Source organism: Mytilus californianus, unplaced genomic scaffold, assembly GCF_021869535.1.
Source record: "Mytilus californianus isolate M0D057914Y unplaced genomic scaffold, xbMytCali1.0.p SCAF_9, whole genome shotgun sequence".
Classification (NCBI taxonomy): domain Eukaryota; kingdom Metazoa; phylum Mollusca; class Bivalvia; order Mytilida; family Mytilidae; genus Mytilus; species Mytilus californianus.
This window is the reverse complement of record NW_026262745.1, coordinates 20,834,479-20,978,657: the sequence shown is the minus strand read 5'-3', so window position 1 is coordinate 20,978,657 and position 144,179 is coordinate 20,834,479. Positions and strand designations below refer to the sequence as shown.

General features: G+C 32.2%; 2 protein-coding genes and 1 long non-coding RNA gene across 6 annotated transcripts; 2 read left to right on the top strand and 1 right to left on the bottom strand.

Annotated features, from left to right (window-relative positions):
* Nucleotides 1-46,465: 46,465 nt before the first annotated feature.
* Nucleotides 46,466-77,508, top strand: LOC127716550 (deoxycytidylate deaminase-like). 2 transcript variants are annotated; one of them, XM_052222776.1, is made up of 5 exons: nucleotides 46,466-46,610; nucleotides 71,084-71,239; nucleotides 73,554-73,686; nucleotides 75,256-75,475; nucleotides 77,198-77,508. In XM_052222776.1, exons 2-5 carry the CDS (start codon nucleotides 71,099-71,101, stop codon nucleotides 77,259-77,261), a joined length of 558 nt encoding a protein of 185 aa, XP_052078736.1. In that variant the 5' UTR covers nucleotides 46,466-46,610; nucleotides 71,084-71,098; the 3' UTR covers nucleotides 77,262-77,508. The 2 variants fall into 2 exon arrangements, with proteins under 2 accessions (XP_052078736.1, XP_052078735.1); XM_052222775.1 differs by lacking the exon at nucleotides 46,466-46,610 and adding an exon at nucleotides 58,446-58,689.
* On the top strand, nucleotides 50,779-134,035 carry LOC127716547 (deoxycytidylate deaminase-like). 3 transcript variants are annotated; one of them, XM_052222772.1, is made up of 6 exons: nucleotides 50,779-50,798; nucleotides 106,261-106,309; nucleotides 129,522-129,628; nucleotides 130,482-130,614; nucleotides 132,094-132,334; nucleotides 133,680-134,035. In XM_052222772.1, the coding sequence occupies exons 2-6, from the start codon at nucleotides 106,282-106,284 to the stop codon at nucleotides 133,747-133,749; spliced, it is 579 nt and encodes a 192-aa protein (XP_052078732.1). In that variant the 5' UTR covers nucleotides 50,779-50,798; nucleotides 106,261-106,281; the 3' UTR covers nucleotides 133,750-134,035. The 3 variants fall into 3 exon arrangements, with proteins under 3 accessions (XP_052078732.1, XP_052078730.1, XP_052078731.1); XM_052222770.1 differs by lacking the exon at nucleotides 50,779-50,798 and adding an exon at nucleotides 101,509-101,606; XM_052222771.1 differs by lacking the exon at nucleotides 50,779-50,798 and adding an exon at nucleotides 101,657-101,797.
* LOC127716551 (uncharacterized) lies at nucleotides 55,805-57,536 on the bottom strand. Its single transcript, XR_007988991.1, has 2 exons — nucleotides 56,891-57,536; nucleotides 55,805-56,562 (listed from the first exon to the last, which is right to left on the bottom strand). It is a non-coding gene; the product is annotated as an uncharacterized LOC127716551 (long non-coding RNA).
* Nucleotides 134,036-144,179: the final 10,144 nt, after the last annotated feature.

Genomic DNA, 144,179 nt, shown 5'->3' with positions numbered 1-144,179 from the left:
ATTATCACACATGTTATGTAATTACTTTACGCAACGCAAGGATGCAGGCTTAGGAACCCCTGCTAGAACACCAAACCCCATTTTCAATAGAAAATATACATGGGAGAACATTTTTGTCTTTTGGGACACTTTGAAATTTATTTAAGTAGAATTGTATCTCTTCTAGTTTATCGCTGCAATCAAAAATTGAAATAAATGAAAATAGATATGCATATACACAACTATTTGTTTGCTTTCGTAAACAAATTTGTTCGAGGGTATCACCAGCCCAGTAGTCAGCACTTTTGTGTTGTCATGAAATATCATCGTTATGTTAATGTTTCTGTAAATTTACTGCTTTAAAAAGTTGAATTAACACTAAGGTTTTTTTATCCCTAGATATAGATTGCCTTAGTCTTATTTGGTACAACTATTCGGACTTTTCGGTTTTGATTGATCCTCAGCTTCGTATTTGAGTTGGTGCATCACTGATGAGTCTGTTGTAGACGAATAAGCGAGTCTGGCGTACAAAACGTTTGATGAGTTCTTATCAAGGTCACGAGAAATTTTATTTTGTGAAGAACCACACTTATTCGAACAAGAAATACACTTAAGATAATATTATCAAAGTGCTATACTTATCGATTGAAAACATATTGAGTTATGGGGGATTAACATTGCAACAAACAGTCGATATTTCAATATTACAAATTGTGCTACCCTACTGGTCGACTTGTTTTTGTACTTGTCAACTTCCTTTTTTCTCAGCAGCAACATACCCTCTGCCCCCACGTTTGCTATTTACATATACGTTACACGTGCTTGTTTACTATATATATATATACGGTAAATGTTTTTGTAGAGATGTATGGCCCAACATAAGAACTGCACCAACTATGTTTTATAAAGAACTACTGAAATAGTCAAAGTTTTACGGTCACCATCACGAGTTTATTGATTGACACGATGTGTCTGCATATCAACTCACAGGCCACATGTTTTCGCGGTGTTGATCTTTGGATCTGTTTATTTACCGATTGTGTCATACCTAGTTGTGATATTATTTTCTGAACGTGGATTTAAATAGTAAGTGATTCGTTGATAGCTGGAGAAGTTAAACCTGTCGACAAACACGGTCTCACTCATTTTGGAGTTGATGGAATTTCCTTATTGTCTTTAACTAGATTTGTAAATTCTTGATGGATTTATGAAATTTTTACAAATTGGTTTACTACTGTTGTATCTTATCTTAAGTTGTTATAGCTCATTATATTCCAATGCATCATTGTATTATAATGAATACAAACTTGTACAACCAGTCGTCATCGTTCTTACAGTTTTAAATAAATGTGTATTACATATTATAACATTGAATGATTACAACAATATCATAAACATTACGCGTACAAAGAGCGCTTTGAGATTAATTATAATTCAAAATCAACTTTATTATGCTTTCAAAAATGAGCAAAATACTACCTAGTAGTTACTTCATTTTTTGATTCAGCAATGTGTTTACATATCTCGGTTTGTAAAACATCTAAAAATTGTAACAGATACAAAGTCTCTGGCATATAGTCTTGGTTATTCCGTTTTCTATTATATAAAAAGTTAGGTTTTCTACATCCAAATGTTTAAGTCCTTATTGTTTTTATAATATATTGCTAATCATAAATTATATCGTTTTGAAGATAAAGTTTACCTTTAAGTGACGAGTTTTCAGACATGAACTATATGTTTTCATTTTACAACAGACGTATGTCTTCAATGTTATACTACATGCAGTTTATGACTTTATACAGACTCTTAGAAACAACTCGTAACAATACCTTCAGTTATATTTGGACAGCAAATCATTTAACAAAAATATCTATGGAATATATCCACCTGAATTTACAGTTACCAACGTTCTCTCCTTCTTGTTTGGAAGTTCAAACAAAAATGTGATGGCAATGTGCGTTCCATATTTATGAAGTTTCGGTAATTGTTTTGGTGGAAACTAAATTTTAAAACATCTTCGTTATGAAGTAATCAAGACATTCCTTCTAGGAAAAGCACGCTCGAATAGATCCATCAACTGAAAGGTATATACTTCATATGGTTGTAATGCTTCAATGTTGTATATCAATTTACGAAAAAAAAGTTCATTATGGGAAATTGATTTACAAGTAATAAGTTGAACCGAACACTAGTTAGCCAAGGTATGAAGCAGACTAAGAAGTATTTATTATTTCCAATAACTCAAGTTAAACTTGATAGATGCATTCAGCATACATTGAATTGACCAAATTTGTAATTCTTTCCTTAAATAGCACCATATATACAGCAAAATGAGAAGTGAAATAATAGTGCTAGCTTTTTTAAATTCATTATCACAACTCATATATGAAGTCTGCATTATACAAATAAATGAGTAAGTTGATGACAGAAAAAAAAACCCCATATATAGCAATGTTTCTATAGGATTACCGATTTTTTGTTAAAAATGAAGTATGATGTACCAAGGGGACACTCAATATCCGAATTGGATGAAAGAGGAAAACAAAACGAGCAATCAATAGTTCATTAAACCCTACACGGTAATCCATAGAATATGAAATACAAACCAAACCAAACATTTGGAGTGATCTCAGGAAATCTGGACAGGCAGGTCGTTCTTGCTTCACTAGTAGCACCCCTGATGATGGTCATGGCGAGGGCAAATCTGGTGATTAGGCCATAGAAAATATTTATAAATTGATATTTGGTAGTATACAGTAATATGCATCTTAGATAAATGTTATTTTATAAAGCATTTTAGTTCTAAACCAAGCTGATAAATGATAAGCTATACAGCAAAAGCTATTTACATAAAAGAAAGCAAAGTAGTTAATGTATTCTGTAACTTCTCATTTAGTACTATAATTTCCAGGGTTATGTCGCTACAAAAGTAGGTTGGTGTGTCAAGCTAGTCTTTACCTGGTCATTTTCAAACTTGAATATAAGGTTTTTATACCAAGGCATACATAGAATAAGCCGTACATCACAATACTTTTGGTTGTCAATGCTCGTTTGTTTTGATTTGGCCTTGCAACTGGCTTGATTTGATCGTCACTGATAGGTGTTACGTAGACGACACGCACTTGATAAGACTTTTTGGTTTTGTTACTGAACATGGTGCCATTCCGCTGTACGTACACTCAAAGAATGTATCAACGTGATCATAGAAAATAAATCTAAATTTAATATAGGGTTTCTAGATGACGATCGTGAGAAGGCAATAATTTTGCACGATGAACTCTTTCTAAAATTGAGAGAAACACATGTACCAAGTAAATTATAGAACATTATTTTAATGTTTTACAAATCCAGTATTGCACATGTGCAGTATAAAAGATATACTTGTGACATTTACTTCATTTCCAAGGGAAAGTACTCTCATTCTTGTTTATTCACTATGTACATAAATAACCTAATATTGTAACTGATTTTGACAAGTTTTTGTATACGAATTGATGATTAGGACATTCTTGTCATTCGTCTTGTTGACGATACAATTTATGCTCAGTGCTTCCCTAAAAGGTCTAAAAGGTTTTCGTGACTGTGTACTTACTTATGCATACAGATAACGACTTTAATATAACGAAAAAAGATGTGTCTTGACTTTTAATAATATTTGGTAAAATGATGTAAATGGTACATATATTGACGTTCATTCTGAAAATGGAACAATAGCGCATTAAAAAGATAAATTTATGCTATTATATGGATAACACATAGTAATAAAAGGTTTGAAAGAACAGCAAATGCTGCCAAGAAGTTTAAGAAAAAGTTACACTCATTGTACAGTGTTTGGGGTAACACCGATTACGAATACGTAAATATGAAAACTTGTTGGTTTTCCGGCAGCAAGAACTCAAATAACAATTCGATTCATAATGTGTACTATTTATTTGAAATGTATCTGTTATAAGCGTTTTGGGATTTAAAATGATATTTTATAAACAAGTCATTACAAGAAGATTGAAATCTTTCTTTGGAATAGTTGAGTATGATTGAGTCAGGAATTTCATTTATTTGTTTTTACAAGCAACAATATGATAGAATAAATGAGTTGCGGTTATGATCAAACATGCAAAACTGAGACAAAGCAGTAGATATCAACTGTTACAGTAATGATTTTATTATCAATAAATTGTAGACTGTGATATAATACCTCAATTAAGTAGAGAAATATCTTTAAGAATTTTTTTTTTTTGATTGATTATAGACAACAGTAGATTACCGAAGTTCAGATATCATAAATCAATTAAGGTCGCTGGGGTGTCTAAATGTTCGACGATAGATTTTTCTTAAACTTCTGTGAACGACTTCTGGGTCAATGTACTTTCAAATTTCAATATAAAAACTGGGTGTCACGGACCTTGTTTTTTCATTAAAATACACTTAAATTAACGAAATCAGAATTATTTCATATGGATTATAAGGGGAAACATATTTTCTTTATTGAGAAGTCATAAAACGATAGAATTTGTTAAAATTCAATGAGAAAATTACTTTTTATAAATACATCCGATATTGCAAAAACAAAATAGGAGTCAATGACCTTATTTTCTTGAAAAATTCGCAAAACACAAATTGTTTTATCAAGTATAATTTTCTGCCCTTGATTTTAAAAGGATTTTGTTCTACAAAAAAATAAATACACTTAATGGCACCTAGTGTACTCTTAATATTTTAAGTTTTAGATGTTACTGCTGTATATTGAATGAAACTTGGTATAATATTTTTATATTGTTTATCCTTTGTTATCAAAGACAATGTATTTATTGAATTATGTATGTTTGATTTACACCAAGGCAACCTTTTTTTCGTATTCAGTTTTTCGAATTCACAATAAATCAAGTTCATGTATGTAGGTTCTGAAAAGTGGATGGATTGAAATTAAGTATGCTTGTCCAGAAAGGCGGTATTTCTGTACGGCGCAAAAACCATAACAAGACTTAAAATTATATGTTTTTAAATAACTTTGGGTAATGAATTTTTAGGTATAGTAGTTATTTTTTTCAGTTTTAATAAGTTCAATATTTAGTATGTCTGAAGATTTTTAATTTTAATTCATTGTCAAAAAGAAATGCAAAACAAAAATAACTGTGTTCCCGGGCCAATTAACTACAGTTCTTATCAGAATTTTTCGACTGCACTACCTACTTCTCATCCAATAATTATGATCCCAATTCAAAGCTATGATTTTCGGCCTCTTTGACTTATCTTCTTTTAAATAATACAATATCATGAGTTTAAGAAACAGTAAAATAATTATAAACCTTTCCACACTTAGAACACCCAAGTGCTTAAAACATCGCGTTCATAATATAAATTCCACTGCCGCTAATCGAAATTCACCTTCAAAAATTAGTTTATTTCACAATTGTGTTCAAAGAGGCAATACCTCTACAGCTAGATTGTTCAACAAAAACGCACGTGGATATCCACAAATATTTTCGTGCAATGCGAGAAAATGACAAACCTGCTCCAGATTATCTTCAGATAATACTGTTCGGTCATCAGTGAACGGAAGAACTTTTTCTCTCCTTTTCATTTGGAGTTACTTGAAAAACCCAAAGCTTATAATATCTTGTAACATGAACAAAACCGAAATGTAGTATCAAATATGTAGGGCAAACTGGACGTGTATTGTTCAAACGAACATAAGAACATCTATACCGCTTCCGTAGACCCAAGAAATTTAAAAGTTTAATTTACCAACATCTAAAAAAACACACATATAATATCAAATTTATAAAATTCCTACCCCTTCAAAGCGTCCAGAAACAAATAGGACAATCACATGAACAGTTTGAAGATTCCAGGAAATTTTGAGAACTTTCTTGGATTAAACGAATACAGACAATGTATCCCCATTGTCTATATGACAATATCATGGGCCAAGGGAACATATCTAAAACTTCCTCTATTGATATCATGACTATTCTTGATAAAAGAAAACGCAATCATATGTCTCATGGCAATAGCATTAACCGCAATCAACGCAATAAACATCGTTCTAATTTTACACTTGACGATTTTTTATCTATATTTAGAAACAATGGTAGATATCAATTATTATGCACACTAGGTCAAATACCAATTAGTAAATTACATAATATTTATAACGAGTGTGATGCAGTATCGTTTTTTTAGTCCAAAATATGAGTGAACACGTATTATTACAGCCTTTTGTCACCATATACTGTTCCCTTTAATTGACAAACCTGAAGGTCAAAAAAAGTATTTCATAAAAATAAAATACATTAAAAGAGGTATTAATTTTCTTAATTTATCTAGTATTTTTTATGACTCTACCGTTCAAAACTTTATACCTCCATATTTTGAAAACATAGAGCCACCTATAATTTCTTATTCTTATAAAAAACTCAGTAGAAGTTTATTTTTTTATTATACGTCAGTTACATCAGACGTCAGTATAGAAAATAATGTTCCTTCCACATGTGACTGTGCAACATCAAAGTTTAGATATGATCCCTATGGCCATGTAATTACAGGGGACCTCAACATCGTTCAAGACCGAAAGGTTATAAACTTTCTGAAAAAAAAAGAAGCAAAATATCGTCCATCGTCGGAAATAAATTGGGAAGAGTCTTGTAAGGTTATTTAAGATGCTCTTTCATCCTATTGTACAAAATGATGTAAACGGGAGAAATCTGACAAAAAGTCACTTGATTCCTATTTGAATAAATATATATAAGAAGATGTGGTATGAGTTCCATTGAGACAACTCTCCATCCAAGTCACAATTTGTAAAAGGTAATTATAAATCTTTATAGGTCAAAGTACGGCCTTCAACACGGAGCCTTGCCTCACACCGAACAGCAAGCTATAAAGGGCCCCAAAATTACTAGTGTAAAACAATTCAAACAGGAAAACCAACGGTCTAATTTATATAAAAAAAACGAGAAACGAGAAATACTTATGAACCACATCAACAAACGACAACCACTGATTAACAGGTTGCCTAACTACGAGAGCAGAAGTGAACATTTATCGTAATACTAAACACTTATCAAAGGTGGTACATATAAAAAATGATGAGACGAGATATAACACAAAACAAGCAAACATTTAATAATTAAAATGCATTACAAATTGTGTCAACAGGTCAAATCAACAAAAAAGAAAAGTACGATTTGAGAGTACTCGCAGTAACTGAAAGCTAGTTAAAAGCCAAAAACAATTAACAATAACAAATCATGCTTCCAAGACTATAATCAATCAAAACACATCCCAGGGATTTAGTGTTTTAACGCTATGGACAGTCAAATAAGACAATGTCTGAACATTGTTGATATTCACATATCACATTTCGAAAATAATTTAGAAATAAATAAATGAATAAGGAATACGCCCATTGCTAGGATTAAAAGCAAAATTCAAGTACTCGCAAAGCGTTTTGAGTTCGTACCGGCCGACAAAGCAGCCAACAATGTGGTGGTGGTATGACGTAAATACCCCACGGAAGTCCTTAAGAATGAAATTATACATTCAAATACATTTAAGGCCGTACGCTCCACAGAGAGTCATATAGTAAATAATCATGCCACAACTACAGCTTAGTCTAAGGCTTCTTCTGAACATTTGAAGGTCCCCACTATATTGGTTACCTAAACTGCAGAAAAAACCCGTAAAATATCGTTTCATCTCGGCCTTTAGTAAGTGTTCTACCACTATACTTTCAGTGCTTTTAACGAGTTCCTTAACTACCATCAAAGAACTGATAATTAATTTCTGTAATAAAACATATGAAAATAGTGAATTTAACCATTTTTGGAGTGTAAAAAATTCTTTGGATGTTTTCGATAAATTACGTGCTTTTGATGGTCCTTTCGATTTGGTTGATAGTTTTGACTTTTAAACTCTTTACACTACACTTCCACACAAAAGTTTTCCTATTTAATTAAAGGGCCGTTCGATACATCTGATTGCAAATTTATTTGCTGAAACTCATATAAAGCCTTTTTTTCAAACGAGAAAGGTAAATATGATAGATATACTTACTGGAGGTTTGATGTGATGATAAAGTCCTAAATTTTCTCCTTGACCAAATTCATGTACATTTCGGCAAAAAGGTTTATCGACAGGTTGTAGGTATTCGTATGGGCACCAATTATGCCCCCTTAATAGCAGACTTGTTCCTGTACAAAGAGATAATTTTTCTTTCCCTATTGTTAATTTTCCTTTTTTGGACGTCGATGTTCCTCTAGCACCATCTTACGGTGTTAATATATCCCAACTCGTTCGTTATTTCTGTGTCTATAGTGACGTTTTGGATTTCAATGAGCGTAATCTATGTCTTGTATTGGATGGAGAGTTGTCTCATTGGCACTCATACCGCATCTTCTTATTTATATTACTGGTAATTTATTAAGTCAGGGATTTCGTTTCCACAAATTACTTAAAAACTTTACTAAATTCTTCCATAGATACAAAGATCTGATTTGCATGTTTAGCTATACCTGTAAAAAACTTATTTCAGACGGAATAGCACATCCTAAATGTTATGGTGATGTTGTTTACCGATCCCGGATATTCTTATACGATCCGGGTTAACTTATCAATCCTTTAAATAAACTTATTCAAAGGTTACCAATTCAACACTTTAATTAGATCTTTGAATATTGTTTTTATTGGTATAAATATTGATTTTGTTATCAGTAAATTAAAATGATACTAAATAGTTTTGTTATACACATATGCATTTTAACGGTACTACAATCTGCTGATACCTTTATTTTGGCATTACACAAGGTCATGTTTTTTGCTGGCGGTTAATGACGTCTTCACACTAAATCCATTGAATGTTGGATGTGTACTGATTGATATCTTATTCTGAGATACATGATAGTTTTTATCAGTTGTTATTAGCTTTGAAGTAGCTGTCAGTTACTGCGAGTACTCTCAGATCTGTACTTGTGTCTTTTTTGTTGTTAGGAATGAGGGATGGATAAAGAATCTGCCACGTCCGGTCTGTGTTTTGGTTTGATGTTTTTCTGCTTTGTATCGATCTGATGAGTTAAGCCTTTTTGAACTAATTTTTATAGTTTGTTCTTATATTGTGCTGTTACACCACAGTCCCAGGTAAGGGGAGGGATGAGCTCTCACAAATATGTTTAACCCCGTCACATTCTCTATGTGTCCGTCCCAAGTCCTGTAGTTTTGTGGTTGACGTTGGTTCATGTCTGTCATATTCGTTTTTCGTAAATTGATTTGTTATAAATTAGGCTATTAGTTTTCTCAATTGAACTGTTTCATATTTTCATGTCGGGGCCCTTTTATAGCCGACTATACGGTATGGGATTTTCTCATTGTTGAAGGCCGTACGGTTGCCTATAATTGCTAACATCCACTTTATTTGAACTTTGGTGGATAGTTGTCTCATTGGCAATCATACAACATCTCCTTAGTTTTATATTAAGGACCCTTAAAGAGGATTTACTGTAGAGTGCATGAATAATGACATTCCCAATGCATCATCAAAGATAACGTCATAAATCTAACTGAAAGATATATGTACAAATTCTTTACAGCTAAATGGACTTTCTGAGATTGCCGTATTTTACATTTCTCTAACAATATGCAAGTTTGTATTAATAATGTTTTTGTAAAAGAAATACGTTACGGTACACAAATAAATTAATTGTGCTATAGGTAATAAAATGTTTTTGATAGGGTTTTTTTTCAATAAACAAACGATATACATCTTTTTATATCAGGAATGTCATCAAATGCATAATTTACGAAATATTCAGAAAGCACGTACATATGATACAAGGTGTTGGTAAATTGGAAAATTGGTGTTATATATGTTTGAATACAAGGGAATACCACAACATATAGATTCCTCGGATTTACGTCAAAAATATCCCAAGGACACGATGGCATACATGCATGTTATTTTGGTAAAGTACTTACATACAAACACAACTGAAGTATTGCATATCACCTGCTTTGGATGGTAACTGTATTCATATAATACTCCGTTCTTCTCTTTGAATATATATAGTTAGTTTAAAGAATTTTGAAAAAAGAACACTAGGATATCACATACTCATTTTTCTGTGATGTTGTCAATAAAGACGGTAAATTTATACACGATCCATGAAACTTTATCGATCCTTGTTTTAAAAGGATATCAATTCAAATTAAGGCGATAGTAGTTTACTGATGTTCAAATCTCATAAATAGATTATCAATAGATATATCAAGGTAATAAACAAAAACTCAGGAAATTGCATGAACTACAAAAAAAGCAAGACCGGGCGCATCGACAGGTTAAGCAACCTCTGCTATTCATTCATCAACCGCTATGCAAATTCACACTTGATCAAAATGTCACAATCAGGAATTGGACAAACTTGGTAAAATTACAGATCAGACGGATTTTCTGCTATATTAAGATCGAATATTGCGAAAACATATTGTTAATGAGTTGATACACCGACATTTCCAAATTCAAAGAGGAGCTATACTGGGGGCTTTGACAGGGTAAGTCCTTATCGGTATTTATGGACTAACCACCTTGCGAATCCGCGTTTAGTCAAAATGTCACAATCGAGAAATTACAAAAAAAAAATGTTCTCTATATTATTGATATATCAATTAAGTATTTCATGTACGCCTTAAATAGTGGCGTATATCTCTATTATGTATTGCATTAACATTTGTAAACACTACATATATAAACTTCAAATGCAAAAGAAATACTACAAAGATGTAATAAAGATAGCATATCAATATTCTTTCCTTAATGTTTATCTTTTGTTATCAAAGAAAAAGTACTTATTGAATGACTTTTGATTGCTTTACGTTAAGACTAATCTATATTTGAATTCAGTTTGTAATCAATATCACAATAAATCAAGTACATGTTCTGCAAAATCAAAATGGATTGATTGAAATTATGTATGGTTTTCCAGAAAGACAGTATTTTGGTACGGTGCAGAAACCGTTACAAGCCTCAATGACTCTTAAAAAGGATTTACTGTCGAGTGCATGGATGATGACACTTCCCAATGTATCATCAAAGTTAACGTCATAAATCCAACCAGATGTTGTGCATTTTTTATACCATCCTTTACATTTAAACGGCATTCCGAATCAATTTCCCCATTTTGGAGCTCCATGCAAAAACAATGTCTAAATTGAAAATAACGTTCAAACCTATGATTGCGTTGGATAAAAACCTCAATTTTTATACGTGTGCATGCGCAACAAATTTCTTGGTAGAGTGGTCTAAATACAGCACAAACAACATTTCCCAAAAGACAAAAAAAGTGAAAAAGAATATTTTAACAAAATGCATTTGACTAGCAGGTCGAACAACGGATGTTCTTAAACCCTGCTGACTGCCATGGCGATTGCCAAATACACGAATCACCAGATGTAAAAATGGATCTTAATTATTAATTTAATACCAAACAGAAAACAATAAACTTGCAGAAATGATGGTATACCGGAAACATGAGGTGCAAATATTTGTACACCATATCCGGATTTCGACAATTAATGTCTCTTCAGTGATGTTAGGAATCGAAACGGTATTTGGAAGGCTATATAATTTACCTCAATTTGGGATTGACTCTTGAATTTTGAAGAGTCAAAATAGGATGAGCGGATCACATAAACCCGAAGGCAAATATAATACAAGCCCAAACGAAAAAATATAAACAAGTCTAAATTGAAAACAACGTTCAAACCTATGATTGCGTTGGATAAAAACCTCAATTTTTATACGTGTGCATGCAAAACAAATTTCGTGGTAGAGTGGTCTAAATACAGCACAAATAACATTTTCCAAAAGACCAAAAAAGTGAAAAAGTATATTTTAACATACACATATGACTAGCAGGTCGAACAACTGATGTTCTTAAACCCTGCTGACTGCCATGACGATTGTCAAATAAACGGATCACCAGATGTAAAAATGGATCTTAATTATTAATTTAATACCAAACAGAAAACAATACACTTGCGGAAACGATGGTATACCGCAAACATGAGGTGCAAACATTTGTACACCATACCTGGATTTCGACAATTAATGTCATATCAGTGATGTTAGGAATCGAAACGGTATTTGGAAGGCCATATAATTTACCTCAATTTGGGATTGGCTCTTGAATTTTGAAGAGTCAAAATAGGATGAACGGATCATATAAACCCGAAGGCAAATATAATACAAGCCCAAACGAAAATATATAAAGAAGTCTAAATTGAAAACAACGTTCAAACCTATGATTGCGTTGGATAAAAACCGCAATTTTTATACATGTGCATGCAAAACAAATTTATTGGTAGAGTGGTCTAAGTACAGTACAAACAACATTTTCCAAAGACCAAAAAAGTGAAAAAGTATATTTTAATAAAACGCATTTGACTAGCAGGTCGAACAACGGATGTTCTTAAACTCTGCTGATTGCCATGGCGATTGCCAAATAAACGGATCACCAGATGTAAAAATGGATCTTAATTATTAATTTAATACCAAACAGAAAAGAATAAACTTGCGGAAAAGATGGTATACCGCAAACATGAGGTGCAAAAATTTGTACACCATATCCGGATTTCGACAATTAATGTGACTTCAGTAATGTTAGGAATCAAAACGGTATTTGGAAGGCCATATAATTTACCTCAATTTGGGATTGACTCTTAAACTAAGAAGATTCAAAATAGGATGAACGGATCATATAAACCCGAAAGCAAATATAATACAAGCCCAAACGAAAAAATATAAACAAGGCTAAATTGAAAACAACGTTCAAACCTATGATTACGTTTGATAAAAACCTCAATTTTTATACGCGTGCATGCAAAACAAATTTCTTGGTAGAGTGGTCTAAATACAGCACAAACAACATTTTCCAAAAGACCAAAAAAAGTGAAAAAGTATATTTTAACAAAACGCATTTGACTAGCAGGTCGAAAAACGGATGTTCTTAAACCCTGCTGACTGCCATGGCGATTGCCAAATACACGGATCACCAGATGTAAAAATGGATCTTAATTGTTAATTTAATACCAAACAGAAAACAATAAACTTGCGGAAAAGATGGCAAACCGCAAACATGAGGTGCAAACATTTGTACAACATATCCGGATTTCGACAATTGATGTCTCTTCAGTGATGTTAGGAATCGAAACGGTATTTGGAAGGCCATATAATTTACCTCAATTTGGGATTGACTCTTGAATTTTGAAGAGTCAAAATAGGATGAACGGATCATATAAACCCGAAGGCAAATATATATATATTTATTTCTGAAGAATCAATAGCAAATAAGTAACAATACACAAATAAATCTTTTGCAATAGTGAATACAATTGTTAGTATTCTTAATAGGCCTTATTTCAAGAAAATAACGATAAACTTATCACCTTTTTATATGAGGAATGTCATCGAATGCATAATTTGTCAAAGAGTCGGGTACATATAATTAGCAGGTGTTTGTAAATTGCCATAAGTGTTATTATTTGGCATCGAAGAGTTTGTGCATTGACATAATTCAGAGTATCTTCTAAAATAGATTCTTGGGATATACGTCAAAATTACTGAGGAACACGATTGCACGCATACCTGTAACGATGGTGAACTACTAGCATACAAACAAAACTGAATTAATTACTGCACCGTATTACCTGCTTTGGATTGTCACTGTATACATATAAAACTGTGTTCCGTCCATTGAATTTATGTCGTCAGTTTCAAGTATTTTGAGAGAGATCATTAGGGTATCACATCATCATTTTACTTTAATGTTGTGCAAAAAGTCCATACAATTATATACTATTTATGTAAAGTTTTCGATCCTTATTCTAAAAGCTTATCAATTAAAATTCAGTGACGGTATTTTTAACGATGTTCAAATATCTTACATCGATTAAAAAGAGACAAATAAAAAATTGAGGGTGCATCGACATGCTATGCAACATCGACATATCGTATTAGTCAATCATTTTGTGATGGTGACTTTTAAACTTATTTAGCGTTGATTTCAGTCCTTCTTTCTGAGAGCAGGTGTTGTGTAAGGAGCCAAACCCTGTTATTGAAGTCAGGGTAGTGCGCAACGAACTTACTGAGATATGTTAACGCAATAAAATGAAACAGAAGGTATATCACTTCTGATAAATTGGAAGAAGACAATTTGAAAATTTAAACCATCGATCACGTTTGTCATATATTCCAGTGTTACGTCGTCCATCTGTGTCAATACGGAGGAAAAGATCGTATGTAGCAGTCCGTTTACTTTCAGTAGTCTCCTTAATATTACTGAGTTATATAAGATGTTAGCACTGATTGAAATGTGGGTTATTGCGTGACTGAACATCATCAATATATCTTAAAGTAATATTTGGAGAAGTCTGCAAGTTGCTTTTTTATCTTGTCTTTGAGAAGGCTCTGTATGAATTCTGTTTCATATGAATACAAAAACAAGTCGCCCAGTAGTCGTGATAATCAGTACTTATTGGTCTACCAACTGTCTTCTGAGACATCATCCACCAAATTTAACAATATGATGTCTTTCAAAAAGTCCAGTTTTTGATGATATCGTCTTCGATGTATTTATTGTAGGAACCAGTATGGTTCTTCACAAAGTAAGATTTTTCATGTCCTTAAACAAGGAATTTGTATATACGTATCCCATGCTTTGTAGAAAAAGCTATGTTTATTAAGACAGTGTAGTCAATCTTTCACTTGGATATGGGGAATAGAAGGGTCAAAAGCATTCCTGTATCATTCTCATAACCAAAAATTAAAATCCAATATCTAGCTGCATCCATAACTTGTAAGAAGGAGCTTTACTTAAAGAGTATGTAAATATATATTCAATTGACGTGGTTAAAATGCTATAAAGTTCAACATGAGACCACGAAACAAATATCAGTGCATAACAATGGTTGGTGATTTGAATTCGAGTCAACATCTTGTATTGATAATTCTGTGTTGCGTAGCATTTATACCAGGTTACTTTAATGCAACATGACATAGGAATAATTTGCAAATTGCATAAAAATGTTACCAGTATATTACGATAATCAGGAAATGATAGATAAAATTATTTGAGGAATTGCTGAATGCTTATATATTTTCCAATAGTCGTAACTACAATCTCGTCCCTCTTCCCCCGAATGTGACCTACAGAATTAGACATATCACCGGGTTTGTACTTACATGAACAACACGACGGGTGCCACATGTGGAGCAGGATCTGCTTACCCTTCCGGAACACCTAATATCACCCCGAGTTTTTAGTGGGGTTCGTGGTGCTCAGTCTTTAGTTTTCTATATTGTTTTGTGTATTGTTGTTTATATAAGTAAGAAGATAAGGTATGAGGGCCAATGAGACAACTCTCCATCCGAGTCACAATGTTTAAAAAATAACAATTATAGGTCAAAGTACGGCCTATAATTTAGGTTTGTTTGTCTTTGACTTTTTTTTAGCAATAACGTTGTCAATTTATTTTCAACTTGTCTCTTTGGTATCCTTTGCCTTTGCCTTTTTTTTTTATCCTATCGTGATATAAAAAAAAGGTCACTCGCTGTTAAATACATAAGGGTTTAATTATCTTGTTTAATTAAATGATTTATATTCATTTACCACATGTTTCGCACAGAAGTTAAACTTATTAACACGCGGTTGATGGCCATCAGATTCATGATTTGTTTATTGTATATGAAAACATTTATTATCGAAATAGATATTGTTTATTTAATATTTCCAATATGTTTAATTAAACTCACGACGCGTTCAATAATATAATAAATTGACTGGTTCTCTAACAAATTAACAAGTATTATTACATTTGAATTAATTGTCATAAAATTTGAGTTTTCCTATCACTCTTTCAATTTCATGTCGAGTTTAGTTACAAAAAACTATTGATACATTCCAATCTTAGTTGCAATTCTTGAAATTAAAAAAAATTAAAAAAAATGACTATGTTAAATAAAATTATTATAATAGTGTTAAACATATGACTCCTTTAAAAGATTGAAAAGTCAAACTGCCAAAAAAAAAAACTTCTATTAACATATTAAGTTTTCCATGCTGTAGATTTACTGTTATAATACATTTACATGGAGAGATATTGTATAATATTACAAAGTAAAACATGAAATATACTATCAGCTGTCGCTTTTCAAAAGTATATCTATGAACTGTTGCTCCTTAAAAGTCTATCTATGAACTATTCCTCCTTAAAAGTCTATCTATAAACTATTTTTATTATCCATGGATCTTTGAAATTTTAAGTACTTCGATAGAGCAATATCAATTTTTTGTAAAATGCTTAGCATTAAAAAAAAAAAAAAAACTACCGACAAAAGAAGTTAGACGCAATACATGTATAACAAAAACAAAAACATTTTGGCATCAGTAAGTTGACAGTTTGAATGAGAGTCTGTACTTTAAACATCCCGCCATTGTGTTATTGTTCTATTATAATTTTTGCATACTTTTAACGACAAAATTATTTTATATCTCTACCTGTGTGACGTTTACATTCTGACGTCAAACACGCGATTCTACGCCAGAGTTAATGTTAAAATTACGATTCGGTCCCAGTGCTTAAAATCCCTCGATCCTGAATGGGTTGATTTGGCATACATAAATAAAATACAAAAATAAGTAAGCAATGAACGAGGTTGTTAAATGTGATATATGCTTTTTTGTGCTTCTTTGTTAAATATTTGTTTGTTTTTGTTGTGATTAAGAATATGACACGGTGTTGATTGCTGTACCCCTTTTTTGACATTTTTACCTATTATGTCTGTTTGTTTTATTCACGCATCGTTGTCACTATATGGAATTTGATGCGACTGTCATAAAAGTGAGAGGTTTAGCGCTATAAAGCCAGGTTCAATCCACCATTTTCTACATAAGAAAATGCCTGTACCAAGTCAGGATTATGACAGTTGTTGTCCATTCGTATGATGTGTTTGTGCTTTTGATTTTGCCATTTGATTAGGGACTTTCCGTTTTGAATTTTCGTCGGAGTTCAGTATTTTTGTGATTTAACTGTTTATGCTTGAATTAGTTTTCAGAAAATCAAGGCAAATTTCATAATGAAGCCATATGAAGCATATAAAGGATTTCGGATGTTTTGTAATTGCAGAAAGATATCGCGTGTACGGATTAAACCACGCTTGCACATTTTGATTTAAATGTCTTTAGTTTCTGACGATTAGAATTTCAATATCATTATGTTAAGGTATAATCGTAGGCAAAAAGACGTAATCTAAAAATACTTTTAGTAAATGATATTATCAGCACAACTTGGCGCCAGTGTTAAAAATTTTTGAATGAACATTTGTTATTTTCAAAATTGTGTATTTGTATTAAAAAAACGCATGGACTTGACCTATTTGTTTTTTATAATCCGTCCCGTTTTTTTTTTATATGCTTAAAAAAAATCAACGCATTTAGTATTTCATACTTTTGTCTTAAACGTTCAATTTTCTGGTGTAAAGATGTTGTAGATACACGTAAATGGGCATTACAACCGGCATTTGTAGAATTAACGATGATGTAAAAGAGGAGGGCAACAACAAAACATCGAAATAAAATTAAATGATACCTCGTTTTCATGCAATCCGTACGTATGTAGAATATTTGTATATAACTGTTTTTATTTGAGCGTCCTGATGAAAGTAAATCCAGAAAAGCGCTTCTGACACACAAGTTTTATGAAATGTTATTTTCTTTTATACATAACTTTCTTTTATGTGTTTTTTAGAAGATGTCTTATTCCAGTGTGTTGCAGCTACATATAATGTTAACAATAGCTATACGTTGCCATATATCCAGATGTAAAATGTACTTAAATATTGATTTATCTGTTTAATTCAAATATTTATGGTGTTAGTATTCAGAGTGGAATAGCGAAGGTCTATTGTTTTTATATTTTTTTGCTTTTTCATTAGACTCGCCTTCTGGGAATGATGGAAGACAAGTCAGCATTAATTTGAAAAGTTGTACTCAGTTTCGTTCGAAAATGGGATAAAAAATAATAATCCATCATTACATTTTTGCAGTCATCTTTGCATCGTCTGTAGTAGTTAATATTTAGCACTATTGAAATGTCAAGTATGTTTGAAAAGTTCAAAATTAGAAGTAACTGTTACAGTAAAAAAAGGACCTGTTACAGTGAAAATCATATATATAATACTGTGTATAACACATCAGGTTTATATTTAGTAAACCACACTATCTTTTCATTTTCATAAGAATCATACATAAAATACATTGAGCTGTCATATGTAGTTCAATAAATACACAAACCATTCAATACAATGGTTAAGGCGAACCCCAGAAAAAACCGAGAGAAACATATGAGCTCCAGAAAGTCGTGTCTACTTTACTTCTGATGCTGTTATAACCAAGGAACCGATGACGAATTTGTGGCGTCTGAAAACATAAAAAAATTGTCAGAAAACGTACAGAAGAAACGTAATCGTAGTTATACAAAAAGTAAAATAACAAAAAATACCGAACTCCGAGGAAAATTTAAAACGGAAAGTGCCTAATCAAATGGCAAAATCAAAAGCTCAAACACATCAAACGAATGGATAACAACTGTCATATTCCTGACTTGGTAAGACACAAATATACAAAAACGTCAACTAAATCATGAATTAAATTCTCTTTTCAAATCAATTCATAGGTTCAGTGGAATATAAGAATATATGACTATCTAGAATTGTCATATCAGGCAAAACTCATGAAATTAAGTTGACTATGTATAATGTATGGAGACGGAACAACTTCCTTTTCGAATTGTTGAGTTGTAATGGGGTTCTTGTATAGAAACAGTGTCACACTGTCATTGCATTAAAAAATCTACATTAACTCTTCTCACATTTGAATTGTTTAACATTTTGCAATATCGGGTCTTCTAAAGATGACTATACAGAATGGGTTTTGCTCATTGTTGCAGGTAGTAGAATAGTAACATTCCTTCTTTTTGGACATTTTCAGTACATTGTTAAACACCTTTCACATATGTCAGTTAAAACAATTAGTTCCCCTTAATCCTTTGCTTATTTCCCTGATTATTTAACACTATTGTCATCTAACATTCATTTCTGGAAACAGAAGGTTTATAAATCCTGGAAGCTATGATTCTTTCCAAATCATAACCCTATCGACAGACAAACACATATTGTTATCTGTAATTGCTTTGACATTCCTCGTTTCGATACATGTTGAGGGATATCTTTTAAATCTATTAAGATAATTGTTCAAACATTATGTACGAGAACTATTCAAAGGATATCCCTTACCACAGTTCCCAAATAACGTTTACTATATTCATGGCAAAAGCCGAGGGTACGTAACGAAAACAATAAAACTCACAAACGATACAGATATAATGCCTTTTTGAAAAGCAAAAGCATAACTCAGCATTATTGCGGAGATTATGTTGTGCTTTATTGTGTTTTATATCACTTAGCATCCGACTACATATGGCATTTAGATACAAAAAAAATGAATGTTTTCTGTCTTTAAGACCAAATATGTTATGCAACATCATATTTGGAGTTTGGGATCCTAAATGCTCTTCAGCTTCGTACTTTATTTGACCATTTCAACGATTTGTTCGTCACTAATGGATCTTATGTAGACGAAACGCGTGTCTGGAGTACACATATTTACTCCTGGTATATATGATGAGTTTAAATGATAAGGATTGATTTTTAATAATAAAATAAAAACAAATGAAACTATCTGTCCTTTAGATTATTCCATGAAACTGTATTTAAGTAATTTTTATGCAAAAACGATATAGTTGCATCAGGACGGCTTTGCGACTAGATAAATAATACATATTAGGAAAGAGTATTGTTTACACAGTTTGCATCAACAGATGATTGTTTTGTGTTTGAAAGCAAGATCAATACTAGATAGTTGATTGATGGGATAACAACAAATACTGTTTCCGATGGGAGTATTAGTGATTTCAACATGTATCTAAGCAGTGATTAAAATTAATATAAATAAACGCTAGTTCAACACATGTCAAGTATTTGAAAACCATCTGTTGATTTCCGATAGAATATGTCTGAAAACTTAAGATCATTAGCATCAGTTTTGAGATTAATACTGGGTTTAGTAGAAGAACGTTTATTTCATTAAATTTCATGATAAATTTGATATTAAATACGTACAATATGTTCTTAAACATGAAATCTTATAACATATATTATCTATTTTCATTATGTTATTGATTACTACTCTATCCGTTAAGGAACGTTTATTCGGTTTTAAAAAGTAAAATCACAAAAATACTGAACTACGAGGAAAATTCAATCGGAAAGTCCCTAATCACATGGCAAAATCAAATGACAAAACACATCAAACGAATGGACAACAACTGTCATGTTCCTGACTTGGTACAGGCATTTTCAAATGTAGAAAAATGGTGGATTGAACCTGGTTTTATAGCGCTAAACCTCTCACTTGTACGACAGTCTCATCAAATTCCGTTATATTTACAACGATGCGTGAACAAAACAGACATAATAAATAAAATAGTCAAAATATGGGTACATGTACATCAGTCATCACTGTGTTACAATATCAAAACAAACAATCATTTACAAAAAAGCACAAAAGCATCTATCAAATTAAGGCATGTATAATGTGTTACAGTTTCGACAACCATGCTGTTACTTAGATCACTCGTCTCTTTCGAATTAGAATGACATTAGATTTTCTTCATTGGTATAAACGTTAGGAACTGTATAGAACTGATTTGGACATAATGAAAGCATGGGCAGAGTTCTGATAACTACACAAACAAATACTGCTATAAAAACAAAAATAAATAAAGGTTTCCTAAAACGATTTAATTAAATTGTCACAATAGGAATTTAACCTAATGTATTGATGAATTGTTTTTCAATAATAAAGCAATTTATGACGTTTACGAAACTACACTTGGGTCTTATGAATCTTATTTAACTGTAGATCGTTGGATGTGACATTACTAAAGGTGACCAAAAAATACAAATCAACGAGGGAGCTATTTATTCCCTTTACTTTTTTTTATCACATTTACTGGTTAGCGATTAGCACTTTAAATCACAGGATTAGAGCACTGGTATCGACACAAAAGTATTTTTTTAAACCGGAGATAACGATTTTGTTTAATATTGTTAAGTCTCGTGACATGCTCTGGTAAAAATATCTGGTTGTCTGAAAGTTTAGTGTGAAAAATTGACTATCTCTAATTCAATTACATTGAAACAATTACTTTATGGTTTTGACTTATGCTATGTCAGAAAGTAAAAACAACTATCAATTACTGTGAGAAATTAGAAATTAATGAATTCCAAGACGGGTAATTGGAACGAAAAAGATGTTAATTGAAGACAGAAATCATTATTAAATTTGTAAATGACTACCAAACATGCCAGCGATAGGGGAAATTGAATTCCATCTATTATTTAACGTTCTCAAGAAAACACTGTCGTATCATATGAATCAATAGATAAACATTGACAAGATAACCCTTGCAGGGATAATATAGTAAACTTTTCATTATATTACATATAAGCGGAAGCATTGTCGTATTAAACTACCAAATAAATTAGGAAACTGCACCATCCTGTATTTTAGCTATCAATCAGAATACAATAACCTGATACAATTATGTGCCACACAATAAGGATACAAAACTAAAATATATTTCATATTTAAATATATGATCAGTTCTAAATGCAAAAGAAAGTATAGAATTGTAGCCATAGTAATTAATTATGTTACATTTCAACCTAAATTTTATTTCCCGGACATCTTTACTTGGAAAATAAATATTTCTATGTCTCTCAAATTACTGGATTTTTCTACAAAATGTATAATGTGTCGAAGGGTAGCAGATGCCTTGTTGTATGGCTCCAATAATAAGAAAATGTTACATATTCTTATTTCAATGAGAAAATTATGCACAAGACAATATTTACTTCTGCAAATGCCTACAAAAATGTGCCTGCTCTAAATTCTCACGACATGTCTATATTAAGTAAAGCTGCAGTGTAATCTCAAATATACTTTATCAAAAGTTGCTTTTAACCCAAATTATATCAGATGGACTGGATAATTTACTAAGATTATTCTGAAAATATGCGATCTAACTAAATAAGTTTCTTACTTTAGGCACACATTCGGAATTTATTATGATGCTTTTCGTAAAATAAGTGTATAAATTAAGTAATTCAAGATCGAAACCCTTCTTTGACTTATGACGTAAAACACTTTACCCTGTAGGACATGTTTTTTATAACAACAAGATGAAGGTGTTCTTTGGTGTACATTTTATTATAAAAAGATTTGTAATACAATCTGATAATAAGAATACTTCAGCAGACTGATTATTGGAATTTCCAACCACAAAATCTGAACGAGGAGACATTGGGTTAATGCCTATGATTAAGTATGTATGCTTATCGGGTTCAATAAACTATATATTGCATACCTGAATCTAATGATGAATAATTATGCCAGCTATTATCCATATGTTCGGTACTTGTTTTATTTGATTTCGAGTATTCTTATTTTATCTGTATTAATTAACGTATATTCCTAATTGTTTTAAATATTTTTTCAATGAAGTTTCTTATTATTTAATTAAATTTGTATATAAGGCTTTTTTCATTTCACATATACATGTTACAAATACTTAATTTTTCCTATACTGCTATTAACCAGGGAAAACAGCGATGGTGATTATTGTTTAAAATGTGATAAACGACTAAATGAAAACAATTAAAACTATATAAGCGACGGTTAGAAACAAACAGAGAACCAATATTTGGGCAAATAATTGACAGCAGACAAATAATCACTGTGCTGCTTATATTCAACGCTTTTCCCGCCTCTGAACTTAATCTCGAAGATGTGAATTTTGTCTGTATATTGGTAGGCCGTACCATGCAAATGAATCACAAGCTTTCCCGTAATCAATAATTAACAATAGATTCATATTATCCTATTCTTCTGTGAGATTAATATAAGAACAAGAGTAGAATGTCGAATGTTTTAACCTGTTTACTTCTCAAAGATAAGTCTTATATGCTCCGTATTAATTGATGAGGAGGTATTTCTTAAATTTATCTAACTACTGTCCAATTTGTGTAAACTGAATAATATACATATAATAGTCTCAAAGATATATACCTTAAAGCTTGTGATCCTTAGGGAAAAAACCTCGCCACATCCTGTAAGTGTCTTTCCCGATCCAGAAAATTGTCAATGGTTGGTGTCTATTAAACTCTTTCCGTTTTATTGTTTCATCTGCAATCAGGCAGCTGGTTTGTTTCTTTTGATTGCTTGACTGTGTTGTCCTGCAGATGTGTTCTATAGCTTACCATATATTCATTGCTACAGTTCGTTCGTTGACTTGTAGTTGTTTTGTTTACATTATCTATATATTTCTTTGTCTCTTTATGATAGTTATCTCATTGGCAATTATACCACATCACCTTATTACAGAAGTATGTATGCATTGTTTCTGTGTTATAAAAACATTTTCTGATCCACATCCATAGTTAAAAAAAAAAAAAAAACAAAGCTAACTATTTTATACTTTAGGAAGTATTAAAACGCTACTATAAATAAAGGGAACAGAAATTTACAGATGTTTATATCTAATAAAAAGATTAAGAAGACAAATCAAGATAACAAACGAAAAACTAAAGAAATCGCATGAATTTCATAAAGAGTTGATCACGGTCCATCAACAGGATTTGAGTCTTATGCTGTGCATGCATCATTCACCATCCCAATCCATACTCAGTCAACATTTCAGAAAAAAAGAATAAGACACAATCAGTAAAATTACAGGTTAGATGATTGTTCTGACTAGTAACTAAAGATCTAGCACTATGGAAACATTAGTGATTATATACTGCAAAACCACCTTGCCAAGTGTTTTTGTTAGTTAATATTAAATTTATTTGACAGGTATGTCATAGTTTTGTATATCCTATATAGATATAAGAAGATGTGAAATGAGTGCCAATGAGACAACTTTCCATCCAAGTCAAAATTTATAAAAGTAAACCATTATAGGTCACAGTACGGTCTTCAACACGGAGCCTTGGCTCACACCGAACAGTAAGCTATAAAGGGCCCCAAAAAATTACTAGTGTAAAACCATTCAAACGGGAAAACCAACGGTCTAATCTATATAAAAAACGAGAAACGAGAAACACTTATGAACCACATCAACAAACGACAACTACTGAACATCAGATTCCTGACTTAGGACAGGTGCAAACAAATGCAGCGGGTTTAAACGTTTTAATGGTACCAAACCTTCACCCTTTTTCTGAAACAATAGTGTAACATCACAACATAGAAAGACACACTATAAAATATCAACTGAAATAGCTTAACTCAATCAAAGGACATATTAACACCATTGAACATACACTGAACAAATAAATTTGGCCTATGACACAATGTAAATACAAAATAAATAAATTAAGGGAAGAATAATAAAAGTAACATATTATATCGGTAAGAAATGTTAAACAATTAAAGAAAAACAATATGCTCGAACAAAAATACCATCCATTTGCAATAACTTTAAACACAGGTAAATGAAAATAATTTTGTTGTTAGGTATACGTGTACAGTACCAATAGAGAAAGGAAATATTTTTACAAAATAAATAATTTAGAATACAAAATAAATAAACTAAGGGAAGAATAATAAAAGTAACATGTTATATAGGTAAGAAATGTTAAACAATAAAAGAAAAACAATATGCTCGAACAAAAATACCATCCATTTCTATGTCTTCTTTGTTATACTAGTACGTTTTCTTATACAAAAATATAAATATTTCCTTAAACATCTATGAGATCTTTGCATATTAGCTTGAACCTTCATATCTGTTTAATGCAAATTTTTGTAATACATTGCCATCACTTTTAACGGTTCCGTTCGCTAACTGATAAATCCCGTATGTTTCTTTTAATTTTTTCAACCGCCTTGGTGGTCTGGTGGTAGCGTGTTTGCCTCGAGTGCGGGAGGTCGTGGGTTCGAACCCTGGCCGGGTCAAATTAAAGACTTTAAAATTGGTATCTGCTGCTTCTCCGCTAAGCAGGCGGCAAGAGTAAGAGCAAAAACTTGTCGGCTCGGAGTCAGAATAATTAGTCCGGGTACGGTGACATGTCTTTCTGCGGACTGTTACCTTATGAACTAGAACGTTAAAAAATCCGGCTCAGTGTGTCGGTCTAGTTCAAAACAGGGTAAATAGTCATATTGCATTAACATGTTCTCCTCCTGAATATGCATATTAATTCGCCACTGGACGTCAATCAGCCATTCATCATCATCATCTTTTAATTTTCAGTATAATACCGATTTCCTTCAGTATATCCCTTCAAACCAGATTTTCTTTTCCTACCTTTTATATACGGAACCTTACCAGTCTGAATTCGTAGTGTTTTCGCTTCATTTTGAACTTAATTATTCCAAATCATGATATAGAACAAAATCAAAAATATAGAAAAACTGTTTATTCTATAAAATAGACCATTGGCGAAAAGGCAATAGTAATTTTTAGTTTTATTAATTTTTGAAAGACTTATTACAATATTACTTAGTGTTAATGAATAGAGAAGAGATCGTGTGTACACTAGTTTGAATTGCAAATTAATTTTACAAACTTTATCCCCAATTGTTTAGATCTTTGATAAAATTATTGAATACACATATGGAATTACATAGATATAGGAAGATGTGGTATGAGTGCCAATGAGACAACTCTCCATTGTCTAGGATAACGATTTCCTTAATTTTTATTTCTGTTATTCACACAGGTTAAGAAAAGTTCAAATTGTAGTTTGCATTGAAACTAGTTGTTACATTTTGTTATTGGTTTTGTGGACTAATTTCAAAAGCAGTGTAAATAAAATAAACACGTTATAAATTTCGTGCGTCCGAAGCGCTTCTCTTGAAATTGCCTAAAGTAGGAATGTATTCATTAAGTGTTTTGATTAGAAGGATTTTGTTTTTCAAAAGAGAAACATCAAAAGTGTGCGAACATATATTGTAAATGTTAACGTAGATTGAAAATTATCGTTTTTGTGAACAGACAAATCGATTATGGACCAAAACGTCGAATTTCATGCCGAATCATATCTCCGTAACAATAAAAACATATGATTAAAAAACATTAACCAATCTTTTCAAATAAGCCAAGTAAGATGATAAAATTAACGATACCAATGTTCTGCACCAGATGCTCATTTCCACAACGAATATCTTTTCCGTGATGCTCGAGGACAAAATATTTGAAAATCCAAAGCTTACATATGTTTGCAAATTATTGTGTAAGTACTCATTAAAGACCCAGGATTATGTGGTATGCCTGACACACTTTTCATCTTCATAAGACCAATCAGTGTCATACGAATCGAAATAGTTGAAAGGGCTAAATTAATGACGAAGTTGAAGAGCATTGAGAGCCAACAAATCCAAAATTTGTCCCAAATACCGTTATTGTTTAATAACTGAATAATTAGGTAATAATATACATCTAAAGAATTTGTAATCGCCCGGTTGATAGAGGTTTGTCGGATGACACTGTGTATGACATTAACCCAGTATTTAAATATACGAATGCATTGCTCTTAATCGACGAGTGTCAATTATATCAGCAATATCAAGGAATGTACAATTACCAAAAATAAATGATTTACCAGCAATGAATGTCCAAAAAAGAAAGTTCAAATCAAATTTAGGGTACCTTATTCTGTCTGAGATATTACCCCTGAATCAAATGATCATGTAAATCGCTATAAATTGTTAAGAAAGATCCATGTAAAGCAATAACATCCAAAAGTTTGAAGTATTGGTATCATTTTCATGGGGATTGAAATGATGCAGCTTGTAATTCGTATAATTCATAATAAAATATTGTTTACACTAATTGATGGACAAATATAATGTTGCGTTTGGTTCCGAATGTCATTCAAATGCTCAAAATGTGTCAAAACCTTTTGATTACATAACAGGTTTAAACCACTTTTCACCATCGTTTTACATTCAAAATGTGGTTACATTTTCACAAATACAGTATACCATTGATACAGCCTTGAAGTTTTTTTGCACATTACTGCAAATTAAGTTCAAGATTGAAAGACCTTCTCAAATGGCTGAAAGTGAAAATATTCTGTTTGTGTTGTTTTGGGATGTTGTTGTTGGTGTTGTTGTTTTTTTTTTTTGGGGGGAGGGAGGAGGAGGGGGTTGTTTGTTTACATTATTTCACTAATCACATATTTAAAAGGATGACGCAAACTTTACGTAATTATAATAGATATTTTTTGTTCTTTCAGTACAGGTGTATCAGCACCTATCAATTTTACTTTCCTTGTTTTACCACTATTTTCAGTACTAATACTAACCAACGTTTTTCACCGCATTCATTAGCATATCAATAATTGCTTTTTTTAAAACTGAATAATCTAATGAAACATATTGCAAACTATGTTTGACATATTAATTAGATCAGTTATCGGCAAGTGGATACTCAATTTAATTATCTTAGCATTCAACCTGTTAAGCATGGAAATAATACTTATTGTTTCGGTAAATTACAATTATAATCATATTTCGTGTATATTATATAAAAAATGCGTGTTATTGAAAAGAACATGATTTGAAATGGATTTACCCATGGGATAAAACAAGAAGTCTTTTAATGAAAAATGCTTTGTCCTCTATAGAATGAATGAAATAGGTAATCAATATGTTTTAATGCATCTCTAATATCGGCTTTAATGCTTTTTGTTAATGTATTGTTGTTTATTTTTTTGTTATTTGGGATTTTATTGCAGATGTAAACAATGAAGAATTTCTTAAAAATGTAAAACCATCAAATGTGGAGATTAACGCCCTTCCATGCCGTTCCAATGTCTTTATGTCTACAAAAACAAGAAAGATGTTCAGTACTTTGCATAGGTAATTATTCAAGAGTCAATTTTTCTAACCATACAAAGGGTTTCTCTTACAGGCCTAAGTTAAATCCTTTTCGAATTTGTTGAAAGGTTATATTCTCTAGAGTTTTTTAAATATTCTTACGCGCTCTACAAAAAAAAAAACGACTCCGAAATTTTGATGAGACGTATGTATTCATTATTGAGGAATTGAAACCATATTACGTTAAAGTTTTTCGTCCATCATTACTTTGTTTGTTGTAGACTCATAGCAAAAGGTCGAGGCTTGTAACAATAATAGCTGTGGCATTTCCCCTCTATGAACCATTGAGAGGGACGTGAATGGACATCGTTGATCATGACTTGATGTATGTTTATTTCAAAGAAATGTCCCATTTTAGAAAAATCTGGCAACCGATTGAATGTGTACTGTTACAACTTGCAAACCAGTTTCATAGACTTTCGCTTTGTAGTTTTATAGGTCCTGTAGCCATCATAATAAGCTTTTTGTATGCACCATAATTCATGTGTATCGTATTTTATAATGTGACTTGACTGAGGCAATTGATATTTGTTTGTCATATTTTGTAGGGAATATACTTTGACCAAACTTTAATGTCCTCTAATAGTAAAAGAATTACAAAAAAACAACGCCATTAAAAAAGCATGCAATGACAATACAATTTACTAAAAGGAGGTATGAAGAATTTTTTACACAGTCCAAATCGCAGGAGTAGCTTCCGCTCCGTTTAAGTATACAAAATATGTCTGATGATGAAAAGTGGGAATAAATCCTTCAGTAAAAGAAGACAGACAAAATCATGTCCAAAAACAAACAAAAAACCAACAAATAACAAAAGGAGAGACAACTGAAAATTGTGCTAAACCACGGCTGAAATCAAGCGATCAGGAAGAATATGAATAATATAAAGGTACGGCAAAATATCTTGCAGTGTCAAATCTCAATAGACAAAACGAAATGAAAACACTTCTCAGATATGATGTAAAGACAGACAAATAAATATATGTGACGTCTTGAGATTAAATGATGATTACAAAATTTCTCTTAAACATTCGAGCAGGGAACAGGCGAAATGAGAGACAATAAAACCTAAATTAACATGACATATAAAAACCAATATTACGTTAAATATCAGACAACAATGTAATAACAGATTCAGCATAAACTACAATAAGTTTAATTTTAGGGCGACCGACACTTAATTATCAAAATCGTTCTCTCAAAAAATATACTAAAAAAAAACTTGTAACTTTCTTTTAATATTGACAGGTCCCATGTTGTTGGAAACGTTTTTTGTCCGTTTTTTTAAACGAATAATTTACTCCAATAACGAGCTCCTAAATGATAGTATCAAATATTATTTTATCAGGGAATATTCAAATTTATTATACCATTGTCATAAATATTGCACAGAACATTTGTAATAAAAACGTTTCATTCACAAAACAAAAACTACCTGTACCTGCTTTAAAGCTTCAATCAAACTGTTTTCTATGTCAGAAGAAAATTATACAAGATCAATAGTAATAACTGACTAGTTGATGTTTATTGCCTTGCTTGAATTTACTATCGTTGGGGTAATGAATTGTAAATAATCTCTCCCAAAGTAGGAAACATTTGACTTCAAAGCTGTCATAGTTCGGAAGTCAAATTATGTAAATTCAAAATCAAATTAACTACTTGTGAATACATAATAAACTCATTTGACGATCAATATTCAATGATGACCTATTTGTTTTGAAATATAGTAAAATACCATCGGAAAAGTTTTTTATGACAAAAAAAAGGAGACGGTATTAGTCCTTCAAAGAGTATAAAATTATCTGAATAAATAAAGTGTATCTGGATGATTTGATAAAATAAGAGGATCCAAAAAGCTTAAATCTGGTCAAAATATGTCAGTTTGCTTTTTATTATATTTTAGTAATTCCAATCACTTATGGTTTCTAGTTTATAGATCTTCTTTAGTTGCATTTTTTATAGGTCATGTAATGATGATCATTTTTACAAATTATACATAATTATTACAGTTTGAGAGATGAAAAACGACATTTAATGGCAATAAATCCAATAAGATGTTTAACATCATTGGTTATCTGGTGGTGCTTCTTTGAGTTTCGAGGGACGTCCTTTGAAGATGATCAATCATGGAAGTGACGCTGCATAGCGATCATATAGGTAACTGCACCAAAGACCAACATCTACAGTTCTATATTTTCCAGACATATATATTTCTTATGCGTCAACTAAAACAGAAAGAATAACCAACGAAGTGAAATTCACAACAATTTCCAAGGCCATTCTAAACTTGGTAAAAAATCAAATTAACGTTACATAGGAACAATCAAGCGTCATCCATACAGACATGGACATCAATAGTTATCCTGGATGGTCGATGATATTACCATATGGAGGGAATTGTCAAGACTTAAGAATACCTTTTAAATGTGCACCAAAAACTCTAATAAACCCATTTTGATGTGAAACTGCAATTTGGATCTTAAAAGCTTTTAAAAGACTGAACAATAAGTTATTAAGTCATTTCAGTATATCTATTAATTTCCAGATCCAACCACTGCGGTAAATTCAGTTTTGTTAACACTATACGTGTATGTTCAGACTGTTCAGTATTTTTTTTAAACCTGTAGGCATCAATATCATACTAAACTGTTTGGAAAGGTATTGAACAGTACTGAATTGACTTCAAGCAAATTGCGAACAGTACTGAATTTACCACGGTGAAAAATTTACTGAAATACTAAACATGACTTAATAATTGATTGTTCAGGCTTTTCAGACGATTCTAAAACCAAAATAAACATTTAAGACTAAAATTATTTTATCAGTGAAACAGTTGAGAAAGATATACAAAAGAAACATTCTAACTCACAAGTCGAAAATAAAACTAACAACGCTATGAAATAAAACAAAAAACGACTAAAGGACTAAAGGACAAACGACAGTATACAAAACACAACTGAGAAAATGAAAAACTGAACAACACGAACAACACTAAAACCAGGTGTTATCTTAGGTTCTGTAGCAAATCCTGCTCCTCATATGACACCCTTCTCGTTGAACATGCAAGTACAAACAAGGTGATAATTCTAATTCGTAAGTTTATATTCGAAGATAAAAGGACGGGAAGGTGGGTTACGATAATTTGAACATATCTGTAGTCATCTGTAAAAGCAGATAATCCATTATGGTCAACCAACTCGTGGTAGCGTCCTTAAAAATTGTCGAAGGGATTTCAACCTCACCACTTGGAACTCTTGGTTTGGTACTTTCTTTGTACGCAGCAACTCTCTTTCAAGTAAATCGTAATAGAAAATGCACGCCCTACAATATCGTATCAAATGGGAGATATACATTCCATATGCTGACGCTGCTGAAATGTTGCTACATAGAAATAATAGGTTCACAATCGGGAAGCTAAAATCATCTCTTTTCTAGTAAAGTTTGTCTACTCTCATTTCTATTTTTCTAGATGTAAGACAGAATATGAAGAAGACTTAAATGTATATGTTGTATCACTCATTTCAAGTTTGTATACGGACTTTGTAGAAATGAGAAAAGATGTGTTTCTTGTACAAAAACTGCTCGAACGGATTTATGAGGAAGAACGACATTTCACAAGTTTTACGGTCACCGTCGCAAATTAGTTGAACGATACGATGTGTCGATGTCTCAACTCACTTACGACATGTTTTCGCAGTCTTAAATCTTTAGATTCCAGTGTAGTTGTCTGATCTATAATGTTTACCGATTGCGTCCTATTTCCAATTGTGATATTCTGGCTGAGTGTGGATTCGCATGGCGGCTGTTGGATGTATAACAGGAGAAGCTTACTCTGTCGACGCATCCGGTCTTTATCCTTTTTGAGTCCATGCACTATTACCCTTTGTTTATATTTTTTACCTTGATTATCCTTTTCTCAATCGATTAGATGATGTGAGCATCGGTAAACTGTTGTCGTTTTAATTAACTTAATTGCTATTTGTTTTGTTTCGAAAATATAATAAATGGAGTGTTTAATGATGCTATGATTTAAGGATTATGGTAGCTAATTTGAATTATGCCCCTCTGTATTTCACGACGGAAGGAATAATCATAAGCTTACAAAGCCAAATGTTTTTTTCGTTGTTTTCAGTTAATTTTAAATGCAAAATCTAAATATATGCTATATATAACGCATTTTCAAATTGTTAAAATCAATTTTCGAAAAAAAAAAATCGTTTATGTTGACCTCTAAACAAAAAATTTATAATGCATGTACAATACTTATTCCGTTTTTGGCTATATTATTTTAGATTTATTATTAAACTTTCGTTTTTAATTCCATATCATTTTTTCAATCATGAAAAGAACACTTGATCAATTTTGTGCGTCTAAAGAGCTTTCGTCGACTTACCTTAATCGGGTAATAGAAAAATTAAAAATATGTGATCTAATAAAGCTTGGCGAGCTATATGACCAAAATAGAAGTAAAACAAATCACTCAAAATAAGGACCGTCCTGAATATGCATGAAATATTTGCCATTGGACGTTAAGCAACCAACAATCAATTAACCAGACTTCGAGGTTGCAACCTTGATTTCTAATAATTTATCATTAATTTTAATAATTTTACGAAAATTTTAGAAATGTACATACATGTTTACAAATGTTTGTCTGTTATCAACGATTTTATTGGCAAAACACTGACTACGGTGCTCATGATACCCTCGGATACAAACAGTGTACCAATAGCGGTATGGACTCAGTGCTTAAAAACAAAAGAAAATAACACTTTATAAATGTTGTGTCTCTAAAACCTTTTTCTTGGTTTGCTTTCATAATATTGATATAAAACTAAATGGATTAAAGTTAACACAGTCATAGGTATTTGATAAATAATACTATAGAAAACAATATTTCTTTTATTAAGCAAATACAATTAACAACTGATTTATGAAAATGTTAAAACAACCTTTGCTCTTTCGCTTCCTGAACACTACAGCGAAAATTATGAAATGCGGGATATATGCTGCCGTACAAAATTATTAGATGGATTTGTTTCATATTTTTGTAGGTGAAGATATTTCGAAACAGCAATATAGAATAATTTATTTTATCAGTTAATAATACATTATTTGTCGGAGAGATCGTTTTTTGTGCTTACGGTTGAAGGGATCTATAGTATTGGTATTTACTAATATCCTTATACCCAAAAAAGAGAAAGAGAAGACAGAAACACATAGGTCGTTTTCAATTAAACAACAAATGTCATTATCATTTAAACAAAATAATAGTTGTGATAAATGTGACTTTTAACGGCAATCAAATGTTAATATATTCATGTTGTGTCCCATATTCTTCATGTCTCTGTTGGTATCACTTTAATTGTTTTCGCATCTTCATACGCTGTATATGTGCTTTCGTATGATCTGTATAAAACATGACTTGTTTCCTTTATACACTGTATACCACATCCAGCTAAACCTAAGGTTATTGCACGAGCTAGACGTCTGCCAAAAAACATACCTGACCTTAAAATAATATATTTAATTTGCACTGTTTACCATGAAGAATTCTTGTATGCAGTGATTAGCCTCAGATGTTATTCAACGGTCAAATAATCTACCATGGGTTCATTAATGCAAAAGAAAACAAGGATTGTTTTGTCTTATCATTAATTACGAATGTGCTCATTATAGACCCGGCAGTACCTGGTCAGATGTAATTGTTGTGTCTTGTTGCTGGGTCGATTTAAATCATCAATGTCACACATATGATGTGTTTGATCTTTTGATTTTGCCATTTAATAAAGGATTTTTCATTTTGATTTTTCTTTAGAATTCGGTATTTTTTGGTATTCAACTTTATACGGACAATCTAAAACATATTAAGTAGACATGTCAACAAGTGCATGTATTTTTTACTTAAAAATATAATATTGACACTGATTTATTTTGAATTGGGATGCAAAGTGCTAAATACATCTACATGGCATATTTAACAGGTTTTATTCAATATTTAACGAAATGATTTATTTGAATTTAACAAAACAATTCTATTTTAGTTGGATAACTGAACACGCTAATTGCTTGAGGCATGCTTTTATGAAGAAAAAAAAAACCCCATTCATTTTGGACTAAACTTATGACATATAGTGCAAGTCAATAGAAGCACACACCTTCAAAATAATTTTCATGAAAAGAAACAAAGTAGACTGGTAACAGCATGAGGTTTGAAAGTATTAGAGACATTTTTTAGTCAAAAAATGATAATAAGTTTACGACTGTGATAATGTTGAAGGTGAAGTACAAAATTTAACTACACGTATATACTTGGTACAGACACGCGTATGAAAAATGACATTTCAGGAATCGTCGGACCACATTATAATTATAGAATTCGTTCGAACTACCGAATAGTTATACTTCGGAAAACATGTGAACTTACCGAAATAAAGGTTGATTCATTCTGCATTATTTTTTTCCGCAGATACCCCAGATAACAAACCATTGCTGAGTTATTAACACAAAATGTTTGCATTTTAAGGTATATGTATTTGAAAACTTCTCACTAGTAGAAACCAATCGATTCAAATAACCACTTCTTCGCAAATTTGCTGAAATATGTAATATAGAAAAAGGAAGATGTAGTATGACTGCTCATGTGACAACTATCCACCAGAATTAAAATGACGTGGATCTAAGCAACTATATGTCAATGATCGGCCTTCAACAATGTACAAAACACATACTATAGTCAGCTATAATAAATCCCCGACAAAATGAGAAAAAAAACCTTACGGCTTGATTAATGAAATACTATTCACGATAAAAAAAAAAGACATACAATAACCAACGACAACCACTGATTGACAAGCCCCTAACTTGGGACAGGCACATACAAAATTGAGAGAGCTTAAACATATTTTTGATTCCTCTACCCTGTCCACACATGGGACACCAGTGTAACAGCGCATTAGAACAAACTGAACAAATCAGTTGGAAATGACTTGAGATCACCCCCGGCTTTAGTGGGGTTTGTGTTGCTCAGTCTTACGTTTTCTATGTCATGTTTTGCGTACTGTTGTTTGTCTTTTCGTCATTTTTTTATTTTTGCCATAGCATTGTCAGTTTGTTTTCGACATATGAAATTGAATATCCCTTTGGTGTATTCCGCCTCTCTCTTGAACAAAGCAGATTGGTACAAAGCAGACGAAAAAAGAAACATAACTAATATAAAAACATAAGAAACAAATTACCGATCTAGGAGAACTTGCAGTTTATCAACACTATTTCAAAGCCAAAAACAACTAAGAAATAATACATGCTCTCCCGGACTAAAGTATAAATCAATACACATTCAACAGATTTAGCGTAAACACAGACAGTCAGAACAAATATGACCTTTCGACCTTAAAACCATATTTAAAAATGAAAATCCTTAGTTACAATTATTGAATGAAATAAATTTTGTCGATAGTTAAACTATTGCAGTGTAAAAATCTGATAAAGATTGATGGATAAAAGTTCTAATTGGTTCGATTGACTAAAAGGGATTTTTTTCATTTTAAAAAGTTTTATTTTGTGGTAGACACAATTAGTATGAAATACTTTGCTACTACATTTTACTGTTAACTGTTGAAATACATGGGTTAATACCAATTTTAACCACTGACTTTGTTTACAACATTGGAAAATTAAATAATTACTGGTTTGCAGTGTTTATTTCCTGTCATGCCGTAAACAACAAATTAAAAAAAACACAAAAAAAATGTTACAGGAAGTATTTCGATGGTTTTTCATCCTCTTTTAGGTGAAGTCTCAGAAGTCCAAATAATTTGAACCAAATACGTCCTACAAAAATTGAAACAAACAGTATGCTGACCTCTAGATGATTTTGTCGTTTGATGGTTGTCTCATTTAGTTGCCACACTTCTATTATTCATAAATTAGACACTTTACTTACTAAATCATTCTATGATAAATGAACAAAATTCAAATTCAAAAATATTGTTGCTTTGATAACATACAAACAAGCTTTCCTCTTGTTCATCCAATCATGCAATAAGTAAATGTAATTCGATAATGTGTAATAAATCAATACAAAATGATCGAATTGGTCCATGAAAAATATTCTGCCACAAATATGTGTAGAATCCAAATAAATACAAACAGTTAATGTGAAAACAAAATAATCTCATTATGTGTTACATATTTGTTTTTCGTTCATTTTTTGTACATAAATTAGGCCGTTAGTTTTCTCGTTTGAATTGTTTTACATTGTCATTTGGGGGCCTTTTATAGCTGACTGTGCGGTATTGGCTTTGCTCATTGTTGAAGGCCGTACGGTGACCTATAGTTGTTAATTTCTGTGTCATTTTAGTCTCTTGTGGAGAGTTGTCTCATTGGCAATCATACCATATCTTCTTTTTTATATCAACCAATGATATCGATATCAGTGAAAATGGACTTTTAATTCCAATATACTTCTTTACGATATACAGCATAAGATGACATGTATTACATTGATATCATTCACGTACTTTATCATCGGAGCCTTAGAGTTGATAATAGTCTATTCTGGGGGACATTACAGTATCGTGTTCACAGATTCGACTAATTGCTATCTAGATGTTTAATGGTTTTTGTGTCCAATATCTCTTTATTTTTAGATTCAAATTCAAGAATACAAACAATCTAGGTTAAAGATACTAAAGGGATAGTCAAACTCTTTTACATACCATACTGTTATCTCAATTATAATGCAAGTGAAAGAAAACATCGTTATATGATATTATTTACAATCATTTACATGACGTGTTCGCTTGTCTGCGTAAAGTCAAATCACCATCCATTGTTGTATTAATGCTATGATATTTGAAGTGTTATCCATTAAATTACAATTTCAGTTAACGTAAAGAAAAGTTTAATCCTGTTACTTGTTTCAAAAACGATTTACAGATATCAATACGTATGCAGACTTATATCCATGATGCAGAACAAATATTCAACAATTTTATTATGGTACATGTTTTAAAATCCCAATTAGAATTTTGAAGGATATTGTCATATAAGATAGACATTTAAACTTTTCGTTTTCTCATTTTTTTTCAAATTGCATCATTTATAGATATTTTTCGTTATTGCCTAAAACGAATACATATTGTTATCTTTTTTTTTCGTAATTGTTATTAATTGAAATTTCTCGGGGAGATGTGTCCGGTGTGTTTGTCGGTGTCACGTTTGAAAGCAATTTGATATATTTAATTGTATCATACCCATTCAGACATACATTGAAAGTTCAGGTCAGATTGTTGATAAACCTTATTACACTTGACATGTTTGCTGTTTGTTCATTCGGCTAACTTTGTATCCTTGACATTTCAATTAACGACTTATCGTAGGCATACAAGTACATGCACAATTAGGACAATATGTATGAAATAAGTTTAGAGGAAGAATTTCATTATAACAACGTTTGTATAAATCATTCCTTGAATATATTTTATTAAACATTATAACAGTTCAATGAAGCACTATGCTGTACATTCATATACTTATATATTCATTTGTATAATAATATAGTGATATTACCTTAGCTGAAAGTTCATAAAATGTATGCTTTAAGTGCAAGCTTATATCAAGCTTGAAATCAAAGTCAATACAAATGTCATCATTTTACTCTCTGTCAATTCAAAATCATTTTAGAAATTTGCAATGAGAGAATGTTAAAGCTTTAATGTTCACAGTTGTCATATAGTTCGTCGGTACTTATATATTTCAATAATTGACAACCTTTTAAGGAATCCAATGATATAAAGTTATCAAAATTACCTTTTGCCTTTATTTTCACCACTTTGGTAAAAACTGTAGAAAGTATGAAAATGTCGGAAAATGAAGCATTGCGTTTTCTCCAATAAATGAAACGAAACAGATTCATAATATCGCATGCAATAAGGAATAAAATTTCTATGATGAGTTTTTTTTTTCTCAAAAAGTAGTAAACAGTTTTTCTATATGAGACGATCCTCTCTTCGAATAGAGGATAGCATTGTGAACTAATGAATCCACAAACCGATGAACTACAGAAATAGGTCTATTATATACTAAAAACAGCTCAGAAGGACAGAGGTACCTACTTCTATTTTTTTATTTTTGGCGGGAACATTTTTTTCATCATGAATGGCCAATTATACATCGGATAACAATTGCTCCTCTTGCGTCATTAAATGTCAACCATTGATAACTATCTTGTTGATTTAGTGAAAATATGACTTTATGATAAAATGGTTTCTGATGATGAGGCAAGAAGTCCCTTTGTCTCTCGTGGATAATTGTCTCATTAGTAATTATACAACATCTCCTTGTATATGTTTATGTATGTTATATATATAACAAAATTATAGCAATGACATTAAAATGAATTGTGAATAGGTTTCGGCGAGTTTAAAAAAAAAAGGATGAAATGGTGTTGTAGTGTTCAGAGATATATCATCACATTCTAATCGAAATAAATTATATTGGCATGGAGGCTTCCTGATAATATACATGTCAAAAATATAAAGTTCTGCCATTGTGTCTACTGAGATGCGTATTATTCAACTCACCGAAGTTTTGTCCGATTGTAAAATGTAAATGTTGCCAAGCCTTTCGAACATTTTATCATTATTTTCATGGAAATAGATAATTTCTGTTGGAAATGGCAACAGACTGCTATATTTTCAAGATGTAAATGAACAAGTATGTTTTTTGTGTAATGATAAGATTGAGAATAAAAACGGTATCAAACTATCATGTCCGTTCGACACAGATTTGTGTAATATTTTAAACAGTCAAGCATTGAAATGTAATTCATATTCTTATATTGTACTTTATTTGGCGTTTTAAACTTTTTTTATTCGAGCGTCACTGATAAGTTTTTTGTAGACGAAACGCGCGTCTGGCGTCCAAAATTTTAATCATGGTAATTATGATGGCTTTAATGTAATTGATGACTTAGAGGAATATTTTTTGGTTTCCTAGACCTGTTTTAATGTTTTCAGTCGACGGATATACATATCATATTATAACCTTGGTCATTTTATACAGTGTTATGTTATATATGCGTTTTTTTGCGGACAATATATATTATAGACTTTAAGAATTATTAAAAGAATGACACGTTTCACTAGTATGCGGAATTTAATCTAGAATACCAATTTTAGAGCCACGTGTGAACGGAAACTGGAGTCCATTCCGATATAATAAATATAAATCAAGATATACATCGGATTTCATAGTATCCTATTTAAACCTAGCATGCGTATGAATTGATTATAATAGTCATGGAATTTCTTATTTTCCCTTCTTTTATATCGTTTCACGACATTCATTCGGACTGAACTAAACAAGTATAGGTTTACTACAGGAACTAAATTATCTTGACGGTGATATTGTAATGTATACATTGAAAGCCTATGTTATTTATGATTGTAAGATATACCCTTAGGAGTTCTTTTGTTTCAATTTTTTTGATTTGATTTGTAACAAATAAAACGTTTCTAATATTACAGCAAGTTTGTAATTTTCCTGAAAACAAGTCATCCAGTATAATGTATTCAAAAAAATTATTAATCTTTTTGTAAAATGTTTTTTTATTATTCAATGTCAGTTCCATTCTTATTGGTCCAATATACATATTCGGATAAATGTTTGAAATTTGTGTTCTTTCGGTGCTCTATTGAGTTCAAAATTATCATATATATTTAAAACGCATAATAATTTTATCTTTCCTTTCAATTGAATACACAGTATGATATCGGTTGAAAAAGTAAGATAGCAAAAATACACCAAAGAAAAATTCAAAAAGGAATGTCCCTTGTCAAGTGATAAAGTCAAAAGCTTAAACACATCAAACGAATGGAAAACAACTGTCATATTCCAGTCAAGTTAACATTTTGGGTTGAACCCAATAAGTTGAAGGAACCATGAATATTTATAGATGGCATAATTCACTATAGGAAGCAACTGGTCGTTGTGTAGTTTTACCTTGTGTGACTGACAAATAAAAAGACAAATCTCATTTCGTTAAAAACTTATAATATATAATAGTATCTGAATATATTCGCTACAGTTTCACCATAAAGGACTATCCCAACATATACAGATATATTCAAAATAGTACACATAGGACAAACTGGTTTCAGGAAATCACAACCCACATCATGTCTTATTCGTATTCGATTTGTCGTAATAACATTTGAAATTGAATTCAGTAAAATACCCAATGGAAAGATAACTGTAGTAACGATACTCCATTTTGTAAGAGATAAACAATAAAGTAGTAACATAATATCCAACAGTATGTCCTGTTGTTTATAATTTGCCAAATTACGGCCTTCAACACGGAGCCTTGGCTCACACCGAACAGCAAGCTATAACATGTATAAAGGGCCCCAAATAGACTAGTGTAAAACAATCCAAACAGGAAAACCAACGGCTTATTCTATACAAAACGAGAAACGAGAAAAACTTATGAACCACACCTACAAACAACAATCACTGAACAACAAAAGTATATTATAGTGACATAACATAATGTCGTAGAATCTGGTTGGTCAGTAATGACGTCTTTGTTTATAATACAAATGACTATGAATAAATCTACATTGATGATCATTCCTAGCATGAGACGGATGAAAAACAGTACATCCCTGAAATAAGACGTCATATCGCTGAATAAATTCTTTTCCATAAACAGACAAAACATCAGTACCAACGAAGATGAAATGTCCAAAAAGAATTCGAATGGCACATTTACTGATATCGGGACAAATCGTGCAAACACAAAATGATGTAAAAATCGTTTTGATTACATGTAAATAAAGGCAGTCACACAAGATTGTCAAAGGAAGTAAAAATTGTAATTTGTAAATGAATGACCAGGCAAATAATGTATTTCATGTATGTACATCTATATAAACATTGACGTAGTAATATTGGAAAACAAAATTCCCGATAAAAGCTTAATAAAACAAATTAGTGATCTGTAACTGTAACAGCGTCAGAATCATAATATCTATACTACTAAAATAACGAGGTCCAATTTGTTACCCGGCATGACGTAAAAACGACGAAACAAAGAATCCAAATTTAAATATAACTAATATAGGACAATGGTGTTGTTTAAAATTTATACCATTCCAGGCCCTTTTGTTTTCCACATGATTAATATTACCAATAATTAACAAGTTCCAGGTCGAATCCGGTAATAGTACCAATAGTATATGTCACATGTAGTTTCCGGTTGAGTTACCTGTTACGTTCTGTAAATCCCTGCTCTATTAGGAGAACCTGGAATTCTTCCAGTAGTTGTTTTACATCTATGTTACACTGTAGTACACATTTTAACAAATCTGTTTTCTTCCACCTCAATACCACAATTAGTATAAGTTTTGGTTATTTGGTTAGAAACTTAAATTAAGCTTATAGTATTTGTATTGTGGTAAGAAAACCAGGACGGGATCAAACAAAAAGAAACAGAGAAAACTGTTCCCCTTCAGCATGACTTTATTAAATCCCAATACGAATACTTAAAAACCAGGCTAAAAATAAGGCAGAGGTATCTTAGTTCAGTCAAAGACCCGCGGACTATTAAACTAACTTTACTGACAAAATCATATCATAACTTCATATTATGTCATTAAATTTAGCGTTTTAATACTTATCATATGAATGTTTATATTAATGATTTTAGTTAATTGAATTAGTGTATGAAATATATATTGAAGAATTAATCACTTCAGTATTAAATACGATAACATTCCTGAATATGTATACGAAATCATATTTTAACTTGTTCAAATATTTAAACAAAATACATTATAACATAGTTTTTTTAGTTTTACCCAATCAAATTGTTCAACTGATGACAAAACTGAAAAAAAGATTTAGCAAACCCTGTTGAACCTAAGTGCGGTTTCCGATGAACTAATTCGTCGCAGCTAAGCAAATTGCTCAATAATAACAAAACCATAAAGATTTAGTAAAACCTCTTCAAGTCAAATCCTGTTTCGGAAAACACTGCTGTTTTAGATGTACCAGAAATAATTTGTAGTTGTAAACACGCCATCACCGTATTTCAATATTCGATTACAATATCATTTCGTTTTAATGAAAACCAGGAACTACTGAAATCAAATAATAAGTACAACAATCTTTGCAGTCCTTTGAATTTTGGACCCTTTCCCGGGAAACTGTTCGTTTTTTCTGTGATTTAGTAGTAATAATATCTGCGATGTAGACAAAAAAAATTAGAATACGATTTATATTTATATGTATGTTTATATCGGGTCGAATGGCTATCGGCAGTGTTGGATGTAATTTCGATGGTAAATTAAATGGCGTCTAGTCTAAAATACGCACGAAATGCAGACATTTTATAACGAGTCCATGCAATGATAATTGTTACTTTTGGACTTTTTGTTATTTGGATTTACGTTTTAGTATGTTTTCAATAGAATATAAGAATTTACGTCAAATTGGTGATCATGAATTTGATAGTTAATGCCCCTAAAAAGGACTACACAAGAGCAGGTTGTGTATTTAGAACATGCAATTAAAAGAAAAAAAGAAAACATTTCGAGTCACTGGTAAGTTGTACCTTTACCAAATATGTCAATTTTTTTATGTTGTAGATATTTGTGCTGGGTTATCCAAAAGACGAGTGGATATTTAATAAATGAAACGTATTAAAGTAATGTAATCCCAGTCAATCCTTAAACAAATGTTTACCCTCTGGATATGGATGACAAATTTGTCATTGAACGTTTAACATCCTGCAATCAATCAATCAAATGCAAATCAGATGCGCGAACAAAACGTTTTCAACAATGACATTACACAACCAGATTCTTTTAAATGGGATAAGGGAGATAAATCGAACGCATATACTACATGTAATCAAAAGAAACTTTAACGTAAAATAACGCACCATTCAACAACACAAAATAAGTTGTTAACTAAAATTTAACCACAACAATAAGATTCAAGTCTGCCCAGAATTTTCGCCTTTGCGCATTCCTGATGGAGGTAAATCCAGAAAATCGCTTCGGACGAATGGAATTTATAACATGTTGTTTTCATTTTTTTCCAGAAATTTGTGTTTTGTTAGAATGTGATATCACCTAGCTATACAGTCCTTGGATGTTGTAATTTTTCCACTAACACCATACACCATTACACAATTCACCATACACCATTACACCATACATCATGTGCCATTACATCATATACGTTACACCTTTTTGCACCATCCACCTTACACCTAACACCATAATGCAATTTAATTTCAAAGAAAGCGTGCGAATACAAAATTATTTATTTATTTTAAAAAACGAATTTTGATTACAATATTCTAAATTAATGTATAAAATTATAAATCAGTTCTTATCAATATTTTGCATAGTTTTAAATGTCGTACACCATTACACCATTTCTCTTACACCATACACCTTCTACCATTGCACCATATGCCAAACACCATTACACCATACTCGTTTTTTTTGGGAAGTTCACACCATCCAAGGGCTGTATATAGAGCTTATTAAACGTTTTACTTAGTTTACACCAATTGTCAATAATCCAGCAAACGATGTATTTTTGTGACACTCTGATATAAGTCCATGGCTTCTATAAATGAATTTTAGACTGGAACGTTCATACTTTTGAAATGGAAACAAATAAGTGGTCCTGGAATTTGTTTTTGTTGAGTAAATAATTTCAATGAATGTTTCTGGTTTACTACTAGTACAGTTGATTCCGTCTTCATTACCCCTTCGTTCATTCTTGAAATGACATCTTAAAACAATGATAAGGTAGCACCAATAAATATATGTATATTGAACATTTCTATCGGTACAGAATGCTACAGACTTATTAAGCAGTGCACATTTTGAATTTAAAAAAAAACAAAAAACAAAAAACAAAATATATATATAAGGTGAAAAACTGACAATCATTGGAAGATATTTTAATCTAAAAAAACCAACTATAAATTGTCAAGACTATTAGTACATTTACAATTTGTGTTAACGATTGCCGTCTTCTAACAAATCTGCTGTCAGTATTAGCCGGGTCTGTTATAATACGATGGCTAAACCATGTTGATTGACACATAGATTTATCTTCTAGTCATACACATCAACATTCTTCTGGTCTATTTTACCGATTGCATCTGCAGTACTGATCGCCGGTAATAGGGTGAGTGATTCTATGTAGCTTTAAGGTGTAATACCACCAAATCATAGTACGTCACATCCGGTTGCATACGAAAAAGGTTTGAAAAAAAATATTCCCCTGAATTTGACAGTTGTAAGAAATTAATCCTACATTTCATTGCAGTAAAAAAAATTCTAAGTCATAAACATATATCTTTGGTGTTTCAAAGCACCATTCTTTTTTTTATTTGGTGTTTCTATAGAATATTTTGGAAACTTGAGGTTACATGGTTACTAAAGCTTGTACACAGGAAAAAAAGGGGTGAAAATTTGATTGGTTAACTTCCAGTGATGGTTATTATCTTATATGCACTGAAATGTTATGTGAAATTTTGTCTGTAGTACTGGACAGGAAAAACGTTATTCATGCCGAGTATTTCTTTATTTGAAACAAAGATAAATTCTGCATATTTTTTTTTAAAAGTGCAAATTTAAAAAAGACTAATAGGGGAAAACAATGTTGGTATTACACCTATTATGGGAAGCTGCACATGTACCTTTGACCTTGTATGTACTCTCATTTGTTAAAATTTCATGCTATTTAAGTGAGATATTACAAAAATGAAATATTCTGAGTGGATTTAGTCTCAAAAACACATTTTAAGAGAAAATTGCCTTGATATAGGACCCTACCATGAATGCTAGTAGACAGAGCAAGCCATACTCAGTGTTTGGGGAGCTTTTTCTGATTTTCCTCCTTATTTCTTACTTTTTCCTAAGAAATACTTTAATATATATACAGTTAAAAGTAAATACAATTATTTTTTAAGCAGTATTCACAAATTATTCACTAAAAGGTAAGCTTGTTATGTCCCTCTCTGGAGCACGGCGTCAATTTAAATTTTACGTAAGGACTTATTGAAACCTCAATGGAGTCTGTAAACTTTTATATGGATAGTTCATTCAGCTTGAATACTTCAATTACTCATTTATTATCACATTTCTGTCATGAATGTGTGAAAGTTACCACAAAATTTTGATTTATTTGTATAAAAAGTTGAAATTTTGAGGAAATTAGAGGTATAAATGGACCAAACGGGACCTCATCATGAAGACAAAGAGGTCCATTAGTGGTATTTATCATCCTAGAGTCATCTTTTGTATCATATTCAACTATTTGTAGGCAGATGAGAAAAGTATTTGATCATTTATTGGTCCACACTATTACAATGCCGCTTGATTTGGATTTTTCAAAGACATTTTGCTTGAATCGCTGTAGAAGTCGTCTTACATTATACGTGATTATTCTCAAAGTGTTGAACTGATTATGACAACACTTGACAGTAATGCTTGAAATTACCAGTATTACAAAGGAAAAAAAAACACATTCAGTTTATTGAACAAAAAAGGCTTCTTTAATAACCTTACGGAGGGATGCAATCGACAAGTTTCCTGTTTACTGCCTAGCTCACTTTTCTCTACAACATTAATAAATATCAACTGTACAACGCTAAAATGCAATTTTCTTGACGCTGAGCTGTACCATTATGATTCGTTTCTGTTATTAATGTGTTTAATGAGACCCTAAACTCATTGGTGGTTTCTGAACCATAAATGCTGACGTAATTTTTTTCAATTTAGGCTCAAAAAGGAAGGCGGAAGACAATTGAACTAAAATATAAAAGCAAGAACCGACCCTTCCTCTCAGGAAAGGGATATTGGTTGTTAATATAATTAGAATAGATACTGCTGTAGTTTATTTTATAATTGCAGATGATGTTACAGTTTCTAAACGTCCTCAATTTATTTGCCTAAATGGACAGGTGAATAAATCTGAATGATGTTATAGAACTTTCCGACAAAGAGTGAATTTACTTTGCCTGTGATTTGAAGAATTCGCTGCTTCAAACAAACATTTCATTTTATTAATAGTACCATTCACTACAGATCAACAATGTAAGGGTGTTTATCGCTAACCTGTCTTCCCATGGTGATCTAAATTGTTTTATACTCAGTTACCACAGACTGTGGTAGTCATTTATATTTTTTTGTATTAAAACTATTGATAAGGTATGGAATAACGGCGGAAAATTATCCTATAATCAATATTAAACATGTTTTGCATATATTTTATCAAAAACATCAAATACATCAAATACATTTAAAGTACACGATTCTTTTGTATTATTGATATCTACCTAGATTAGATATTACATTATATTGAAGTTTTGTTATTATGTAAGCGTTGTTAACTAATTATTTATTAGATACAAAATGTAGATAAAAATGTATAAGAACTAACTATTTTGTGTAGTTACTTTATCGAATCACAAAGGTTGATTACTTTCAGTTTGCCTTGATTGACCATAGCGTGAAGGTGATTTACTTATTGAAGAAATCTAAGGAGGTAAGAAAATAAATAAGGAAAACATGTCTTTAAAATGTCTTTTTTTATCATTTGATGATTTTCAGCTTAACAAAATACTATTAGTTACATAGTTTGAAAGAAACCTAAAACGATATATATAGGGTCAGTAAATTCCATATGGAACTTACTGACCGCCATATATATCGTATTAGGTCACTTGCACACTGTGTAACGATTCTATCGTACCGACTATCTTAACTTGTGGCATTAAGACCAGTGTCCTATCAAAGTGGTCAAGTCTTCAATATAAAGAACCTACTTCCATTGGTCTATACAAAAACAAATGCAAACAATAACAACTTGTTAGCTTTCAGTGTGTTTTATGAATTTATTTCAATCGTTCATCATCAATTTTTTTATTTGTGAGGGTCTGGATGGGGGTCCTTTATTTCTGTATTCTATAATTTTTAAGACCGTTTTTGTTTGTTCTTTATACTTTTTGACCATTATTCTCTATTCTTTATATTTTAGAATCTCATTATTCTCTATCCTTTTTTTTTGGTCCATTTTCTCCATTCTTTATATTTTTTGCCCATTATTCTCTATTTTGTAAACCATCATCCACAACCTCATCTGTTGTCCGGATGAAAGGTATCAGATTTTTCCTCAACGCCGTTTTGTTTCTATAAAGGGACGAAACCCCACTACTAACCGTGTATTAAAATAAACCACACCTACTAACCCAATATGAAATATACAGGGTCTCCATGCGGTCGCTTTTAACCAATCATATTCCTAGAAATGCATAGTAGGTAAGATAATAGTTAATATTGTGGTTATGTCGGCTTACTTTCACTATGTTGAGGGGAGGGGAAATATATTCATTAAAGTCATATGAACATAAAAGAAGAAGGTATGATAAGCCCAGGACATTCGGTCATAAAACTTTACTCAGTACTCGAAGTACAATATTTGTACTTGAAACACCGAATCCAGGATTTTGATTGAATGGTTGAATTCTGAGTCTGAGTACGAAAACCGTACTCGAAAGTTTTATGACCGTAAGCCCAAATTTTTGACCCCTGGAATCCGAAAATCAATAAGTTGTATATATCTACAAAATAATATCCATCAGATTTTCATTTGAAATAAGTTTGTTTGATAGCACCATTCCTAGTTTTGAATATATTTGCACTAGGCTTTAAAACTGCAAAGTTCAAAACTAAAAACTGTCATAAAAGACAAGTTTTGAAATATTATCATTAATATAAGCGAGGGTTTTACAAACAAAAGACTTTGTGTGAGAAAATGTATTTCAGAAAGATGTTAATGTCTGTAAAACATTTTTTTGGGTAAGGTGTTGACTTATATCTATTTTGTACAAATATAGCTAAAATGTCAGTGTGTGGTCAAATATACCAATTTCGACATATTTATGAAATCACACTGACCTCACTTTTGACCTTTTGGCACTAAAGTCTTCAAAGTATATACGCCTGGTTTTTTCCCCAAATAAAAAGCATAGATTTAAAAGGCTTGAATAATTTTAGTTGTTTTGCATTGTCAAGGGCCTTACGATACAATCTCCCTTACTTACCAATAGGAAAAGATACCAGCGAGATCTTTAACTTAACGGAGACATTAACAGGTACGTCTGTTAACATTTAACGTGGTATTCACAAACGTTTCCGTAAATGTTGTGATAATGGGTGCTCTGTTAATGAATCTGTTAGTAGGCAAATTACTGTAGGCATAATTGATGTGTCGGGTGTTTTCATTGGTTTAGAGATGGACTGCTCAGTAGAGTGATAGATTAGTTATTCTCATTTTTATCACAAAATGTAAAAAGGGGAAAATTTGCCATTTCCTTAATTAATTTGTTCATTTGTGAATTTATTAAATTCTCAACCAATCCGTTAATTGATTGAGCTATTGCACGGCTGTCATTCTGTTAATCGAGAAAAATGATCGTGAAAGAATAGATAACGGTGGTCAAGCGATCGGACTTTGTAAGATCTGGTATCCGACCCTGAGTGTAATTAAATACTATTCAATTACAAAATGTGTGAAAAAAAATCGTTGAATTAGCAATAGGCGGCGAAAATCAGAAAAAAGAAATATGTCTGTCAAAATGAGTATTATTCCTCAATAATACTGTGCACTAAGGAGAACAATGCAGTGCTTTTGGTCCAAGGACACAGTTATCGTCCTTTGGTTTTCATTGTCTACGAATATAGTCCCTAGTGTGAACAGTGTATAACTTGCATTTTTTTTTGATACACTTTCCCAATTTATTTCTTGATATTTTATGCATGAAATATTAAGTAAGGGGATGAAATTACATGTTAAAAAAATTTGGGTGCTGAATCTTTATGTTAAGTAGTGGTTTGGTCCAGTTTAAAAAGGTCAAAAATTAGAATGTCTGAAGCTGTCAAACTGAATTTTAGCCCCCCTTAACACAGAATTGTCAATATTTTGAGTTAGAGCTGGTAGAAGTTTCTATAATTTTGATATTATTTGTATCAATAGTAGTACACTACACTGTAAAAATCTTTTTGAGATAGAGCAGGTGCGATTTTTTTAATTTGAATTTATTGTCTAAAAGAAATGCACTACAAAATAACTGTGTTCTCGGGCCTAAGAGATGAATTCCGTAAATGTAGATTTTGTACTTTGGCAACTTTCCTGAATGGTTTGCTGGTTTCAATTTGTCAAACTCAATAAAAGTAAAGGATTTACATCTTTGTTTGACAGAAGTTCTGTTAAAATGTCCCATTTTGGCATTATACGGCTAAAATAAGCATTTTAAAGCAGTTTCCATTTTATGCCTAAGAGCCATGTTGACTTTCTATCTGACAGCTTTTTATGTTCCTGATATTTGTGTTTCTATGTTAAATCAAATTTAAATAAACATTTGTGAACTCTGAATCTAGAGAAAAGTAGATTATCACAGAAAAAATGTGCAGAATATTTGTATTTATGTCCCTGGTTAAACGGCCTGTTTGATGTATGTGAAATGTGAAGAGCTTTGTACATAAAATCTGTAGTTCATCACAAATATAAAGTATGGAGTAACGGCGGAAAATGATATTATAACCAATATTAAACATGTTTTGTATATATTTTATCAAAAACATCAATACATTTAAAGTATGCGGAAACTTTGTATTATTGATATCTACCTAGATTAGATATGACATTATACTGAAGTTTTGTTATTATGTAAGCGTTGCAAAATAAATATTCATTAGATACAAAATGCAGATAAAAAATGTATAAAAACTAACTATATTGTGTATTTACTTTATCGAATCACAATCATTTAGATATAGGGACACATGATAGGGACACATGTGTCCCTCCGTTACCAATAGGGTTTTCAATGTCCGACATTGTAGTCTTCTAAAATTTCAAGCGGATAACAACTGAGGAGTTCCGAAAACAGTCTGCGATAGAGGATATGCGATACGGGGTATGCGATACAGGTCTGGAGTTTCCATCTATATCAAATATTCAAAATCGCAGTAATAAGTACTAAATACATGATAAAATATTGTTTGATTCGAGCGTCACTGATGAGTCTTTTGTAGACAAAACGCGCTTTTGGCGTTAATATAAAATTTCAATCCTGGTATCTATGATGAGTTTATTTACAACCACTGGGTTAATGCCACTGCTGGTGGAGATTTATTTCCCCGAAGGTATCACCAGCCCAGTAGTCAGCACTTCTGTGTTGACTTGAGTTATCATTGATATGTTCATAATTATAAATTAACTGTTAACAAAACTTTGCATTTTTGAAATCCTAAGGCTTTTTTACCTCAGGAATAGATTACCTCAGCTGTATTTGGCAAAACTTTTAGGACTTTTTAGTCTTCAATGCTCTTCAACTTCGTACTTTATTTGGCTTTTTTAATATTTTTTTATTCGAGCGTCACTGATGAGTCTTTAAATATAAATTTTCAATCCTGGTATCTATGATGAGTTTATTATAAATATCTTTTATCAAATCAAGCATGCAGTTCGGAACCTTTGTATTGTTGGCATTTACCTATATTGATAAATACATATTCATTAGATACTAAATGAAGATAAAAACAAATGTACAAACAAATTGATCGTGTATTTACTTTACTGAATCACAAGGGTTGATTACATTCAGTTTGCTTTGATTGACTATAACGTGAATGGGATTTACCTATTGACGAGTTTAAGAAATCTCGGGAGGTAATAAAATAAAATTAGAAAAACGTCTTTAAAATGTCGTTTTTTTCATTTGCTGATTTTCAGCTGAAAAATACCAATACTAAATAATGTGGTGTTGTCGTCTTACTTTCATTTTTGTGAGGGAAGGGTAAAATCAATTCTCTTTATTTGAATATTTAACTCAGATGATCATAAAAGGAAAAAGTATGATGACCCCACGTTTTTGTTCCTTAAAACAAAAAAAATCTGAAAGTTTTATGTATCTAGAAAATAACATTCTTCCAATAACAAATCAGCATGTTTGAAAGCAGCATTTATAGTCTTGAATTTATAGTCTTATATATTTACATGAAGGCTGCAAAATGCCAAGTGCAAAACTGGAAAAACTGTCACAGAAGCCTTTTCTTTTATTATTGTCAATGGTTTCACAAACAAAAGACATGTTGTGACAAAATGTATTTTACAAAAATGTAATTGTCTGTAAATTATCTGTTTGTGTAAGGTCTTGACTCATATCTATTATGTCCAAATATAGGTAAAATGTCAATTTGTGACTTCGAAATACGATTCTTCGTTCCCTAATGGTAATACTTCTTTGTTTTGCACAATGTTGTTCCTCTAAACCGTTCTGACGGTATGTTTATTTCCAAGCTAGTTCTCCATGTCCAAATCTGTTCTGACTTCTTTTACTTTGATGATCACACTAATTAAATATGTAGATGTCTGGGATTTTGTTAACATAAACATAAACGTTAACATAAATTGTTCGGTACTGACATGATTTATAACAAATCTTTCTAAATTTGTCCGTTTAAAAATCTTGGAATTATAAATAGACTAAGGTTTCAACTCCCTCAGGCAAAGTTGACCCTAGATTTAGACATTTCAGTCTTACACCAGAAACTATACACAAATAATTACGACAAAAGGGATGTTTTTGTTTCCCTATTGTTAATTTTCTTGGACGGTGATGTTCCTCTGGCACCGTTTTACGGTGTTTCTATATCCCAGCATGTTCGCCATGCCCGTGTCTGTAATGACGTTTTGGATTTCAATGAGTGTAATCTATGTATTACTGCTAAATTATTAAGTCAGGGATTTTGTTACCACAAATTACTTAAAACCTTTATAAAATTCTTCCAAAGATACAAAGTATGGTTTGCATGTTTGGCTGTACCTGTAAAATACTAAATCCATTTGATGTTAGATGTGTACTGATTGATATTTTAGACTTAGATATATGATTTGTTTATAAGTTGCTATTAACTGAGAATATTCTCAGATCTGACCTTAGTGTTGTTTTTGTTGTTAAGGATGAAGGATGGATAAATACCCTGCCACGTCCGGACTGTAATTATGTTTTTCTGCTTTGTATCGATCTGATGAGTTAAGCCTTTTTCAACTGATTTTTATAGTGTGTTCTAATGTTGTGCTGTTACACCACTGTCCCAGGTTAGGAGGAGATTGAGCGCTGACAAACATGTTTAACCCCCGCCACATTCTTTATGTGCCTGTCCCAAGTCAGCAGCCTGTAGTTCAGTGGTTGTCGTTGGTTCATGTCTGTCATATTTGTTTTTCGTAAATTGTTTTGTTATAAATTAGGCCGTTAAATTTCTCGATTGAATTGTTTTATATTTTTAATGGCAGGGCCTTTTATAGCCGACTATACGGTATGGTTTTCACCGTGGGATACACTGGTGCTTTAAATTTAGTAAACAGCGTGGGATACACAAGTGTAGTCTGTATTATCCAAAAACCTAAAATTTCATAGTTAACATTAAGATTCTATGCAGCGAATTCTGCCACATTGACGGAGGAAAACAGAGACTCTGTCAACCGCCATAAAAGGGGCGGTTCGCTGCAAAGCTGTGAACCAGATATGAGATAACTACAGATAGATACATGTAGATAGATATTTTTATTCAAAGTACAACTTGTTACATATATATGTTAAATAATCTATATGATGTTTTGTGAACAACTGTTCAAAAACATATTTACCTACATAGATAAAAATACTAACCAAAACTACACCAAACAATAAGATATATGATTGTATTTGTATACCATAAAATATAATATATTATAGTATATCATCAAATATATATTCAAGATGTTTAACAATTCATTTCATAAGCATGTTAAGGGTGACAAGTGAAAAACATCCAGTTGAAAAATTTCTGGTCTGATCGAAAATCATAATATTTTATGTAGCAACCCTGACAGCTAATAATAAAGGCAATAATATAGTTGTATATTCTATAGCAACACAAGTCCATGCTTTGCAATAACCTGGTCAAATTTGAGACCATACTTACTTAAGAATTGATGAACCGCATAATCCATCTGATCATGTTCTTCATCTCATTGTGCAAAAATCCCACTCTAGAACTACCTGTGTCATTACCTGCTACATGTTTTATTAAGAAAATGGTGGATCCTCATAGTTTCATGTTCTGAGTTAACTTTTAACATGCTTGACAATCATGCCACCACAAAGATTCATTTCCGTGCCTAGACCTAAGTCAACCCCATCTGGAGGATGTCGGTCTGCTACAAAAACATACTTACTATTGAGGAATCTACTATCCTAACATTAAAGCTAATAGGATCTCCTACAATTCTTGTACAGCAAATAGCTACATGGAAGTATATGTAACATATGTAATACCAATACAATTTAAAGCATAATTAATCGAGAAAAATAATAATTCTTCTGTAACCCCTGTCTTAGTTGTCAGCATTGGATCTCCGACCCTTTAATAATCCTCAAAAACAATAGAAAAGACAGCTTCAAACACACTGAATTCATACCAAGTTTAGCCAACAACAAGATAAGTAAATATTTGCTAGACCTCAGCATGACTCTGGTTAAGGTAAATGTAAAGGCCTGGAGTGTATAATACCTTGAAGTTCTTAAAAACTGACAAACCTCAAATTGTTTTTTTGACACAACCGTTAAATTTTCCTAAAAAAATATCCAAACCTAGTAAAAGTAATGTCACAATTTTTGTTGAGAGAGATACAAAATGTAAAAGTAAGCAATACCGTAACAATTCATAGAGAGAGATAGGAAATGTATTCATTTAAACAATTAAAGATCTGAACTCATGAAAAAAGAAAGACTGTCCTCTCTGATACATCTGTATGTACTGGGTGCTGTGGAACTTACAATTAAATGGTTACTAAAGGTCTGAAATAACAGTAATAAAACCCGTGGGGATAAACATCTGCAGTTGGGAGCAAGCATCTAAAGTGATCCACCTAAAAACCAGAAATGGCTTCAGCCATAATGAAAAATTTGTACCAGAACAGTGATAATGAATGTCATACTAAACTCCCATATATATGAACTAAAATAAAAATTCATACAAGGCTAACATAGGCCAGAGGCTCCAGACTTGGAACAGGTACTAAATTGCAGAGGGGTTAAACAAGTTATTTAAAATCTCAACCAAATGCAGAACAAACAAACACACAGCAATACACACAGTAAAAATCACACAGTTTAAAGAAGTCCGAGTCCAATATCAGAAAAGGTAACAAAACAAACAAAACAAAAATTGAAAAATGACGATATTACATAAATCAACAATGGACTACTAACAGTTACTGACATGCCAGCTCCAGACCTCAATTTAACTGTTCGAAAGATTATGTCTTCATTATATGAAATATCTAGCACCATCCCTCCAATGGGGGTTAAGTATCATATCATCATAACATATATTAGAGGAACATAACCCGTATCAACCAGCAACTGGTTTAAGAATAAATGAGTTTTTGTCCGATGCAAAGACTGCAAGTAAATCAATATTGAAGCCAAAATATGTCATTTTTTATGCAGGCAACAGTATTCCTTCTTTATAAGTTTGCTTTAATGTTTAGTTAGCTTTTGAGGTAAACTGACATTTTGTACTTTGTAAAGTATATTACCATAAAAGATTGGATGGGAAATACCTGAATGTGTAAGATGTCTATGTAGAAGTGAATTTCTTATAATGTAATAAAACTGCCCATAAATACAAGGCAGGAAGAACTGGATCAACTCAGGCAAATGCAAATTTCAAAGAATGACTATGAGGACCTGTATACTAGAGTCTAAATACATGTAAGAAGAAACAAACATTTAGTATAACAGCAGCAACCACTCTCTGTCTCGTCTTGGGTTTGAACCAGGTTGCCCAAATGAAAACTTATTTCCATTTGAGGTCTAGGTGACCTGAAACTTGGCTTATCATAAGAAGGCCTAGATTATGCAAAGTAAACATGGTAAATGTCTCCTGTTAGGACAACCAACAAGTTATAAAGGATGACCTGTGTTACACAAAAAAAAACAAGCTGCTTAACAACATCTAGGTACCCTCATAATTAAAAGCCTAACATATTAAATAGTCCCAGTGTTCATGCTAACTGAAATTCAACCTGTACTATAATTTCCATTAATAAATATCAACCATAATTTGGATTCAACAGTAGCCCAGCAAGCAGTAGGGCCAATGGTTTTATGCAAATGAAATTGTTGTCATAATGCTTCCAGCCAAAATTAACAAAGCTTGGCACCTAAATGTACAGCGTAAGATACTCATCTATTTGAGCAACTCCTAGAATCTTCCAGGATGAAGATTACAATACATTCTAGTATATATATATAAATTAAAGCTGTTGTCAACACCTAAATACTTAAGATTTTTAACTGGTTTGGAGCAGACTGCAAGACAAGCTGTAAATAATTACTTAAATTGTACTAGTTTGTGCTAATATTACATGTACATACATGTATATATCCTCGCTTATCTGCGTCTGACAATTTACACAAAAATCTGTAATAGTCTCATTTTAAAAATGTTTACAAGATAAAACCATTTTGGCCCCTATTTTCCCTTAAATATATAAAAAAATAAAATTAAAAATAATGAAAATTTCCCACACATCTGAGACTGGTTGGTAGGGTTTGGGCAAACAGAAATATTTGCAGTCTGTCCTAAAATAGTGATCAATAAATATACACTTCTATAAATTTTGTCCTTTATAATTGTGGTACTTTATTGCAACATCTGTATTCATGCAGTACATGCATATCGATTTGTAATATTCAGATTATGTATCAAGATAAATAATATTATATTAGTCAATAGTGTTCTCCATTACAAATCATATGTCACAAATCATATGATAATATACAAAACAACATTTAAAAGTTTCACATGTAATATATTTATAATAATATATAATTGTAACCTTATATTTAAGAATTGTTTTTTATTTCTAACGCATGATGTGGCATCCTCTATAAATTGTAAAAATAACACATTCAGCAATATTTTGTGGATTTAAGTTTAAAAACTGAGATATAATCATTACACAAATCTTTTAAATCTAAACCATAAGATTGGAAAAAAAAATAAAAGTTGCCTTAATCTTTATACATATGTTTGTTATATGTTAGAATCACATGCACATGTAGGGGTTTAACTTAAAAGTAATATACTGCTTTTGTAAATATGATGATTACCTGGTTAACTGGAACATACTAATGAAGAGCTCTGTGGGTTTGCATAAATGACGTCTGATGATGATCCAATGTACAAATGTATGTGACCTAAAGGAGTTGCAGTTAGTGGAGTGATGAGTCGTGAATCCAGTTCAGTCTGGTGACCCATTTGTAAAAACTGGTGTGTCATTGTTGTCTATGTCTCTGGTCCAACTGTTACAACCCTGGTGGTGTTCTGTGGCAGAGCAAGGTCGCACTTTTCGCTTTCTAACTGATCTTCCCAACATTGTGCTACAACTCAACAAAAAGTAAATATTAGTTCCACCATGCTACAGCATTGACATAACAAAATCAAATGACTGTACAAAGAAACAATAACAATAAAAATATTACGTATACACCTAGTTGTGTCGAAGATAGTAACAATAATTTAAAAAAAAAAATAATTTAAAATTAGTATATATACATGATATATATATTTATTAATTCTTAAATCCAGTCAGTTGATAGTGACATAGTGTAATATTTGTATATAATTAAGTTATTACAACAATAATTTAAGCTGTGGCCTGTTGATGACATTATGACTAAATTTATGATTTATCTGAACTATTCATACCATATCGACCTAGTCTAGGCTAGAGAGTAGTAGCAACTATACATGTCACTGTGATGACTGATGTGACAGACTCGACACTCTGACAGTTTTTAGTAACAAGTGTGTAGGTACACGCAAAATTTATAGCAGGATATATACAGATAATGATATATGTTTGCTTAACTCCACCAGCATGCTAACATTTAGACATGACGATTTTTGGCTACTGCTTCTTAACTCCGGGCATGGTCTATGTGCAAGATTTCCAAGATTTTTGTTTATTTGTATCGAAAGTTGAACTTCCAGTTACGAACCTGGGTCCTTTCGCCCCAAAGGGTACGTCCCTTTTACACCTTTGAACGTTCATATCCTTTCATGGAATATTTGCTGTATATGTGCTATGAAAGATCTAGATACACAATTACCGATGTATACCCTTTTAAGGAAAATTTAATTATAAATCGGGAGTTCATCAGATAACGCCTGCCCCACAACACATAAACATTAAAGACACGTTACTAACCTGCATGATCTGTTACAGCGCAAATATAATTGTTAGACCACAGGAGTTTGAAATCCTAGCAATAACGGTGTAAAAATATGCCAAACTCGACTATCACAGTAGTCGTCATATATATATATATTAGTACCTTACTATCAGTATCAGGCAGACTATATACATGCATCTAATTTGATGTAGAAATACAATGACGAAATCATCATTATAATCTGCAAATCTTAGGACAATAATGCATCTAATTACTCATATTTGTAAAAATTAAATAATTTATAAAAATGAAAACGAATAATGGGACCAATCTCTTTCAGTCTTTGCATGTGCTCTCCACGTGGCGATGAAATTCCTGATGGAAATGGATAAAAAAAATGACGATCGATAAAATGAATTCTTTCTAAGATTACATCTAATAAACATTGGAAGCATGAGGCAGGTTATAACCATACAATACAAACACTACTTTACCATTTACAAGATACTACTTTTCATTTTGTTTCAATTTTACCGCTTACGAAATTTAAACAGCTTGCTTGCTGCGATGAAATTCTGTAAAGGACTAAATTACGTCACAGAATATAACGTCACTTATGTTAGGTAAATCTAAAACATGAAACACAATCCGTCAGTGGCCCCAGCGATAACTGAATTTAAGTCTATTTACTTAAATTTCATTAAGCTCGAACCAAAACAGTCGGACTGTGAAATAAAAAAAAACTATTGTTCCTCATGATTTTAAATTTGATGAATTGTTAGTTTACAGAAAAAAAGTGATTCTTTTAATCATAAACCCCATATTTGCGTAAGAATCGTCATTTTTGGAGTCAAAGGCAAGATCTGAAACGAAGTTAACAGAACAATATAAAAAAACAAAATCTAATCGTTGTGCGAAATGTGACTTTGGCCATTTATGCCTGGGTAGAAAAGCTGTTTGTTGTTCAATGACATCGTTTGTTGTATTAAAACTATCGATAAGCTATGGAATAATGGTGGAAAATTATCCTATAATCAATATTAAACATGTGTGCCATATCTTTTGTCAAAGACATCAAATTCAGTTCGGAACCTTTGTGTTATTGACACATACCTAGATCAGATATAACATTATATTGAAGTTTTGTTATTATGTAATCGTAGATGAATACATAGTAATTAGATACTAAATGTAGAAAAAAAAAATGTGCAAAAACTAATTTCATCGTGTATTACTTTATTGAATCGCAAGGATTGATTACATTCAGTTTGCTTTGATTGACTATAACGTGGAGGTGATCTACCTATTGACGAGTTTAAGAAATCTCGGGAGGTAAGAAAATAAATTAGAAAAACATGTCTTTAAAATGTCTTTTTTATCATTTGATGATTTTCAGCTTAACAAAATACTATTAGTTACATAGTTTGAAAGTGATCGAATACGATATTTATGGGGTCAGTAAATTCAAATGGAGTTCGCTCGAACCCCATATGGAATTTACTGACCCCATATATATCGAATTAGTTCACTAACACACTGTGTTACGAATTTATCCTTCCGACTATCTTAACTTGTGGCTTTTAAACCAGTAGCCTATCAACTTTTATCAAGTCTTCAATATAAAGAACCTACTTTCATTGGTCTATACAAAAACAAATGCCAACAATAACAACTTATTAGCTTTTAGTGTGTTTTATGAATTTCTTTCACTCGTTCATCATCCATTTCGGTATGAGTTCGGTATTTTTGTTATTTTACTTTTTTCTTCATTCGTGAGGGTCTGGATGAGGGTCCTTTATTTCTGTATTCTATCATTTTTTAGGCCATTTTTCTTTATTCTTTATACTTTCTGACCATAATTCTCTATTCTTTATATTTTAGCACCTCATTGTTTTCTATTCTTTATTTTTTTTGTCCATTTTTCTCCATTCTTTATATTTTTTCGCATTATTTTCTATTCTGTTAACCTCCATCCACACCCTCATCTGTTGTCCTGTTGAAACGTTTCAGATTTTTCCTCGACGCCGTGTTGTTTTTATAAAGGGAAGTAACACCACTACTAACAGTATTTTAAAACAAACTACGCTTACTAACCCCATATGAAATATACATTACTTTCACTATTGTGAGGGGAGTGGGAAATTTATTCTTTAAGTCGTATGAACATAAAAGAAGACAGGACTTTCGGTCATTAAACTTTACTCAGTACTTGGTGTACAATATTTGTACTTGAAACACCGAATCCAGGATTTTGATTACATGTTTGAATTCTGAGTCTGAGTACGAAAACCGTACTCGAAAGTTTTATGATAGTAAGCCAAAGTGTTTGAACCCTTGCATTCGAAAATCAATAAGTTGTATATATCTACAAAATAACATCCATCAGATTTTCATTTGAAATAAGTCTGTTTGATAGCAGCATTCATAGTTTTGAATATATTTGGGTTTAAAACTGCAAAGTTCAAAACTGAAAAACTGTTATAAAAGACAAGTTTTGAAATGTTATCATTAATATAAGCGAGGGTTTTACAAACAAAAGATTTTGTGACAAAATATATTTCAGAAAGATGTTAATGTCTGTAAAACATCTTTTTGGGTAAGGTCTTGACTTATATCTATTTTGTACAAATATAGCTAAAATGTCAGTGTGTGGTCAAATATGCCAATTTCAACATATTTATGAAATCATACTGACTTCACTTTTGAACTTTTGGCACTAAAGTCTTCAAAGTATATAAGCCTGTTTTTTGTCCCAAAAAAAATAGCATAGTTTTAAAAGGCTTGAATAATTTTAATTGTTTTGCATTGTCAATAATAATGTCCTTTATCATGCAATCTCCCTTGCTTACCAATAGCAACAGATACCAGAGAGACCCTTAACTTACATTAACAGGTATTTCCGTTAACATTTAACGTGGTATTCCGTAAACGTTGTGGTAATGGGTGCTCTGTTTATGGATCTGTTAGTACGCAAATTAGGCGTAATTGATGTGTCGGGTGTTTTCATTGGTTTTGAGAATGACTGCTCAGTAGAATGCTTGACTGTTTATTCACATTTTTATCACACAAATGTAAACAGGGGAGAATTTGCCTTTTCCGTAATTAATTTATTCATTTGTCAGTATATTACATTCTCAACCTATCAGTTAATTTATTAAGCTATTGCACGGCTGTCATTTTGGTTAATCGAGAAAAATGATCGTGAAAGAATAAATAACGGTGATCACGCGATCGGATCTTGTAAGATCTGGTATCCGACCCTGAGCGTAATTAAATACTATTCAATTTCAAAATCTGTGAAAAAACTCCGTTGAATTAGCAAAAGACGGAGAAAATCCGAAAAAGAAATATGTCTGTCAAAATGAGTATTATTCCTCAATAATACGGTGCACTAAGGAAAACAATGCAGTGCATGTTAAGAAAATACAAAAGGAGACCCATAACCCTTTGCAATTTATTGATAAAAACACATTTTCACATTCAAATAAATCATGATATATATGAACTTAATCTGTGTTATGTCAGAAAGTACAGTAAAATGGAATTTCTGTTCATCTTGAAAAACTTCAAATTATTTTTTAAAGTGTGATTTTGTTGATTTTTAAACAAGGTTGAGCGTGAAAGATAATTCGACGCATTATTTTAACGCGAAAGCAATGCGTGGCCAGACCACACTTTATAGGTTTTGTTTTTTGCTAATTTTTGAAAACGGTATAGTTACTTGTATCTTTGTCATATGGTCTTTGGTAGATTGATAACATGTCTCATTGGCAATCATACCCCATCGTCTTATTTTTTATATTAAGAACAGAAAATTTCTTAAGGGCAAATTCATGGGAGAAGACGACGAGCAACGAACAGCAAAGCATTATTGATCATCTCCGCCGCTATATTGAGCGCGGGGATAATGAAAACTGAATTATATTTTCCTATAAAAAAACAAACAATAAAATATGTTAAAAGAAACACACCAAGTATCTGCATATGAATGAAATTTAGAAACCATTAATGGCAAGTCAATAAAATTTTGTAAGGCTTTTTAATTAGCATTGGCACATCTTATTTCCATAGAGATCGCACCTTCAGTCATCATTCACTGACTTTGAAACTTTCGCATAGTTGACATATTAAAGTATTCCCATTTTATTTTCAACATTTGCATTAAACTATCAAAATCAAATAAAGGCGAGACATATCTTTGTGGCACCAGTTTATTATGAAGATATTTTGCTTTCATATTTATCCCTGGAATAACATTTCAAATCGGCTGTTGGCTTTTAATTCAGTCAATTTATGAAGAAAAGGCTTAAACATTAGAAAAATTGCAACAAAAAAATTAAAAATAAAACACTTTATAAATGTCATGCGTCCGAAACGCTTTTAATGATTAACTTTCATCAGGAACGCTCAAAGTCGAATAACTGAAAGTCAATGATGTATAAGAACAGCAACATTTGATGAGCTAATGGACCAAAAACGGACCTAAAAAATAAAGGAGTCTAGGTTAAAATCATCGTTTTATGGTATGGTCTGCCTGTCTCAAGCAAGGAGCCTGTAAACAGTGGTTGTTGTTTCTCTTTAAATTTGAATTGTATCTGGTTTTGTCATTCCTCGGCCTTTTATGTCTTATTATACTTATGTCTATTGTCTTAACCTTCAACGAGAAAATAACTTCAGCCGTGTATTTCATTGATGTTGTAGAAAATGTAAATCTTTGGTGCATATTAATAATTAAAACAAAAATTGGAAAGACTATGTTCATAGAAAATTCCTTTCCATACACCAACTTTCAAAATGTTCCACTCAATCCTTAGCATGATACTTCTTCTCGAAAGTTGCCTATTTTCCACGACATTTTTTCAATTACACCCGCCTGCGGAAAATCACGGGAACTTCAATACAAGAATATTATCTGCTTGAGATATATTACGATTGCAACATTTTACATAAAAATGAGCCATATGGCGTATTTATACATAAACCCTTAAGAAAAGAATAGACCTCTTCAATGTGATCGGTAAAATAGGATACAATTGCTGAAAATCTTTGCCAAAAATTAAATTTTTTGACGTTCGGTCTTTTATTTGATCAATCCTGACACTCCTCGGTGTGTTATACGACAAGAAAAACCTTAAAATATGCATTATCTATCGGGTGCCTCATGTGGAGCAGGATCTGCTTACCCTTCCGGAGCACCTGAGATCACCCCGAGTTTTTGGTGGGGTTCGTGTTGCTTAGTCTTTATTTTTCTATGTTGTGTCATCTGTACTATTATTTGTCTGTTTGTCTTTTTATTTTTGGCCATAGCGTTGTCATTTTGTTTTCGATCCATGAGTTTGATTGTCCCTCTGGTATCTTTCGTCCCTCTTCTATAACATGTCTGTTTAGGCTAAACAAAAAATGGAAAATAATGTTTACATAAATGATTATCCATTTAAATATTTTACTATTTTCAAGCGTTTTAAAACAATAGGTCGTCTCCCTATTGTACATATATGTACTAGAAAGTAATCCGTGATTGTGGGTATACATAACACGTCAAATTTATAAATGTATGTAATTCCAAATTGTTCAATAGACGTGTTAGATAAATGATTACTTTTGACAAACAACAAACGAGAGTCGAGAGACGATAAACATTTTAAAGGGTTCGTCTCAAAAAAACGTATTGATTTTTTCTATCGTTAACATAATGCATTATGTAAAGTCAAATGAAGCATGATAGAGCAAAGATTTTATAATTTTCAGTCAATTAAATTGTGCCCTCTTTCTATCAAACTAGCGCAAAGTTTAACAATCTGATTAATTTTCCAGCGCGGATGACGCCACATTGTACCAATTACTTTATAACATTTAAGTCTGCTATTCGACATTAACTCGTCATTATTGGATAACGGTTAGCATATATTCTATCCGCTAATATTAAAAGGTTCTCTATGAAATCAAGTTGAAGTCCGTGTCCTATTTCTGGCATTGAGTTGAATTTGTTGTGCATCATTTTGGTGGATCTAGGTAACCGCTACGTACAAGTCGTATATAGTTTTGGTTGTCAATCAAAACCTGGATGTGAATACAGTGCATTTGTCTGTGTACGGAATAAAACTGTTTCTGTGGCCCATTTTGATGGCGACAAATTGCATGAGATGTACCGTCTACTGCCGCAACTGCGTTTGGCAGTCCTGGTCATCAGCCTCGCAAGTACAACCACTCGTTATGCGGCGGCAAATCCAATGGAGAAAATATCTCCCACAACAACAGTACTATACTATCAATTGTATGTGACATAGTGAATGAAGAAACATCAAACAACAAAGACAAAATCGAATAACACGAATAAAATTATGTTCTTAGCCACAAGATTACCATCAAAAGGCGATTTCCGGGAGACCAGTTGCATATGACCGATTCAGAAGGAAGCAAGTGCCAAAAATTTTAAAGGTTTTTTGTATTGACTCAGAATCTGATTCTGATTCTAAGTAAAATAATCAGAATATCCTAATATATGACTCATTTATTTTTTTTAATATATCGCTATGCCATAAAAAAAAAACTATAAATATAGTACAGACGCTCTAATTCATGATATTAGTTTGAGTTTTTTCTCTAAACTGCAAAACATTATCATCGAGTGAGGAAGCATTGGTGGATCCAGGGGGTGGTCCGGGGGTTGGAACTCCCCCTTGTTTTCCGATTTTGTTTTAATTATGCGAACGTTTCCGGGTGTTCGAAATCCCCATTTTTTTTCAAAATGGGAGGATCCAGGCCTGTGTAGAAATGTTAAAAAGTTGTTATTGTACAGAGTAAATCAATAATTAATTCTACTCGTATTACACCATGAATATATCTGAAATATAAAAGAGATCTGGGGTATACGCACCTCAAGGAGGCAGCAACTCAATCACAATAAAAATATTTATTTTTGCTTTTTCTGAATATATGTAACAGTGCATGTTAGTTGTTTTTATTGCACATTTTTAGAATATCTCCTTAAAAAAGCATTTAAAAACATGAGGGATAGTAACGGCTTTTTTACACAAATATAGGAATGTAATTGTCACCTCGAAATATGGTATAATATCTTAAATGAATGTATGCTTAATTTTCTCATCTTAAATGTTTGTGGCGTTTACGTTAAGGAAAGTCACAGATGTAGGACTGGTACTTCTCAATGTATTTCCGTGAAATTTTTATATATGAATAAGGTACATTTGAACTGATCTAGTGGCTACAATTGAGTGTTTATCTTTGCTGTACATCATTCTATTATGTAAAATATCCTTTCCTGAATGTCTTTGGTCTAGTTGCATACATATACGGAGAATCGGCCACGTACACAGCCAGTAATTTGTGTTTTGAAAAAAACTCGCTTTATTTGACATTATGTTTATGATAGCCATTCCTCTAATTCGACTATGATAATCAAAAACGTTGTACATTGCATCTTTACAATAGGAAGTGCAGTTCAACAGTTTTCTAATTGTATGCCAGACGTTGCGTACGGTATTGGTACCACTGAGCGTTACACGACGTCCCAATAAAACAAGGATGCTGACGTTGTTTCAAAGAACGTTTCAAGCATACAAGCGTTTTACTTATGTGAAAATGCCACTTAAAGTAACCATAGAATTTACATTCTTTTAAGAAGTCTTTATTTTGCAGAGATTTTCGTAGTCGCTTCGATTCATTATGTATTTTCATTTTTCTATGTTGGGGTTGGCATTAATAAATTAAACAAATATTTTAAACACTCATGAAAAATTGCTCCTAACAGCAATGTTTAGCACTGAATAACAATTTGACGTTTTGAATCATTTGTATTTGAGAAGATTTAACATCTTTTTTGTATATTATTAAGCGTCTTTCATTTTCAAAATCTAGAATGTTTTGAAACTTCAAAACTGATTTTGATACAATAAGCGAAACAAATGCAGGGAAAAACTGACACTACCGATTTTCTCTTATGAAGAGTGTGCTTCCAAAATATTATGTGCATATATATCTGTATTATCAGTTTCTTCTTTTTCGAAAAATTAAGTAATGTTCTTTGTGCCACAAAACTTCTTCAAACTTGGCTAGTAAAATTGTTAATACTTTGTTTCTTGTTTCTGTTTCTTCCCTTCTCTTATTAGTTTCTTTTTGTCACGTTGTTGATGTTGGTATTTTCTCTCCCACAATTTGTCTTTTTAAAATTTAGCTAATATTCAAATGCTTCTTAATTTGATTATTTGAAAGATGTTGATAGACGATAGCCTGATATTTTTCTTTTCATAATCTCATTTTATCTCCACTTTATTCATAAGAGGTCCGTTGTATTCATTTTTTTCTAAAAATAAATGTCGCTTATACATGACTGTACTAGTGTTATAATTCATATTTCATATATTATCGGTTTAACTCGATGAATCATCATCATATGCGTATTAGTTCACGATTTTGACATCAATAACAATTTTGTGGAAATTGTTTAAAATTGGCAATATTTTTTTATAAATCCCTTAGGAAAAACTTTATGGAATATGCATCACGTATGAAATAGAAATACGTATACTTGTGCTGCCATTGTTGATTTTCAATATTTGAAGGTAGAACGGGGTTTAAATTATTAATTTCTTATGGTAGAAAACTACAAATAATCGATTTAAAATTTTTACCATTATTGTTAGCAAGATTGAATGATGAATAAATGAAATTAATTTGTGAAATTTTCATTAAAAAAGAATAAATAATGAGCTTATCTTATGGTTACATCTTTTTCATTTAAAAAAAAGGTTTCATTGATTGAAATTTTTAAATCATGGTTGTTTTATCAGGTAAATAATCCAGAATGTTTATAATTTATTTTATAAAGGAATTTACAAAACATTTACCTATTTTGTGATGAAGTAAGAAAACGAATATGGGAATTCCGTTTTGTTTTGTTTTTTTTTTGCTTTCGGAGAGCACATTAAAAGAGCTGTCTTCTCATATATATATATTATTTAAAACTCTATCTTCAAGTTTTCTTTATATTCGCATAAATTTACATTTCCCGTGTATAATCCTTACAAAATCTGAACATTTTTCACAAACTTTTAAAAGCTCTAAAAAAGGTCGGCGATCCATACTTTTTACTATGTTTTTGAAATTATAGCATTTTGGCAAAGTATGAAAAACTCTACCCCTTTTTATAGAGACCCAAGTAAATCTACATCAACTGATATTTGACCAACAGCAGAGTGAAACCGATTTTAAAAAAATATACTAAATTTTTTGTGACAAGATATGTATTATTTAAGTAGCTGCTTTCGTAAATATTCATGGATCAATGTTTTCTGAAAGAAGTACTATGGACCAGGAATGCATTTCATGTACGTTTTATACTATGAATTGGGTTTTTTAGCGCTTCCAATTTTAAAATATAACTGGGTATTGGTTAACACTAAATTTTCTTTGACATTTTTAGACCGTTTTCAAACGGGTTATCAAGTTACGGGTTTCGGGTTTCGGTTTTGAGTGTTTTTGATTTTTTAACAAGTATAAAAAGCAATATTCCAGCCATTTTTGTGACGTTTTGCGAAGAGAAAAAATAAATCTACTATACACAAAAATGAACTTTTCCACACAGCAGATTGGTTGATTGATTTATTTGTGTTTAACGCCAAATTCAGCACGATTGGCTATTTCGTGGCGGTCAATTTTTATTGTTGAAGGAAGCCGAAGTGCTCAGAGAGAACCGCCGATACACACAGCAGACATTTTGTAGTTGATTTAGTGGTAAAAAAGGAACTATGGTGTCAATTTGTTACACATACAGCGTGTTCAATGCAGTATATTTATTGCATTTAATATTCTTTCTTTGGTATTTCTATAAATTGGTTATGCATGCAAACAATGATGTACTTCCCACAAAATATACGCTTTCAAGAAATATGGATAGGTTTTTTTTTTGGAAGATATGGGGTAGAGTGCATGGTGACTTTGTTCTAAAGGGAGCTTAAACTAGGTTAAAATGTACTTGGGAGTGTCTTTAAATTATTACACTGGACCTGCTACATACATAGTTGCGTGCAATCCATCATATTTATCGGACAACTATTACCCTAACACTCAAATTAATGTAAAAGACAAGTTTCAATTAACATTTTAATACTCGTCCATCGAATGCCTATGTAGCAGTAAATTCTGTTGGAGATTCGAGACAACAAACTCCATTATTCCACACATTACTTCCAGAAGTAACACTGTGACCTTCCTTTTCATACATATGTTGCTAGGTAGATGATAAGAGATTGTTCTACTCACAGTAAACATTTCTATATTTATACTACTACATGGAGCTAAGAATACAAGTACGAAAACAAAATCCCGGCTCTGCAAACTGGCTAGAAAAATCGATTCACATATATAGTTCCGATTCTTTAATTGCAACGCTAGGAATTAAGGTCAGTGTGTAAAGCTTGGGTTTGAGTCGTTTATAATCTGGCTAAGGGAAAACAATAAGGTGAGCCCATTTTTGGATGCATTTTCATTTTTACTGTATGTTCTTTTTCTAAAAGTGAGACTGTGATCGTATGTGAACTTGTCTCACATTTTTGGCCTCGGAGCCTGGTCTTTGTCAAGCATCCGAGTTAAATATTTCGTCATATTTGAATTATTTATACAATGCAGATCTACTTTGATGCATATTCAAACAAAAACTTTATTTAATATAGATCAGATCATTTCATAAGATTAATTGTATGCCAAATATGCAAAAAATTAAGCGTTATCATGACGTGAACGTCAAATTACAGTTATGGGGACATGTTATTGGACATCTAAGTTCGTTTCGTATTTTATACCTGCAGCTCAAACAAAAATATATATCACATCATTTTAGAAGAAATGAAATGTATTTTCCGTTCATATCGGTTAAAGAGTGTTCAAAATTGGGGATCAAATAAAATTTCGTTTAATAAACAGCCTCTGGGTTACTCTATGCGTCATTTTATCCATCGGGACATTTTATTGGACACGGGAAAACTGACGATGTTTTGAAAGTAAGACTGCAGTTATATAGTGATGACTTCATAAAGCTTCTTTAGGACATGTATAAATTTTCTGATAATATTAAAAGCCACTTTCATCTGTTATATCTTGTAATAGTGGAGGCCGAAAGTTTTCATAGGAGCTGAGCAGCTGAATGGGACATTTTTTCTCTTCCTAAGCTCAACGCTCCTGACAATCTTCTTTCACTCACAGTTAAAAACGTTTATGACGCTATTTTTCATCAATTGTATACAATACTGTTGTAAAATGTTATCTCATTTAACTTACTAACTAGTCCGCATTGTGATTTCAAAGACACAAACAAAACAAAATTGTAACAGCGGGACATCCTTAAAATGACGTTATAGCCGTCGAAATGAGCAAAGTTTTTCTTTACATGATATAAATAGCACAAGTTCATCTATTTTATTGATTTGTGTGGTTTATTTCGTTTCGAATGATATACTGATAATGGATATATATTGTATAGGAAAAGAGCGTGAATTGGATTAACCCGCTATATAACGCATTTTTTCAAAGAAGCACCGATACCGTGCGCAACGTCATACATTTTGTTATGCGTCAATGTAGATACTAGACTAGTCTATTATATTTATTTATAATGAAACAAAGTTTAGATAGGTACAGTTTCTAGTTCTTCGATTTTCAAATCTCATACCTCATGACGAATTTTGCAAAATCGTATTCCTTAGAAAACTGAAATAGGTTTAACATAATGTGATATCTGTCTTTTAGCAAGATATCGTGTTGATGAAAGCATCGATAGGTATTAAACGCTTTTTAAATGTTTTATATAGCAATCATTGCACCTCACTCCAATTAAAATAAACTGGTTTATAGTGTCAAAATATAACCGAGATGCATATTTGTAAACATTATTTTTATAAGACTGTTTAATCCTTTCAAACCCGGGTTCGTCTACCGCACAAAAGCTAGTTGAACACTATAGTCCAGTTGGCATTTACCAAATGTGGATTCTGAAAACTCTAAGGAGCGTCTTAAGAAACAAATTCCCTGTTTTAGATAATTTAAAATCTTACTTTGAGAAGTGTAATACTGATTCCTTAAAAGAAATAGACCGAAGATGATATAATCATAGTGCTAAACTTTTTGATCGACCAAATATTTGTTAAATTTGGTGGATTTGTATTTCAGAATACATTCACTGTTCAAAAGGATTCTACTAGCGCATCTCTATTGGCTGATTTGTTGTTGTACTCATATGAAGCCGAATGCATAAAGACATTTCTAAAAGCCAAAAAGTAAAAAACATCTTGCAAAATTCTTTAATTTTACTTTCAGGTATATTAATCGTGTTCTGTCACTCAATAATACATATGTCAATGAGTGCTTACATCTCATATTTACCGGTGAACTTGAGATTTAAGATACTAACGAGAGTAGGAAATATGTGCTTCATATTTTGCTCTTTCCTCGCAACTGACACTGATGGAATGCAGCATTTTGCAAAATAATGCGTTTTCCAAATTTCATCAACAATTTCCCATCACAAGCAGCAGATTGAGTGTATGTTTCACAATTTAACTATTTAGACTTACAATAAAATGACCTTTTTCTAATTGTTGTTAGCGAACGTCTTATCCTATTTCAAAATGTTATTTGTTAGATAACAGATAGTGGTTGAAAATTTATCAGTGTCATATCTCAAAACATTATGTGAAATGATGCAGTATATCTTTCCAGTTGATCTTCGACAAAGTGTGTTCCGAATGTAGCAATAAGCAGCCTGGTCCGGAATGATTAGGACCCTTTTAGCTCCCTATAGAAAACATCTAATACATTTTGTAATTTAAAAATCTATATGTTGAAATTCATAAATTCAGAGGAACATAAATTATGTACAAAATAAACTCACTCCTGTAAATTTTTAGATGATAATCTATCAAAATGTACGTAATAATTCATAGTACTTTTTCATTTCGGAAACGGAACGAAAGAAAACGAACGTGTGCAGCAAGATTTGATTTATCAAATTTATTTAACACAAAAAAGCTATTCTGTCTAGGCACCTGTATGTAATAAACACAATACAAATCCAATAAAATAAAAACAACTTTTATTATGCACGCATACACACATAATGAAAGACAATTTAAGATTTAGTTCGTATAAAAATTCAAACTTATATTAATGAAAAATAACATAAGAAAATAGCGTTAAAACAGGATTCATCATGACGGCGAATACATCATAAAGTGACTCTAAAATATAACACAAGCGCTAAGCAAAACAGTCAAACTGTAGCCTTAGATTGATAAATCTTTGAACCAATGCGAGAACGCGTTTCACAAATGATGATAATATGTCAAAGTATTTCAAATGTCTTACGTAAGGGAAACTGTCTCCAGTATAAATTGCAATCATATTCTTCCCATTGACAATCTCTTACGAATTAGGTAGGTTGTTAATCAATGTATGAAAAATTAATTTCAATTTTGAAAGAACATAGACATTTCGTAGAAATCGGTTTTCCAACCATATTAGAAGCGCTTTTGACAAATGGTGACAATAAACGTTCATTGTGTTGAACTTTCCTCGGAATAAAAAAGGGCACATGTGACATTAAGAGTCTTAGACTTTGATTCTATCTGTTCTATGTTTCATTGCATAATATGGTTCATACTTGTCACGATATTTTATATTCAAATCCCGATTTGAAATTATTTAAAATTTAAAGGTTGATTCCAGTATCATGAGTATGGAAACTGCAAAACCGAAAAAGGTGGATTCCAGTATGGAAACTGCAAAACGTTCCGGATATCTTGAATTGGATGAATATTTCATGGCCCTATGCTTTGTTTCAGCGCAAAGAAGTGAGGATCCAAAAACTCAGGTAATAGCAAAGTATACAAAGTGCAAATATAAATACTAGTAATTTTTATGGTATTCACCCTGGTGTGTTTAAGAGAAAAGCATAGGTGGAAAAAATATTACTTTGATTAAGAGTAAGGACTGCAAACTTTGTTTTCGTTTGGAAAAAAAACAATCGAATAAACATTTCCAAAAAATCACTTGCTGAATTTGACTGTAAAATCTAAATAAAAAATAAACATTAAATAAAATTGAGGATGGAAATGGGGAATGTGTCAAAGAGACAACAATCCGACCAAAGAGCAGAAAACAATACAAGGCCACCAATGGGTCTTCAACACAGCGAGAAAATCCCGCACCCGGAGACGGGCTTCAGCTGGCCCCCAAACAAAAATGTGTACTAGTTCAGTGAAAATAAACGTCACACTAAACTCCGAAACATATAGATGAACCAAAATTTAAAAAAAAAAAAACATACAATACTAACAAAGGTCAGATGTTCCTGACTTGGGACAGGCGCAAAAATGCAGAGGGGTTAAACTTGTTTTGTGAGATCTCAACCCTTCTCCTATACCTCTAGCCAATGTAGAATAAGCAAACACATAGCAATTCGCACAGTAAAACTCAGTTTAAAAGAAGTACGAGTCCGATGTTAGAATAGGTAACAGAAGAAACTAGTAAGCAAAATGACAATGAATCCTTAGTGTAAGGCCACGCAACATATTCCTTAATTACACCTAAATGACAAATCGCGCTGAAATCGGACATTTAGTCAGTTTATTTATTATCTATACTTCCGATAATGTATAGATGATTATCATCAAAAGTGTCATATTCTAAAGGAGATTAAGAGCTTGGAATACTCAATCGCAGCTTGTCCTTCGAAGACAAAATGATCACCTTTTCAAACGGTTTGTAATCTTGAAATTAATTAGTAGGGTACCAGTCAATCATTTACATTTACATCAAATCTTTTTTTTCTGCTCATATTGGAAAAGCTATTTACAATGTACGATAATAAGAGGTCTGTTGTAATAATTTCAGTTTTCTAGACTCTGTAATTTTATCTAGTGTCTCTTTGTGAATGCATTTTTTGGCTAAACATCGCTTTATTATTTATAGGAAGAAAAAACATCTGGTTGTCGTTTTTAGAATACAACAAGAGCTCAAATATTCAAATTTATTCCTGAAAATTTAAACAATGGAATCCACAATTAACATCAGAAATATATTCATTATTCCCGTTAGTCTTTAGACTTTAAACAAATAGACCTTTACTTGTTATTGATAAACTCGTAAAAACAGACGACGTTATCGGGATATTTAATAAGTTTAATTTTGAACATTTTAAAAGTATTACATTTTCACTTATAACGTTAATTGATAGCGATGATTTTGTCAGTTTTTATGGACTTTTTTTAAATTTGCCTTGGAATTATTTTTTTTTATACTTTGTAAGAATAGGAATAACAATACTGTATTTGCAGAGTGGCCAACGTCAAGTTTGTATTTGACGGTCGCAAATATCAGTTTTGCTGACTCCGCTACTTCTACGCGTCGCCAGTAAAACAGCATTTGCAACCGTCATATCCCAAATTAACGATAGATAATCTTCAAATACAAACATTGTATTCCTTAATTTCAGTGAGTGTTTGCATCTAATATATCCTAGTAAACTTGACGTATAGGATAGTACAGAAACTGGAAAATGTGCTTCATATTTTGATCTTTCTCACGAATTGATACAGATGGAAGACTTAAAACTACTAGGAGTAATGACAAGCATAACGACCTCATCTTTCTCTTTCTCAACTTATTATTTCTCAGTAGTAACATATGCACTGCCCCATCGAATGGCATTTACATATCTCAATTGATACGTTACGCGCATGTATGATTATGTTATACAGCCTCTCGGGTCATTATTACGAATTGGTTGACTGGTACATTTGCGTTGAGTCTGTGTCTGTGTCTTAACACAAAAGAGATATGTTTTCATTATCTAAGACATCTAGCTACAAGAAAGATCCTCTGATATGTACATTGTGTTTCATTCTTAATAGTGTTATCTTGCATGAGTGTGGATTTGCATGACGGGCTAGCATGAGACGCCTACATTTTCAACGAAATAGGTCTCGTTCATTTGTTTTTAATTTTTTTTCTATCTGATTTTGTATATTCTCAATGGAATTGCAGGATTTGAAACATCGTTAAACAACTGTTTTCCGTGAAAAAGTTAATCCGTAATCCTTGATGTTCGCTAAATTCCCATAAAAACGAGTTTACCGGTTAAATAGAATAGGCTGACAACATTATTTAGAATGCATTCTATTTAGGTTGGAGCATGTATTGTAAATCAGGACAAAAGAATAGTCGGAATGGGCTACAATGGCATGCCTGATGGTCGTTCGGATACAGAGTTTCCCTGGACTAAGGGTGACACCGCTGAGGATGATAAACATCTTTATGGTATGCATACGTTCTATAGAGAAATGAGATAATCTTATTTATAAAATCATGAAAAGATTCTCATCTCTGTGAAAGAAAGGGGGGATTTTTTTTTCAGAAATTGAAAACTTGATGTTCCAATTTTTGACTCACCATTTTGGAATGAATTAAATCGGCATTTTGCATTTCTATATATTATTCAAAATAATATTCGAGACATGAAAACCCACTAAATGATACAAAAACAAATGCGTTAGTTCTACTCATTTGATAGGGAGGTACATCTTCCTGGACATTTTCAATGAGCATGTGGGCTATATTCCGTCAGTAATGATATCAGTTTTACATTTTTCAAAAATGTTAGAATGTCATATTACCATCTAAATAAGTTTTTTCACCTATTATCACCACTTGATTGTGTATTGATTAGTTAAAGATTTTTCAACAACAAATTTTTCTTTTTGAAAAAAATTCAAATTAGAAATCATTTCATCTTAACCAACTTAAAAATTTCTAAATCAATCAATTTATAATCTTGATTGGCTCTGAACCTGAAAACATATCGCTCAAGTTAGCTTTTCTTAATTTGGTTACTCAAGAATAGAAATGCTGTTTTTAGAAATACTTGCATTACTTTAATAAAATAGCTAGATTGAAAAAAAATATATAAAAATAAAAATTCGGAAGCAAAATATAGAGGCTTTACATAGAACCGTATACTTCTATCAACATGCAAAAAGCTTTCTTTATTGGATAGAAGCAGGGATCTTTCATAAAAACAAAATGACAAAACAAAGAACAGCGATGTTAAATAAAGACAGGATTTGTACTAGAGAAATTATCCGAACAAAACGCAGGGAAATGATAAAAACAGCAAGAATAATTTTGGCTCAAAAGAAGTTATATACAATGTATACGGTAAATCAGAATGACAATAATTGTTGCTAGCTTCCAACTTAGACAATAGAATATATGAATTTACTGTTCAATGGGAGCGACACACATAAAATATACCCTTATTTTGATATTTATTTTCATAGATAAAAACAAATTTAAACGAAAGAAAAAAGGCTATAATATTTTCAAACTTAGTCTAAATAAAATTGAGAATGGAAATGGAGAATGTGTCAAAGAGACAACAACCCGACCAAAGAGCAGAATACAGCCCAAGGTCACCAACGGGTCTTCAACACAGCGAGAAAATCCCGCAACCGGAGGCGGGCTTCAGCTGGCCCCTAAACAAAAATGTGTACTAGTTCAATGAAAATGGACGTCACACTAAACTCCAAAACATATAAATGAACTAATATTAAAAACATACAAGACTAACAAAGACCAGAGGCTCCTGACATGGGACTGGCACGAAAATGCGGCGGGCTTAAACATGTTTGTGAGATCTCAACCCTACCCTATACCTCTAGCCAATGTAGAATAAACACACACACGGCAATACGCACAGTAAAACTCAGTTTGAAAGAAGTCCGAGTCCGAAGTCAGAATAGGTAACAAAAGAAATTAAGCAAAATGACAATGATACATAAATTAACAAAGGACTACTAGCAGTTTGTTTTTTCTTCTTTTTTCTTTTAGTTTGTCATGCTGAGCTCAACGCCATTACTAACAAAATACAAGCGGATATACAAAATTGTCGACTGTTTGTTATCCTTTTCCCATGTAACGAATGCGCTAAATTGATAGTACAATCTGGTATTAAAGAGGTGGTTTATTATGAATCTAAAACAGCAGATTTATCGAGAAAAGATGAAAAAGCCACTTCTAAAATGTTCGAGCATGCTGGTATAAAAGTACTGTAAGTAATTGTTGCATCAAACTAGGCTCGCATAAAAATTCAAATTAATAAGTAGTAAGTGTTCTTCTATTGATGATATTTTTTCGTTAAATAATCAGGAATTTTCTAAATACACTGCCGAAATTTACCCAAAGAAACTTACTTTAAATAAATCCAATATAAACGATAATAATTGTCCTTTCCTAGATTTAGATATTTCAGTTTTACACGGGAAAATCTTAACCAAAAAAATACGACAAAAGGGACGATTTTTCGTTCCCTATTGTTAATTTTTCATTTTGTGGACGTCGATGTTCCTTTAGTACCATATGCATCTTACGGTGTTTATATATCACGGTTCGTTCGCTATGTCCGTGTCTGTAGGGACGTTTTGGATTTCAATGAACGTATTCTGTGTATCACTGGTAAGTTATTAAGTCAGTGATTTCGTTACCAGAAATGACTTAAAACCTTTACTTAATCCTTCCATAAATACAAAGATTTGGTCTGAAGTTTGGTTGTACCTGTATAAAACTTATTTCAAACGGGATAGCACATCCTTATTTTAATGGAGATGTGATTTAACGAGCCCCAAATTAAGATACAATCTAGGTAAAATTATCGATCCTTAAAATAAACTTATTCTAAGCGGTTATCTATTCAACACTGTTATTAGACCTTTGAATATTGTTTTTATTGGTAAACATATTGATTTTGTTATCAGTAATTTAAAATCAGACTAAATATTATTGTTATATACATATGCATATGCATGGCTCTACAATCTGTTGATACCTGTATCTTGGCATTGTACAAGGTCATGTTTTTCTCTGACTGTTAATGACTTCTTTACACTAAATTCATTGGATGTTGGATGCGTACTGTTGATGTTTTTGTCTTAGATGCATGATTTTTTATTAGCTGTTATTGGTTTTGAACTTACTGTCAGCAACTGCAAATATTCTAAGATATGTATATAGTGTCTTTTTGTTGAGGGGATGTATAAATATCCTGCCTGGTCCGGTCTGTGTTTTTGTTAGATGGGTTTCTGCAATGTATCTGTCTGATGAGTTAAGCCCTTTTCAACTGATTTTTATAGTTTCTTCTTGTGTTAAACCACTGTCCTAGGTTAGGGTGATGGCTTTGCGCCAACCAACTAGTTTAACCCCGCCACATTCTGCATGTGCCTGTCCAAAGTCAGAAGCCTGTGGTTTAGTGGTTGTCGTTACTTCATGTCTGTCATATTCGTTTTTCGTAAATTGATTTTTTTTAATTCGGCCGTTAGTTTTTTCTTTTCATTGTTTTACACTTTTTATGTTGGGGTATCGTAAACGGTAATGGTTTTTCTCGTTGTTAAAGGCCATACAGTTGCCTATTATTGCAGTATTGCTTACATCCACTCCATTTGAACTTTGGTGGATAGTTGTTTCATTGGCAATCATATCACATCTCCTTATTCGAATAAACATATTTCTCGAAAACAAGTATGTCTTTTGTATTCCACTAATTTTAACCGGAAGTAGCACACCTCATCTTCTTATTTTTATCTAGATGATGGTGAATAAAAAAAGCTCTTTAATCGATGATGGTGAATAAAAAAAGCTCTCTATCGATGTAAGTGGCGATTGCAGTGTGATTGATTTTCGTATTTGAAATGAATCTATAAAAGCAGGGACATAAGAAATCATCAATTTGTAATTTCAAAGTTTAATTATTGAATTACGTTGTTGTTTTTTTTTGTAGGAAATACGACCCAAAACGGAAAACAGAACTCAGAATTGGTAAAGAAGAACCCAAATTTCTGTAGAAATTTCAGTAGAAAATGCAAATTAAGTTGTACTTTGGGGAAAAATATGAATTAATTGGGCATTTGTATATTAATTCTGAGAGTAATATTTCAAACATTTACATATTTTACCATATCTTTATTGGAATTATGTAATAAATGGTGTTTTATTTATTAACCATACTACTTTTAATCAATGATTTCAATTGTTTATTGTTTTGAAAATTGTGATACTTAAATACTACAATAAATTTATGTTTAAAACCTTTTTTTTTTTCTATGAATACTGTTATATGTTCAATATGAAACTAATCAATAAATGTCATGTTGTCGTAGAACAAGTAAATGAAAATAAAAAGTTAAAAAGCAGTTAACAGACATAACAGCATAAACTGATTGTATGTCATTATTTGATATACAATATCAATTCGTTTCTAAAAGAGAGGCGAAATATACCAAAGGGATATTCAAACTCGAAAACATACTGACAATGCCATGGGAAAAAAAAGATAAAAAACAAACATTAGTATACAAAACACAACATAGAAAACTAAAGACTGACCAACATGAACCCCATAAAATACACGGTGGTCGTCTAAGGTGCTCCAAACGGGTAAGCAGATCCTGCTTCACAAATGTTTAAATGTCCGTCTAAACTTCTTGAATCTGAAATATAAATTAAATGACGCTATATAATTCAAATATTTGTTGATTTTGTCGCAACTATTTTACCCGTTGCCTAGCAATTGAGATAGATCACAAAAGGACAATATTTTTGGAAACTCTTGGTTAAAGAGTAGGTGGGACTCATCGCGGCCATTATGGTCCCTTGTTCTTTCCACAAATGACCGTATATGATATTTCTTGTGAGCTCAATCACGTATAACAGTATATGTATTAACTCAGTAATTGTAAAGACTTGTCAACTATGCTAGATGCGGTTTTTTTCTTCTTAATCGAGAAAAATGATCGTGAAAAAATAAATAACGGTGATCACGCGATCGGATCTTGTAAGATCTGGTATCCGACCCTGAGCGTAATTAAATACTATTCAATTTCAAAATCTGTGAAAAAACTCCGTTGAATTACGAAAGGCGGAGAAAATCCGAAAAAGAAATATGTCTGTCAAAATGAGTATTTTTCCTCAATAATACGGTGCACTAAGGAAAACAATGCAGTGCATGTTAAGAAAATACAAAAGGAGACCCATAACCCTTTGCAATTTATAAATAAAAACACATTTTCACATTCCAATAAATCATGATATATATCAACTAAATCTGTGTTATGTCAGAAAGTACAGTAAAATGGAATTTGTGTTTATCTTGAAAAACTTCAAATTATTTTTTAAAAGTGGGATTTTGTTGATTTTTAAACAAGGTTGAGCGTGAAAGATAATTCGACGCATTATTTTAACGCGAAAGCAATGCGTGGCCAGACCACACTTTATAGGTTTTGTTTTTTGCTTATTTTTGAAAACGGTATAGTTACTTGTATCTTTGTAATATGGTCTTTGGTAGATTGATAACATGTCTCATTGGCAATCATACCCCATCGTCTTATTTTTTATGTTAAGAACAGAAAATGTCTTAAGGGCATATTCATGGGAGAAGACGACGAGCAACGAACAGCAAAGCATTATTGATCATCTCCGCCGCTATATTGAGCGCGGGGATAATGAAAACTGAATTATATTTTCCAATAAAAAAACAAACAATAAAATGTGTTAAAAGAAACACACCAAGTTTCTGCATATGAATGAAACTGAGAACCATTAATGGCAAGTCAATAAAATTTTGTAAGGCTTGTTTATTAGCATTGGCACATCTTATTTCCATAGAGATCGCACCTTCAGTCATCATTCACTGACTTTGAAACTTTCGCATAGTTGACATATTAAAGTATTCCCATTTTATTTTCAACATTTGCATTAAACTATCAAAATTAAATAAAGGCGAGACATATCTTTATGGCACCAGTTTATTATGAAGATATTTTGCTTTCATATTTATCCCTGGAATAACATTTTAAATCGGCTGTTGGCTTTTAATTCAGTCAATTTATGAAGAAAAGGCTTAAACATAAGAAAAATTGCAACAAAAAAATTAAAAATAAAACACTTTATAAATGTCATGCGTCCGAAGCGCTTTTAATGATTAACCTTCATCAGGAACGCTCAAAGTCGAATAACAGAAAGTGAATGATGTATAAGAACCGCAACATTTGATGAGCTAATGGACCAAAAACGGACCTAAAAAATAAAGGAGTCTAGGTTAAAATAATCGTTTTATGGTATGGTCTGCCTGTCTCAAGCAAGGAGCCTGTAAACAGTGGTTGTTGTTTCTCTTTAAATTTGAATTGTATCTGGTTTTGTCATTCCTCGGCCTTTTATGTCTTATTATACTTATGTCTATTGTCTTAACCTTCAACGAGAAAATAACTTCAGCAGTGTATTACATTGATGTTGTAGAAAATGTAAATCTTTGGTGCATATTAATAATTAAAACAAAAATTGGAAAGACTATGTTCATAGAAAATTCCTTTCCATACACCAACTTTCAAAATGTTCCACTCAATCCTTAGCATGATACTTCTTCACGAAAGTTGCCTATTTTCCACGACATTTTTTCAATTACACCCGCCTGCGGATAATCACGGGAAATTCCATACAAGAATATTATCTGCTTGAGAAATATTACGATTGCAAAATTTTACATAAAAATGAGCCATATGGCGTGTTTATACATAAACCCTTAAGGAAAGAATAGACCTCTTCAATGTGATCGGTAAAATAGGATACAATTGCTGAAAATCTTTGCCAAAAATTATATTTTTTGACGTTCGGTCTTTTATTTGATCAATCCTGACACTCCTCGGTGTGTTATACGACAAGAAAAACCTTAAAATATGCATTATCTATCGGGTGCCACATGTGGAGCAGGATCTGCTTACCCTTCCGGAGCACCTGAGATCACCCCGAGTTTTTGGTGGGGTTCGTGTTGCTTAGTCTTTATTTTTCTATGTTGTGTCATCTGTACTATTATTTGTCTGTTTGTCTTTTTATTTTTGGCCATAGCGTTGTCATTTTGTTTTCGATCTATGAGTTTGAATGTCCCTCTGGTATCTTTCGCCCCTCTTCTATAAAATGTCTGTTTAGGCTAAACAAAAAATGGAAAATAATGTTTACATAAATGATTATCCATTTAAATATTTTACTATTTTCAAGCGTTTTAAAACAATAGGTCGTCTCCCTATTGTACATACATGTACTAGAAAGTAATCCGTGATTGTGGGTATTCATAACACGTCAAATTTATAAATGTATGTAATTCCAAATCGTTCAATAGACGTGTTAGATAAATGATTACTTTTGACAAACAACAAACGAGAGTCGAGAGACGATAAACATTTTAAAGGGTTCGTCTCAAAACACGTATTGATTTTTTCTATCGTTAACATAATGCATTATGTAAAGTCAAATGAAGCATGATAGAGCAAAGATTTTATAATTTTCAGTCAATTAAATTGTGCCCTCTTTCTATCAAACTAGCGCAAAGTTTAACAATCTGATTAATTTTCCAGCGCGGATGACGCCACATTGTACCAATTACTTTATAACATTTAAGTCTGCTATTCGACATTAACTCGTCATTATTGGATAACGGTTAGCATATATTCTATCCGCTAATATTAAAAGGTTCTCTATGAAATCAAGTTGAAGTCCGTGTCCTATTTCTGGCATTGAGTTGAATTGTTGTGCATCATTTTGGTGGATCTAGGTAACCGCTACGTTCAAGTCGTATATAGTTTTGGTTGTCAATCAAAACCTGGATGTGAATACAGTGCATTTGTCTGTGTACGGAATAAAACTGTTTCTGTGGCCCATTTTGATGGCGACAAATTGCATGAGATGTACCGTCTACTGCCGCAACTGCGTTTGGCAGTCCTGGTCATCAGCCTCGCAAGGACAACCACTCGTTATGCGACGGCAAATCCAATGGAGAAAATATCTCCCACAACAACAGTACTATACTATCAATTGTATGTGACATAGTGAATGAAGAAACATTAAACAACAAAGACAAAATCGAATAACACGAATAAAATTATGTTCTTAGCCACAAGATTACCATCAAAAGTTCATTTCCGGGAGACCAGTTGCATATGACCGATTCAGAAGGAAGCAAGTGCCAAAAATTTTAAAGGTTTTTTGTATTGACTCAGAATCTGATTCTGATTCTAAGTAAAATAATCAGAATATCCTAATATATGACTCATTTATTTTTTTTAATATATCGCTATGCCATAAAAAAAAAAACTATAAATATAGTACAGACGCTCTAATTCATGACATGTAGTTTGAGTCTTTTCTCTGAACTGCAAAACATTATCATCGAGTGAGGAAGCATTGGTGGATCCAGGGGGTGTTCCGGGAGTTGGAACTCCCCCTTGTTTTCCGATTTTGTTTTAATTATGCGAACGTTTCCGGGTGTTCGAAATCCCCATTTTTTTCAAAATGGGAGGATCTAGGCCTGTGTAGAAATGTTAAAAAGTTGTTATTGTACAGAGTAAATCAATAATTAATTCTACTCGTTTGAGATGGTCCCTAATTTAAATGTCTGAACTATAGACTCTCGACTCTCAATTGTCAACAATAGTTATCTATCTAACATGTCTATTAGGCATTCTTTGTTAACTCTTCAGATAATTTCAGTTTAAATGAAATTTTCAGTATATATTTTGTGTGAGTGTGTGTATATAAAGTATCATTATTGAAACGATCCTTGTTATTGTTTATTAAACACATTTGATATATTACACCATGAATATATCTGAAATATAAAAGAGATCTGGGGTATACGCACCTCAAGGAGACAGCAACTCAATCACAATAAAAATATTTATTTTTGCTTTTTCTGAATATATGTAACAGTGCATGCAAGTTGTTTTTATTGCACATTTTTAGAATATTTTCTTTAAAAAAGCATTTAAAAACATGAGGGATAGTAACGGCTTTTTTACACAAATATAGGAATGTAATGTCACCTCGAAATATGGTATAATATCTTAAATGAATGTATGCTTAATTTTCTCATCTTAAATGTTTGTGGCGTTTACGTTAAGGAAAGTCACAGATGTAGGACTGGTACTTCTCAATGTATTTCCGTGAAATTTTTATATATGAATAAGGTACATTTGAACTGATCTAGTGGCTACAATCGAGTGTTTATCTTTGCTGTACATCATTCTATTATGTAAAATTTCCTTTCCTGAATGTCTTTGGTCTAGTTGCACACATATACGGAGAATCGGCCACGTACACAGCCAGTAATTTGTGTTTTGAAAAAAACTCGCTTTATGTGACATTATGTTTATGATAGCCATTCCTCTAATTCGACTATGATAATCAAAAACGTTGTACATTGCATCTTTACAATAGGAAGTGCAGTTCAACAGTTTTCCAATTGTACACATTTTGTTATGCGTTAATGTAGATACTAGACTAGTCTATTATAGTTATTTATAATGAAACAAAGGTTAGATAGGTACAGTTTCTAGTTCTTCGATTTTCAAATCTCATACCTCATGAAGAATTTTGCAAAATCGTATTCCTTAGAAAACTGAAATAGGTTAAACATAATGTAATATCTGTCTTTTAGTAAGATATCGTGTTGATGAAAGCATCGATAGGTATTAAACGCTTTTTAATGTTTTATATAGCAATCATTGCACCTCACTCCAATTAAAATAAACTGGTTTATAGTGTCAAAATATAACCGAGATGCATATTTGTAAACATTATTTTTATAAGACTGTTTAATCCTTTCAAACCCGGGTTCGTCTACCGCACAAAAGCTAGTTGAACACTATAGTCCAGTTGGCATTTACCAAATGTGGATTCTGAAAACTCTAAGGAGCGTCTTAAGAAACAAATTCCCTGTTTTAGATAATTTAAAATCTTACTTTGAGAAGTGTAATACTGATTCCTTAAAAGAAATAGACCGAAGATGATATAATCATAGTGCTAAACTTTTTGATCGACCACATATTTTGTAAATTTGGTGGATTTGTATTTCAGAATACATTCACTGTTCAAAAGGGTTCTACTAGCGCATCTCTATTGGCTGATTTGTTGTTGTACTCATATGAAGCCGAATGCATAAAGACATTTCTAAAAGACAAAAAGAAAAAAACATCTTGCAAAATTCTTTAATTTTACTTTCAGGTATATTAATCGTGTTCTGTCACTCAATAATACATATGTCAATGAGTGCTTACATCTCATATTTACCGGTGAACTTGAGATTTAAGATACTAACGAGAGTAGGAAATCTGCGCTTCATATTTTGCTCTTTCCTCGCAACTGACACTGATGGAATGCAGCATTTTGCAAAATAATACGTTTTCCAAATTTCATCAACAATTTCCCATCACAAGCGGCAGGTTGAGTGTATGTTTCACAATTTAACTATTTAGACTTACAATAAAATGACATTTTTCTAATTGTTTTTAGCGAACGTCTTATCCTATTTCAAAATGTTATTTGTTAGATAACAGATAGTGGTTGAAAATTTATCAGTGTCAAATCGCAAAACATTATGTGAAATGATGCAGTATATCTTTCCAGTTGATCTTCGAGAAAGTGTGTTCCGAATGTAGCAATAAACAGCCTGGTCCGGTATGATTAGGACCCTTTTAGCTCCCTATAGAAAACATCTAATACATTTTGTAATTTAAAAATCTATTATGTTGAAATTCATAAATTCAGAGGAACATAAATTATGTACAAAATAAACTCACTCCTGTAAATTTTTAGATGATAATCTATCAAAATGTACGTAATAATTCATAGTACTTTTTCATTTCGGAAACGGAACGAAAGAAAACGAACGTATGCAGCAAGATTTGATTTATCAAATTTATTTAACACAAAAAAGCTATTCTGTCTAGGCACCTGTATGTAATAAACACAATACAAATCCAATAAAATAAAAACAACTTTTATTATGCACGCATACACACATAATGAAAGACAATCTAAGATTTAGTTCGTATAAAAATTCTAACTTATATTAATGAAAAATAACATAAGAAAATACAATTTGTCGGATGGAAGGACAGACAAACTCTGCTGTACCAAAAGCGAACCTCGCCTGGGAATATATATAAAGCACACAACTGCCAAAACCATAGGATCAAATATTCGGAGAGACCTTTTCAAGTATCACGGTCAGTTCTAACTCAACCAATGAAATAGATTTAACCGGTTCTATAAATGTAAAACGTATTTTTTTCCAAAAGTTCACGAAGTAATGTTCACATAAATTCAATATATATATTTATTACTTTTAACCCAGCACATATATTTAATAGAGTTTATTTATTCAGTTTATTTGTTGCAGTAAATAATATAAGATCTATTGTTGGTTCTTGCTATGAATTGTTGTAGCCATCAGCTAAATTTTGATACATAGGGTATCGCGTTAAAACAGGATTCATCATGACGGCGAATACATCATATAGTGACTCTAAAATATAACACAAGCGCTAAGCAAAACAGTCAAACTGTAGCCTTAGATTGATAAATCTTTGAACCAATGCGAGAACGCGTTTCACAAATGATGATAATATGTCAAAGTATTTCAAATGTCTTACGTAAGGGAAACTGTCTCCAGTATAAATTGCAATCTTATTCTTCCCATTGACAATCTCTTACGAATTAGGTAGGTTGTTGATCAATGTATGAAAAGTTAATTTCAATTTTGAAAGAACATAGACATTTCGTAGAAATCGGTTTTCCAACCATATTAGAAGCGCTTTTGACAAATGGTGACAATAAACGTTCATTGTGTTGAACTTTCCTCGGAATAAAAAAGGGCACATGTGACATTAAGAGTCTTAGACTTTGATTCTATCTGTTCTATGTTTCATTGCATAATATGGTTCATACTTGTCACGATATTTTATATTCAAATCCCGATTTGAAATTATTTAAAATTTAAAGGTTGATTCCAGTATCATGAGTATGGAAACTGCAAAACCGAAAAAGGTGGATTCCAGTATGGAAACTGCAAAACGTTCCGGATATCTTGAATGGGATGAATATTTCATGGCCCTATGCTTTGTTTCAGCGCAAAGAAGTAAGGATCCGAAAACTCAGGTAATAGCAAAGTATACAAAGTGCAAATATAAATACTAGTAATTTTTATGGTATTCACCCTGGTGTGTTTAAGAGAAAAGCATAGGTGGAAAAAATATTACTTAATTAAGAGTAAGGACTGCAAACTTTGTTTTCGTTTGGAAAAAAAACAATCGAATAAACATTTCCAAAAAATCACTTACTGAATTTGACTGTAAAATCTAAATAAAAAATAAACATTAAATAAAATTGAGGATGGAAATGGGGAATGTGTCAAAGAGACAACAATCCGACCAAAGAGCAGAAAACAATACAAGGCCACCAATGGGTCTTCAACACAGCGAGAAAATCCCGCACCCAGAGACGGGCTTCAGCTGGCCCCCAAACAAAAATGTGTACTAGTTCAGAGAAAATAAACGTCACACTAAACTCCGAAACATATAGATGAACCAAAATTTAAAAAAAACATACAATACTTATGAAGGTCAGATGTTCCTGACTTGGGACAGGCGCAAAAATGCAGAGGGGTTAAACTTGTTTTGTGAGATCTCAACCCTTCTCCTATACCTCTAGCCAATGTAGAATAAGCAAACACATAGCAATTCGCACAGTAAAACTCAGTTTAAAAGAAGTACGAGTCCGATGTTAGAATAGGTAACAGAAGAAACTAAGCAAAATGACAATGAATTCTTAGAGTAAGGCCACGCAACATATTCCTTAATTACACCTAAATGACAAATTGCGCTGAAATCGGACATTTAGTCAGTTTATTTATTATCTATACTTCCGATAATGTATAGATGATTATCATCAAAAGTGTCATATTCTAAAGGAGATTAAGAGCTTGGAATACTCAATCGCAGCTTGTCCTTCAAAGACAAAATGATTACCTTTTCAAACGGTTTTGAAATTAATTTGTAGGGTACCAGTCAATCATTTACATTTACATCAAATCTCCTTAATCTGCTCATATTGGAAAAGCTGTTTACAATGTACGATAATAAGAGGCCTGTTCTAATAATTTCAGTTGTCTAGACTCTGTAATTTTATCTAGTGTCTCTTTGTGAATGCATTTTTTGGCTAAACATCGCTTTATTATTTATAGGAAGAAAAAACATCTGGTTGTCGTTTTTAGAATACAACAAGAGCTCAAATATTCAAATTTATTCCTGAAAATTTAAACAATGGAATCCACAATTAACATCAGAAATATATTCATTATTCCCGTTAGTCTTTAGACTTTAAACAAATAGACCTTTACTTGTTATTGATAAACTCGTAAAAACAGACGACGTTATCGGGATATTTAATAAGTTTAATTTTGAACATTTTAAAAGTATTACATTTTCACTTATAACGTTAATTGATAGCGATGATTTTGTCAGTTTTTATGGACTTTTTTTAAATTTGCCTTGGAATTATTTTTTTTTATACTTTGTAAGAATAGGAATAACAATACTGTATTTGCAGAGTGGCCAACGTCAAGTTTGTATTTGACGGTCGCAAATATCAGTTTTGCTGACTCCGCTACTTCTACGCGTCGCCAGTAAAACAGCATTTGCAACCGTCATATCCCAAATTAACGATAGATAATCTTCAAATACAAAAATTGTATTCCTTAATTTCAGTGAGTGTTTGCATCTAATATATCCTAGTAAACTTGACGTATAGGATAGTACAGAAACTGGAAAATTTGCTTCATATTTTGATCTTTCTCACGAATTGATACAGATGGAAGACTTAAAACTACTAAGGGTAATGACAAGCATAACGACCTCATCTTTCTCTTTCTCAACTTATTATTTCTCAGTAGTAACATATGCACTGCCCCATCGAATGGCATTTACATATCTCAATTGATACGTTACGCGCATGTATGATTATGTTATACAGCCTCTCGGGTCATTATTACGAATTGGTTGACTGGTACATTTGCGTTGAGTCTGTGTCTGTGTCTTAACACAAAAGAGATATGTTTTCATTATCTAAGACATCTAGCTACAAGAAAGATCCTCTGATATGTACATTGTGTTTCATTCTTTATAGTGTTATCTTGCATGAGTGTGGATTTGCATTACGGGATAGCATGAGACGCCTACATTTTCAACGAAAAAGGTCTCGTTCATTTGTTTTTAATTTTTTTTCTATCTGATTTTGTATATTCTCAATGGAATTGCAGGATTTGAAACATCGTTAAACAACTGTTTTCCGTGAAAAAGTTAATCCGTAATCCTTGATGTTCGCTAAATTCCCATAAAAACGAGTTTACCGGTTAAATAGAACAGGCTGACAACATTATTTAGAATGCATTCTATTTAGGTTGGAGCATGTATTGTAAATCAGGACAAAAGAATAGTCGGAATGGACTACAATGGCATGCCTGATGGTTGTTCGGATACAGAGTTTCCCTGGACTAAGGGTGACACAGCTGAGGATAATAAACATCTTTATGGTATGCATACGTTCTATAGAGAAATGAGATAATCTTATTCATAAAATCATGAAAAGATTCTCATCTCTGTGAAAGAAAAGGGGGATGTTTTGGATTTTTTTCAGAAATTGAAAACTTGATGTTCCAATTTTTGACTCACCATTTTGGAGTGAATTAAATCGGCATTTTGCATTTCTATATATTATTCAAAATAATATTCAAGACATGAAAACCCACTAAATGATACAAAAACAAATGCGTTAGTTCTACTCATTTGATAAGGAGGTACATCTTCCTGGACATTTTCAATGAGCATGTGAGATATATTCCGTCAGTAATGATATCAGTTTTACATTTTTCAAAAATGTTAGAATGTCATATTACCATCTAAATAAGTTTTTTCACCTATTATCACCACTTGATTGTGTATTGATTATTTAAAGATTTTTCTTGAGTGATTTATCAATCAAACATGTATAAGATCTTTCTAATCTTTTAACTTTCAGGTTTGAGTCGAATACTTGTACTTTTCTTGATTATTGTGAACGTTTGAAAACTGCAAATCATTTCTAGACAGCGAGCTTATTATAATCGTTCTAATAATTATTTAATTCTATAAAATTACGTTTGTAGAATATCAAATATAATTTAGAGGTTCTAAATGACCGGTATTACATGTACATATTTAACAACAAATTTTTCTTTTCGAAAAAAATTCAAATTAGAAATCATTTTATCTTAACCAACTTAAAAATTGCTAAATCAATCAATTAATAATCTTGATTGGCTCTGAACCTGAAAACATATCGCTCAAGTTAGCTTTTCTTAATTTGGTTACTCAAGAATAGAAATGCTGTTTTTAGAAATACTTGCATTACTTTAATAAAATAGCTAGATTGAAAAAAAATATATAAAAAAAAATTTAAGAAGAAAAATATAGAGGCTTTACATAGAACCGTATACTTCTATCAACATGCAAAAATGTAGCTTTCTCTATTGGATAGAAGCAGGGATCTTTGATAAAAACAAAATGACAAAACAAAGAACAGCGATGTTAAATAAAGACAGGATTTGTACTAGAGAAAATATCCGTACAAAACGAAGGGAAATGATAAAAACAGCAAGAATAATTTTGGCTCAAAAGAAGTTATATACAATGAATACGGTAAATCAGAATGACAATAATTGTTGCTAGCTTCCAACTTAGACAATAGAATATATGAATTTACTGTTCAATGGGAGCGACATACATAAAATATACCCTTATTTTGATATTTATTTTCATAGATAAAAACAAATTCAAACGAAAGAAAAACGGCTATAATATTTTCAAACTTAGTCAAAATAAAATTGAGAATGGAAATGGAGCATGTGTCAAAGAGACAACAACCCAACCAAAGAGCAGAAAACAGCCCAAGGTCACCAATGGGTCTTCAACACAGCGAGAAAATCCCGCAACCGGAGGCGGGCTTCAGCTGGCCCCTAAACAAAAATGTGTACTAGTTCAATGAAAATGGACGTCACACTAAACTCCAAAACATATAAATGAACTAATATTAAAAACATACATGACTAACAAAGACCAGAGGCTCCTGACATGGGACTGGCACGAAAATGCGGCGGGCTTAAACATGTTTGTGAGATCTCAACCCTCCCCTATGCCTCTAGCCAATGTAGAATAAACACACACACGGCAATACGCACAGTAAAACTAAGTTTGAAAGAAGTCCGAGTCCGAAGTCAGAATAGGTAACAAAAGAAATTAAGCAAAATGACAATGATACATAAATTAACAAAGGACTACTAGCAGTTTGTTTTTTCTTCTTTTTTCTTATAGTTTGTCATGCTGAGCTCAACGCCATTGCTAACAAAATACAAGCGGATATACGAAATTGTCGACTGTTTGTTATCCTTTTCCCATGTAACGAATGCGCTAAATTGATAGTACAATCTGGTATTAAAGAGGTGGTTTATTATGAATCTAAAACAGCAGATTTATCGAAAAAAGAGGAAAAAGCCACTTCTAAAATGTTCGAGCATGCTGGTATAACAGTACTGTAAGTAATTGTTGCATCAAACTAGGCTCGTAAAAAAATTCAAATTACTAAGTAGTAAGTGTTCTTCTATTGATCTTTCAGTGTTTTAAACTAGTTTCTTAACTACTATCAAAGAACTTATTATTAACTTTTGCAATAAAGCATTAGAAAATAGTAGAATTATCTATTTTGGAGTATAAAAAATTCTTTGGATGTTTTAGATATATTACGTGCTTTTGATTCTGTTGACTTCACTTCAACTCAATCTTATCAAAAAAAAGTTTTTAAGTTTTTTAAGTTTATTTAATTAAATGGTCGTTTGATAAATCTGATTGCAAATGTATTTGCTGCAACTCATTTAAAGCCTTCTTCTTTAAGAGAAAGGTAAATATGCTAGATATACTTACTGGGGGTGTGATGAGATGATTGATGCTGTTAATTTTTTTCTATGATAACATTTATGTACGTTTTGGCATTCAAGTTTATCGACAGGTTTTAGGTATTCCTTAATGCATCAATTGCGCCCCTTACATAGCAGACCTGTTCTTGTACTGTTTATGAATCACAGTTTATGACCAAACTCAGTAAAGACCCGTCTTAATTGTATTTGATTGATAAATTCAACAACACTTATCGTTATCGTGATGATATTTTTTCGTTAAATAATCAGGAATTTTCTAAATACACTGCCGAAATTTACCCAAAGAAACTTACTTTAAATAAATCTAATATAAACGATAATAATTGTCCTTTCCTAGATTTAGATATTTCAGTTTTACACGGGAAAATCTAAACCAAAAAATACGACAAAAGGGACGATTTTTCGTTCCCTATTGTTAATTTGTCATTTTGTGGACGTCGATGTTCCTTTAGTACCATCTTACGGTGTTTATATATCACGGTTCGATCGCTATGTACGTGTCTGTAGGGACGTTTTGGATTTCAATGAACGTGTTCTGTGTATCACTGGTTACCACAAATGACTTAAAACCTTTACTCAATCCTTCCATAGATACAAAGATTTGGTCTGAAGTTTGGTTGTACCTGTATAAAACTTATTTCAAACGGGATAGCACATCCTTATTTTAATGGAGATGTGATTTAACGAGCCCGAAATTAAGATACAATCTAGGTAAAATATCGATCCTTACAATAAACTTATTCTAAAAGGTTATCTATTCAACACTGTTATTAGACCTTTGAATATTGTTTTTATTGATAAACATATTGATTTTGTTATCAGTAATTTAAAATCAGACTAAATATTATTGTTATATACATATGCATATGCATGGCTCTACAATCTGTTGATACCTGTAACTTGGCATTGTACAAGGTCATGTTTTTCTCTGACTGTTAGTGACTGCTTTACACTAAATTCATTGGATGTTGGATGTGTACTTGTTGATGTTTTTGTCTTAGATGCATGATTTTTTATTAGCTGTTATTGGTTTTGAACTTACTGTCAGTAACTGCGAATATTCTAAGATCTGTATATAGTGTCTTTTTGTTGAGGGGATGTATAAATATCCTGCCTGGTCCGGTCTGTGTTTTTGTTAGATGGGTTTCTGCAATGTACCGATCTGATGAGTTAAGCCCTGTTCAACTGATTTTTATAGTTTCTTCTTGTGTTATACTGTTAAACCACTGTCCTAGGTTAGGGTGATGGCTTTGCGCCAACAAACTAGTTTAACCCCGCCACCTTCTGCATGCGCCTGTCCAAAGTCAGAAGCCTGTGGTTTAGTGGTTGTCGTTACTTCATGTCTGTCATATTCGTTTTTCGTAAATTGATTTTTTTTAATTCGGCCGTTAGTTTTTTCTTTTGCATTGTTTTACACTTTTTATGTTGGGGTATTGTATACGGTTATAGTTTTTCTCGTTGTTAAAGGCCATTTAGTTGCCTATTATTGCAGTATTGCTTACATCCACTCCATTTGAACTTTGGTGGATAGTTGTTTCATTGGCAATCATATCACATCTCCTTATTCGAATAAACATATTTCTCGAAAACAAGTATGCCTTTTTTATTCCACTAATTTTAACCGGAAGTAGCACACCTCATCTTCTTATTTTTATCTAGATGCAGTGTGATTGATTTTCGTATTTTGAAATGAATCTATAAAAGCAGGGACATAAGAAATCATCAATGTGTATTTTTAAAGTTTAATTAGTTGAATTACGTTGTTGGTTTTTTTGTAGAAAATACGACCCAAAACGGAAAACAGAACTCAGAATTGGTAAAGAAGAACCCAAATTTCTGTAGAAATAATTTCAGTAGAAAATGCAAATTAAGTTGTACTTTGGGGAAAAATATGAATTAATTGGGCATTTGTATAATAATTCTGAGAGTAATATTTCAAACATTTACATATTTTACCACATCTTTATTGGAATTATGTAATAAATGGTGTTTTATTTATTAATCATACTACTTTTAATCAATGATTTCAATTGTTTTTGTTTTGAAAATTGTGATAATTAAATACTACAATAAATTTATGTTTAGAACCTTTTTTTTCTATGAAAACTGTTATATGTTCAATATGAAACTAATCAATAAGTGTCATGTTCTCGAAGAAAATGTAAATGAAAATAAAAAGTTAAAAAGCAGTTAACAGACATAACAGCATAAACGGTATGTCATTATTTGATATACAATACCAATTCGTTTCTAAAACAGAGGCGAAAAATACCAAAGGGATATTCAAACTCGAAAACATACTGACAATGCCATGGGAAAAAAAAAGATAAAAGACAAACATTAGTATACAAAACACAACATAGAAAACTAAAGACTGAGCAACACGAACCCCATAAAATACCCGGTGGTCGTCTAAGGTGCTCCAAACGGGTAAGCAGATCCTGCTTCACAAATGTTTAAATGTCCGGCTAAACTTCTTGAATCTGAAATATAAATTAAATGACGCTATATAATTCAAATATTTTTTGATTTTGTCGCAACTATTTTACCCGTTGACTAGCAAATGAGATAGATCACAATATTTTTGGAAACTCTTGGTTAAAGAGTAGGTGGGATTCATCGCGGCCATTACGATTCCTTGTTCTTTCCACAAATGACCGTATATGATATTCTTGTGAGCTCAATCACGTATAACAGTATAAGTATTAACTCAGTAATTGTAAAGACTTGTCAATGATGATAGGTTTATAATCTACTATGCTAGATGCGTTTTTTTTCTTCTTCAAAAGACTCATCACTGGCGCTTGAATCAAAACAAAATAAAAGTAAATGGTCCAAATCTGGACTTAAGACATCTATGTCTAGGGTTAGAAAAAGCGTAAGTATTTCGAACGTTTCAAACATTTTATGAACAGTTACTTTAAAGAAAATAATCCCATAAAATATATTTCATGTCAGGACAGTAGTGCCGAACTGGTGCATCAGAAAACAAAAGAAATATAACATTTAGTTTATTTCGTTATGAATAAAAATGTGGGGCATACGTCAATTAGACGGAAAACAAAAGATTCAAATAATAAAAGATATCTAGAAGTCAAAACATGAATAACTTCTAATTAGTAAATTTCTATCGCAATTGTTTACTACGACTGTACATGTATATTCGTGAAGTTTGTATGTGTATGGGTGTGCTACCATTCGTTTTTCTGTCCCTATTATAATAATAAACAAGTTTTAAATTAACATTTTTTTATTCAAATTGGTTTTCCAAGATTGGACCATTGATAACCTACTGTAAGCTCTTATTTTCCTACAATAAAAAGCTCAGGATCAAGAGCCATTTAAAAATGGGATAACCACAATGGAAACTTTATATAGTTCTAAGGATAAAAAAAAAAATATATGTCAGCTTTGAATTTTATGGCAAAAATGTATTTCATTAGCATTGTCAATCTGGATACATGCGGTGTAATGTTAGGTTTACGTTACATCAGGATAATAAAGCAATACAAGTATATAAAATATGTATAATGTAATCCTGCAGTTTCAAAACTGCATATAAACCACATTTAATTTTCACAAATTGTAATTCCTCCATATATAAGAGAGGCGAAAGATACGAAAGGGACATTCAAACTCAAAAGTAGAAAATAAACTGACAACGCCATGGCTAAAAAAAAAAGTCAAAAAGACAAACAACAGTACATAAAACACAACAGAGAAAACTAAAGACTGAGCATCACGAACTCCACCAAAAACTGGGTGTGATTTCATGTGCTCTTGAAGGGTAAGCAGATCCTGCTCCACATGCAACAAGCTTTAAGTGCATTAAGTCTTTAGATGTTTATAACATTAGAGATATTAGATGCGATTGATATATCATATCATTCCATATTGATAGAACTTTAGTAGGTTTTTTCTATATGGATTGGATTTTGAATAAATAAGCACTATGTACTGGTTTCCGAAGCTACACAAATCAACTTACAAATATAGATTTATTTCGTCTTCAAGTCATTGTTCCACTACTAAATTATCTATTCTACTTACTAGTACACTTGGTACAATCAAAAACCTGATAATAAATTGTTCAAATGAGGCCTTTGAAAATAGTGGAATTAATTACTTTTGGAGTGTCAAAAACTCGTTGGAAGTACTTGATAAATTGCATGCATATATTGGTGATTTTGAATCTGTTCAAAGTTTTGATTTTTCTACCCTATATACCACTTTGCCTCATATTCTTCTTAAGAAAAAATTCACACACCTAATTAAATGGGCATTTAAAAAGTCGGAATGCGAATACATATGTTCAAACTCTTTTAGGTCATTTTTAGTAGCAACAAACAAAAGAACTATGTCAATTGGACATGCTTTGATACTATATCTGCCCTTGAATTTTTACTTGATATCGTCAAGTTATCGGAATTCCAATGGGGACTAACTGTGCACCACTTATTGCGGACCTATTTTTGTATTGTTATGAGTTACAATTTATGACTAAAATCAGCAAAGACCCATCGAAACAACATCTTATACAAAAATTTAACAATACTTTTAGATATTTGGATGATATATTGGCTCTCAATAATGACGACTTCAGTATGTATACTAAAGAAATTGTTCCTGTTGAACTTACTTTAAATAAAGCTAATACTTACAATGACCACTGTCCTTTCCTCGATCTTGATATCTATATCATTAACGGGAAGCTTAATACAAAAATTTATGATAAAAGAGATGATTTTTCATTTCCTATCGTTAATTATCCATTTTTAGATGGTGACGTTCCCTTGTCGCCATCTTATGGTGTTTATATATCTCAACTTGTACGATTCGCTCGTGTATGTAACAACGTATTAGATTTTAGCGAGAGAAATTTCTGTATTACTGAAAAATTATTACACCAGGGTTTTCGATATCATAAACTAGTCAAAACATTTAATAAATTTTATCATCTGTATAAGGACATCATTCGTAAATATAACTCAACATGCAGACATCTTATACGTTCGGGTATTTCACATCAAATCTTTTATGGTAATATTCTTTACAAAGCACAAAAATGTCAGTATTCACCTCAAAAGCTAACAAAACCTTTAAACAGACCTATTAAGAAGGGATATAGTTACGATACTGATGTCAGGCCATTAAAGATTGCATATTTTGGCTTTAACATTGATTCACTTATAGGGTCTTTGCATCGGAATTAACACATTTATTCTAAAACCAGTTGTTGGCATGACACGGGTTATGTTCTTATCATATATTTCATGACGGTATAATACTGAACCCCTAACAGAAGGGATTGTGCCTGATATTCATATGATGAAGACAAAATCTTTCAATCAGTGTAATTGAGGTCTGGAGCTGGCATGTCAGTAACTGCTAGTAGTCTGTTGTTATTAATGTATTATTGTCATTTTGTTTATTTTCTTTTGTTTCCTATTCTGACATCGGACTCGGACTTCTCTTATACTGAGTTTTACTGTGCGTACTGTTGTGCGTTTGTTTTTTCTACATTGGCTAGAGGTATAGGGGGAGGGTTGAAATCTCATGTTTAACCCCGCCGCATTTTTGCGCCTGTCCCAAGTCAGGAGCCTCTGGCTTTTGTTAGTCTTGTATCATTTTTAATTTTATTTTCCTGTGTATAATTTGGAGTTTAGTATGACGTCCATTATCACTGAACTAGTATACTTATTTGTTTAGGGGCCAGCTGAAGGACGCCTCCGGGTGCGGGAGTTTCTCGCTGCATTGAAGACCCATTGGTGGCTTTTGGCTGTTGTCTGCTCTTTGGTCGGGTTGTTGTCTCTTTGACACATTCCCCATTTTCATTCTCAATTTTATTTTCACCTGCGGAAAAAGTATATTCACTGCGCAAATCGTTGCGTGCTTTTACGTGTATAGTATGTTAAAATCGTTTGATATTCAATTGGTTTTTGTAAATAATTGTCATTTCATACATTTCTCTCGGTACTCTCTCGGAATATGGAATACAACAATTACTGTCTTTTGTTTCGGTAAATGTGTGATTTACTTGACTTTTGAAAAACTGATATCCACTTCAGCCGTTGGCCTCAGTGAATATCAGTTTTTTAGTCAATTTAAAAGTCAATAAAACCAGATATTTACCTCATCAAAAGACAGTAGTTGTATAATATTAACAGTACCAATGGTATTGCACAAATTGCGCATTTCGACAATTTATGTCTCTTCAGTGATGCTCCAGGCAAAAACATTTGAAAATACAATATCTAATACAAACTTTCAAAAGCTAATAAAACCATCAATGTCATCTTGCAACTTCATAAAAGAATATAATATTAACTGAAATTGATTTTTTGTTATTTTTTGCTCATCAATCTAAGGCTGAATCAAAACAAAGGACGATTCCCCCAGGATACATGTAGATAAAATCACTGTAAATTTACCCTTAGTTTAAGAATTGCACAACCAGTGTAAAAAATGTTGATACATGTTTTTTTGAATAAACAAAAATGTCATTATCTAATTGTGAATTGTTTGTCTTTTTCTGCTGTCTAGATAAGGAAAAGAGAATGAATAGTTAGAAAACTAGTTTGAACATCTTAATGCGCATGTGGTCAAGCCCAGTGTAATTCTTATTGTTTTTAAGAAGTTTTCCGTTTTGCTAATGTGGTGTAATTCTTTTGAAAGCATTCAAAACTTGTCTATATTCGGGACGATTCAAAAAACAATTAAATTTGATATCGATGCTTGTCAAAATTGAAACTGTCTTTTGAACTTTATTGTTTGGTTAATATTCCATTGACGGTTATACCACACCTAGTTTTAATCTATATTCAGTGGATACGTACAAAAAGAAGTACGCATAGTATCTTTTTTTATGAACACCTTAAATAAGAAATATGAAATGTGTGTAAAATAGAACGACTAGGTGCACACCATCCATAAATAAATTTAAACAAATAATTCGCCAGCTTCAAACAGGTAATGTACAGGTAAATACTGTATACGAGCACCTTTTGAAAATATTATTAATTCATAAGATATCCATGTTTTATTCAACAAAATACTTGTATGTCAGTTGGACAATCATTACAGTTTTAAAATTAACCTTTAAAAAAAGAAACTGTGCAAATTCCAAAAAAGTAGAATGCTTCCAATGCATACTCTGTCGTTAGATAATAATAAGAACATTTTGATTTAAAAAAATTGAAGGTAAACAAAAACATCTCATTGACACAATTTTTTCAAAAGTTCAATCAATTAAGTATAGTACCAAGCATGAAAATTCACAAGCCGGAAGTAAGAGATTAGATAGAATTTAGTTTAAACGCTATGATAAATAAATAATTATGATCCTTGACTTACGTCTACTAGATGCTTAATGAACCCTGAACTGTTTGAATTACAGGATGTTTTGCTTTACACAATAGTACGAAATTTTCAAAACATTACAATTTCAAAATAGTTATACGGAAACCTTTATGGAGGCGAAACGTAAAACATCATTAGATAAAAATCTTAGCTTGTTAATTCTGAAAACGATCGATCTCTTACATATGACAAATATTAGAGAATATCTTATAACTGATGCACGCTTACTTTGTGGACGCATTCGATCTCGCTCATTTTTGAGTTCATGCAATTCCCACAGTTTTCCTGAAGTGACCTTCGTGTGTCTTCTTAATTGATTCATGAGATTTGAACATTGGTAACCAACTGTTGCCTATATTTATATTTGATAGAAACGACATAAATATTTGAAGGTAATTAAAAAAGCCTGTTATTCAGTGGTTATCTTTTGTAGCTGTCTGTTTTTTGTTCACGGGTTTTACACAAATCAGGCAGTTGTGTTTCTTTTTTGATTTTTTTTTTTTATTGTATCTTGTCTTTGCTTTTTTATAGCTCACAATACGGTATGGAATTTGCTTAATTTTCACAGACCTTACGATGACTTATAATTGCTTACATCCACTTCCTTTCATTAACATCTTCATATTTTTGTAAACAGCTTTAATACCTCCCTGCTTAAAAGTTTATATTCCTATTATATCTTATACCTATACCACACCTGAATGGGTCATAATGAACAGCACTTGTTTTCGAAATGTGCTAACCAAAGGGTCGAAATACCGTGAGCCTAAATCCGTAAAATTGAAACACAACTTTAAAATATTAATTGATTCAGTCGAGGATTTTCCCAGTCAATGAGATGAACGAGAAAAAGAAGACATTGATATTATTTCCGAATGCGTTAAGGCTGTAAGGTCGTTTAAGAAATAAGAATAAAAAAACTGAATGGGTTTATGAACACTCATGTTATATCTATTTTCAAAGACCCAAATGTTGCAACACACCTGTCTTACATCCATGACACATGTGTTACTGTCCTCGCAGATAAATTCCAGAATAACATCGTTTGTGTTTGAAATTCAAATAACATAAACTGATTGATAACGGAATTGACGATTTACTTGGAAGATCAACATATATGCCCAAGACACTTACCAAAGAGGAAATCCTGACTAATCATATATCTTTCCTCACTGTAGTGAATTCCTAATTTACACAGATGTCATTATAAACAACGGTATATTGCTAGGTCTGCCAAGTGCTCCACGAAACCTCTTGCCAAACTATTAACATCAATTATATCACCAATCAAAGCCAAATTTCACAGTTACTGTGAAACTCCTTACTAAGTGAATCAGATGTGGATACTACAAAACTCGAAAGATCAGTTAGATTACATACAATCTAAGTATTTTCTCTTGCAATAGTATAAACACATCAGACTTTTCTTCACCTTAAGCCCTAGTATACCCCTAAACTAAACTTTAAGAGATTGAAAGAACAAGTCCAACTGTTTCTTTTTATAAAAAAGAATGGCCAATGTCGATATAAATATCTTGTTTTAAGAAGAGATAAATCATACTTTCTGAAAAAACCTCTCTGATTCAATATATATATATATATTCAATTATACCATATACTAAGATTATTTATATATGTAGTTTTTCATATGATGAACACATAATCTTTCAATCAGTTTAATTGAGGTCTGGAGCTGGCATGTCAGTATCTGCTTGTAGTCCTTTGTTAATTCATGTATCATTGTCATTTTGCTTAGTTTCTTCTGTTACCTATTCTGACATCGGACTCGGACTTCTTTCAAACTGAGTTTTACTGTGCGTGTTGCCGTGTGTTTGTTTATTCTACATTGGCTAGAGCTTAAGGGGGAGGGTTGATATCTCACAAAACATGTTAAACCCCGCCGCATTTTTGCGCCTGTTCCAAGTCAGGAGCCTCTGGCCTTTGTTAGTCTTGTATGTTTTTTTAATTTTAGTTCATTTATATGTTTCGGAGTTAAGTGTGACATCCATTTTCACTGAACTAGTACACATTTTTGTTTAGGGGCCAGCTGAAGCCCGCCTCCGGGTGCGGGATTTTCTCGCTGTGTTGAAAACCCACTGTGGCCTTGGGCTGTTTTCTGCTCTATGGTTGGGTTGTTGTCTCTTTGACACATTCCCCATTTCCATTCTCAATTTTATTTGCCAATAAACGCATTACAAAACAAAAATTATTCTTTCTGAAAAAAACCTCTCTGATTCAAACAACAAATTCTCTTAAACAGACATCATCATTTGTGTGCCTCGTACCGATCTTTTGAGTTAAGCCAATTGTAACTGATGTATACAGTTTGTACTTATATTGTGCTGTTAAACCACTGTCCAAGGTTAGGGGATGGTTGAGCAGTCATAAACATGTTTAACCCGGCCACATTTTTAACCTGTCTGTCTCAAGTCAGGAGCCTATAGTACAGTAGTTGTCGTTGTTTCATGTCTGTCATATGTGTTTATCGTAAATTATTTTGTAATAAGTAAGCCTGTTAGTTTTCTCGTTTAAACTGTTTCACATTTTTCATGTCGGAGCCTTTTAAAGTCGACTATACGGTATGGGTTTTTCTCATTGTTAAAGGCCGTACGATAGCCTATAATGGTTCACAACCACTTCATTTTAATCTGGTAAATAGTTGTCTCATTGGAAATCGTAAATTATTTTTATATCATCTAGATACTTGATTTTTTTTTATATTGACAACATATTTGTTTTGTTTGTTACTAATACTTCTCCTTCCTTTTACCGATTTGTGCCTTTATTCATATGAGACAACCTTCATACAGGAGCTTCTCAGGGAGAATGAAAAGAAGCTAGCCTTATATTTAAGTATTCCAAAATTTTGGGACGATGTTGAACGCATCTATCCCATCGAACTTGAAATAAAGAACACCAGAAATACAGTTAAGTCTTCCCTCATATCTTGAATACATTTAGACAATTAACATTGAGTGTCGGTTGAAAACAAAACTTTACGATGATTTCAGCATCCCAATTGAAACTTTTAATTTCTATGTAGAAACATTCCAGCACCGCCTGCAAATGAAGTATATATCTTCGAGTTGATACGCTATTCAAGACTTGCGTTTCCTTTCGTGATTTCCAGAATAGAGCTCAAGGTTTGCTGCTTACAATAAGGCTATTGAACCAAGAGGTGCCATGGAAGTGGAAGTCTTGGTGTGTGCATGATCATACATCATAATGAAGTATTGCTGGTTATGTTTGCTTTATGTCAGACGATATATTGTAATAGACTCATTCATTGCTAACTGAAGTCGAATGATTAATATCACTTTGATTTACATAACTCCAAAAATGACTATATACCTGAAATTTTTTTAGGCACCCGTATATTGATAGTGGACATTAACCAGCCAGTAATAACTCATTATGATTTTATGGGTCTAGGTATTGATAGTCGCTGCTATATTTATTCACAAGTTTTCTAGACTCAAGGCGATTTTAAAAAAGCTTGATATCTTGTATCTATTGCACACTTTTATGTTGAAAAAAATATGTCATCATAAAGTCACTTGACATTTCTTGATGAGGTTGATATTGCAATGACAATTACACATCCCCTCTGTTCTCAAAGTTCTCCATTTATTTATATATATTATTGACGTAAGTACTCCCTATTTTTCCACTCATATAGTTTTATTGCCTTCAACTGAAGTTTAAAGATATATCTTTATTTATTGCATCTACATAATTTCTTTACGACCCTCAATTTATTCATTGCACACATTTAAAGAAACTTATTGAAACAGTGTAAGAGTGAACATAAATTTAAAAAGTTTACCGCAATTTTTATTATATGTTCAAACAGATTCAGTATGTGTTTGATAGATTATTTCATGATGACTTTTATCCAATCAAATTCTAAGGCCACATCATGTTCTCTTCTATGTACTATATAGTATTAGATTGTATTGAGTGTAATATATCACGGAAGGTAAGAAGTGAAAACTTTTTTTTTTACAAAAACAAAATGTGTTATGGAAGGCCGTTCATTTAAATATATTTGCATCTTTTTCAAGCTTTTAAATAATAGAAAGCGATTAAGTTTGCACATTTTGTTGTTTAACTTTCACTTTTGGCGAAAATAAATCCGCACGTAGAGTTGACAAAACAGATGATTATTAAGTAAGTAAAATTATATTGATATGAATTACACATATGTTGTTGACATGTTCATATACCTGCACCCTACCTTATTCCTTCTGAACATGCAAATTGTTTTAGCTATTTCATGATGTTGATATATTCAATTGTTTTATGTATTTTTCTTCCCCAACATTCGGTCTCAAGAGTATCTTATAAAAGATATTATATAGCTAGAAACGCTATTGGCATGTTTTCTTGCTTTTCAAAAAACCCAGGGCAAACATGTTTACACATTTTTTCTAGTAAGGATGAAGTGAAGCAATGAATTGGTTGTACAGATATTCAAAAACACAATGTATCGTCTTGTATTTTCACTTTTCCTAATTCTTTTGTTTATATATATAATTAAGTTTGCACTTCAGCTAAATGAAGACATACTATTAAGTTTATTAATTGTTTGTCAAAAGTGTTCTCCTACACAAGTTCTTGTAATTACCTCTTGCATACCTCTGATGACGTTAATACCCGTACGTGGATAAAATCAGTAGTAGAGATCAAATTCAGATAACTCAATTTTAACATCAAATGCAATTGTTTTCTGTCACGACAAGTTATAGTTTAGAACTAATGTTTTAAAAATTAGGCAGTTCAATGCTTGTAGCCCCTTAAAGCAAAATAATTAAATAATTGTAAAGAAACACAGTAAAAAAGGAAAGCAGGCTGATGATATGTATACTATTTGTCTAAAATTGTAAGAGGTGGACTGGTATTGATCGATAAGAATACAAGGAAAATAGTAAATGAAATTTATTTTAAGCAGTTATTTTTGAATTAGTCAATAAAACCACTTCGTGTTACTTCTGCATATGTGTGCAGTTTTTTTAATATGTGTGATTGAACTATGACTCCAGATAAAACCAGTAGTCATTGCAATCTGGGGTCAACTTAGTTTGAAATAGTTCCGACCTTAGGATTTGTATAAAAGTAAACTGATAAGATTTGTTAAAAATGTAGCTGTTTAAGCATGCCGAATAATAAGATATTGATAAACGGTTGTTTTGATGTAATGTAAGCATATTATCAAGATAACACTCAGTAATAGTATATTAAAAATTAATGTGTACTAGTAAACTTGCATTCAAAGAATTACATACTTGTGCAGTGGCACGTTAAATAACCTTTTCATAAGAAAAGTAATATACACTTTAAAATACATGATGCACACTACCTTTAAATCAACCTACCTGCTGCAAGTAGGAAATGAAAATGTAGATATTGTATACGAACATTTTCTGCAAATCATATGGATACATAATATATATAAGGTTATTCAACAGCATAGCTAATTTTGACGACCTTATGTGGGGTTATATTATTGTTACAGCTATTCTAATCATTTATTACACAACAAGCTTTGTTTGTTTATATTATTTATACCGCTAATTCTTTGTATACACCAAGCTTTGTACGATTTTATTATTTATACAGCAAGCTTTATAAAGATAAAGAGATGAGGTATGAATCCCAATGAAACAACTATCCACCAAAGTTGAAATAAAGTGGATGTAAGCAATTATAGGAAACCTTACGGCCTTCAACAATGAGAAAAACCCATACCGTATTATCGGCTATAAAAGGCCGCGACATGAAAAATATGAAACAATTTAATGTAGTAAACTAACTGCTTAATTTATTACAAAAAAATTACAACCACTGAACTACAGGCTCCTGACTTGTTACAGACACATACAAAATGTGGCGGGGTTAAACATGTCTGTGAGCGCTCAACCCTCCCCTAACCTTGTACAGTGGTGTAACAGCACAACATTAGAACAAACTATAAAAATCAGCTGAAAAAGGCTTAACACATCAGATCGATACAAAGCAGAAAAACATCAAACATAATCACAGACTGGACTTGGTAGGGTATTTATCCATCCCTCATCCCTAACAACAAAAGGACACTACGTACAGATCTGAGAGTACTCGCAGTTACTGACAGCTAGTTGAAAGCCAATAACAACTAATAAAAACAAATTATGTATCTAAGACCAAATTATCAATCAGTACACATCAAGCATCCAATGGATTTAGTGTAAAGACGTCACCAACAGTCAAAGAAAAACATGAACTTGTGCAATGCCAAAATGCCAAACGATCGACCGATTGTAGTACTGTTAAAGTGCATTTGTATGATTTTAATTTACTGATAACGAAATCAATATTTATACCAATAAAAACAATATTCAAAGATCTAATTACATTTAAAATAAGTTTATTTAAAGGATTGATAAGTTTACCCGGATCGTATATAAATTTCCGGGCTTCATCAACATCATCACCGTAAAATTTAGGATGTTCTATCCTGAAATAAGTTTTTTACAGGTACAGCCAAACTTGCAAACCAAATCTTTGTATATATGGAAGAATTTAGTAAAAGTTTTAAGTAATTTGTGGTAACGAAATCCCTGACTTAATAATTTTCCAAAAATGCATAGATTACGCTCATTGAAATTCAAAACGTCACTACAGACACTGGCATAACGAACGAGTTGGGATATATAAACACCGTAAGATGGTGCCAGAGGAACATCACCGTCGCAAAAGGGAAAATTTACAATAGGGAAAGAAAAATCATCCCTTTTGTCGTAAATGTTTGAACGGTTGTATTATATATAGCTAATTAATTATCAACCGTACAAGCTTTTTACGGTTACATTAATTATAAAGCCTTTTCTGTATTATACACCAAACATTGTACGGTTACATTATTTACACAGCTATTTCTTTATTATAAAGTTATATTATTTATACAGCTAATTGTTTATTATGCACAAAGATATTTGCGGTTATATTATTTATACGGCTAATTATTTCTTAAACATCGAGCTGTGAACGGTTTTATTATTTATAAAGCCAATTATTTATAATACACCAAACTTATTACGGTTTTATTATCAATAAAGCTAATTATTTAAGTATTTCCACCATTAAACCCTAGGCTTAAACCCAAAAACAAATGTCACACAGTGACAAAATCAAAGTAAGTTTATTTTAGTAAAAATTTAAGTATTAATTTGAAATTAAGAAACCCTGGCAACACGGGCATTTCTCTAGTTTGGTTTTGTTTTATATACGTTTTCTTTTCATACTTTTTAATCCATTCAAACCTCAAAAGTGCGAACATTATCGTGGACTCATGGCGATTGAGTTTTGTAATATTTTAAAGATATTTGTGTATGAAGACAGTATTGTGACCTCTTGATATACTTTTGATATTTTGAACACTAACAGTTTGTTTGCTGGTGACGTTTAACAACATTTAAAAAAGTAGAATAACAACAATACCGAACTCCAAGAGATATTCCTTTATAAAATGGCAAGATAAAATGCTGAAACACATCAAACGAATGGAAAACAACTGTCATATTCCTGACTTGGTACAGGCATTTCCTAATGTAGAAAATTGTGGATTAAACCTGGTTTATACCTAACTTAACCTCTAATTTGTAAGACATTCGCTTAGAATTCCATTATATTGACAACAATGTGTGAGCAAAACAAACAGACATAATAGGTAAAAATGTCAAAAGTTGGGGTACAGCAGTCAACATTGTAATATAATCTTAATCACTATAAAAACAAATAGCTATTTCAACAACATCAAAAATGGCATATAGAGACTCTAAAGACATAGTACATAAGCACAAATGAAAGACAAGAATACAAAAATGACACAAGCACAATTACACAATGGCGGGATGTATAAGTACCGAGCCAATTTGTCATATTCAATTGATTTTTCTTAGCATAAAAACAGGAGCAATTGTTAGACGACATATCTTATTTTTGGTTTATTTCTCTTCATCCTTAATTTGAACATAACTGGTTGCCAATATTTGTTTTCGAAAAACGAAAAAAAAAACAACCTCTTGAAACGCGCATCTGATGCACACAATTGAATACGGTATATATATATTGTTAAAATTGAGAATGGAAATGGGGAATGTGTCAAAGAGACAACAACCCGACCATAGAGCAGACAACAGCCGAAGGCCACCAATGGGTCTTCAATGCAGCGAGAAACTCCCGCACCCGGAGGCGTCCTTCAGCTGGCCCCTAAACAAATATGTATACTAGTTCAGTGATAATGGACGTCATACTAAACTCCAAATTATACACAAGAAACTAAAATTAAAAAAGATACAAGACTAACAAAGGCCAGAGGCTCCTGACTTGGGACAGGCGCAAAAATGCGGCGGGGTTAAACATGTTTTTTGAGATTTCAACCCTCCCCCTATACCTCTAGCCAATGTAGTAAAAACAAACGTACAACAGTACGTTGTGTAAACACTTGTGAGTCATTTCTGCTGGTATAAAGATTATAGATATTATAATACATTTCATAATATCCGATTGAAATCAAGTATGCATTTGTCTAGGGTATCAAATTAAAATATATAAGTATTATAATGCATTTGAAATGTTCTCTTTGCTTATAGGACAAAGTATAAATTTGAAGAATGGAAGCACCAACAAATCAAGCAAAAGGTAAGTTTATATGTCACAGTTTTGCAATCTTGATCTCTTTATGTTTAATAGAATTATAAAAGTAAACATAAATTGTTCCTTTGTTTCAGTAGTTACTTTTTGAATAAATGTTCGTATGCTATATGATGCAAGAAATCGTCGATTTTGATTTGATTTGAGCATCTAAAAATCAAAACCTAAGAATAGAAAACAAATTGAGCAGTATACAGCCAAAATCATTTCTTCTGTTTATGCATGTGGACTGTATAAATATCAATATTTTTATGTTCTAACCATTTGCCTAAGTGTAACCCATGTCTGCCATTTTGTAATCCAACAAATGTCCAGACTTTTGTTATCTTAATATAAAAAATAAGGAGACACATGACAGATATAAGCAATGACAGGTACGGCCTTCAACTAGTAGAAAACCCCATACTGTATACAGGTATAGTCAGCTACTTAAAGACACTAACATAAAAAAAAAAAAAAGCGGACTAATTTATCCACAAATCAATTTCCGAAAAAAAAAAAAGACAGACCAACAAGAACCACTGAATTACAGGCTCCTGATATAGGACAGACACATAAAGAATGTGCCGGGTAAAATTATATAATCATAATGATTCATTACAGATCGAGGTTGAGTTATTTGTCAGATTATCTACTTTTTGTGAAAGTTTAATCCTATTGATAAAAAGAAACCTTTGTACTTCTCCATAATGCAAAGCTCAGATTCCTTGCCTGTGTTTCGGATTTTCAAATATTTTGGCCTCGAGCTCTATTGAAGAGACTTTTATTGTCGAAATACAATCTGGTGCATAACAATTTGTATCGTTACTGTAATTATTATCACTGGGTCGATATCCCTGCTAGTGGACTGTTAGTCCCCGAGGGTATCACCAGCCTAGTAGCCAGTACCATATATAAGTATGCAAATACGGCTATTGTGTTATAAAAATTGGCTGTAACAGTTACAATGTTTTGGAATTTATTTTTAAATTAAGGAATAAATCTCCGTCATGCACAGCTATGTTTTCTTGTCCGGCTTTGGTTATTCATTTGTCCTTTTCGGTTTATAAGCATTTTAAATAAGTTTTGGATTTTCAAATATTATGTCTCCGAACATCCCCGAAGAGCGCACCTGGTGCAGGAAAATCAATACAGTTAATGTTATTCCAAATTGTTTCAATATGATTGAAGATATTTTGGTTAGTTTAGATTCATTAGTGAATAATGATAAATTACAGATCAAGTCAATGTTTCGATGCAGATGTCTTGCTTTTCGAAGATTCACGGAGTCCTTTTTTCATTCCACATGTCAGTTCATTCGTGTTGTTCCGAGGAATGGAAAGTTGGCAATCAAATAACAACTTCTTATTTATAAATTTTCGGACAAAATAGTTTGCCTGATATTCATATGATGAAGACATAATCTTTCAATCAGTTTAATTGAAGTCTGGAGCTGGCATGTCAGTTAACTGCTAGTAGTCTGTTGTTATTTATGTATTATTGTCATTTTGTTTATTTTCTTTGGTTACATCTTCTGACATCAGACTCGGACTTCTCTTGAACTGAAATTTAATGTGCGTATTGTTATGCGTTTACTTTTCTACATTGGCTAGAGGTATAGGGGGAGGGTTGAGATCTCATAAACATGTTTAACCCCGCCGCATTTTTGCGCCTGTCCCAAGTCAGGAGCCTCTAGCCTTTGTTAGTCTTGTTTTATTTTTAATTTTAGTTTCTTGTGTACAATTTGGAGTTTAGTATGGCGTTCATTATCACTGAACTAGTATATATATTTGTTTAGGGGCCAGCTGAAGGACGCCTCCGGGTGCGAGAATTTCTCGCTGCATTGAAGACCTGTTGATGACCTTCTGCTGTTCTATGGTCGGGTTGTTGTCTCTTTGACACATTCCTCATTTCCATTCTCAATATTACATACATAGCTAAATGTAATATTTGAACCCTATCGTTATTTGTTTCTGTTAATATTGACTCCTATCTCATTTTAATTTATATATTTAATTATCTTGACAACACGACAACATGACGGCAGATGCGAGCATTCATCTCGACTTTAGAACGAGTTTGCTAAATATATCAAGTCAACATATCGAGATACTTATGTCGACATGTGATAATTATCTCGTAAAGTCGACATAAGATGTAATTTAGTCGACATAACGCAAAAGGTAAGTCTACCTGATGAGATAATAATCTCGTCAAGTTGTCTTAATTATCTCGACTTCACGGCGGCTGAAATGCATATGATTGTCAATTAAACAACTAAAGAGCAGAGTCTAAATGAAGCAGGTTAAAGCAACTATGGGTCCACGTATGGTCTTTAAAAATTAGCAAAACCCATATCGTATAGTCAACATTATATCGTATAAATGTCTCTATATATGTATATATATATATATATTAATAGTTTTGGTGATGATTCTCTTTTTTGTTAAATGTTCTTATATCCAATGAAATCTCTTTCAACGTGGTACCAATGAAATTTTTTATGACCCAAGGATGTTCTTGAGGCATTTCCAAATTAATAGTAATCTTTAAAGTTTTATTGCGTAAGAAGGAAATGTAACTGACAAATTTTTATCATTTTTGTTTGTTTTTTTTTGTGCAGGAGCAAAATAAACTTTTGAAAATTATAGGTCTTCGTAAAATTAATTTTGTACCAATAAAATCCGTGCTTATAAATAAAAAATACTTAAATAATTAAATAATAAAGGTTGCGGTTTTGTACGTTACAGTACAGTTATACAGCCCTTGGATGGTGTAAACTTAAAAAAAAAACGTGTATGGTGTAATGGTGTATGGAATATGTTGCAATCGTAGAAGGTGTATGGTGCTATGGTGTATTGTGTAAAAGAAATGGTGTAATGGTGTAACGTGCGATCGGGAATGGTGTGAATGGATTGTGTACGACATTTAAAACTATGCAAAATATTGATAAGAACTGATTTTTAATTTTATACATTAGTTTACAATATTGTGATCAAAATTCGTTTTTTGAAATAAATAAATAATTTTTTAGTCGCACGCTTTCTTTGAAATTAAATTGCATTATGGTGTAATGTGTAAGGTGTATGGTGCAAAGGTGTAACGTGTATGGTGGAATGGTACAGGGTGTATGGTGTAATGGTGTATGATGAATGGTGTAATGGTGTATGGTGTTAGTGGGAAGTTTACACCATCCAAGGACTGTAGCTGTATTTCGATTTGGCGTATATATATCTCGAGCTTAATGGTCCTACATGTATATCGACTGAAGGCAAAGGTTAACAAAAAACAATCCTGATGTCTTGTTCATAATGTGAAATCGGTGTTAAATGAAATTAATTGATTAAAAACTGATCATTCATTTAGAAGTTGGGATGCCGCTTGCCTTATAATGGATCATTGGGGGTACATGTAAAACATTTAGTCGAATTTGATCAAATGAATGAATGTCTTAGCTAAACTTAATTCGAAAAAGAAACCACTAAAATGCTATCTTTTCTTTTTAAATCTGAATTTACCTCATGTACAGTTTATAAGACAAAACACCTAATAATATTATAACGCAAAACGAGGTTTAAAATGTAAAACTTAACTACCAAAAATACCGAGCGCAATGCATATAACTCTTTTATTGTTCCCTTTGCTGGGAGAGTTATACTTCTGTGTGTTGCACGTAAAAAGAAATCTTGTAAAATCTTAAGGTGTCGGCAGATGAGCTATTTCAATTAACATGAATGACAAAATTAATGTCCTAACCACAGATATCGATACATCTTTTCAATAGGCAATCTTAAATTTTCACCGTCCATTCGACTATTCATTTAAAATATATCACGGTAGGTATAATGTCCGACTGAAATCGAGTGAATCGGTGCACTTTCTCGAGTGTAGATCAGTTTTTTTTCGAGTGATATCACATGCATTCCGACCAATTTATTGATATTTCGCAAGTATAATAGTTTTACTACTGACTGTTCATCTTATTCTGAATAGTGTAAATATTTTGGGCACAAACTCCGCACAATTACCTTGAATTGCACTTAAAAATTCAGCCTTTTACTCTTTCCGTGTTTTTTTCGAGAGCAACATTTAAAACGTGAAAGTTTTTTTTAAACCCAGTCCGGTTTTTTTCAAAGAAAATTTGAATAAGAAAGAAGGCAATATTTGCTTTTAAAACTGATTTATTTTCTAGTTTATAATTGTAGTTTAGTTAAGCACAATATTATATATTCCCAACAGCCGGACACTGCAAATCCCTGATTTGTCCGTTAAAACCCCGGATTTAATATCTGAGAATGAAGTGGAGATCATTTCTGAGAAAGCCGTCCACAGATGTCGCTGCGCAGAAAAATATTTCCCCTGTAGTTTTGTGAAATTTTAAGAAACCAAACGTATAATGAGCGGTATACATGATATCCTAAGTTTGAAAATCATTTTAAAAATATAAGAAGTCAAAAAAGTAATGTATCGTTGAAAAAGAAATTCTATTCAATAATTTTAGTCTTCAGAACCGCCATTTTTCAATTTCGACTGTCATTGACAAATTTTCGGCTCGGGACGAACTGACACAGGCCTGGTTTACATTGGAAAAATAAATATGACTGATTTATTTTGATAAACTGGAACATGGAGAACAGAACTCGAATGGTCCTATGACGTTTCCATTCGTTGTTTACACACGATCACAATTTCAGTGCACATCACAATTTGGTAAAGCCCATAAGGACATCATATTATTCATATCCAACTAAGTAAGACATCACGTGACTTCGGTGACGTAGCGAACCGCCATTTTGTGTCATTTTGTTCCACATAAAATGCATAGGTGCTTCAATAAAGTTCAATTTTCTCATTAATCTGACACGTTTTCTAACTTTTGCAACTATATCTTTGGTATTCGAACAAAATTCTACCTAAAAATATTAGTTCTGACAGTTTAATTTTTTGATTAAATTATAACGTCACTGGAGATTCGTAAAAATCCTACTTTTTCTCGTATTTTCCCCGTTGACTCAATGGTAAATCTAGCGACCCCATGTCTACTTGTACATCAAATTCACAAATTCCGTAAGTGAAAGTAATACTTTGCAACTCGATTGAGAATATTAAAACATATATCTGGCGAAATATTCTGCTGAAAACAGTTTAAATCGAAAGGAAATTACGTCCCACATCGATTAAAAAAGTGAATTTTTCGGGATTTTTCAAAATGGCGGATGTGTTTGGAAGTGTTGCATGTCTTTTTATACATCTTATAATTTTCATGCAGAATTCGTGCTGTTTCTGTTCGTTGATATTTTGTTATGTTTGATTTCCAAATTCCTTGTAAAAACAAAATCAATTATTGCAAGTGTGAAGTGAACAAAATAGTTACCACTGAAATTTGTAAGAAAAATATTTTTCATTATTTTAAAGATTTTTTTCCGTTTTTTTCTGTATAATTTATCTTAATATAGAAAAATAATATATTCTTTAAAAAAACACACATGCACAACAATAAATAAATGCTCTGTACCTATTAAAGTAAATGTCCCTTTTAAGTTTCTATGAACAATATGACCATACGAACAGGTTAACTCAGAATTAAGTTACATAACACAACATTGTCAGGTAATCTAAAGGTATCGTGTCAAACCTAAAGCCATCAGGTGACATTAACATCCTGTGTACACATATATTTTCAGAGTTTATTTTTAGTGATATACACTGGTTTTCTAAAAGGTACAAATATATAATTATCTTTCCCGTGTACACTACCGAAGAAATATATACCATACAGAACTTTAAGAAAATAAAAATATTATGAAAACTTCTTCGATAAGTTGATTTTTGCTTAAATAAAATAACCAAATATTATTGTTCACGATAATTGTTTAAAAAAAATCAAATTTATATTTAATACATTTTTTTTTCATTTCATAGAAAATTAAATGAGACTTCACTGCATATGATTTTTGTCATTTATTTTTTGAATTCAATGTTGTAAGCAAAATCCAGGCATTACAAAATCAATATTGATATTTCAAGTTGTAAACAAAAAAATGTTATTGCATACATTTCAACATTGTATACCCGCCAATATTTATCGACAGAGTTATCAGTCCTGAATAGGGTATGTTTTCTCAAAACTTCTCTGCTCTTGTCCAACACACACTATTAACGGGTTTTACTACTGAAACGGTCATTTTAAACTGAACAACTCTTAAATGTCTGAATTTATCGCAAGGAAAAATGTCAAGATCTTTTTCAGTCGTTCAGTACATGTTCAGTATACTGACTACCGCGGGCGATTAAGTGTCGATCAGTACTGGTTCAGGTAATTAAGAAAAAAACGCCTTGCGTTTAATTCAGTCGCGTTAAGAACGTTTTCGTACAAATCAGTGCAGCAATAAAATAGTTGTTTGGGAAATTTCAGTAGCGTTCAGTGCCAGGTAAATCAAAATTGTTTAAGTTCTCTAAATATACTACCGAAATTTACCCAAAAGAACTTACTTTTCTAGATTTGGACATTTCAATCTCTAAAGGAAAACTCCATACTAAAATTTATGACAAAAGAGACGACTTTTCATTCCCTATTATTAATTTTCCTTTTTTAGACAGCGATGTTCCTTTGGCTCCATCATACGGTGTTTATATATCCCAACTCGTTCGTTATGCCCGTGTGTGTAGTGATGTCATAGATTTTAACGAACGTAATCAATGCATCACTGGTAAATTATTAAGTCAGGGATTTCGTTACCATAAATTACATAACACTTTTACTAAATTCTTTCATAGATACAAATATTTGATTAGTACATTTGGCTATACCTGTGAAAACTGATTAAAAACGGTATTTAACATCCTAAATTTTACGGTAATATTGTACTTAAAGCGCGGAAATCACTATGTGATCCGTGTAAACTCATCGAACCTTTAAACAAACTAATTAGTAAAGGTTATCTTACCAATGTTGAAATTAGATCTTTGAATATAGTTTACATTGGCACTAATATCGATTTTGTCATCAGCAAATTAAAACATAACTAAATTTGTATTCTTTTCAAACGGGATGTATAAAGACACACCCACGTTCATTTTGATCTATAAAGAGGTTAACTCCTAACTATCCTACTGCCTGTCGATACATTTATTTTTGGAATTGCACAAGTCATGTCTTCTTTGACTGTCCATGACGTTAAAATACTTAATCCCTGGGATGTGTTTTAGTTGATTTTAGTCCCTGATGCATGATTTTTTTTATCATTAATTGTTTTTGGCTTTTAACTAGCTGTCAATAACTGCGAGTACTCTCAAATCGTATTTTATTGTTTATTTGGTTTTCCCGTTTCAATGGTTTTACATTTAGTAATTGTTGGGGCCCTTTATAGCTTGCTGTTCGGTGTGAGCCAATGCTCCGTGTTGAAGACCGTACTTTGACCTATATGGTTTACTTTTATAAATTTTTACTTGGATGGAGAGTTGTCTCATTGGCACTCATACCACATCTTCTTATATCTATTAGAATGAAAAACCACTGTAAAGAAAAAAAATCTTCAAAGAAAAAATGCATTTCTGGCATTAATTTGTTTAGGAAAAGAATTTATTTTTTCACTCAGTCTCTAAATAAAGCCCTGATTATATTTTTTTGTTATTTATTATTTTTCTCAATTTTTATTACCTTGTTATATTGCTACCTACATACACATAGAAGTTACATGTTTCGTGAATGGGAAGCCTTTTTATAGAGTACCTCGATATTTCCATTTGTAATTAACATTGTCATGGGTATCATATGCCAGTGACCAGGAGTTCTTACATTTCAGTGTTCATCATTAGACCTCAAATACATGATTTTTATCTAACTATTGTATATATAAACATATGTAACACGCATTTAGAATGAAAAAAAAACTTTAGTTCACAGATATAACTGACAATGGGTCTTAACAGAAATTCTCTAAAAATGTTACTCTAGAATATAATATATAAAACATGTAAATTTCATACCCATAATCTTTATAAAATATTTGTTCATGTAGATCTACAAAGAAAAAAAAATGTTTCTGAATCATTGAATGCTGAATCAAAATGAAGTATTTATGTGTACTCAAGAGTAGTACTTAGTTGATTCTTCGAAGGAGATGTATGCCTTGGAAGAATTATTTCTATCAAAGTATGACAAAATAGACATGATAGAGGTAAACATGCAATCAGGGAAAATGCTAAAACATTTTTCTCCCTTTATTGCTGGAATTTTTTCACCTTAAGCTTGGGATCAGTATTTTTTTCTAAAAATTTACTGGTCCAAAAACCCTCACTTAATGTAAAAAAAATTGCCACATTTTTTTTATTTCTTCTGAAGCTAATTGTGTGTAGTAAGTCCAAAAGCAACGTATTTTTTTAAACTGAATGTGATAATTGGCAATTTCACTAGCAATATCCATGATTTCTAGATAGTTATAAGGAAAAAAAATGGAATATTTCGATTAAATGGTGATTTACCAAAGCAGACATACATTCTGTAATACTTTCTCTCACTGTTAAGATCCTGAAACTTGACAGGTGCCCTCATTCCAATGATTAATAATAATTTTATTGGATATTATGCCCCAGAAACACTGTTTCCCTTACTAAAATTGAACGAAATGCTTATGTTCACTCGTTTCTGATCAGCCGTCCCTTGAACGAGTTTTCGTTCGAGTTATCCCACTTTGGTCGGTATATTTTATGATATATATAACCGTGATTTAAAAATATTGATAAGAAAAGTAATGAATAAGTAAAATATTAGAAAAATCAATATAAACACAAATATTCTACTAAAAGAGCAAGACGTGGCTGTGTTCTTGTTCATCCTGCACAATCAAACGGACGCTCCACCTTGGCAAGGGTACTGTTTTACTGCCGGTCGAAAGAGGACCTGAGTGACCATATTTTTATTCCCCAGTCCCCCTTGGAGGTTAACAATTTTAAGAAAAGGTTAGTTATAAATCATGTCTCGGGTTGTTATCCAATGTATTTCATAAACATTGAAAAATTATTTATAATCTTTAAGACGATCCTTTTTAAATAATAAAACAAAACGAAACGAAATATCTATATAATATGAGCACATCTCACAAAGATAAATTGTCTCTTTATCCTTTTTATACATTTGATCCATATCATTTCCGTTACCAGATATACTCTTTTACTATACGCTGATTTCTCAGTCATTTAAATATTTTATGGGATAACTGGATCCCTGCATCTTTGAACTGATAAAGTAATTGTGACTGCCTGACATTTTTCAAACACACGTCTTTATTCTTATGGTCATAATCCAAACTTGACTTAAGAAATATATTAAATTTATCATTTAAAAACAGTAATCGTAGCACTCATAAGGATGTTATCCCCATTAGAATATTCATCCCTTAGCTCAACGTACTGACGTAGATTTTATGCCCAACAAACGCACAAATGACGTCAAACAACGTCACCTAAAACCAAACACTTTGATGGAAAGATAACGAATGGAATCAAGCGTATTTCTGATGGAAAGGAAGCTATGATGGTGCTTTATTTCTGTGTGACCAAGCATAACATACACTTTAGAAGACACATCTTCACAGGAGGAGCGTTTGAACATTGTTCTTGTTTTCCATTTCTAGTAAGATAAAACATATGACCATCAAGACAAATAGTGACAGTAAATGAAACATTTATGTATTTTCTGTTAAAAATAATACTCATTTACCCGCTTTACACATTATGTGTACAAACGTCTCAATCCAACATGTCTGTGCTCACATGAAGATTGTTTACATCACGAAATATTCACTGAATGAAATCTCATCGACATCAGTATATGTAGGTGTGAATCGATACAACATGTTTACCTGGGCGCTGGCATATTAACATGGGTGTTGACATGTTGGATCCATCCAAACATACTAAAAGCTGTGGGTTGAATGTAAAGGATGTGCATGATGGGAACAGTCTATACTTGGGGGCAGACATGTTTGGTCTTCCCAAATATACGTATGCTTGTGTCCATGTAATTTATAAGACTTGGCAATTAAACAACAATATATTCAAATGCACGATGCAATTTATGAATTGTACGTGTTAATAAATCATTATCAAACTGGGTTAATGCATTGGTTTTGTGCTTTTTGAAAAGTACTTTATTTGAACCTTTTCGTTGTTTTTAAAACGTAAATGCACGAACAAAGTGCTTTTTTAGCCATATGAATTTTTATTTTTCACTCGATAAAACATGGACGCACTCGAAAAAAACATGGATTGATCTCAATAAACAAAACCCGGACACATAAAATAAATTTACTCTCCAAAATGTCCTTTTCAATGCAATAACAAAAATTTTTGAAAAGAGTCAGTATATCGAAGTATATATAGATTCCATGTACGCATTTCCTTTGACATTTGCATTGGTATGTGTATAGAAACCTCTTTCAAAATTATTATCATTAATTTTATCAGCAATCAAAACCGGGCTTCAAAGTCATTGTGAAACTACTTATTTTAGAGGTGGCGTGAATCAGATGTGGATACTAAAAAAATCCAAAGATCTTCTTGAGTACATACAATCTAAGACTTTTCATTTTGCAATAGTGTTAAAACAGTTGACTTTTCTACACTTTACACAAGTATTCCCTATTCCAAACTAAAAGACAAATTGGAAAGAATTCAAAACAAAAATGGCCAACGTCGATACAAGTTATGGAGGGATAAATCGTACTTTCTAAAAAAACACTCTGATTCAAACAAAAAATTCTTTGAAACTGACACTATCAATTCTTTGAAACTGACACTATCAAGATGCCTGATTTCTTGATTGACAACATATTTGTTACGATTGGGGGACGTGATATTCAACAAGCAATCATCATTCCCAGTGGAACCAACCTCTTCTCGTCGACTTTTTCCTTTATTCATATGAGGCTGACTTCATACAGGAACTTCTTTTGAAGAAAGAAAAGACGCTAGAGTTATCCTTTAACTTCACTTTCCGCTATATGGATGATGTTCTCTCACTAAATAATTCAGAAGTTGGTGACTATGTTGAACGCATCTATCCCATCGAAATTGAGATAAAGGATACAACAGATACAGTTGCGTCTGCCTCATATCTTGACTTACATTTAATAATTGACAATGAGGGCTGGTTGAACACAAAACTTCATGACAAAAGAGATGATATCAGCTTCTCGATTGTGACATTTTCATTTCTATTAGCAACATTCCAGCAGCGCCTGCATACGGAGTATATATCTCCAAGTTGATACGATAGTCTAGGGCTTGTATTTCTTATCATAATGTCCTTGATAGATGGTGAAGTTGAAATCATCCCTTCCTAAAATTTTCGCAAGCCATCACGAGTTGGTTAACCGATATGGAATATCTGTTTCACAGATGACAATGGATATGTTCCAATTGTCGTAACTACAATCCCTTCCCTTTTTCCCAGAATGTGATCTACCGAATTGGACTTATTACCGGGTTTGAACTATCATGAGCATCACGAAGGGTGCCACATGTTGTGCAAGATCTGTTTAACCTTCCGACGCACCTGAGATCACCCCAAGTTTTGGGTGGGGTTCGTGTTGCTCATTCAGTTTTCTATGTTGTATTTTGTGTTCTGTGTTTTGTTTGTCTTTTTCTTTTTTAACCATGTGTTGTCTGTTTATTTTCGACTTATGAGTTTTAATGTCCCTTTTTCGTCTCTCTTCCGCAACTACGTAGTCATGGTCATCGTCATTATACATCACCTACTCTCCATGATATCTCTATCAATGACCTGCTGTTATTTATACAGAAGCCGTTAGGTACTCATTATTTTCGCACGAAGCTTTATTCATAATCCCTTTCAAGGAAGTACACCACTAATTCATGGCCCCATTGCTTTCTATGTTAAATTCCTCAATTTCAAGCAGACACAGCTCTTTTGTTTCAAGTTTAAATAAAGTGACAATCATTGCATGTCAAAGCAACACTTTATGGTGTCTTGTACTGGAAAAATCAACATACCTTTAATGGCATATAAGAAAGAACTGGTTCCCGGAACTTATGATGTACCGAAACAGGTACTTCAGATCTGACATACAGGCAAAAAGTACCCTCTTTATAAAATTTGGTGCAGTTTTTTTAATATTCAAAAGTCAAAAAGTGTTCTATAATGATCACCAGTCATTCAGCTTTCATTTGATACCAACAATACCTAAATATTCTACATATTTTGAAAGTTACACTCATGCGTAGGAACTATTTTGTGTTAAATATGTACTACTTTCTGGTATGTGCTTTCTGGGCGGGCCGAATTAGTGGTGTTACACCTTCAACACTTCATTCTCTGTACAACTTATGTTTGGAAACCACTGTTACAAACCCCCATTGAAACCAATACAAAGTTACAGCTATTATTGCAGATATTGCAAGTCACAGACTTTTCAAACTAGTTCGAATAGGGAAAGATGAAAATGACAAAAGACCCTTTCTAAAACTTTCCTTTACCACCAAAGGTACCGATGCCATCAACTTATATCCTTCATCATAAATCAGTTCATTCCAAAATATCTCCCTATTTTAAAGATCGGTCTATACCTATCATTTCTTATACCTATACCAAACCAAAGGCAACTAAAATTTTCTATTACAAACACGTCTTGCAGGATCTCAGTATTGAGGACTTCAAGTCTAAACCTCCTGATTGCACCTGTGATAGTTCCCCATTCATATAAAATATAAACTGGCCACGTTATTATTGGTGACCTAAATATTGTCAATAACACTTCTCTTAAATGTGTTATCCACAGGCCCGAAATATCGTGAACCTAAATCCATCAATTGGAAACACAACTTCAAGATACTGGTGGATTCAAAAGAGCTAATTTCAGCTTCCCAGTTGTTCCCAGTTTCTTGTGGGGTTTGTTGTATTGTCTTGTATTTTAGGTTCTTGCACCTTTTTACGTCTAACCAGAATGGAAGTCTGTTTGTTTACATTTTTGATCATATTCACTCGAAAAACGTGGTCACACTAAAAGAAACCTGATCAAATAACTCGAAAACAAATGACCCCAGCCGGAAACTATACTTACTGTGATTTATGAGATTATGAGATCATTTCACCAGTACATAAAATGTCTTTCAATTATCTATATATTTGATTTTCAAACCTTGTGATTAAAGACCTCACTTCTTCATTGAAATATGTCAGATTTTAGTAGACATGATATGAGATGAACTAGTGCATGTTGACAGTTGTTGGTTGACCTGCTCGTAAGTGTTAGAATGTTTTCGTAAACCTAACTATTAGATATTCAAATGCAATATTTATGTAATAATTTTTTCAATTTTCAAAAAGTTATCATTAAATCCACTCAACTACAGTTCAGTTATTCCGATTCTAATGAATCACATAAAGAAATAAAACGTTAGAGCTTAATAACATTTAAAATATTGAAATAAAATGAGATTCCGCGAAACTTCATGAAAGATTTTAGCGCATAGACGTCAGTCATGGCTAAACGTGAAGATATACCAATGTGAACTTAATTGAAGGTTACTTCTACGATTCAAATTTAGATGAATTCACATCAAAACGGCGTTTTGAGTTAGTTGTTGCTTTTTTTTAAATAATTTCGTAGTAATCGATTATTTGTTAACCCAAGCAATTAAAATGGCAGGTCATTCATTAGTTAATTATATGACCTGTCAACTTGGATTTGATGGTAACAAATGTTTGAATATATAAGAGAAAGATCTTGAAATTATTAATTTTTATTACATATATAATTTTTACAGTTTAGGAAATTGTTCATTAGCCATAATAATTGAAGATTTATTCAATTTTAATCATGCAAAGGATATATTTCTTAGCACCATGAAACCGTTTAGGTACCAAGCCAATTTTTTTGTAAATAAGTATTTTCTTATTTAAAGAAAATAATCTCAAAAACTGAATTGTGACTTTTTGTCCTGTCACTTTTTTCCGTGACTTTTTGTCCTGTGACCTTCTGTTCTACATTCGTTCCAACCTTACTCATAAATAATGCGTGCATGTAGAAAAGAAGTAAATATCAATCTCGAATGAGTATGTTGGGTTGTTGAACAGAATGTAGGACAGAAAGTCACAGGACAAAAAGTCACAGACAAAAAAGCACGACAAGAGTCACAGGACAAAAAGTCACATCTCATGTTTTGAGATTATTTTCCACAAGCACGCATTATTTATGAGTAAAGTTGGAACATAGGTCAATTTAGCTCTGATTCACCACAATTGTCTTCTGGTAAACACGACCTTTTGTCGACACACGTTCGCTGTATCAGGCTAGAACAAATCAATGCATATCAATGTCACCTGTGTCTTTTCCTTGACATAAATGTTTAAAAAATATAAATAATGGTTACAATTGAAGCGTAATGAACTGCATTTGAACTTAATCTAACTTTAATTTTCTGTTGAATCAGTTGGGCTTAGTGGTCATCGATGTGTAATACTTGACCCTGGACATTAATTTTACGATCGATACAATACAATCAATGTATTTCTATCAATCATTTACTTTAGTTAAAGACTTTTGAATGTAACAATATGGTACAAATACATTTAGTTTACATAATTTACATATTTTTTTTTTTATCGAAATGAATATGTTATAAACTGCTACCGGTTATTAGTATACGTCAGTTCGTTACGTACGATATTTCATAGCTTTTTGATCAATTCCGAAAAATCAAGTAAGCATCGCAGTGTTTTTTTAAATGAGACGTTAACACTGGTTGTAACAAAAAAAAAAACCTGTTACCCAACAGAAATATATACCGTACACTACATTTATAATTATGTACATTTTCTTTTTATCAATCGTTTCTTAACTTGTGCCATTTTATATTTTTCTATAATATAATTTATTCTGTTATTAGTTCTTGCTAAAAAAAACTGGATGGTTAAAAATGGTATCAAAATCGGGCTTTATAGGTACCTAATGGTAATTGTAAACTATAAACTAAATGATTAAAATATGTTTGTATTCTTGTTGCATTTATTTTGAAAACATAATGTTTTATAATTTGTAAATGTAATAATTTTACCCGGTTTATCCTTATATATGATAAAACATGGAAATATATTTCATTTTACTTCCATGTATAAAACAGCCACAGCGTTGTATGGGTATTTATAATTATTAAGATAGTGTGTGACAATCCGTTTCGGTTGACTGCTCAGATACTCCGTTTATTGAAATGTAAATAACTTTCACCAAACATCTGTCATCTGTCAAAAATTAAAAAAATTAAAGTTAATCAGATACTCAGAATATATTTTCCCTGACAAATTTTATATGGCTAAGAACAATTATTTTACATTACAGACGAAAATTTGTTTAAGAACAATTTTGAGATATAGTACTAATCCTTATATCTTTACAGACGGAATAAATAAATACAGGATTACTTAATGCCAGAAAGCACGAGTGTAAACTTTTTATGACTTGCACACTTTTCCGGTTACAACAATTATGCTTTCCTTATATCACCAATTAAATGTTAAAAATTCAATCGGAAAACAAATGAATTGTAAGTTTGCATACGTTATTTAATGAAATAGACATACAATATTACATTAAAAGAGCACAAAATAATATCCCCAAGCTTTGCCGATTTTATTCATAAAGGGGGAGCAAACCCTGATAAACATAGAGAAAGTGTCGCCCGTTTTGCATCCGAATATCTAAAATCTTACCACGACTGAACACGATCTTACAAAATCTAAACAGCATTTTTACCTTTTGTCTGATTTGATCTGAACGTGGTCTGATCAAGTCTTAATCGAACGCTAGAACAATCTGTCTTGTTTATCTTGACATGACTGAACGGACTGAACACGGTATATCGGAACAGCGTCTGAAAGTCTAAAAAAGTCTTAACGTTTTTCCCTTGCTGTAAATTCAGTAGATTAAGACTTGATCAGACCAAAATGCCCGTTTCAGACTGAAATCTTGCTACTAGTGTTTTAGCCAATGAAAAATATTGTAACATAAAAAGTGCATCAGTATCCTTATCTGACCTCTGAAGGTAATGCTAAGCCGGAGTTACAGTCTATTTATAACATACAACGATTTGATTGGACAATGAATATTACCATAAAGTGTCCAACTAATTTGGACTCGACATTTAAACAAGATTAATAATCGTGATACAAATCATTGAGAGCTGTACAATAAATGTACAAGAATTGAATAAGGGAAATGAAGTATATATTAGTAGGGATATGGAAAAATGAAATAGGTAGTTAAATCTGAACTAATTTTGAAAACTGTTTATAAGTAAAGTGATATATCTATAGCTCGAAAACTCTTTTACCATTAGTCAAGGAAAAGGTATATCACAGATAAAGAATTGAGAATGGAAATGTGGAATGTGTGAAAGAGACAAAAGCCCGACCAAAGAGCAGAAAACATCCCAAGGTCACAAATGGGTTTTTGACCCAGCAGGAAATCCCGCACCTGGAGGCGGGCTTCATCTTGCCACTTAACAATAATGTATTATATTCAGTGAACTGGGTGTCACAAAACTCTGAAACATATAAATGAACCAAAATGAAATAAACACATACGACTAACAAAGGCTAGAGGTTTTTTGACTTGGGACAGACATAAAAAGGCGGCGGGGTTAACATGTTTTGTGGGACCTTAACTCTCCCCCTATACTTCTATACAATTCTTTGAGTTAATTTTTCCATCAACTTAATCATGTTAATATAGATTTGGTCCATTTTTACCAAGGCACTTGTCTCCTATCAAAATAAAGATACCTATATATTAATCGTACTGCTACGAGTATCTTTTAAAAGAATTGGGCATAAATGAGCACTTAGTTAATCCCACATATAAAAACATATCATTTGACAAGGATGAGATTTTGGTGGCGAATCATAAGTCCTTCATGACTTCAATGAAAATTACATTATCAACAAATTTGAGGACTTACCTTGTTTGTATTGGATACCTAAGCTTCACAAAAATTCCTTACAAACAACGGTAGATTGACGGCGCATCAGCATGTTCTACGGAGGAATTGACCATTAGATTGACAAACATTCTGTCCGCAGTGAAAGAGAGTTCTTCAGAAATACTGTGAAACTGTTTACTCTCGTAGTGGTACTAACCATATGTGGATTTTAAAAAACTGTAAAGAACTTAGGATAATTTTAAATCTCAATCTTTTTCTGCAATAAATTCTATCAAAACTTTTGATTTTTCAACTCTGTATACCACCATTCCCCATGTGAATTTGAAACATCGTCTAAACGAAATAATCTACAATGCTTTTCAATATACAAATGATAACATACGCTATGATATGGAACGCCACAGCTGTCTTATGTGGAACGCTGATATTACTTTATGTTGTTTTATTATTACTTGATGATATTTTGTCTTTACTTAATATGGTTTTGACATTACGTTATGATGTTTTGATATAACTCAATATGGAATAATCATTACTTAATGATATTTCGATATTACACGATATGGTTTCGTATTGACTTGATATAGTTTTGTCATTACTCAATATAGTTTTGTCATTACTCGATGTGGTTTCACCATTATTTAAAGTGGTTGTGGCATTAGTCAATGTGGTTTTAACATTACTTGATGTGATTGTGACTTAACGTTATGTAGTTGTTTCATTACATGAAGTGGTTTTGTTATTTTGTAATGATGATTTGCCTATTCTTTATATGGTTTTAACATTACGTAATGATGTTTCAAAATTTGACGATTTTACACTACATGATGTGTTTGTTTCATTATTTGATGTGCTCCTGTCATTCTTTGATGTGGTTATCCCATAACTTGATGAGGTAAAATCACGTGACCAATTCGGAAAAACCTGTTCTATTTTTAGATGGATTTCCATGTTGTATGTGCCTTGGATGAGTGTGGCCATCCATCGAATTAGAGTTCAAATTAAAGTTCGGGTTACTGTTTGAGTTAAAATTTGAGTTAATCTTCGATTTCGAATTCAAGTCATTATTAGAATTAAAGTTTTAATTGGCATTGAATTTTGAGTTGGACTTCGAGTTTGAGTCACATTTAAAGGTAGAGTTCTAGTTACAACATTAAATTTGAGTCACTTTTTTAGGTAGAGTTTGAGTAAGATTCGAATTTAAGTCTCATTTAGATTAATTAAGATTTTGAGTTGAAATTCGAGCTATCTTATATGAGTTCGTAATTAAATTTTCTATCGCGGAACAAGGACTTTTGCTCGGGCTTCCGAAAAGAGGGCTCCGGGGTATGCGTACAAAAGATAAACAATGTTACAGTAAACAAAACGCAACATAGAAGTTGAAATAAAGTTAGATGTGGTGTGATTGACAATGAGACAACTATCCACCAGAGTTTGAATGCAGTGGATGTAAGAAATCATATACAGGCAACCGTACAGCCTTCAACACAGCGTATAGTCATCTACAAAAGGCCACCATGCACCATGTGAAAAAAATTCAAACGAAAAAAAACAAACGGTCTTATTATGGGATTAAACGCCTTTTTAAAGGAATTTATTGGTGTATAAACTCGACCAATTCACTCACAAACAATGTTTTGTGAGTGACTTGGTCCAGTTTATACACCAATAAATTCCTTTAAAAGGCGTGTAATCCTTATAATTCTTTAAAATTGGATATAAGGAATATATTTTTCCACACTCGTAACCTCTATCACACGTAAATTGTATATTTGTGTCATTGAATAGGCCTGGCGCATGAATATATTTGTTGATTATTGCAAAAATATGTACTCAATGAAATTTGCAATCTGATAAAAAATAAACTACAAAAACTCTTATTATCATTCGAACGAATGTTTTTGTGTTGATTATTTAATTTAACGCGATCAACGTGCAGTGAAAATAAATTTTGTTAAAGTCGGTGTTTTTATCGCCGCCATCTTGTTTACATTGGTTACGAAAAGAAGTTCGGTCAACGTCGTCTATCGAAAAATAAATAACGTCAAGATCAACTACCGGAAGTCGTCTCGACCAATCATATCATCGTATTCCCTAATAAGCAAATCATATAAGAATTATTTATAAATAAACAATCTACAAAAAACAAAAGACACACATTTATACAACGACAACAATTGAACTTCATGCTCCTGACTTGGGGCAGGTACATAAAGAAAGTGCACGTGGCGGAGTTTAACATGTATGTGAGTGCTAAATCCTAACCTTACATCGGACTGTTACAGTTGTGTAACAGCAAAACACGAGAAAAAAAATGTAAACTAGACAAAGTGATGCCCCCGCACTCAACTCATTTAACCGCTTATACCCCAAATTGACAAAAAAAAGTTCGATTATCTCCCAAAAGAGCAAAAGATAATAAAAATAAAAACCCTGACCACATGCACACCTTCAATATATGTACAAACAGACAGTAAAGAGAAACTTCCTAGGATTCAAACTGTAGGAGGAGTTATGCGGAATAACTATATACCCATAATGGGACGGACAGACGGACGGACGGACAGGGGTAAAACAATACCCCCCCCCCCCCCCCATCATTCAGTTGCGGTAGCATACAAAACAGTTTCATTTGGCTGATTCAATAGATCGGTATGACTGGGTAATATAAATCCATCGGGGTGATCTCGGATGCTCCAGAAAGGCACCCGTCGTGTTATTCGAGAAAGTACAAACCTAGTGATTTGGTTTTATTGGGTAGTTTACATTCAAGGAAAAGATGACGGTATAATGGTTACGACCACTGGATGATGTCCGTCGTCACATGTGAAACAGATATTCCAAAAGTTTATTTTTCAATTAGTGCGAGGTAGATCAGGGAATTCAATTGATTACAAATAAAAGATTGATATTCGTAGGTTCAAATGATCATTTACGCTAAAAAGAAATCGGAGAATTCTTATTTTATAGTATTGATGCTTTGTCGCTTAGTCCGAGCCCCTACCCCCGTTTCCCTGTAACTTTAGTGCGAGTTCATTTAAGTGTTTCATTTGTTAACAATAAAGTCCTTTGATTTGTGTCGAGCCTGCGACATCGATGTAGCGGCAGTGAGACACAGCAAACCTATATTTCGTCGTCGATAGTGGCGTCGGCGTCTCCATCTCCATTTTTTTTTCTATTGAGTTTAACATTTCAATATACATGTTACTAAACATGTATGCCATCATAATTTTGTACTTTTAGAATATCATACTGTATTTGTTTACCTCGACTATTGTATCTGTATTTATATTGTATGTTTCTCTGTAAACTTGTATTTAGTTTTTAGAGAATAAAGTATCTATCTATCTATCTATAGATCGTTAGGTTTCTAGTTTTTTACATTTTTCATTTCGGGACCTTTTATAGCTTACTATAGGGTATGGGTTTTGCTCATTGTTGAAAACCATACAGTTTTGTTTTAGTTAAATAAAACCGAATTAAACTGTTTTGACATGATAAATTTGTAAACCTCCATGAAGTGTTTTAAAACTTGTATAGGAGTTATTCCTCAATTTCAAGAAAAAGCATCTACAGAAAAATATTTAAAAAAAAAAATTTTTTTTTTACCGATAAATGTATAGATAAATGTACAGCCGATCAACATGACGCTTTTACACTTACAGCAGCAATATCAGGCGAGACACAGGGTTCCGTGGAATATTTTACAAATTTATTACAAAAATACTGCTTCCGTTTGAGAACTTAGGATAAAAACAACAGGACCAAGTGGTTTGGGGATATCTTAATTATGTCCGAAATACTGTTAACTTTTTAATACTTTTTTTCTTATTATTTTCTGCCGTTCCCCTTTTTCATACCAAATAACTCTGAACAACCACTCGAACTTTAATTTGAACTTTAACTCAATGGATAGCGATACCCATCCAAAGCACATTAAACAAACGATATATTGAAATCTGTTTAAAAATAGAACATATTTTTTTTCCGAATTGGTCACGTGGTTTTACCTCATCAAGTAATGGGATAACCACATCAAAGAATGACAGGACCACATCAAATAATGGAACAAACACATCATGTTGTGTAAAATCGTCAAATTTTGAAACATTATTGCGTAATGTTAAAACCATATAAAGAATAAGCAAATCATCATTACGAAATAACAAAACCACATCATGTAATGAAACAACTACATAACGTTAAGTCACATTCACATCAAGTAATGTTAAAACCACATTGACTCATGACACAACCACATTAAATAATGGTGAAACCACATCGAGTAATGACAAAACCATATTGAGTAATGACAAAACTATATCAAGCCAATACGAAACCATATCGTGTAATATCGAAATATCATTAAGTAATGACTATTCAATATTGAGTTATATCAAAACATCATTACGTAATGTCAAAACCATATTAAGTAAAGACAAAATATCATCAAGTAATAATAAAACAACATAAAGTAATATCAGAGTTCCACGTAAGACAGCTGTGGCGTTCCGTACTATGAATTTACTGCTTTGAAATACCATACGGCATACTTTGTTAATAGTGAACAAAAAGGTAAAACATGCTACACATAGGAACAAGTGATCAGTATGCTGGAGTTTCTTATTGACAACATATTTGTTGAATTTGGAGGTAGACTTTTTTAACAAATTGTCGGCATTCCTATGGGAGGGAACTATGTGCCTCTTCTTGCCAACCTTCTTATTTTCATTTGAGTCTGGGTACCTTCAGACACTTGTCAAAACAAGAAGATCAAAGAAACCAGATCATTTAATTTCACATTCAGATATATGGATGATGTTCTTTCCATTAACAATCCAAACTTTTCTGATTGGGTTCCATTAATATATCCTTCAGAACTAGAAATTAAAGAAACACCAGCACGGCTTCCTCCGCCTCATTTTTAGACTTATCCACATCGAATTTGACATAAGCGGTCATCTCAGTTCCAGAATCTATGACAAACGAGACGATTTTTATTTTGAAATTATAAATTTCTCCCACCTGAGCAGCGATATTCCAACTTCACATGCATATGGGATATACATTTCCCAACTCATTCGGTATTCAAGAGCTTACAGCTGCTACTCAGACTTTATAAAACGTCACCAGTTTGTGAGCAGGAAGTTGATGAACCAGGGTTATGTCAAAAAACAACTCGGCCTTTTTCTAACAAAATCATCGGAAGATACCAAGACCTTGTTGATAAATATTCCGTATCAGCATCACAAATAATACATGACGGTCTTTAAGTATAGATTCTATGTACTGACATTTTTTATCATCTTAATTACGTGTTATAGTATTCTTTTTATTGGCCTTGTATACTTTTAACCTTTACTGTTTAGTCAATTTTAGGTAATATCCTTTTGGCATGGGTCAGTATTTATACATCCCGTTCTTGTGCTATTGTCATTTTTGTATTCTTGTCTTCCATTTTTGCTTATGTACTTTGTCTATAGAGTGTCTATATGCCATTTTATTTGTTTTTTTGTTGTTGAAATAGTTATTTGTTTTTATAGTTATTAAGATTTTAACACAATGTTGACTGCTGTACCCCAATTATTGACATTTGTACCTTTGATATCTATTGATAAAGGACTTTCCGTTTTGAATTTTCCTTGAAGTTTGGTAATTTGTTTATTGTACTTTTCTAATACCGTAATTTAACATAACTCGCATTTTTGATTAAGGACACTCGGTCGCAAGCTTTTGTTACATTTAGATTCCGCGGTTAGTCAATAATCCCACTGAAACTTGTTATGTCGTAAATGTACATTAAATTATCTACAAATGATCATGTATGAAACGCTTATTCAGAAGGCAGATTAAGGAGGGGAGGGGAAGGGTGCCCGCCCTCTTACAAAGCTTCATGTATGTTAAAAGCATAGACGTTTTACATGTTCCACTCATACAACTCTGTTGTAGGAATCATTCATATCAGGCCTTCAAAGTAGGTCAACCTGTAAATATTTTTGTCTTCTCATAGCGAAATAGCAATGTTGACATCGCCTCGAATAATCAATTATTTAAAAAATGCCCATAATCATATCTTCCTTATTTTCCTCCTGATAAATTTGTCTGTATATAACGAAACGAAAAACAATCAATCATCACCAAAAGCCCTATTTACAAAAAAGAAATATTGAAAATGCAGAACCCTTTGTAATGACGCACAGAGAGACAACATCTATCATAACTTGTCTTTTTCTACACAAACGTTTATTTCTGAATTTTACAGAAACAATCGAAAAGGGTTACAAGCGACCATGGAATCTAGAATGGGACGAGTATTTCATGGCGTTAGCATTTTTATCAGCACAAAGGAGTAAAGATCCTAAAACTCAGGTCTGTGACAGTGTAAGATATTCCTGTTGTATTAAATGTTTATACTAACGATTTGCTCATAGTTATCTTTTAAGAATATTTTTCAATGAGAGGAATCACAAAAATATTCTGATCATAATATGTATTTATAAAGCAATTTAATAAATTTGTATTTATGATTGTTTCTTTGGGACCACTTACACGAATTAAAAGAAGTGTAAACGCAATATGACTCTTGAAATACTCAGCATTATGTTACAATACTTGTTTTAAGCAAATAGTTGTTAATTTTATTAAATCAATGTGTGAAGAAAGATCCAATTTTATAGTGCATCTACTCAATCGTTTATGAGAGTTCTGATATGCTTGAACGTTAAGTTAAATAACGTGTCTAACATCTCTTTGAAATTTTATTTGTGTCTTTTAAAACAATTCTGAGCACATTATTTAGCTCTGTTAAACAATAAATAGAATATATAGTAACTGATGGTAATCAAATTGTGCAAAAAGAAACATATGGTATAGAGCAAGACACATGTGATCAAACTTGAATTAAAGACCGAACTTTCTAATTACACTTTTCAAGATGGTTTAAATAACCTTATAAGTTTCAATTCAAACTTTCCTGAGTCGGTGGTCTCGGGGTAACCAAATAAATGTTGCGTATCCACTAACCACGTGACACATGTGAGTAAAATCAACGTTTGGTCGGTGCACAGTCAGAATAATGTACAGGGTGTGAAAATACCTTGTGTACTAGCACTTTTAAAAAATCCGACTCATCGTGTTGGTTTGGTACAAATTATGGTTCAATTTCATAACACGTTTTAAGTAAAGGAAACAAAAGGAATAAACGAGAAAAGATCATTTTCAGGTTGGAGCATGTATTGTCAATGAAGACAAAAGGATTGTTGGGATGGGATATAATGGTATGCCAAATAATTGCAAGGATGAAGAGTTTCCCTGGGGAAAAGGTCAAACTGCTGAGGACAATAAACATTTATATGGTATGTCAATTTGTAGAACATTAACAGAGAAGAGTAAAACGAATTATAAGATTACATACGTATTTTATAATTTGCGATTAAAATATTAATTATTGGAAAACACAACAGTGTATATATTTTCGTCCAAACAATAAAACAACTTCCCTATTGAACATCAAGGGTTTGAAGGAGAGTGTGATGGATGACTAAACAAACTTGAATTTGAATAAGAGGCGATGTCGGGTATACGTAAATGAAACAGCAACCAAACGACAAAAATAAACACAATCTAGTTGGCAACATTCAGTGGTCAACTGTAGAAAAATGTATACGCACCATGTCAAGTTCTAAATTGCCCTTAGTCTATTGAAAGTTGTCAATAAAATTAACAGACACATTCAAGGATCTGTCATTTAAACCTAATTTTCCAAAATAACGAATGTACAGATATCCACATATGACATACGACAACAGTTACTGCTGGTTTAAGACACATGTTATTTGTATATATCTGTACCCTTCCCCGTTTTTAATCTCGATCAGTAGATTAAAAAAATACATTAAGAAAAACAGTATAAAAGGGTGGAAAACAAGATAAAAAACAAAGTATATCGTATTAAAGAATGCTCGAAGTTACTGCTGAAAACACCAGAGTATTTAACCTGCTGGTAACAATTCAAAGTATCCTGCACTTACTATCTGTTCATGTCCTGCATAGAAAAATTCATACCGCAACGATATAAATAGTACAGGAAGATAAGACATTTTTATGGTTACTTAGCATTGATATTTATCCGACAAAATTCGAGACGCAGCGATAGAACAGAATAATGAATTATCTATTTAGGCAAGAAAGATTTGTAGAGCAATCCATAATTTGGTTAGTTAGTTTTATGAAAAAAACCAAAATATATGAGAATTACCACTTTATATTGAATTCCGATACCACAAAACATCTATATTTGTGATAAAATTTAGTAAATATTTGACTAATTTATTACATTTATTATATATCCCTGCTGTAAAAGTGGTTTCGTCGTAAAATATAACGTTTATTGAAATCCAGTAATTCAAAGCAGACATGCGCATATCGAACCTACTTCAAAATGTGCAACCTATAAATTTATAAAATTTTCAAGGAAAATGATTAAAACTTCTAGCAGTTTGATTTAATATACTTTACTAGTACACGTATATTTATTCAGTATTGCATTGTAAGAAATTTCATTTAAACATAATTAGTTAATTTTTCTGTTTTCTATAGGTATAGGAACTAAATTTCATAGATATGTGTGTTTGCAATATGGGGATGTGCTGAAGAGTTATCAGTCATTTTTTTTCTACTATCCTTTTCCACTCTATGCATATATTATCCAATTTTATAGTCCGCATTAATCACTTGCTGTTGAATGTCCGGTCATCAGATTTACAAGTGTTTAATTGAGATTAATGAACAACAGAAAATGTTTTCAACTGTATTATCTGGAAATATACTTGTAGTATGTCACGCTGAATTAAATGCTGTAGTCAATAAGATACAGTCAGATATACGAGGATGTTCTATGTATGTTACGCTTTTTCCTTGCAACGAATGCGCCAAGATAATAGTACAGTCTAGATTAAAGAAAGTTATTTATTACAAAATGCCAGAGATCCCAAAAGACAAAACGAAAGCACAAGAAAAAGATGAAATAAGAAAAGCCGTTGAAAAAATGTTTGAACATGGAAATATTGAGTTGAAGTAAGTACTGATGACTTCAAACATACACAAGTAAATCTTACTTCAATATATTTCTAACATCTCTGCTTACCTGGCAATATTTTATGAACATTCATTTGTTACTATTCTGCATGTGCAACAGACCAATGTTTTGAGTTCGGCTGGTGATATTGATTAAAGTGAAATCAAATGTAACAAAATGGTTCTTTGGAGAGAGCACAGAAAAACAAAGAATTAGCATATTACTTTAAACTGAAATCATAATTGTATGACACAAACCGATATTGAGAAAAATGACCAACTGGCAATAAAGCATATAGTGCAGATAGCAGTGAACACGAAAACCCTACACAAAGAAAGTGAAAAGTGACGTTTTGAAGGCTAATCAAATACAAAATCAGCAAAGACAAAAATAACCTTTGTATGAAAACGCAAAAGTCAGCTTATTCTGAGTAAGTAACAAATGTATCATTAGAACCGAAGCATTTGCTACAAGACGGACACAATTTGGAATATACAAAAGGGACTTAACATGTTGTACTATTTTCTAAAACAGTTCAACTATGCATGAATAATATTTTATTCTCCATGTTTATTTTGGCATCTTGGTGTTTAAGAGGGAGAAAATACCAAAGGGAATGGGGTTGGACAATAAACAAAAAATAAGTGGAATAGAAACAAACGACACCGTGATAAAAAAAACGGTGAAAAGACAAAACAACAGTCTACAAAACACTACACAGAACATTTGAGAATGAGTATTATGAACCCTACCAAAATATCCGGGAATGCAGTTTTGTTTTCGAAGAAAACAAGTTCCTACTGTAATTGCGACATATGTCGTGTGTACCGTTGACGTTGGACTCAGATCCTTGATAGTCTTTGTTTTAATTCAATTATTTCTGAATCTGTTATTAATTTTACATATATATTTTATTGTTATAGTTGTAGCATTTTACATAAGAATACAATAATAAGTTAAATGTTTAAGTCCATAATCCAGAACATTACAAACATTCATCACTTAATCTACTATTTTTATATTGATACGCTCTTCAATACTACATATAGATTTGTACAGAAGAAACACGACAGTGCCATATATGGAGCAGGATCTGCTTACCCTTCCGCAGCACATGAGACCACCCCGATTTTTTTTATGGGTTTCGATATTGTGGTTTGTAAACTATTGTTTGTCTTTTAGTCGTTTTTTTTTTGCCATCCATAGCCAGTTTGTTTTCGAGTTATGAGTTTGGTTATTCCTTTGGTATTTTTCGGCTCTCTTTCTTAATCCCGGTTTAAAATTGAAACACTAATTAATTCCATTGTATCTGGAAGCTTGTATTATATATGACCTTTATTTCAGGAAATACGAAATTGATCGAGAAAGGAATACAGTTTTTAAAATTGGACCGGAAGATTCTATAATTTTGTAAAGCAGTCAATGACCACATTTACAAAACGAAAAGCTGGAGGATCACTGATATATTTCAGTAAATGAATGATATAACTATAATTCATGTTTATCATATTGATTGTGTGATAATTTTATTTGATTAATAGTTACACTTTTAACATATAATATATCAATATTTCTGTTATTCATTGTTTTATCAACTCATTCTAACTGTGATCAATTTTTGAAAATTTTACTAATGATTATAATTTGTTCTTATTGGGATGATTTGTTTAATAAACTAATATGCTATTTATTAACTTTTATGTCCTTGTGTTTTTGTGTTTTCTTTCTGTGTATGTAAAAAAAAACTAGGAGGATACAAAACGAATGTTTCAAAAAAATTCGTCGCTCCCAAAACAGACATCATCATAACCAATGAGAAATATGAAAAAAAGCCAAACCACAATTCCTGAAACACTATACAGAAAACTTGACATTAAGCAAGACAAGCCCTGTATAACTATGGGGATGAAGTCAGGTGCCAATGAACAGTTATTATTATCATTCGTAGTAGTCGTAGTCGTAGTCGTAGTCGTAGCAGTAAAAGTAGTAGTAGTAGTAGTAGTAGTATTAGTAGTAGTAGTAGTAGTAGTAGTAGTAGTAGTAGTAGTAGTAGTAGTAGTAGTAGTCGTCGTAGTCGTCGTCGTAGAAGTAGTAGTAGTAGTCGTTGTAGTCGTAGTAGTAGTAGTCGTAGTAATAGAAGTCGTAATAGTATTAGTCGTCGAAATAGTAGTAATAGTCGTAGTAGTAGTAGTCGTAGTGATAGTCGTAGTAGTCGTACTAGTAGTAGTAGTAGTCGTAATAGTAGTAGTCGTAGTATTCGTAGTAGTGGTAGTATTATTATTATTATTAGTAGTAGTAGTAGTAGTACTAGCAGTCGTAATAGTAATAGTAGTAGTCGTCGAGTAATAGTCGTAGTAGTCGTAGAGTAGTTGTAGTAGTTGTAGTAGTAATTGTAGTTGTAATAGGCGTAGTAGTAGTAGTAGTAGTAGTAGTCGTAATAGTAGTAGTAATAGTAGTAGTTGTCGTAATAGTCGTGATAGCAGTAGTAGTCGTATAGTAGTAGTCGTAGTAGTAGTCGTAATAGTCGTAATATCTGTAGAAGTCGTATAGTAGTAGTCGTAATAGTAGTAGTAGTAGTAGTAGTAGTAGTAGTAGTAGTAGTCGTAATAGTCGTAGTAGTAGTAGTAGTAGTAGTTGTCGTAGTAGTTGTCGTAATAGTTGTTATAGCAGTAGTAGTCGTATAGTAAAAGTCGTAATAGTAGTAGTCGTAGTAGTAGTAGTAGTAGTAGTTGTCGTAGTAGTTGTCGTAATAGTTGTTATAGCAGCAGTAGTCGTATAGTAAAAGTCGTAATAGTAGTAGTCGTAGTAGTAGTCTTAGTAGTAGTAGTCGTAATAATATAGTCGTAGTAGTAGTCGTAATAGTCGTAGTCGTCTTGTAGTAGTCGTAATAGTAGTAGTCGTCTTGTAGTAGTCGTAATAGTAGTAGTCGTAGTAGTAGTCGTAATAGTCGTAATAGCAGTAATAGTCGTATAGTAGTAGTCGTAATAGTAGTAGTCGTAGTAGTAGTCGTAATAGTCGTAATAGCAGTAATAGTCGTATAGTAGTAGTCGTAATAGTAGTAGTCGTAGTAATAGTCGTAAAAGTTGTCTTAATAGTCGTAATAGCAGTAGTAGTCGTATAGCAGTACTCGTAATAGTAGTAGTCGTAGTAGTTGTCGTAGTAGTCGTAGTAGTTGAAGTAATAGTAGTCGTAGAAGTATTAGTAGTCGTAGTAATAGTCGTAGTCGTCGTCGTCGTCGTAGTAGTAGTAGTAGTAGTAGTCGTCGGTGTCGTAGTAGTAGTAGTAGTAGTGGTAGTAGTAGTAGTAATCGTAGTAGTAGTAGTCGTTGTAGTATAAGTTGTATTAGTAGTAGTCGTCGTAATAGTCGTTGTAGTAGTAGTAGTCGTAATAGTCGTAGTAGTAGTAGTAGTAGGTGTCGTATTAGACGTGATAGCAGTAGTAGTTGTGTAGAAGAAGTTGTAATAGTAGTAGTCGTAGTAGTAGTCGTAATAGTCGTAATAGCAGTAGAAGTCGTATAGAAGTAGTCGTAATGGTAGTAGTAGTAGTAGTAGTCGTTATAGTCGTAGTAGTAGAAGTAGTTGTCGTAATAGTTGTAATAGCAGTAGTAGTCGTAGTAGTAGTAGTCGTAATAATATAGTCGTAGTAGAAGTCGTAATAGTAGTAGTCGTATAGTAGTAGTCGTAATAGTAGAAGTCGTAGTAGTAGTTGTTGTCGTAGTAGTTGTCGTAATAGTTGTCATAGCAGTAGTAGTCGTAGTAGTAGTCGCAGTAGTAGTAGTCGTAATAATATAGTCGTAGTAGTAGTCGTAATAGTCGTAGTCGTATAGTAGTAGTCGTTATAGTAGTAGTCGTAATAGTTGTAGTAGTAGTAGTTGAATTAGTAGTTGTCGTAATAGTCGTTATAGCAGTAGTAGTCGTATAGTAATAGTCGTAATAGTAGTAGTCGTCGTATAGTAGTAGTCGTAATAGTAGTAGTCGTAGTAGTAGTCGTCATAGTCGTAATAGTAGTAGTAGTCGTATAGTAGTAGTCGTAATAGTAGTAGTCGTAGTAATAGTCGTAGTAGTTGTCGTAATAGTCGTTGTAGCAGTAGTAGTCGTATAGTAGTACTCGTAATAGTAGTAGTCGTAGTAAGCGTAGTCGTTGTCGTAGTAGTCGTAATAGTTGTAATAGTAGTAGATGTAGAAGTATTAGTAGTCGTAGTAAAAGTCGTCATAGTCGTAATAGTAGTAGCAGTCGTATAGTAGTAGTCGTAATAGTAGTAGTCGTAGTAATAGTCGTAGTAGTTGTCGTAATAGTCGTAATAGCAGTAGTAGTCGTATAGTAGTAGTCGTAATAGTAGTAGTCGTAGTAATAGTCGTAGTAGTTGTCTTAATAGTCGTAATAGCAGTAGTAGTAGTAGTAGTTGAAGTAGTTGAAGTAGTAGTAGTCGTAGAAGTATTAGTAGTCGTAGTAATAGTCGTAGTCGTCGTAGTAGTAGTAGTAGTAGAAGTAGTAGTAGTCGTCGGTGTCGTAGTAGTAGTAGTGGTAGTAGTAGTAGTAATCGTAGTAGTAGTAGTCGTCGTAATAGTATAAGTTGTATTAGTAGTAGTCGTCGTAAGAGTCGTTGTAGTAGTAGTAGTCGTAATAGTCGTAGTAGTAGTAGTAGTAGATGTCGTATAAGTCGTGATAGCAGTAGTAGTTGTGTAGAAGAAGTTGTAATAGTAGTAGTTGTAGTAGTAGTCGTAAAAGTCGTAATAGCAGTAGAAGTCGTATAGAAGTAGTCGTAATGGTAGTATTAGTAGTAGTCGTAATAGTCGTAGTAGTAGTAGTAGTTGTCGTAATAGTTGTAATAGCAGTAGTAGTCGTAATAATATAGTCGTAGTAGTAGTCGTAATAGTCGTAGTCGTATAGTAGTAGTCGTAATAGTAGTAGTCGTAATAGTTGTAGTAGTAGTAGTTGAATTAGTTGTTGTCGTAATAGTCGTTATAGCAGTAGTAGTCGTATAGTAATAGTCGTAATAGTAGTAGTCGTCGTATAGTAGTAGTCGTAATAGTAGTAGTCGTAGTAGTAGTCGTCATAGTCGTAATAGTAGTAGTCGTCGTATAGTAGTAGTCGTAATAGTAGTAGTCGTAGTAATAGCCGTAGTAGTTGTCGTAATAGTCGTAATAGCAGTAGTAGTCGTATAGTAGTACTCGTAATAGTAGTAGTCGTAGTAAGCGTAGTCGTTGTCGTAGTAGTCGTAATAGTTGTAGTAGTAGTAGATGTAGAAGTATTAGTAGTCGTAGTAATAGTCGTAGTCGTCGTCGTCGTAGTAGTAGTAGTAGTATTAGTAGTAGTAGTAGTAGTAGTCGGTGTCGTAGTTGTAGTAGTCGTAGTAGTAGAAGTAGTAGTAGTAGTAATCGTAGATGTAGTAGTCGTAGTAGTCGTCGTAGTAGTCTTAGTTGTATTAGTAGTAGTCGTCGTTATCGTAGTCGTAGTAGAAATAGTCGTAGTAGTAGTAGTAGTAGTAAAAACACACACACAAACAAGGAAAGAATACGGATATAAGTCCCCTCGACAGTAAGACATTTTTTAAAACTAAACTATGCGACGTCATGAATGTATTCAACAAAGAAGATCACAATTGTTCGAGCTACTTCAAAGAACAAAAACACACATTTTCCAAACTACTCTCTAACTATGAATCTCTAAAAAAACAATTTTTAATGGTGAAAGGGACTGTTTTTTTTTCTAATTACTGTTAATTATATTTTCAGGTATCTTTTCATAATCATAAATCAACTGTTTAACTGTTTACAAATTTTGAATTTTTGGAAATACTAAGGATTTTTTACACAAAATATCTATTACCTTAGCTGTATTTTGCAAAACCTTTCGGATTTTTGGGTCATTAATGTTCTTCAAACTTGTTTTGGTCTTTTTAACTGTCTTGTTTTGATCGTTACTGACGAGTCTTTTGTAGACGAAACGCGCGTCTTGTGTACAAAGTTTTAAGCCTGGTATCTATTATGAGTTGAGTAAAAAAAATGTGATCTTTATAAAAAAAGTAGATCCACTTGTAAATGTTTTAATCAAACCATATTTTGAGACTGTAAGAATCACCAATCGAACAACTTTAGAAATAAGTAACGATCATTATTTTCTTTTCAAGTTAGCAAGAACTAGTATAGCCCTTGGATGGTGTAAACTTCCCCAAAAAAACGTGTATGGAGTAATGGTGTATGGTATATGGTGCAATGGTAGAAGGTGTATGGTGCTATGGTGTATGGTGTAAGGGGAATGGTGTAATGGTGTAACGTGCGATCGGGAATGGTGTGAATGAATGGTGTACGACATTTAAAACTATGCAAAATATTGATAAAAACTGATTTTTAATTTTTTACATTAATTAACAATATTGTGATCAAAATTCGTTTTTTAAAATAAATAAATAATTGTGCAGTCGCACGCTTTCTTTGAAATTAAATTGCATTATGGTGTAGTGTGTAAGGTTTATGGTGCAAAGGTGTAACGTGTATGGTGTATGGCACAGGGTGTATGGTGTAATGGTGTAATGGTGTATGGTGAATGGTGTAATGGCGTATGGTTTTAGAGGGAAGTTTACACCATACTGTACATATAAAACATGACAAAACTGAAAAACGTAAACTTTAGGCTATACTTTTTGTCCTTTTAGGTTTTATCAGCACTGCAACTTTTGAGTAAATTTTGAATTTTTAAATATTTAGGCAGCGAGCATCACTGAAGAGACATTTATCGTCGTAATGCACAACTGGTGCAATAACATTGGTACCGTTTATATTATTAATAATTACAACATTTCAAAACCTTAATGCGCCACTAATCGAAATCATACATTCTTCAAGAATTGATCATAGATCCTCTCCTTAAAAACTAGATACACTGGAGGCGTTTTCTTTTAGCATAAGATATATACCCGGGCTTATAAACTAGATACACTGGAGGCGTTTTATTTTAGCATAAGAAATATACCCGGGCTTATAAACTAGATACACTGGAGGCGTTTAATTTTAGCATATTAATATATATATACCGGGCTTAAATGTTAAATATTTATGCAGTTACCTCTTTCAATATTGAAATGTCAAAATTTTATCTTATACTCTTATTTTGAAACTCAACAAAGTAATCATTATAAAAATAAGGATATGTGGTATGATTGCCAAGGAGACACCTATTCAATAGAGTCTAAATGAAGTGGTTATAAGTTATTACATGTCATCGTACGACATTCAACATTAAGAAAACCCCAAACCGTATACATGGTATAGTCAGACCGGACATGAAAAATGAGAAACAAATCAAACGAGAAAACTAACGGCATCATTTAAAGCAAAATTTCTTACGAAAAAACAAATACGACAGGCATAAACCAACGACAACCACTAAAATACAGGCTCCTGAATTGGAACAGACACAGATAGAATGTGGCGGGGTTAAACATGTTTGTGAGCGCTCCACCCAATAACATAGGACAGTGGTGTAACAGCACAACATAAGAACAAACTACAAAAATCTGTTGCAGTTGTCTAAACTCAAAAGATCAGTACGAGGTACGAAAAACAACTTACATAAAAACAATAGACTCAAAGCAGCGGTTCAAGACTACTCGCAGTACAGAAACCTAGTTCAAAACCAATTACAACTAATAATAAACAAATAATGTTCTCCTAGAGTAAAGTCGAGATTAAAGCTTTGAAATTCGCTATTCGACACACATCCATAATTGATTATGTAACGTTGTAAATGTTTTAAAACATAGCTATACAGTGATACGGATAGTTGTGTGCTTTAAAATAGAAATACATAAGTGCATGATGATAATTTCAAAAATTAAAACCAATACTCGGTCGTTTATTTGTCTCTGTTTAATAGCATTTCAAAAAGGACATGATATAAACTGTACGAGTATCGTCTCTGGAAGATATGATAGATATTCACCTCCAGAGATAATTCCTTTAAAATGCAGATTTAACTCGGTAAACTATTGTCTGCTTTATTTACCCCTGAAATTATATTAGATAGTTATACTAATAGTAGCATAAGTTTTAGCTTTCTTAAAAGCTTTGAAGTGCTTCGCTGTATCATACTTTTAAGTAAGATGTGGTTTATGTTGTTGTTTAAGTATGAGCACGGTGTTAGTTATCTCCTTTGTATATATACATGTACTCAAAAGTGTGGTGTTATAAGCCCGTCTTAGATGGGATATATTATAGTATACTGTACATTTTTGTAGTTCATCCATGGATATTTCCTCAAAAAACTCAAATTTCCAAATTCCAACAAAACTTAAACGGAACATTATGATTGATAGAATATATAAATAAGGAGATGTCGTATGATTGCCAATGAGACAACTATCCACCAAAGTTCAAATGGAGTGTGTTACGGCCAGAAATCACCTTTGAATTGTAGCCAACAAAAGACACAAATAAATAATAAAATTTAACAAGATTTATTATACACAAGTTTACAAGAAGTCTTACAAAAACAGAAATGTCAACTTAACTGTCAAAATATATGTCCGATCTTTTTGTCTTTTCTTTATCCGGAATTCTTCTCTTCACTGTTGCGGGAATCCAAACAGAATATTATGTCCAATCTAGTATGATGTAGTTAACGTAAATAAAAGTGTCAATCCAACTGAGAGAACATCTAAGAATATCAGTTTATTAATGTCTAATCTGTAATTTCGGTATCTGTATATATAGTTGTCAAGGAAACTTCTAGATCACTGTAGAAAGGAAACTCATAAAAAACTATAGAACGGCAACTTCTAGAACAATATAGATGTTTAAATTACGCATCTTTTATTATGATCATTCTGGAATCGTTATGTAAGAAAAATAAAAAGTTCTAACCATTCCATGATTGTTCCAGTGACTTCTTAACTGCATATTGAATACCATGTTAACAAACCATACAAGTTATACCTGTTATAAGGCACTCAAAACAAATTAGGCCAACTAAATAAACATGATAGTTACAATATCATAACACCTCCCCCTTAAAAATGAGTGCAACAAGAATTTTTCATGAACAATAAGTACAAACAAATCATAGTATGTTTTAATAAGATCTAGATAAAACATCTGCTATTACATTATCTTTACCTTTAATATATTTTACAATAACATCATATTCTTGTAACAATAAACTCCACCTAGTCAACCTCTGGTTCATGTTTCTCGTTTTATGTATGAAGGTGAGAGGATTATGATCAACAAGAATAGTTGCATAGTGGGATTTAAATATACATCAAAATGTTGAGAGGCAGACAACAGTGCAAAACACTCTTTTTCAATATATAGTTGAATAATTTTTCTAATGTTTATCCAATTTCTTATTATTGTATATTATATGTTTCTTGATATAAAACGGCTCCAACTCCTACATCACTTGCATCAACGACAAGTTTAAATTGTTTTTCAAAGTCTGGAGTGATCAGAACTGGACTACTAATTAAAAGTGATTTGCTATTTTCAAAAGCGTTTTGACAATTATCACTCCAGATGAATTTAGAATCTTTCCGTAAATGATGAGTCAATGGGTGAACAACAGTAGCAAAATTTGAACAAAATTTTCTGTAAAATCCAATCATACCTAAATATCTCATAAGTTGTATTTTATTTGTAGGAGGAGGAAATTTGGTAATTGCATCCACTTTAGCATTAATAGGTTTCACTTGACCTTGACCAACTGTATGCTCTAAATAATCAACAGTGGCCTGACAAAATTCACTTTTATCAAGATTAACAGTCACATTTGACACAATCTATCAAAAGTATCATATAAATGTGTTAAATGCTCTTCCCAGCTATCACTACATACAATGAGATCACTTTAGCATAACAACAGTCTAAATCTTTTATAACATTATTGATCATTCTTTGAAATGTAGCTGGAGCACTTTTCTTGCCAAATTGCATTACAGTATACTGAAATAAGCCGTCTGGTGTGACAAAAGCTGATATTTCACGAGCTTTCTATGTCAAAGGTACCTGCCAGTAACCTTTCAATAAATCAAATTTGCTCACAAATTTTGCTTGTCCAGTGTTATCAATGCAGTCGTCTATCCTTGGAATCGGATAGGAATCAGATTTTGAAACTAAATTTACTTTTCTGAAATCAGATACGAAACGTAAGGTTTTATCTGGTTTGGGCACAAGGAGGCAATGAGAGCTCCATTCAATGCTACTCGGCTCAATAATATCATTGTCAAGCATATATTTAATTTCTTGTCTCATGAATTCAAGTTTAAGTGGATTGGGCCGGTAAGGATGTTGCTTAATTCGAGAAGCATCACCTACATCAACATCATCAAGTTTTTAATTTTTCTTCTAAATTTTGAGTCTAAATTTGACGAAATTTCTGAATTTTTCAATCTAACAGTTTGTTCCATAGTCATAGAATCAAAAAGTGGTTCAACTATATCTGATTTGTCATGATTGTATAGACTTCGGAAGTCCTACTAACATAAACAATTTGATAAGAGCTTTGATAATAGTTGTTGTCTTGATATTCCTTAACGGAATAGCCTCAGGAAAGCGAGTGGATATACACATGATCGTCAATAAATACGCATTTCCAGTCTTGGTCTTTGGTAAAGGTCCAACGCAATCAATTAGTACTCGACTGAAAGGTTCTTCAAAGGCTGGAATTGCCAGAAGTGGTGCTGGTGGTATTTTCTGATTAGGCTTACCAACAACCTGGCATATATGGCATGACTTGCAGTAATCTGCGACATCATTTCTAAGTCTGGTCCAGTAGAAATGGAGCAAGATCTGAAGGCAAGTCTTCCTTATACCTAAATGTCCAGACAAGGGGGTGTCATGGGAAAGACCAATAATTTCTTGCCTATAAACTTTAGGCACCACCACTTCGTATACCACTCTCTATTCCTCCTCTGGAAAAGAATCAGGGTGCCTCCACTTCCTCATTAAAATGCCGTCTTGATGATAGTAACATTCGGACACTTTGTCTGCTTCCTCCTATAGTTGAGCCCTCTTGCAGAGCTGAAGAACCTCAGGGTCTTTATTTTGTTCTTCAACAAATTTCCTTCGGTCTAAAGAATGGCTGTTCACGTCTAGCCATGGCATAATTACATTCTTGTTAGTACTAGGTGGTCTTACTATGGCCTTCTATGTCGGCAAGGAAAGTGTCAGAAAGGTCCATGTAATCAGACTGGTCTTCTTGTAAATCCTCATTTTGCTGTTTTCGTGCCATAACCCTAGTAACAACACAAGCTGGATACAGGTTCACACCTTTTAGCAAAAACGGAGGCACCAACAGAAGTCTCCTCGGACAAAGGCAACACACCTTCTAACAATAAAATCTGAGAAGCTCCAGTGTCCCGTAAAATCTTAATAGGCTGAGGAGTAGTATTATCAACAATAGAAACAAACCAATCAGACATAAAGGGTTTATAATCCTCCATGTAATCACAAAAACTTGACTCACAAGCCTGACTCGCAGGAAATTCCAACTTATTGGTAACAAGGGGTGTCGTACACATGGTACAAGCACTGGACTTTTTATCTCTTTCATTTTTCTTCTGGAGCCTAAAACTATCAGCCATCAGGTGACCATTCTTCTTCCAATAAGCACAAGTCAGTGACTTCTTCTCAAAAGTATCAAATTTTGGACTAGACATATTTTTTAAGTCTAAATGAACACATTGCTTGAACTCTTCTAATAACATCAATTGTCTTAGGTTATCAATTTTTTTATCTATTTTCTTTGACGTAAGCCATTTATCAAATAGATCTTCTTTTTCCGTAGCAAATTCATCATAGGTTTGTGAATCAAACTTTTTATAAGACCTAAATTTCTGTCTATATGCTT

Bases quoted from the DNA above. Each gene is read 5' to 3' on its own strand.
- LOC127716547 (XM_052222772.1), top strand. From the start codon at position 106,282: ATGGAAGCACCAACAAATCAAGCAAAAG. The intron at 106,310-129,521 runs GTAAGTTTATAT...TGAATTTTACAG, and splicing joins ACCAACAAATCAAGCAAAAG to AAACAATCGAAAAGGGTTAC. The intron at 129,629-130,481 runs GTCTGTGACAGT...GATCATTTTCAG, and splicing joins GTAAAGATCCTAAAACTCAG to GTTGGAGCATGTATTGTCAA.
- LOC127716550 (XM_052222776.1), top strand. From the start codon at position 71,099: ATGAGTATGGAAACTGCAAAACCGAAAAAGGTGGATTCCAGTATGGAA. The intron at 71,240-73,553 runs GTAATAGCAAAG...CATTCTATTTAG, and splicing joins GTGAGGATCCAAAAACTCAG to GTTGGAGCATGTATTGTAAA. The intron at 73,687-75,255 runs GTATGCATACGT...TTTTTCTTTTAG, and splicing joins GGATGATAAACATCTTTATG to TTTGTCATGCTGAGCTCAAC.